This window comes from Ambystoma mexicanum, chromosome 6q (assembly GCF_040938575.1).
Source record: "Ambystoma mexicanum isolate Mex_15411 chromosome 6q, UKY_AmexF1_1, whole genome shotgun sequence".
Classification (NCBI taxonomy): Eukaryota; Metazoa; Chordata; class Amphibia; order Caudata; family Ambystomatidae; genus Ambystoma; species Ambystoma mexicanum.
Window position 1 is genome coordinate 630,374,003 of NC_090937.1, and position 144,179 is coordinate 630,518,181.

The window sequence follows — 144,179 nt, forward strand, 5'->3', positions numbered from 1 at the left end:
AGAACTTGTTTATATAATACATTTAAATAGAATTCAAAGAAATCTGCCTCACATAGGCCATCACTCATTTGAGCATTGAAATAAAAGCTTACTTGCACTTGTATGTGCATATAGAAGAAACAAACACAGATCATAATTTCACTATGTACAATTGTGAATATACAAATAAGACTTTGCCTGAAATATAAAATACAAAAAAGTTAACGATTCACTGAGAAACCTATCTAGTAATTAGCTTTCATGACAATTTGCGTCTTAAAATATTCTCATTAAGGAGGTTGAGACTGCATAAAAACATGGGCCTCTGTAGCACAAACATGTGTAAGGAACAATCCTGAATAGTAAATTCCCCTGTTTGACATAAGCAACCCTTAATGTCTGCAATTTGTTTGTGTGATAGTGAAGAACAATTTTCAGGATTACTAATTTACTGTGTTCTAAAGCTTTGCTCTTACGGTATCCATACATTCTAATATTGTGTACATTTGATATCCTCCTGACGTTTCTTAGACAATTGTAAAAACCCACTTTCTCACACAGGCTGAGGATGTGTCAATTGCCACGTTATATTTATTTTTTAAGTTAGAAATACTTGAAATATATATTCCACATTCAGTCATTAAACAAAGGAAGAATTTAAATATATCATTAAAAATGCTGTCCAGACCAGTGGTCGACTGTAAATTGATCGAAAGACAAATGGTCGACGTAATTTGGTCGAAAACCAAATGGTCGAATTATTTTGGTTTTCGTTTAGGGGAACAAAAGGGTTTTTTAGAAAAAAAAGGGGGTTGGGGGTACCCCCCAAAAAAAAGGGGGGTGAAAATAAAAAAATAAAAAAATCGACCATTTGGCTTTTGACCAAATTGGTTCGACCATTTGTCCAGTCGACAAAATTTTTTCGACCAAATGTCTGGCAACCATTGAAAACATTAACTATTTAAATGTATCACGAATCCCTTCCATGTAGATGGGCAACCCTATTACCACCCAGCACTGTTTATAGTGTTTTCTCTATCCTAAAAGAAAGAAACCATACCAACCAACTCATTCTGAACCGTTCCTCCACATTGTGTGGCCACTGGATGTTTACTCTCCAGCTTTCTGATGGCTAACATGTTCTTATTGACTGTCTCCTTCATTAATTGTTCGGTGCTTTCAACAAGGCAACCCAATTATATAGATTGCCAAAAAGTACCAGACATGTGATTAACATCTTGATGTTATGCATTTTTTTGGGTGTATAATAAAATGTATGTTTAGTGTTTATCCCATGTTTGCTTGCCTAAATACAGAGGGATTTTGGAATCCATTTAGTCATCTTTTGTTTAGTTGATGGTAGCAATCTGGGAAATAATGCACTGTACAGCATGTTGATGGTTGTGATTGCTGGTTTATCTATTCTATTCTAATAATTTTTTGTAAGGCGCCAACTCGCCCGCAGGCCTTAGAGCACTCGACAGACAGTACAAACAAAGAACATATAGTAGAGAATTCCATTGGGCAACAATCTGGTCATGGTCGCTAAGGGTAAAAGTGGCAGGGGCCTACATCCCTCCTCCATCAAACAGATGAGTTTTGAGTGCTTTCCTAAACTGAGCAAATGATGGCAATTGTCTGATGGATAGAAGGAAACTGTTCCAAACTCTTGGTCCCAAGCATCAAAGCTCAGATCTCCATATGGCTTCAGTTTAAATGATAAACCCTATCATTAGAGTGCAAGGTGCATCTATGTGGCAATCTATTGATCTGTGACTGAAGGTACCTTGGGGTAGTACCTGCAAGGCACTTCGAAACTAAGCAAGCTGCTTTAAACTGGACCCTTTCATGGATGGGAAGCCAAAGCAGCTTCCTCCAAGCATGGGAAACATGGTCAATGCGTCCCAAACAACGCACCTCTCTGGTCTCTATTTTGGTTTGTCTGCAGCTCTTTTACATTAGACGCTGTACTGCCGACCAGTAAGTCGTTACAATAGTCAATTTTTTAATTGATGGTGGCTGTAGCTATCAGGGATCTGGTTTCTTCAGTAAGGTATGGTCGGATCTGCCATAACAGATATGCAGTATAAATGCAGCTGACACTTATTTTGCAACCAAACTTTCACAATTTAAGGTGCTATCAAAGACCACACCCAGTGTCTTGACAGAGCTTGAGACCTGAATGGTGGCGCCTCCCAGCAGGAATGTTTCATATTGAGAGTCGAGGGTCTTAAGTTTGGCCATGCTGCCAACAATCACGACCTCTGTCTTCTTGTCATTGAGTGCCAAGAAGTTATCTTGCATCCAGCTCTTTATGGCGTTAAAGACTCTAATGAACAACAGGGAGTCTGCCTCATAGGAGTCTGTTAGTTCCAGGACAATCTGGGTGTCATCCGCATAGTTTTATAAATGTGACACCCAGACCATCCAGAACATCAGAACAGAGTTTGGAATAACTATTGTAGAGCAGACGGGAGACGCTGGAAGCCTGAGGGACGCCACAACTGAGGGCCGCCTATTCTTACGGAAAGAATCTCTGGACAACCTTTGCTCTCCTGGGACCCAGGAAAGATCTAAACCAGTTTGCTGCTGATTTCGATGCATCTGCCCACCTCAGTTAGCCTGTCTGACAGCCTATCATGATTAACAAGATAAAACGCTGCAGACAAATCTTACAGCAGCAGCATTGCCACCTTCCCCTGGTCAACCATTCTGGTTAACATGGAATTGACATCTACCAATGCGGTTTCTGTACCATAATTTTTCCTAAATCCGGATTGTCTACCAGACAATAGGCCCTTCTCCTCAACCAAAGTGTCATATTGAGTGCAGGTGACTTTATCAATGATCTTGAGGAGAAAGGGGGCATTGATAATAGGGTGATAGTTCAGAGGTTCCAGTGGATCAATCCCTTCCAATCTGGTATCATTTCCTTGAGATCATTACCAATTCCTGACATTTGTCAACGTGTGTGCAAATACTTCCTTATTACTGTCCTGAGCAGTGTTCCAGATAATATTTTGAGGGGACAGTATTTTACTTCCGATTTTTTTAAATTCGAGTGTGCAATTTCAAGAGACTAAAAATGAGTTTTCTCCTCAGCAAGAGATTGAAAATGAGTTTTCTCCTCTGCAAGAGAATACAACCTATCCAACATATACCCAATGCGTACATCAAATCAGAACTGTCATGAAACATCAGAAACAAAAGGGAGTTGTAGATCAAAGCTGTCTGGATTTAACCATTTTATAACACTTGTGGAAAATATTTTGCCATAAAATAACTTGTAAGTGCATGCTACACGGCTTCATTTTCAAATTTCTGGAGCACTGAAACTCTGTTAAGAACTAGACAGATTGAGACTAATATATTGCCAGCAGAGGGAGTGTGAGTAAGCAGGTGTTACAGTACAGAATGTTCTTACATAGTTTTAAATAAAGTGTAGGCAGTCAACAAAACAGTGCTAACCTCGAATTTGAGAACTATATAACTTCAAAATCCATTCAAAATCAATTTTTATAACATATGCTCCATGTGTTGTTGTTCTCATCAGGAAGATTACATGTGGTTTCCTTACCTATCATTTAAAACTGACATTGCATGTTCCAAAAATAATGTTTAATGCTTCACAAATGTAAGCGTTACCCTTAAGTAGAACGAAGGTAATCTGTTGTGACCACTAAGTATTCCACACAATACTCACTAGCCAGAATCAATTTTTACTGATTAGTTGGTAGCTCAAAGAAAGGCAAACTGAGCTTCCCATAACACCATCTCACACTGCAACATAAAATAAACAGCCTCAAACACTTGAAAAGCAAGCTAATTATAGGTGTGATTGTCACCTGGAGAATGGGGGTAGGCCATTCAGTCTATATTTCAAAAGACAAGATTATTTATACATGGTTAATTATATGATTGTGTTTGTTAAATGGTTGCAAACATCTGCATCCACTAAAACCCCTGGCTGTACAGCACATGACTGCCATGTTCAGGAGCGAATTTTAGTCTATGGCAAATAAAGTCTCCTCTTTCACTCCAACCATGCTTGAGAGGGTTGAATATGGAAGTCTCCAGGCTTGCCCTTTCTTTGCTTATATATATAATGTTTTTTAAAACATCATGGCTGAAACATGGTACCTATGTGAACAAAGCCAACAGGAATTCTGTTCTTTTTTTGTCACAGTATGTATGGCTGTGAAAGTCTGGCTGGAAGACTTTTCTTCCTTGCACGCCATAGTTTTACTGTAGCAATTGGGTAAAAGTCCTTAAAGGATGGTCCTAACATAAGCATTTTCATCAAAGTGTATTGGTTTCACTTTCAAGGGAGAATCGGAATTGTGTTTTAATCCTGTTGTGTGTGCTAAATTCCCATTTGCGTTCTTCACTGGTCACACGCATACATAACGCAATTCAGCATACTTTTGCAACGTTTGACATGAAATCACTGTGTAGACTAGCAACACGCCTACAGATTATTGCCATACTGCAATACTTATAGCTCCCCATGATCATAAAATGCAACAAAGGTCATTTTTTTATGTGTAAACGTTCATCATCTAATACAAAAGCAAACACGTTTTCCTCAACATGCAGACCTTAACTGTCATACTGATTTTTTTCTTTTTTTGCTTGTTCATAATATTTACATCTGCCATTGAGTGCTTCCCAATTTCTGACTCACTATTGTCCAAAATGGTTGCGGGTTCTAACATGTTACCCAAATGAGTGCAAATTGCATTGCACTTCTTTTGAAATAACTTCTCAATGTTTCCTTTTAGATTTGCGACGTACTGTTCTCTTAACAAGTTAAAGTCCACATCAGAAAGAGAACTGTAAGAGAGTATTACACCTTTAGTGTCAGGCAACCCGAAAGACATTCTCAAGTTGCCCAAATTATCATCGTCCTCTTTGAGTGAGGATTCAAGACTTATAATATTAGGATCTAGCAATGGCTACATTTCAGTAAACAGTGAAGTCTGTTTCTTTCATTCCCAGCAAAGAATTCTTACAACATTATATACATCTAACATAAATGCAGTAATAATTGGTTACTTGTAGTTGCATATGTATTTGTGCAGTGAAGAAGCAGTAGCGTATTCAACAGCAGTAAACTCAGATAGAACAACTACAACCAAAGCGTAGCTTCCATGGAATGCATCAACCACTTCTCTCCTACTAAGCAACCTAACTTAGTTTGTTTCTTTCATTTTTAAAACAGAATCATCCATTACTTCTTGCACCTTCTCAAGTTTTGTTGTTCTTATTTCGGAAGTGGGAAATAGGGCATATAAAGTATTAAACCAGAAAGTGTGTCAAGTACTGGCGTTTTCTTCATAGAGTCTGTGCATGCCAGATTGAGTCTGTGTGCAACAGTGTGTTTGTGGAAGTAATGGTGAGTTTTTGGACTGGAATTCCACACCAACACCTGTCTTTGAACTCAACATAACTTCAGCGCCATCTGTTGCAAGAGATGCAAGCTTTCCCATATCAAGACCAATACTGTCACCCGTGCTACATGTGCTTGCTTTGTCGTCGTCAATGTGTAAATTACACAAATATTTAGTAATTGGTGCTCCTCTACAGTCAAGGTATGAGATGCATATAACCAGTTTCTTTTGGACACTAAGATCCTGACTTTCATCTACCATAACATCAAACACAGCTTTAGTTGCATGAACACTTGTTTTTCCATGACAGATGCAATGCTACTTTGTACATCCTTCATTGAAGGCCAGCTTACATTTGTGTAATCTTGACTGTGTATAGTAGTAACCCGATTCTTATCTTTAAGTACGTATAAACTATTTACTTTTTCAGATGGCAACTCTTCTTTTGCTGCAAAAATACTGTACAGAACAATCTATTGTGATTCTGTCCTATAACTGCCACTACTGCCGCTACTACCTAAACATTCTAAATCAATGCTGGATATCACTTCTTCTTACCAACAATGTCAAACCAGGGTAAAAAATAATCCTTCTAGGAGATCTCAAACTGAGCCTCAATTACCCATATGACATCAATGCCCTTGCGCTTGCCAACACCATCACAGAACTTTTTCAGAACCACATCACTAGCCCCACGCACAACAAAAGGCAAAATTCTTGATTGGATTGTGGACCTTAATTGTGACATTAAGATCATCTCTAACTCACCATGTGCCTGGTCTGACCACCATGTGATTACCTTCACCATCCAGGACCTACCCATGTCCACACCAAGAAACAACACGGCCTCACTTGCACTAACCAAAAACAAAAAGAACATCACAGCTGGAAATATGCTTCCACTAATCAGCCCCATTACTTGTCCACAGAACTACAACAACCTCAACCCAGAAGAGCTGGTACAATTATACAACCAAATAATCTCGCAGGCCATAGGTGAAGTAGCCCCCTTAAAAAGGCGGAAAGCCAAACAATCGGCCCACCTCAACACGTGGTTCACCATAAGTCTAAAAAGACTGCGTAGTCCCAAGAGGGCTTCTGAAGGGGCTAGGAAAAAAAAAACCTTGGCTCTCAACAAAGAGAAATTCACACTTGCATCTACCAACTACAAAAATGCCAACCACCAAACAAAAAGTGACATATGCAATCAGATAATCAGTACTGCAAAGTCTGAGACTGAAGACCTTTTCTCAATCCTCTGAGAATTAAGAACACCTGTCACACAACCGACAAACAATGCATCAGAGACACTTACTGGTGCTCTGACATTCAAAAAGCACTGCTAGACAAAATTACGCTCCTCCAAACTAAAATAGATGCAAATCCTATATTAGTGCCAGATTTTATTAACATTGTTGAAAGTCTCAAAGCCTCCCCTTGTCAGGGAGACACCTGCCCACCTACCCTCATCAAAGAGGTGGTATCTGGTATTGCACCTTTCATCACAACCTTTATACATTCCTCATTTGAATCCTGCTCAGTCCCTTCCAATGTCAAAGATGCATGGGTCTGCCCACTTTTAAAGAAACCTTCACTAGACCCTAACATACCCTCCAATTATCGACCCATAACCACGGTACAGTTCCTACTACAAATCTTGGACAGGGCGGCTTACCTTCAAATTCAAAAACATCTTGAATGCAACAACCTACTTGGCCTTTGCCAATCGGGCTTTAGACCAGGCCACAGCACAAAAATGACTCTCATTGACCTAAAAACTTAAATGGATGACATAAGGGACAAAGGGAACATAGCCCTACTACTCCTGTTAGACCTTTCTGCTGCCTTTGAGCTGGTCATCCATAAGGTTCTATGTAAGCACCTTACATCAGCAGCGCAATTCTTGGCCAAAGCCACTGCCTAGGTTCAATCCTTTCTTTCATACAGAACCATGAGAGTTTTCTCAACCACAGCTACCGGAAACCCAGTCCCAGTCCTATACAGGGTACCCCAAGGCTCTTGTGTATCACCCACTTTGTATAATATCTTTACAAAGCCCCTATTCAATCTTTTAGAAAGCTTGGGTATCATCTAAACCAAATATCCTAATGCTATCCAAATACGCATTCATCTTTCAGGATTCTACCCAGATGACTCTAATCTCCTTAACAAAATCTAACTAATTATTCAGGCATGGATAGCACCACATGGCTTCTGCCTGAATAATGACAAAAACAGAGCTATTATTGATTGGCTCTCAAAACTGCCTCAATAAACTGCCAAGCCTTTTCCAATCATTCATTATTGACAACAATACCATCCAAGTTGCATAAGTAGTCAAAACACTTGGAATTTACTTGGATTCCAAACTTAGCCTCACTAAGCAAGTTAATGCCACAGCCTCCTCAACAGCTTATACATTTAAACCTAAAACCACCTGCAGACCATTCCTGCTCCCGCCAGTTGCATTATCCTAGCATGAGCACTTATTTGATCCAAACTGGACTATTGCAACACATTATACAACAGATCTAGTCTGCGCAACCTCAACAAACTCCAAGTACTCCAAAATAATGCTCTTAGAGCTGCCCTTGATATACCTAGAGCTAACCACATCACTGGCTCCAGACAAAAAGTTAAGTGGCTACCAGTGAAAAACTGGATCTTATATAAAACATTAGCCCTCACCCACAATGTTTTAGTTAACTCAGCCCCTAAATACCTCAACTGCAAGTTCCCAAAAAACCTATCCGACAGACCAACTAGATCCGCTCAATTGAACCAACTCAGCATACCAAGATATAAACTGGAAAAATCGGGGGGCAAGAGCTTCCCTGCCCTAGCTGCAAAGCAACGCAATGCGTTGCCTTCTGACCTCAGAACAGTCACAGTATACTGGACCTTTCAAGAAAAGCTTAAAAATTGGCTAGTCTCCCAAGAAATCTAGTCCCATAGAGTCAGATCACAGTCCTATCCTGTTTAAGTAGCACTAGTTACATCAGATTATCTACTTATCAACTGATATCTATTACAGCCATCATTTATTTACAAATATGTAAATATGGCTACGTCTCTGCTTTAACTCTACAAGTGTAACATGAAACAAATAACTTATTTGTTAACATATCATGATGATCACCAAATATGTTTAGACAAGTATTTATTCCTCCCATCTCTGCTTCTCTGCTTGAGCACTACAAATGTAATTTTCTAACGAACAACCACCTAATTAGTATGCCTCGTACCTGTATCTGCAACCTGTTAACCATGTGTTTTCAAATGTAACATGTAAACTCGCACCCGGATACCTTTGGGTTGGGAAGCGCTATATAAATAAAACAAACAAACAAACAAACAAAATGTGCAATTTCCGTTCAGCAGTTGGATGATTTTTGGAATCCTTGTGATGCAATGTGGTTGATATTTGAACATTAAGGGATCCTTCCTGTCCCCACACTTTACCAATGTTTGTTAATAGAAGTCTCCTATTATTTTGTTAATCCATTTTTGTTTCTAACCATAGATACCTAACTTGCAATTCAGCTAAATTTCTATCTTTAACACTGTGTGTTTTTCTTTCTGCTGCTCAACCTTGTCAACTACATTCCCAAAAATGTAATATACAATTGTTCCTGTTTCATTTCTTGATTCTCCTTCGAATACTGTCACTGCTAGGCACCTTGTTCTTACCTAGGAAACAACATGAACATCTTCAACCACCCTCCCTGACAGAACTTTTTTCATTTTATATTTGTTATGTGGTTGGACATAAAGTTGTTCAAAACTTATCATAGCTGCATTTGTGCTTTTGAATCTGGTTTCAGCATACTATCTATAATATATTAAAGACCCCACCTGTCAATGCTCTCAAAATGCAAACGAGATAGGAAGTTATTAAGTGCTGTGTAGACAATCCCTGCAGATAGCTTGATTCCTTTCCCATGTACTTTAAGTTATAATTACATAGGCTGGGATGGCTCTTCTGTGCCCCCCACCCCACACACACACTTTTGGTTCAGCTCTCTGAGTACTGGTTGGTCTGTTATGATAACTGATACTCTGGTTCTGCTGCTTATTGACCAAATACCAAAGGAGACCAGAAAACATTGGTATAGGGAGGTCTACGAGATGGCAGTAATATACAGTGACCAGGAGACTGTTTTATTAACTTAGGCCTCAACTCCATCTGAATCTACGACTGTTCACAAAAAGGTACCAGGACCCACACCTTAGCATTAATCAATAAGTGTAGGAAGCTACAGAAGCACACAGAATGTAGCTAACTTGGTGAAGGAAGATAACAACTCACGTCTGAACATGGTAATCCAGTGAAGAACAGACTACTTGGCTAAACTGTGTATCCTTTGCTCCAAGCTTGGCAACGTCTGTATGAATATCCCTAGGCATTGCTATTTATTTACATTTAAATGGCACTCTTCCACATCCCCCTAAAATCCACATCCCTCTATGTGCCTGGTGGTCTAGAAGCAGAAGCACAGTGCTCCAACTTGGGCACCTCTCCTGTTATCACAGTCCATGACTTATGGGGTGCCTGCCTACCTGCTGTTTCAACTCCAGGTTCCGTGTGTGAGTGTGCTATCTGTGCTGCCTTCTTCTTGGCTCCTAACCCCTTAACCACCAGTCTATTATGCAAGTCTATGCGAAAAGGACGAGCATACTCGTCCTGCCACAATGTGTGCTATAACAGAAATGTTCTTTGTTAATACAGTAACTTTCTTAAACAGCACCTTATGAAACACACAAAAATGTAGGTGTCAAAACCCTGCTTATTCAGTTCAAGATTTAGTAACCCAGTGCACATTGCACATGCTTCACATTAGTGCTTCGAGGCCAAGGATACACAAATAGAACTAGTTTGTGCTAGTGTCACAGAATAACATTTTCTGAGTGAGGCGAATTTTGGCCTTAACCATAGATACATCAAATTCTCTGTTCTTCTCTAGCTCACTTCCTTCATTGATCAATGTTAATTCATGTATGATTCCTCTTTTGTAATGCAGAAATGGTGCATTGTGTGCTCCATACACATTGTCTCCCTCCTTCCCTCTGCAACAAAAGAACATTTCTGTCCCTCTTTATCTAGTACTCGTGTTCTTTGTCCCATACTTTTTAGGCCCACTTCTATACTCAAAAAGTGCCGTTTCACACCACATCTTCTTTCTTGGCTCACTGATTTGACCATGCAGCTTATCATAAATGTGCACCCTCAACAAAAAACATGGTTTGTCATTTTTCTAATGTGCCCTAAAAAGTCTAAAACACCAGTAAAATGTTCAAGATGTAAAAAAGCCCTTTTTGTGAGGTTATTGGACCATGGATATGATCCACTGTAGGGTCAAATAGTCTGCCTGACAAAGGTGGTCCTATTCCTTGGTGTAGTGCTACCAGTTTAGCAAGATTGGGGATTATTACATTAGTGTGCTTAAATTGTGGGAGATGGTTGAGCCTGCATGCTTACACTTCGGATGTCTTAAGACCCACATTCTAATCTAGTGTCTAGATGTCACACTTAGCCAACCCCTGGGGTAAATCAGCATGTGAAATTGCACATGTCATGTTGTGCCCATGACAACCAAAATGGACACACAGGTTGCCCTTCTGAACTTATGTTAACTCAAAAAGCATCCTCTGCATGTGATGCTGCTCTGATGCCAATTCCATGCCAATCAAGTCATGGCACACTGTTATTGTTATGTTGTGGTGATTTTTACAGTGCACTGCTTCCATTTTCATGGTCTCAAAGAGCTCTGACGGATCTGAAAAGGGAGGAGAGCTCAGGGGGATTTAGCTAGTGGGATGGAGAGTGAGGGTGCAAGAGAGCGTTGTTGTGGTGTTGGTAGCTTCAATTTGGAAAAAACGGTCACTGTGTGTTGGGGATGCCTTTATTGTGGTATGGTTTGGTGCTGTGTGTGTATGGGCTGGTTTACGTGTCTGTGTTTTAGTTTTCTGTAATGTGTTGGGTTGATTTGGGTGTTGCAGAGTGTGTGCAGTTTGTGGTGGTTTTCATGTTTCTGCTGTGGAAGAGGTATGTAGAGGAATGTGTGTGTTTTGTTGGGTGGTTGAGAGTGAGTATGTAGCATACTGAAACGTTTTTAGCATGGGTAGAATTTAAATCAGCAACATGCAAGGTGGCAAAGTTCAAAAGTGTCAAAAAACCATGTGGCAAAATTCAAACGTGGCAAAACCACATGATGGCAAAATTCAAGGTGGCAAAGTTCAAAAGTAGCAAAGTTTAAAAGTAGCAAAACTCAAAAGTGGCAACGATTGAATGTGGCAAAAACGCAAAGTGGCATAGTTCAAAGCGGCAAAATTCAAAGTGGCAAAATCTCACAGTAGTAAATTTGAGCAACATTACCAAAAATCTGTATTTTCACAGGGTGCAGCAACCCACTAGAATGTTCTGATTTTTCTCACAGGGTGTAGCCTACCACTGGCATCCTCTGATTTATCTCACAGGGTGCAAACACCCTTTAAGATTCTCATGTGTTATCACAGGGCACAGCCATGCACTACATTTTGCAAGCTCTTCCACAGACTATTGCCCGTCTTTCCGGTGGGGAAATCCACCTTTGAGACCAGCCATTCCCCCATGACTGCCTTACTCCTTCCCCTCTAAACAATACCCTTTGGGATGGAAAAGTGGTGGAGATACAAATGCTGCACCAGGTTTCACACCTCTACTCATGGCCCAGCTCAGGTGCCTCCTTTCTGCATGATATCCAGGGGAACCTGCTCAAAGATACACGCTGTCAGTGGAGCATCCTTCAACCACTCATCGGGATGACACCAGCGAAAGGATCCTGCCTCTCGCCACACTTGTCACTGCCATTGCCCATTGGGCAGGCTGGATGGGTGTGGAGTTTTGCCATGGATTGCCCCGTGGTGCGTCCATGCAGCACCCCATCCCTCAGACATGTTAGGACCCCCAATCCTTCTCTTCCTCACCACAGCTGCTGGGGGATGGTGGTGGGGCTGGCTGTATGGTTGCTGGACTTTGAGGGCACATGCACCTGAGACACCCTACTTTGCCAACTTGTTCCTCATTGCTGTGTGCCCTAGGGCACCCGCCATGTTCGTTCCCTTCTTCCCCAACTTGGCCAACTTCCCACAGTTCTCCACCATGCAGAACACCTCAACCTCCTCTACCTGACAGTCTTGGTAAGGCAGAATTGGCCTATACCTAGGACATTGTGCAGTGTGTGGGTTGTTCAGAACAATGCTCCCTGCTATTCTTTCTTGGTTTAGACAACTCTTCCATTGCCTGCTCTGCCTCATACTTCTTAAGGTGCACTTCCTGCTGTGGCACACGCACTCCACACACTGGTCCTCCACCTGAGCCCACTCCTGACTGTACTGTCCCTCATCCATATCTGCAGTCCTGCCCTGCTGGGTGGAAGCAACTTCCTCTCTGATCCCACCCATTCACAACACAATTCCAACACTTCCTCCCATTAACTTACTGTGACCAGCCCCACCTACCACATGACAACCCTATCTGTTCCATAACTGCCTCAGTGTGGGCATCCACACGAGGTCCTCCATCCCCTGCCTTTGTGTTTGACTCTGCCAGGGCCTATTCTTCCCCTGAGAGGCCTCTCCCAATGCCTCCAGACTCCGAGGTTTGGCAGATCTCTGTGGTCTGGGCCATGAACAATCATAAAGAGCACAAGGAAATGCCCCCCAAGATCAGCAATCATTGGGGAACTTTCATACTTGAGTGTGGAGACAGCTGATCCTCACTGGCGAAGCTTCTTAGTCATAAACCATCAATCATGGGGGAATCAACTTCCTTCTGCTTAAAGGCAGCTGATACTCCCTCGTCTCCCTGGTAATGCAATTCAAGTCATAATCATGTTTTTGTAGCTGCAGTGTGAGTCTTATACAGATTGTGCAGCACTTTCTCTCCTCCCGTTCCCCAAAGTGTGTCTCTTCTCCTCCCCAATTGGCAGCCAGCACGCCATTGTGACATCCACAAATGCCAAGAACCACACAAATTCAAGAACTCTGTGAACAATGAGAACCACCGGTACCACCCCAAGAGGTCAAACATGTTGACAAACAGGGAAACACACAAAATAATACTACAGCTACAACCTAAATATAAAACCTACAACTACAACCTACAATCTACAAATGCAAACTGCATCTAAAACCTACAACTACAACCTACCACAATACTAAACAATAAAATATAAAAAAAGTGATTTGGTTGTGTTTTCAGCGACACAAAGAGATGTGGGGAAACTTTGTTTTACATTCTATTAAAGAACACAAAGGAAAAAAGCATAAGAGGAAAAGGCACATTTTCTTTTCTTTTTCTATAAAGGAAAACTAACACAAGACAGAAAGACATGCTGGATAAACACTGAGACAAAGGGGGCAGGAGAATGGATTCAAAACACACTAAATTGCTCAATTCTACAGAAAGGACAAACATGAAACAAAAACAAACAGACCTTCAAAATGCTCACAAACATTCAAAAACTCCCCAAACACCCTCATAGTGTGAACCTGCCCTGTGTTACTCCTTATCTCACATGCTAGCAAAACTTGCAAAGGATCAGGAATTGTGACAAGCACTCTATAGGGTGGGTACACATTATGTAGAAAGTTGATGAGCTCTAATATGCTGAATTATGTCAAAAACACACCTGAGGCGACACTTATTGGGTAGATGAACCTGACAAATAAACTCATTATACGTCATGAGTTCCCCTGCTTCGAATAGGATGATGAATCATCATGTGAAACCCGGAATCCTGCTGCAAATTTGTCAAGGACTGCATGCCCAAAAACCCACCCCATTCTTTTGCCAGCAACAAATCTTTTCCACAAGATGTGTCCACTACTGCAGGCAAGAATTGCCGAGGCTTACTGCCGAGGTGCCCCACTGGTCATGGGCCTCCACATTGGTCAAGGCCTGTTCATGTGTCCATTTGTTGGGAATCATAATGGCCTAGAACCACTTTTTTCAGTGGGCCCCCATCACATCATTTTATTTTACCCCACGGATTACTGGATATGGATAGCATAGTCTCTTTGAAGGGTAAACCATTGATACGTTATATTTCAGAGGCTAGGCTCATGCAATTCAGAGGTTGTCAGTTGAGATAGGAATTCTCTTTGTTCGGCGCTCTCTAGAATTTTTTCAACAACATGGAAGAATCCTGCTGATTGTGCCTTTTGAAATGGGAAGGGTAAAACTGAGAAAATGAATACAGTGAAAGAGACATGAAAGCTCTGATTGTGGGCCTCGTTTGTCATGGGCCGTAGATGTTTTTCACTGCAAGCTCACAGTTATATCCGGCTATGCTCAATGGTGGGAGGAAGCGTGTGGTACTGGTAGAAAAGGCGGTATGCTATCATGTCTGAACCCGCTTTAAACATTGGCGTAAAGGTGTACTGTTCAACGCTGTAAATCATCAGACGTTATTCTTGATCACAGCACTTAGACGCACAAGGTGCACGTACAAATCATTATCAAACAGGTTTGCACCAAAATATAAAGCATGCATTAACACAAAGGACATGTTTTGCTCACGATGTATTGGAAAACGATATCCTTGGGGGAGTTTCGACGTCTGCCTGACCTAAAGTCCACCTGTATAGGCAGACTGACTCGGTGGGAGGAAAGGACATGTGCTTTGGCATTACACTGTGTGAACATATCTTTAAAAAAACTGTAAAGGATTAATGAAAGTGTGAAGTGCACAAAAGGGTTTACATGGTGTGCCAACACCGCAGGCTCGGTCCAATTGTTCACGCTGTTCGCGCCCTTATGAAAGACTCCATTCAAACTCCATTTTTATTTACATGTGCAAGAACTATGTGAGCATCTGTCTCTAAAATACAGCCCATTTTATTCCTCGACATTGCAAAGTCTCCGAGGAGCAATGAATCCGGATCTGGGAATCCATTTGTCTGCATTTTGTGTCAGCAGCCGTCACAAGCAGTAACACGCGAGTGATGCATGTGTCTGGGGACTCGTCCTGCAGTCTCTGTGCAGTGGGAGAGCTGAAAACAGAGCTGGGCTCTCAGCGAGCAGCAGTCTCCACATACACCCCCATCTCACCGCCATCGATCTGTTTCCTTCCTCCCTCTACTCCCCCACTTGTTTTCCTCCACATTCCCAATGCCAAGGCTGTCCCAGGGGTGATAACAGTTATTAAAGGGGTTTTACATCGCAGGGTGTCAGAGGATGTCTGTCCAACAACTCAGCTGGCACTGTGGCACATACTATATGATACACGTTTCTGTTCTGCTCCTACTCTCGCCCTGTTGCCCTCCCTTTCCTTCTGTCGTTTAATCTATTAATCCTTAGCTTCACCTTCAGGTAAATAGAAATGGAGGCTATGAAGAAGTTTACACTTAGGACTCTTCTGTTCCATCACACAGCATGAAGATAGAGTTACTGAAACGGGTAGGCCAATATCTTGCATATCCAAAAGGTTTTGTCTTGTTATTATGCTTTAAAAGAATGTCATCCTCTTGTGACATGCTTGAATAAACCTGACTAGTCACCACCCGAGCTCACACTTCATACCAAACATACACCATGCAGGATATAGCTCACCCGCCACCATGCCTCCAAGACCATCTAGAAGATTTCCTGCACACAGAGTCTGTGACCTTCTTGTCTACACACATCAACTTTGCAGCAAAAGTGCCCTGTCTCCCATCCTTTCACTCCTATTAACTTCCCATTCCAACTCGACCGATCTCTTGCAGATACCCAAGTTCCAGGACATTCTGAAAATGGTAGTGGACCTGGGACAAAAAGCCACACAAAATAGCATTATTCATTACAACCTCTAATTTCCTTGATTTTGATAAACATGGAAGCTCAATCCAAAGAGCAGGGACACATTTATTGGGTGTGTCTGTCAATGTGAGAAGTATTACAGTGTTCCTAAAATCATTTAGAACATCATTTTTCATCAGTCACAAAATGTCTTTGGTTTCAACAGAATTCCTTTGGAATCTCCCTGGAAAAACGCCAGTTACACGATCCTTCCTCATGCTTTGGTTAAAACAAAACAAACCAAAACAAACTTTAAGTATTTCATTCTCATCACATTTTCCAAAACACTCATGGTGGACCATCCTTTACCCCGAGGAAACTGGAGCCTGCCTAACGCATACACTCCACATTGCCCTAACAGTTGCTCCAATTTAACAACTGCTCATTTCATCCCTTCTCTCAGGGTATCCTTAGCAACGCCTGTCATGCACATGCAGCTAATCAAATTCCAAATCCAAAGACATCGGCTAGTCAAAGATTCCCCTATACTGGTGGTAAATCCCAATCAAGGAAACGGCAAATACTCTGCACATTCTACAAGGACCTTTGCAGCTGAGAGACCACCAACGGGTGGGTGTTCCAGATCATTCTAGCTGCTTGATCCACAGAACTGGAGCAGAGAGCGGGAGGGAGCTAGATCAATGGCAACCCACAAGGCCCAGCAACAAATGATGTGGTCCCCATAATGTTGCATAGGTGGCCTGAAGTAGGCACTGAAGAGGGTGAATCTGTTTAAAATGTCTAAATATTGCCAATCCATCCATATGCCCCTTGGAGTCACCCAACGGAAGTGTGGGAAAAGCTATTGTATCTAATTGGCCCATTGGAAAGGGAATGGAACATGGAAACCAGCCTAATAGGACCCCAGAAGACCCTGCAACGAAAAACACAGTGTGATTTGCCACCAACATACAACTGATCAGCCACAGCAGGCTATTCAGTGGGTTAAACACTTTGCAATGTCAAAACGTTTCTGAAATTCATGTTTTGTCTGTCTCTCAGACAACCAACATGACGGTTATCCATGCCTTGCCAGCGTCATGGGGAACTGCTGCAGAAGAGGTTCTGCGGTGCAGGTGAGGATAGACCCCTACTCTGTCTAGGACCAGGGAAACATAAATGTAATCCGATATCGGAATAAGAGGAATAAAAAGAAGCCTAATCAAAAAACATCAGCACACGTTCGATCATGAACCTGTAACTCAAACAGGTTTATATAGTCCAACCTCGGTGTACGTTTGTCAGTGTTGGATTTTTGAATTACTCTGATAAGTTTTTGTCCTACTTGGTCAATCAAGTTAGCATCCATTCTTAGTGGGTTGCCATTATTAACCACTTCCAGTGGAGTATTACATTTTACTGTGGCATCCAAATGTGCTTAAACCCAGGTTAGTTTCAGTCAGTTATGGTCACCTTTCTCCGATGGTGTAACTTCCATAGAGAGTATGTTCCAGTGCTTAATTTGTGCCAGTGGTTGCCAGTGGGCAACACTGGCACTCTTTTTTGGCCACCGGCACTGATGCACGACATGGGTCATCTGTTTTGTTTGTTGTTGAAAGTTTTAAACTTTCATGTTTGTTTAACTGTCTTCTTTTGCGCTCTGCTTGCAGGCGCATGGCTGTCTCGGCCAGGCCTGCCGCCTGCCGCAGTACAGGGGCATGACGTGTGTGCACTCCCACTAAGTTTTCTTTGTGGAGCTCAGTTCGTAGCTCTGCCTCGGGGTCCAGGCACTTAGAATATAAATGTATATTCTAGTTTGCGCAAACAGCGCACTGAAAGAGACAACAGCCAATTAAAAGTATACATTTTGTGTTGCTATGGAGTATTTGATGAAATTCTGCATAGTAACACAGAATGTACAGTTTTGGTTGGCTGTTCTACACAGCAGCCAATGAAATTAAATATGGTCATGCCACGTGGGGTGGGTGATGGGCGCACAGCGCCACCTTCTTCTCATTTTACAGTCCGTCATCTCTATCCTGAGCCAGCCCAGCCACGTGCAGCGCGTGCCATGGCCTAGTTGCTGGCTGCAGACTGACCTTGCTATTTGGTGAGGATGAATCGGCCCACCTTCCCCCCACCCCCGGTGTGAATCATCACAGCCTACTGAAGGCCGCCAGACCGACTACGGTAAGGTAAGTGTGCTGCTGAGGGGTCGTCCGTGGTTGGGGGCTGTAGGGCGTGCCCAGTAACCCCTTATTCCATCACATAAAGGGCGGCTACGAGAGCGTTCTTTTCGGATGTCTGCCGTACACAGCCGACAGGCTTTTCACACTTACCCCCCAGCTCTCGAATCAGAGAGCAGGGAGTACAAAAAAAACTATTTTCTTGCTCTGTACACTGTTACCCTCTACCTCGCCACTCAGTGTGGTGTTTTATTAGATGCACGGACAAGAATGTGGAAAAAACATTGCAGATGGCAGTTGGATGGGTAGTGGCAGTTTAAGCCAGGAGTATTACACGCACCTCGTGTATTTAGCAACAGATTTATGGGCTGTGATGTCACTCTCCATGTCGACTGCTTTATTGGTTGATATTACAGTTTGCTGACTGTCAGGGAGAGAGGTCATGAACGGCTGAAGGCCCTGTACTATTTCACTCATATCTTTAATAGTCAGAGGAGGGATGTTTACACCCAAATATTCCCTTGGAGAGTAAGAAGAGCATCTTTCCCTTTTGTGGGATGGAGATGTTTTAGTCCTAGATTATTTGTCTTTTTGATTGACTGTACTTCTTTTCTCAGGTGTAGTGGACATATCAGGGAATGTGGTACAATGATCCACTTCATCTATTGTACCCTCCAATAATTGATGATCTGTTAAATCAACTCTTATAGTGTCCATAGATGTATTTTTGGCCATGTTGGATATGTAGGCCTTGCCATTGAGGCCGGTAATTGGGTCTCGTATATGAGATGTTTGAATCAGTTGGGGTACTTTTGGCTCCAGACGGTAATCAAGCCCCCTTTTAAGCATTTCAGGACCATGCCATTTCCATTTAAGAGGTGGGAGCAATTGTTTGTCGGAAGTAGGATTTGGCAACCTGGGTTCGTCAGTGCTCGTATTATGATGAAGTTTGTTGTTTAGACCAAAGGAAGCTTCTTCTATGGGTCAGCATAATGAATCTTCTGAACTTCCCTGTGTGTAATCATTTTGAATCTCTGGAGGGTATTTGTCTCGGTCAATATCCCAACTTTTAGATGTTTCTTGATGGTTTTCAGCTACCAGGGGGCTACAGTGACTTTAAATCCAGAGTCTCTGCTTTCTTTAACTTATCCAGTTGTGTTGGGCACAGGAGGATTATGTTCTAATAGGGTAGTCCTAAGTTGTACCAAGGGCACATCCCCCTGCCCACATGGGAGGATGTCAAAGGGGCCCCTGGTTGTGTCTCCCCCCTCTCGAGCAGAGCGATTCTGCAAGGAGATGCAAGGGTTAACATGAGCTTACCCTCCCCTTGTGTTAATCAGTTGAGTCTCTGGTGGATCAGTGTCCACCTAGGCATGTTCTTTTGCAGAATTTCACCACTCCAAATCATCTAAGGACACCATTGCGTCCTTGCCGTCCCAAAGAGTAGAAAAGAGGTCAGGCCCCAGAGTGGCAGAAGAGGGTGTCGGGGATAGAAATTGTCATTTCCGTAGGCTTACCTCCTCTCTCTGTTGTCGTTGGGCTGGTAGTGGACTGGGGGTCTGCCATCTCCTTTTTTGATGTGCTGGATACTTCTGATTTTCTAGTGGGGGTAAAATGAAAACTTCTCAGGCTTGCAGCAAGGTCTAGCCGGGGGCGACCTTCCAGCAAATTGTTCTTTCTCAGTTTCTTCGACGTGTTGGAATAGGTTTTCCACTGTCGGTCTTGCCACTCGCCTGCTCCAGTCAATGAACTTTCCTTAAGGTGGAAGTGACCACTTCAACAGTCAGTAGGCAGCAGCAGTCGTGGCTCACAGTGATCTGCAGCAGTTGGTGGTTGTACGGATTCCTCTAGTGCAGACAGGAGTGGGTGTTAAGGTTCTTCACCCTTCACACCTAAACACCCAAACACTCATCTGCACTCTGCCACGGCTCAGCCGATGCAGGGTGTATTTAGAGATCCGCCTCCTGCGGAAGCTGCAATAGTAAACAGACTCCAGTCTGTCATGACAAAAGAACAAAGTGTCTATTGCACCCAAACACTTGTCTGCACACTGCTGCGGCTCTGCCGATACAGCATGTATTTAGAGCTCCACCTCCTGTGCAAGCTGCAATAGTAAACAGACTCCAGTCTGTCACGGCAAAAGGAAAAGGTGTCAAATGCACCCCAAAAAAAGTATTCTTGTTGTTTCTGTGAAACAAAAAGAGAAAGAAAGCTACAAAAGAAAAAAAAAACTGTAAATACATGTAATTCCCAAAAGCAGTTAGGCAGTTAGTACAACATACAAATTGCTATAGTTGTTACAATATGTTTTGCCTCTCTATTGAGCAACTGAGTTTGACTTCTCACGTTGTCACATAGGTATAAGCAAACAGTTCAGAGATCTACCTAGAGCGCTACTGTAAATATATCGGAAACGCAGCCCAAAATGTGCCAGAATTCATCAAAACACATGGGGCTGTACATTTCGGGGGTCTTGTGTAGAATCATCTGCCTTCCTCAGGACCAAAATTGAACTTGATTGGTGACCACTGAGGAGAAAAGGGAAAACACAAAGGGAGGCCAGGCTGTGGTTGAACCTATATCCTGTGTGTAACCCTAATAGAAATGGTAGAAATCTCATGTATTAAAAATGTTATAAAAAAGAGCAAGTAAAAGATAAAGTGATCTTATGTTACCCTTCACTTATTCAGTAGAAACATAAAAACAAATGTAAATTTAGGAAATCTATATTTTTTGTTTCAAAAGGTTAAAATGATTTGCATTTTCTGGGGGTACAAATAGAGGCCTATATAGAAACAGTGCTTACCCGAAGGGAAGCAGCCCTGAAAGGTTGTCTCAGGCTCCAGGGCAGTTGCTACATTGGAGGCATGCTCGGGGGTTCACTAGATTTGCAGGCCGACTGCTCCACTCTGTAAAGTGAAGGGAAATAGGCAGGATTGTGAATGGGAGCTGCACGTGTCTGTGGGAGATGTAATAAGTGAAAAGTCTGGTTATCTCTTACCAACAGGCCTGCGGGCGTTCTTACAGGCGAAGTTGACGTGTGGGAGATTTCCTCTGTGGCAGACGGTGCTTGGCAGCTAGAGATTGCAGCAGGTGGTCCAGTTTCACCCAGAATAACCTGCAATTGGGATTGGTATCTGAAACATCATATGGTGAGTCTCTACAGAACAGTTATCTAGTTGGAGATCCAGGGCAGCCTGACCAGTGACCAGCAAAGAAAAGATTGCAAAAGCTTAAGCCTGGTCACTGGTTCCTTCTCCCATCCTCTCTGGCTTAAAAAATACATTCACTGAAGATGAGGCTCTCTGCCACCAATTTCATTTTAATTTTTTTGTACAAGGCTGTACAACACTTCTTGCACTAGGCATTTGCACTCCACTGTGCCAATGTGTAAAAGCTGCCTACCGTGCTCCCAGTAAATGCTGCCTATTGTAGGCAACTCCCTCAATCAGACCAAGCAAATACAACCCGCTAGGGAAAAAGGCTAGGTGCACCCTGTTTTGAGAAAGACAAGAGCTTTATTTTGTATACAAAAGAATAAGGCAGCAGGGTATTACGAATCCACTGCCAAAAAGCTCTCTGACATCTTTTGTGCAAGTTTCAATTTATAAACACACAAATCGTCACTCATGATGCACTTGATATACAGTGTTAATCTCCCTCCCTTGTTGGCTAGTGCCTATATACATGCTAATGATTTCATACAGCCCATCCTCCAATTGGTTCCGTTGTCTTTTCGCTCATCTTCACCTCACGTGTGGTGAAGATGAGCGAGAAGACAGCGGAAGCAATTGGAGGATGGGCTCTATGAAATCATTAGCATGTATATAGGTGATAGCCAATGAGGGAGGAGGATTAACACTGTCCTCGTCCATCATGGAATACTGCAAAGCTATTGGTTAACATCAACTGGCACCACCATACCTTCGATCCTAAAAACGTGATATGCACCTGGTTATCAACGTGAACTCAATGGGCAACTTCGAAGTCAGCCTGGTCCTTGTGAACAAAGAAACCCTCTTCTAATCACAGACACGTTGGTGCCCCCACTATGCACTCCCCACTTTATGGGTATCGTTCTTAGCTCTATTTGGCACAAAACATAGGTCATGCCATTGTCCACTTTCCCCTTTATCATTTCCCCTCCCCAAGAGTAAAGCTAGCATCCAACTAATCAATCTTGTTCACACAGGATTTAGGGCCCATTTCCTTGCACATCTGGTAGTTCAAATAGTGTGACCGTCATTCTGGGGGGCACTTGTGTCTTAAATCTTGGTTCATGTTTTGGCATCCCAAGATCTCTGTCTTCGCTCCCAGGAATATGCCCTTGATACTAGGCTGCAACCCTTCACTTCTTCTGCTGCACACATTCCTACCTAATTAGTTCAAAGGTCAAACTGATGTGGGGGTGTATGCGTGTTGTTTGTTGCATCAGGGAATCGGGTTACAAGGGAAAAGACCTTGTTCTGTGTTTCTGTGAAAACACAACCTGCGAGGATTCAGGCCGACTTGTAGATGTAGTGTTAGTTTGTGTTATGACCGTCTTGTTTATATATACTACATTCTACATAATTCTATTGCAGCACTACTGTCTAACTTCCCCCTATATGATTTTCCAGTCCAACCAATTGTCCCCACCCATTACACACCCCCTCCCTACACTGCCCCATGCTCATTTCCATATTCTAGTGTATTTTTCACAATCTACATCATCTCAGAGAGGCTATGGTCTGGATGTGCATCCCAACATTCCCCATTTAGTTAATCCTTCATTAAGTAACTTATCTCTTTCTCTTTGTCCATCTGTTTCATCCTTAGGAACCCATGCCCTACAAACATAATGCAAATTACCTCTGTCTCGTGTATATTTTTCTGGAGTATATGTAAGACATATGATATCCCCCTCACCTGCTAAATCTACCCAGTGCTCAGTGTAGTTCTCAGGATCTAGTGGGACTGATGTTAGTGTACCTAGGGGCTAGAGGGGTTGTTCAGTTCTGACCATGCATGGCTTATTCAAATCCTTAGTTTGAGCCTGCCTCTCTTTAGTGCCCAGGAGAGCTATCCCTGCCCCAATAGTAATCATCATTTTTGTGCTGCTCTTTATAGTCTTGACACAGCATGGGAGCATCATCTGGCGTGTGCAAACCCCCATCAACACAAACACCACGATCAGAACCAGTGTCTTCACCAGTGCCCCAAGCCCTGAATAGGGTATATTACAAACCTGTGATTTGGTTGTGCCTCTTCCCAAAAGTCATGGTGTTGATTTCACTTTATTTCACTTTATATTATTCCTGTTAGGATGATTGTATGGGTGTCCCCAAACTAGGTCTTGCTTCCCCTGACTTGCTATTAGCCTGTCCAGAATAAATCTGCATTAGGTTTTACCTACCTAGAATAACTTTGAGTCATTCATTAAGGGTGACATAGAATTTTGCTTTCCCTGGTCAGTTTTAGACAGACACAGTAATAGTATTAGGTTTATACCTGCCCCAAGTTGCTGATAGCTCCTTAACAAAGTATATGGGTTTTACTTATCATAGTTAGCTGTATGCCATTCTTACATAAGTTACAATAGTTACTGCTCATCTCCATCTGTGTTTCACTGATCTCAAAAGCACCTATAATTGAATATTTACTCAGCTAGTATAACTGTGTTATCACAAAATAAGTTATAGGTGTTTACTGCACCTAGGATAAGTGTTACACTATTCACAAAATGCATACTATCCAGTTGAATGATTATGTGATTTGTTTCCGAGCGTCACAGTAAAACTGGTAGGGTCTACTACCCTTAAATTACTAAATGTAATCTGAAAGTAACCATTGGTTTTTACTCCTCAAGAATAGGTGTGACCTATACTGAATGTATGTGAAATGGTTTGACTTCCCTAGAACTAGTGTTAGGTGTTCCAAATAAGGTTTATGCTTTGGTATGTGTACCTTCAAGCATAGGGTTGTGTTTTTATAATTGTGATTATATATAATGTGATAGTACTTATTTCCCCCAAGATTTATCTGGGCCTACTTGTATTTAAATAAACCATTTATTTTTTACAATACATAAATAAAGTTTCAGTGTTTCTTTGGACCATTCGTATTACAATTTCATTTGTACTGATTCTACAGCCCTCCCTCCCTCCTAAGATAAGCCTGGCTGCTCTGTCTACGCTACCAACAAACTGAGTTGGTACAGCCTTCTACTAAGAGTGGAGTCTTGTAATGGCTCAGTTGAATGGTTTTAATGAAGTTGGGTAGAACTTCAGACAAACTTTCCAGACAAGCCACACCTGTGAGGACCATTTATCCTACCTAAAACAAGTGCTTCAGGTGCTGCAGAATGCAGGTCTGACTATCAAGGTTATGAGGTGCCAGATAGCACATGGTACCATGACTTACCTAGGCAACCTTGTTGGTGGAGGTAAGAAACAACCTCTCGAAGCAAAGGTACAGGCTATGAAGGAGTGGGACATTCCCACCACACAGACGCAGGTGAGGGCCTTTCTAGGTCTCACCGGGTACTACTGGTCATTCATCACATGGTATGGGACCATTGCCATGCCCCTGAATGATTTAAATTCCAAGAAGAGGCTTCCAAGAAGAGGCAGAAGAAGGTAACTTGGACCCCTGCCTGTCAAACCTCCTTTCAGGATTTAAAGGATGGATTGTGTAGGGCCCCAGTTATGAAAGTGCCAGATTGTGATCATTATCCCGACAGGGGCCTGTGTTTTGGAGATTGGAGAAGTGTTAGTGCAGCTGAACTCTGTAGGGGTAGAGCAACCTGTCGCCTACATTAGCAGGCGGTTGACAAAAAGGCAAAGGAACTGGGCTGTCATAGATAAAAAGGCATATGCGGTCGTGTTGACCGTAAAGAAGCTGAAACCCTACATTTTAGGGTCGCACTTTACAATCCAGATGGACCACAGGCCTCTGCAATGGTTATTGGCCATTCAAGCCGATAACCTTAAGCTTTTGTGTTGGGCCATATCCCTACAGGGATTAGATATAGACATCCAGCACAAGCCAGGCTCCCAGCATGGGCATGCAGATGGCCTTAGACAGAACTTTTACCTTGATTATGGTCCAGACCCTTAGCTGGGTGGTGGTTCAAATATTGAGGCTGGGGGGCAATGGAGGAATTTCACCATCCGCACGGGGAATGTGTGCTCGTCTGGGCTTTCTTGAATTATTGAATTAAGAAAAAAGAAAATGAATCATGGGAGATCAACCTCCGAAAATATGTGAGGCCATTCCGCACATATTTTCCATGCTCACTGCACGAAACACATAGTCCAGTGTACTCTGGGAGGACACAGCCTAGAGGCACCGTCAGTACATTACAGCATCTCAAAAAGGGGGAAGGCACACCTTTCTCCGGCTATGGACAGCCTAATTAAATATCAAAGGCTCCATGGATCTGCCTCTCTGTTGTCTAGTTTGGCTGATGGCAGTGCATACTAATGAGCAATAATTAAGACAAACCTGTGAGGGGATTTGTTCACAGAACAGACAACAGGAAGGCAGGGATAACACCTCTTTGATAGGCAATGTGTACGCTTGAAGCTTTTCCCCACCACTCTGTATGAAGGAGAGTGAATGGCCTGTGTGTAGGTCCATTATTTACCATAGGCAACCCCTGCAGAGTGCACCCCTTTCAGAGGGGAGTAGTATGTGATTTTCTGCTCTCATTACAAACTTCAAGGGAGACCTGCAGTTTGATCAAGACCAACAGAGGGCTCAGTTAACCAAAGAGACACTTTGATCTACAACAGACAGGAAGATGGAGTGGATTTAGAAGTATATGTTGTCACCCCTCACCTTTCCTTTTGCAATGCATTCTGGTCCTGACCTCACGCATAACTGAAGATTGTTGGTGGGGACCTAGGATTGGTTCATTAAGATAGGCTTATCCTGCACCAATCGGTGGGGCCCATTTGGCTTTAAAAGAGGGCTGAACCCTTCACTTAGCAGATCATCTGACAAATTTGAAAGGAGTAAGAAGAAGGACTCATTTGGACCCTGGCTGAAGGTACAGTCTGCCTTACATCTTCTACCAGTGAAGGAGGCCAGGATTTCCAAGAGGGAATCAAGAACCCTCCCATAAACATCTCCCGGGAAACAGAGGGAGATACCAGACTGAGAGGACCCATCCTCCAGAACCGGTACCCAGGCAGCACACAGCATGCCCTTCTAGGTTCTGTGAGCAAACGTCCTATGACATTTTTGAGGCAGTTGAGCCCTCGACTACACCACTGACAGTTGTCACGCTGTGCGTCACACAATCCATCCAAGCAGCCTTGACCAGCGTTCCAGATCTGCTAACCAGCACAGAGACAACAAGTCTTGACCCCAAGCCGCCATGTAGGCCAGCCTGCAGCCATCCATCCAGCCTTGCTTGCCGAACTGCCTTCCCCCTGATACCCGCAACTCTCTCCCATCTCAAACTATGTCACAGGAGCTGCAAAGCATCTTGGAACCAATTTGATGCTGTTGAGCATCAAGAACATTGTGGTTCTGTCCCCCTGGTCCTTCTCTCGAGGCCCCTAGTGACATTTACAACCCATTGCTCCCTGTGTGCTGAAACCAAATAACCTTGAACAGTTAAGACTGATTGCTTTAACGACTTCCCTCCTTTCAGTATCCAGAGCGCATCCCTTTCCTTTGTGAAACTGTCTGTCCTATGCATTCCTCTACTATTTGAGTTGTATTTTGTAGTGTGCTAGAACTGCCTTTTGTAGTAATAATAAAGTAGATATTTTTATACACCCTTGACTGGACAATCCCTTTTATCATTGGGTAATAATTGTATTTTCACTGTGTTGCAACTAACCAACGATCCATGACCTTGTGGAGATAAGCCTGCCGTTCCATCCACGTTAACAAAATTGGACAAGTAGGTTTATAATTGATGTGTGTTCTAATCTGTTCAGATCCCTTCTGGTGTACTAGAGGTGTGAGGCTGATTGATGGTTTAGAAACTGATATCCATCTCTGGACCACTGGTGGCCAGGAAGTTGATTTGTCACACCCAATATGTCCATCAATGCTGCTTCTCCTTTTGCAAGATCTGGAACAAACAATGTCTTACTGTACTTAGTGTAAATGCCTACTGGAACAGTTCCATGCCCTCGAAAAAAAACTGGTATTCATCTCCTGATTGCACTTTTACCAGTATTTCACGTGCTTCAAATCATGTTAGTTTAGATATGTGAGCAGACCATATCTCTAAACAATTCTTATTAATATTCCATATGGCTTCTTCTCCGAACCCTGCCAAGCCCCCTGCTGCACAGCTCACCACAGCCTTCTTCCAACTGTTTCATTTGAATAATACTCCATCCAATTTCAACATAGGCTGGGGTTTGCATTGAGGGGCAGTTATCCTTTGCAAACTTCTCTTCATTTTTGTCCATTAGTACAACATGTACTTTGTGCCCCTGGAAGAGACTTCAAATCTGACATAGCGCTAATTGAACCAGACACTGGGCCTCTAAGGTGATATCTCCTGAGGTACTAACATTTTGGGTGCTCCTGACGCATGGGGGGTGAGGGAGGTGACATAACAACTCCTGTTGTACCTCTGTTTCCTCACTGAGTTCATATAGCTATAATACATATTGTTAAATTCTGGGTGGTGCACATTGGACATTGTATCAAACACTAGCCTGTTGTACTGATCATAGTCCCTCTCCTTTTCTTAATTCGCTAAAATGTACCACCTTTGTTAGATATTCATTATTTGGTGTTGTAGCTTCAACCCAAAAAATGTACAAATACTCAAACATATGTACATTCATTTGAGGTGCTACTACTACACCCCCGCCCCCTATATATGGCCTACCCATATAACATAACTAAATATATAAATGAACAACCCAAACTCAAACCCACACATAAGAGGATACAACAGAACACTGCAATTATTCACAAAATACACTATTTTAATAGCGTTCCATAACCTAGTCATGTGAATAAACATAATGCAATAAAAACATTCAAAAATATGTTTTTAAAATGTCTCTAGAAATCAAAAAGGTGAAAGAAAAACTAATAATACAACTAATACTGCTGTAAGTTGTTAAAAAATTGAATTGTCAACCAGTGAATGTAATTTAGAAACACACTGTCAAAATGCTTTTGCACGGGTTGTGGTGCTTTTCGAACATCAGCCAATGTACCCAATAACGCATTTCCTTTATTTTAACAGCAAGGAGAGTAGCATATACTACAGTGGAAGGACCATTGTAACAAGGTTCAATCCACCTGTGCTCCACATTTTTATATAAACTTTATCATTAGGAAAGAATTGCATTGGTGGCGAGCTTGCATATTCCGTTGCAGTGCTATTGTCGATGTCTTCCAATTGCCATGGAGCAATCTGTTGAGAAAGGTATTTAATATTAACTATGTTAAATACAAATGGAATTTATCCCTGAGGATCGACACACCACTGTGAGCATCTGAAGCACTGCGCACAGGAGTTAGTTGTGTTCATATTTCTCCCTGTCACAATCTCATGAGGGGAGAGGTGATGGTCCTTACACGGATGTGTCCTTAAACTGAACAAGGCCAAGGGGAGAGAATGCACCCAGTTCATTTTCAGTGTTGCGCGTAACTTGGAAAATGTTGTTTTAAGCAGATTGTTCATCCTTTCTAAAACCCTGTTGGTCTGAGGGTAATCAATGGAACACATTTAGATGGATTGTGACTGGGGTTCAGCAGGAGGTGCTGGTGTCACAGAAATCCATGTAAGCATGGAACATGCAGGGGGTCCCGGCTGGGCGATGTGCACAAGGTGGCTTACCTTTCAGGCCAGGATTGGCCTCTGCAGTCAGGATGTGCGGTCACAGTGATCTTTACGATCCCGTCCAGCATCTTGGTTGAGGCTTAAATAGTAACAGGTGGTTGATTGGAAAGTTGAGAGGCAATCTCTGATTGGTGGCAAAAGATAAGACGAATGATTGGTCAGCTCACGTTGTTCCATCAGAGGATGGAGTGTGACTTGAAATGGTTTGTAAGCTTAAGTATTAAGGCCAGTTAATATTGCTTCCTCTTATAAATGTGCAAGTCGTCAACCAGCAGGATTGTTAGAAAGGAGATGTAGGTGTTCATGAATGGTATGTATCGTGTTTTGCCAGTAAGTGATGCTGGAGCAAGGAGCAGTTTGGTTAGACAGGATAATTGTGTGTCAGCAAATGGTAAATGCTCTGTCTTGCTCCAGATTGGGTAATTGGTCAGTGTGTTGGGTACATAAGAGAATGATAGTGAAAGTGAAGGTTCAAAAAGGGCAGAGTTGAGGGTGGTGGTGTGCATTCCTGTGCCAAGACAGGGTGTGTAGAAAGATAATCCTTGTCCGGGAGGGGTTTGCGCTGCAGAGGGTTACAGGCTCTGTTATGAGGTTGGTGATTGCCTTGGTGTGAATCTGAGTTAAAAACTATTTTATAGACATGGTTGGCTCAGGCTGGTTCTTAAAGTGGTAGTTAGATTGGTGTTGAGGGCTCCCTGAGGGTAGGGAGACAGTGCATACCACAAGAAGGACTGTGTGTGAGTAGTTGAGATCCTTAGCTGTGTCATTTATGTTTTGGCCTTGCCAGTTCAGGCTGAGAGGGTTGACCAGTCAGATTGTGTGACTTGGTCTATTGCAGAAAAACATTAAAGTTAGTTATGAATGCTGGTAGAGATGTTGCAATAATGTCCGGTTCTCGAGCATGGATTGGGACTGAGAGCCACTCAAACTATACTTCTTTTTTTCATTATGATCTGGTTTCATTGTTGTTTTAAATATGAACCCTGTTGGATGGATATTTGGCGGGACATTGATACAATACGTTTTGCAATTGATGTTTTTTTCTCTTCTTTTTCTTTCTCGTTTCTTTTTCTTATTCTTTTGTTTTTATCATGCAATGTGACAATATGGCTGTACAAGAATAGTTGTTATATTTGGTTCAAAAAGTTCCATGTTCGTTTTGTTGTGGTTGTATTATTTCTGTATGCATATGTACTATCTCTTGCTAATGTTAAAATAACAATATTTAACCTTGAAAAACATTCAACTCCGGTTCAGTGTTTTTGTGCGCACAAATATCAAAATTCATGTAAAATGTTGTCGACTGTGGTATGGTTCATAACAACAACAGCCAGGTGTCGGCACCTTAAACACTAATAAAAATCATCAATGCAAACCGACCACAATCATGACTGATATTTCCACTGAAGTTATTACTAATGAACCAACTAGGTCCATTCAGGAATTTTATACATAGAGCACTGGGTCTATATAGATTACCACCCCAACTCCCTCCATGTTACAGGGTGAGCTTGAGGGTACTATGATGCTTTGATATAAAAGGGCCATAATAGTGTTGTAAATCTCCTCCTCTGCTGCCTTCGATAGAGGATACTGTTTTACTCACGGCACCTCAGAGCTGGTTATCAGGGTGATGTGTAGCAGCATGACAATTGTGCTCTAGCGCCTTGAAGCGCCTCTTGTGCTAGATGGGATTACCAATAAAAATCAAAGACCAAATAACCAGACAGACTCAAATAATATGGCAAAGTACAACTTTATTCTCAATTTAATTAAGCAGGGTCAACTTGCAGACATTGGACTGATGCATGCACACTCACGCACAAACTTGATTACACAGAGGTTTTATACCCCAATGTGTGTCATCTATGACATCATCCCATGTGGCAAACTGTAAACCCTATAGACGGGAGGGATTGGTTAGGAGAACATATCTACTTATAGAATACATGTGGGTTAGTACTTATTTTGCTGTCTCTTATCTGTGAGGCACACCTCAAGCTACCTCTAAATATGCATGATACTGATCATAGCAAAATGGACAAAATGGCAGCAGATTGGTCTATGCAACATTGTATAGCAGGCTGCACCATAGACCCCCTGATTGTTTGGCATTCCCGCCCAACCTTGGACGTTCGGCTCAGCTAGCAGCACATATGCCAAATGAAACCAGGGGCTTGAGTCACTCCCGCTCCGTGTTCACCCCTCCACCCACCTCCCATCCAGCCCAGCTCTCTCCCATTGGCCCTGCTATACCATCTGCAAGGGCCTGCAACCCTAATTGCGGCTGCTCCTTGATCCGGTGTGGTTCGTTCATTGCCAGTAAGTGTGGCGCCTTTTGAGTCCCCTTGGCGCCTGCACAGCTCCCAGCACCCAGAGGCTGTGTATTAGCCCATTCCCTCCACCCTCCCGCTTCCGTGATTATGTGCTCCTTGTTTCCCCTTTGTTGACTGTGTTTATTCTCCCTCCAATCCCTGCTCCGTGTTAACCCCTCCACCCACCTCCCATCCCGCCCAGATCCTTCCCATTGGCTTGTAGTGTCCTCTTATAGAACCCTCCTGGGCAGCCCTCTGCCTGGCAGCCCCTGCGGCTAAGGGACCCAAGGCAAACGGCGGCTCCTTATCGTGTCTGCAGGTGTCAGAAGGGGAAGCCAGTGGCCAGCTGTCAATCATCAGTGACTAGTAAGGACGGAGTGGCCCGGCCGAGGAATAGAGCCATCACTCTACCCTGAAACCCTGCCACATAGCACCCCTACCTACACTATAATAATTGTGCCATCTGCAGTTTTTTAAATTGCATTGTGAACCCTAGGCCCTTTTCCACAATTACAGGACTCTTAGACCTTGGTGTGTTTTTATTTAATTGCTTTGTGAAAGCATTTAAATTAAATTTCTTTGTGAAACCTAGGCCTTTTTCCCCACTTACACGACTCTTAGAACTAGGTGTGTTTTATTTAATTGCATTGCGAAAGCTAGGCCTTTTTCCCCCACTTACAGGACTTTTAGACCTAGATGTGCTTTCTCTGTTGGTAAACTCCATTGTGAAAGCAGTGCTATCTTTTGTTTTGCCTTCTTCTCTCGTCTTACCTTGTCTCCTCTGCTTACACCCCTCCCTGTGTCCTTCCCTAGTGTTCTCCCTGCCCCTACCACCACCCCCTTCTTCTTCTCTCGTCTCCCCACCTACTCTATGGTGCTCTCTGTCTCTCCTATCTTTTCTAACTGCTTCTCTATTGACTATCCTGATCCCCTCACTAAATCTGGTAGGAAGAAGTTTAGAAAGGACATCCTGGTCTCCAACCCAGGCCTCCCTATCACTGACACCTATACCAGTGCTTCCTCTAGGCACCCCCTCACCGGCATCCTCTTTGCCGTTCCCTCGCCAGACTTATGGACTCTTCATTTAGTCTCTGTGCTTTCTCCTTTCACTTCTTCTCCTATTAATGGTGGCACACGGTGGGAGGCCTCCTGGCCTCCTCGACTCCTCTAAGGTCATCATTATTATTTATCTGAATGGTACCAACTTGGTAAAAGGCCCTCTTCTCCACTTTGATAGATGCTTCCTGCACCTCATCAATTTCCTTCCTTCTCCTGCTGTCCCATATCTTCCTTCCACAGCTTCCTTGCCTCCCCCTGCTGTCTCCTCTTTGGCTACCTTGCCCTCTCCTCCTTCCTCTTCTGCCCCCCTTCAGGCTTCTTCTACACCTCTGCAGGGTGTACCTCTTATTTGTACCCCTCCCCGGGAAGTCTTTCAAGGATGGAAATCTTCTCCATATTGCCACTCTAAACTCTTGCTCAGCTGTCAAACTCTCCTCTGACATCTGCCACTTCCTTGAAGAACTTGGCCTTGATGTCCTCGGTCTCACAGAGACATGGTTCACAGCCAGCTCTGTCACAAGCTCTGACACTCTCCTCCCTAAAGGCTTCAAGATCCTCTCCCGCCCAGGTCCATCCGTTCCGGAGGTGGTGTAGCCCTGATTTTCCCCTAGTGGATTCCTGCCTCTGTCATTCCTACGCAGGCCTACTCCTTTTGAGCACCTCTTCTGCAGGCTCTCTCTCTTAGCCATTCCATTACTGTGGCTACATCTATTGGCCACCTGGTCAGGTCTCTTCCTTCCTATCTGAGTGGGCAGACATCTCCCCTTCCCTCCTAGTCTCGCCACTCAACTCCTCCTTTTTGGAGACGTTAACATCCACCTGGATGCTGCCTATCCTTTCTGTGGACTCTTTCGTGACCTCCACGACTCTCTCTCAGTCTCTATCCTCCCCTCTAGCCTGACCCACTCTGCAGGGAACACTCTATATGTTCTGATCTCTACAGACATTCCCCTCTTTAGCAACCTCACCACTCCTCTATCCTGAAGTGATCACTTTCTCCTTTCCTCCCAGCTCACACTCTCCACACCCCCAGGCCAAGCCAACTCCAGCACTGCCACCTACCTTCTCGGTTATCTGACCCATGAAGTGTGTGTCAGTTGAAACTTTCGCCACCACTTTCTCAACCCTCCCTCCCCCTTTGGCTGACTCACGCCCTGACAGAGCCTTCTCCATGCTCCACTCTGCTATCTCTGATACTCTTGATATTCACTGTCATGAGGATCTGCTTGTAGCCCAACACCAGGTGCAACTCCTGGTACAAATCAGACCTTGTTACCCTTAAACGCAAGTGCATGGTGGATGAAAGGAAATGGCGTGCTTCTCGTACATCCTCTGACAACTGACCTGCCGCCTGCTCCAAAGGCAATACCGGCTCTCTCTCCGCACCAAGAAGAGAGTTAACATCCAAGTCCACGTCTCTCTGGCATCTAACAATTCGGCCAAACCTTTTAAACAATGCAAGGAGCTTGCCAATCGTGCTGCAGTATCTACCTATTCTGTCCCCTCCCAGGCCCTCTGCACGGCCCTGGCTTTTCATTTCATCTCTAAAACTCAGGACATCCTGTCTTCTCTCTCTCTTCCTCCCCCCCTGTCCCCTCTACTCCCTGCTCTTCCTCTGGCCCTTCGTTGGCCACCTCTACTCCCTCCTTCTCTGCCTTTCCTCTTTTGTCCCCAGACATGGTTTCTAGACAAGTCTGATCTGTAAAAGTCTTGTTGAAACAGGTTGACCCCTGTTACTCTAAAACCATTAAAGACCACATTGACACCTTGGGCCCTACTGTGGCTGACTTCTGCAACCACTTTATTGCCACTGGGGTCTTCCCATCCCCCCTGAAGCACTCCCTTGTAAACCCTATGCTTAATAAACCCTCTGCCGACCCGTACTGCCTGGCTATCGCCCAATCTCCATCACTCCTTTCCTGGGCATACTCCTGGAAAAGCTGGCCATATCCCAGCTTAATCTTCACACTGAATATGTTGGCTGCTCCAGACCATCAGTCTGGCTTCTGAGCTGCCAGAAGCATGGAAACTGCTCTCCTGAAACTCTGTGAAGACCTGCTCGATTCCAACACCCACGTGTCCTCATCTTACTTGATCTCTCTTCTACCTTCGACACGGTCAACCATGCCATCTTGCTCAGCCTTCTTTGTGACAACCTGGGTATCACTTATCAGGCCCTTGTCAGAAGCTTCTCTCTTTCTCACCTGTTTTTCCTTGCTTGTGGTCTTCTTGGATGCGACTTACTTCTTCCTCATTGTCCGAGAGTTGTACAGGTTGGAGCATGAGTCTTCGGGTTCCAGTGTGGGGTAGCCGGCTGCCTAAGCCGGATAGCGTCCAGTATCCAGGAATGTTAGCCACGAATTCAGGAAGGAGGAGGAGCAAGTGTCCTACGCTCAGAGGATGTTCGAGACACCTCGGCACGAGTGCAAGACGGGGTCCGGGATGTGGGATATGGCTAGCGGGTAAAGGTAAGAATCTGGAGGGGGTTCCAGGAAGGAAGAAAAAAGGATAAGAACTGGAGATAGCACGGTTAATGGACTCAAAACATATGTCTAGCAACTCCAAGCAGTTGCGTTGAGACACGCAGAGCCGCAGGGGCGTGCCTGTTTTCTAGGAAGCAGAGTGTTGCACGTAAAGGCTAGAGTGCAGCGTTTCTGGGCCGTCGGCCATCTTGGAGGAGTCACTAAGCTCATGCCGCGGTGCATCATGGACCACGGAGTCCAGAAGGGCTGAATATGGTGGGTCATGACAGTATGCCTCCTCCTGAACCCAGAACCACCGGGTTTGCCCAGGTGGACTCGATGAAACCTTTGTATTAGACGGGGCATTCATGTTTGAGACTGGTTCCCAAGTGCGCTCGCTGGGGGGGTATCCCTTCCATTCTACCAAATATTGGAGCTGACCCCGTCTGTATCTGGAATCACATATCCTGGAGACCTCAAACTCAATCTGGTCATTGATGAGCACATGGTTAGGTCTAGAAGTAGTTCTGGTGGACTCTACATATGGTTTCAATAAGGAAGTGTGGAGGACCGGATGTATTCTCTTCCAGGATTCTGGAAGCTGGAGCCGAAAGGCCACTGGGTTAATGATTTCCTTAATGGAGAAAGGTCCATAATACCTGGGAGCCAGTTTATTAGGCTGCAGATGTCGAGGAAGACATTTTGAGGATAGCCAAACCTTATCCCCGGCTGCATAAGAAGGGCTTGGTCTCTGCTTGGTATCTGCATATCGTTTACTTCTATCCTTGCCTTTTCTAGGTGTTCCTTAGCGTCTCTATGTACATTTACCAGTGCTTCAATCCAGGAGTCAACTGCATGGACCGGGGTAGGATGTGGTAGAACAGATGGTAGAACCGAAGGATGAAATCCTTGACTGCAAAAGAATGGACTTGTCTTGATGGCCGAATGATCAGAATTGTTGTAAGCAAATTCAGCTACGGGAATCAAAAGTGACCAGTCATCCTGGACCTTGGTTGCAAAACTGCGGAGGTACTGTTCTAGGGTCTGATTTATTCGTTCTGTTACCCCATTAGTCTATGGATGATATCCCAAAGATAATGCACGCTGGATGCCTAATATTTGGCATAGTTGTTTCCAGAACTGGGATATATACTGAGGTCCTCTGTCAGAGATGATCTTGGAAGGTAATCCATGGAGCCTAAATATGTGCTTTGTAAATATTCCAGCCAATTCAAGCGAGGGTGGCAGTTTGAACAACGGTGTGAAGTGAGCCATATGGGCAAACAAATCAATAGTAACCATTATGGTTGTATATCCTCTGGATGGGGGTAATTCCATGATAAAGTCTGTGGCAATGATTTCCCAAGGGTGTGTTGGTAATGCGGGTTGATGTAGGAGACCAGCAGGTTTTCTGTTGTCATGTTTGTTCTGATTGCACACTGCACAAGATCGGATGTAGGTTCTTATGTCAGCAATAATTTTTGGTCACCAGAATTGTCTCTGTATGAGATGGAGAGTGGTAGTGATGCCTCGATGTCCCGAATGGAAGGTATCATGGCAGAGATTCATGATTTTGTCTCTCAGCATTTGTGTGTGTTTATGGCCAGCCGTTTGTCCTTGAAGAGATAACCATCTTTTGTTATTAAGTTCCATTAATTGTTCCTGGTGTATTCCTTCCAGAGATCGGAAGAAGGTGTTCTTGAACGGATGTCTTTCAGGAGGGAAATTGCTTGTGCCACAAACACGGTATTAGGGAACATCTTCGGAAAGGCCCGAGCTTCGACAGACTCATAGTCAGGACCTCTAGATAAGGCATCTGCGACAATGTTATTGGTTCCAGGAAAGTGATGAATTTGGAATTGGTAGTGGGCAAAAGAAAAAGCGCTAACAGGCTTGGTGACTGTTTCTGCATTCCAGGGACTGTACCTCTTGCAGGTTTTGATGATCTGTTCGTACTTGCACTGGATGTTTAGCACCCAAGAGTAGATGGCGCCAGTCGATGAAGGCTTGTCAGATGGCCAATAACTCCTTCTCCAGGACGGAATAATGGCTTTCACTGGGAGTCAAGGTGCGGAATAGGTAGGCAATAGGATGTTCCATCTTGTCTTCAAATTCTTGTTTGAAGACCGCTCCAATGGCATGGTCAGAAGCATCTGTTTCCACCAAAAAGGTTTGATCTATGTCAGGTTGAGCCAGGATTGGACCTTCAGTAAATTTTTCTTTCAGTTATTGAAAGGCCTTCTCCTGAGCAGTAGACCATTTAAATGGTGTATCCTTCTTTAGGAGTGCTACTATGGGATGCACTATGTCAGAAAATGTGGGAATGAATTTTCTATAGAAATGTACAAGTCCCAGGAAAGATTGAATCTGTTTCACAGTGGTGGGTGCTGGGCAAGAAAATATGGAGTCGATCTTGGCCGGATCAATTCCAATTCCTTTGGGGCTGAGCACAAATCCACGATAATGAAGTGTTTGGGCATGAAGGAGACATTTTTTGGGTTTGGCCAGGAGTTTGTGTTCAAGTAAACGTTGTAAGACTGCTTTTACATGTTTTACATGAATGAGATGGTAAGCAACCCTAGGGTCGAGTTTAGTGAAGATGACAGCACCACAAACTGCCTCCAGGATGTCAGAAATGAGTGGTAATGGATAGCGGTCTTTGAGGGTACATTGGTTGAGACCACGGTAATCCAAACAGGGCCTAAGTTCTTTAGTGTCTTTCTTTGGAACGAAGAAAGGGAAGCACTGGCTGGAGATTTTGAAGGCCGGATGGTCCCATTTGCCAGGCTGGTATCCAGGTATTCTCGTAGAGCCCTTTTTTCAGGTTCGGATAATATGAACATTCTCCCGAATGGAATCACTGCTGAGGCATCTGTGTCAATGGTGCAATCCTCAGGTCTGTGGGGTGGAAGAGCTTGAACAATGGCTGTTGAAAACACATCTGAGTACATTTGATAGATCTCAGGTACTTGGATAATGTTGGACACACTTAAGGATGATTGCTTGTGGTTCTGGGAGTTCACTGGGAGGTTTTGCAATGTTTCCTGAGACAAGCAGTGGGACATACAAAATTCAGAACCTAGAAATAGGGATCCGGCTGCCCAATTAATGTACGGATTGTGCTTCTGAAGCCAGGCATGCCTAGAAGCATGGGGTAATGAGCGGCCGTTATGATGTCAAATCAAAGCCTTTCTTGATGGTTGTTTATTGAGAGTAGAAATTCTTTGGTTTGGTGAGTAATGGGTCCTGAAAACAATGGTCTGCCGTCAATTCCTTCAACAGGTTGTATTACCTCTTTGGGCTCTCGAGGGATGTTATGAGTGACAGCCCAGTCGTGGTCTATGAAAATACCCATGGCACCGCAGTCCACTAGAGCCAGGCTGGGAAAAGATTATTTCTCAGTAGATGTCAAGAATGTCTGGAGAATCACTAAGGTGTTCTATCCTGGAGTATTCAAGGAAGGAATGGATGCGGAGCAGGCATCTTTCTCCCGAAGCTGTGCTCCGCTTAGGATCGGGAGCTGGCGTTTCCCGAACGCTGGGGTGGCGCTATAGGGCATTCTCTCACAAAACGTTTATCAGAGGCACAGTACATGCAAAGTCTGGTATTGATGCTACGGATCCTTTCTTGCGGAGAAATTGTTCCACGGAAGGCACTCAATTGCATAGGTTCTGGATCTGAGGCACGTGGAGCAGGTGTTTCCTTGGGACAAGGGTATTCTGCGGTTGTCTTTGGTGATGTTGTTTTAGTCTTTGTTTTCTCTGCCTTTCTCTCCTGGATCCTGAAGTCTATCTGTAGGGAAAGGTCCATGAGGGCCTGGAAGGAACTCGGACGGGCTACTCTGGCTAGCTCGTCCTTTACCTCATCACTCAAACCCCTTCGGAATAGAGTGAAACTGGCTTCTTGAGACCAATCGGCTTCTTTAGCTAGCTGATTGAAGCGAGTCACGTAAGTGAGAATATCCTAACTCCCTTGCTGGAATTCAAGAAGTCTTTCTTGTGCACTGTAGACAAGTTCTGGTCGATCAAACATGGCCCTCAGGGCTTCCACACACCCATCGTAATTATCCAAGAGCGGTTCTCCCGAAATGACTAAGGGAGTCGCCCATTTTAAGGAATTGCCCGTGAGGTGAGATATCATGAATCCGACTTTTGCTTGTGGCGTGGAAAAATAGTAGGGTTTGTAAGTGAAGTGCACTAGCCAGGAATCAAGGAAGGAATGCAGGGACTTGGAAGATCCATCATATTTGTCCACTACACCCCCTACCTGGGCGCTTTCTTTGACTGCGGAATCCCAGGACAGGACAAGCTGTTTTAATGCTGCATTTTCGGCCTTGAGGTTTTGAACCTCTGTGGTTAATTCTTGCATACCTCTCATGAGGTCTTGAACTGCAGCTTCCATGTCTGCTTCTGTATCGGGTTTTGGCATCTCAATCTGTCACAAGCTTCTCTCTTTCTCACCTGTTTTTCCTTGTGTGTGGTCTTCTTGGATGTGACTTCCTTCTTCCTCACTGTCCGAGACTTGAACATGTTGGAGCGCTAGTCTTCGGGTTCCAGCGTGGGGTAGCCGACTGCCTAAGCCGGATAGCGTTCAGTGTCCAGGAATGTTAGCCACAAATCCAGGAAGGAGGAGGAAAAATTGTCCTACGCTCAGAGGATGTTCGAGACACCTCGGCACAAGCGCAAGACGGGGTCCGGGATGTGGGATACGGCTAGCGGGTAAAGGTAAGAATCTGGAGGGGGTTCCAGGAAGGAAGAAAAAAGGATAAGAACTGGAGATAGCACAGTTAACGTCTCGAAACATACATCTAGCAACTCCAAGAAGTTGTGTTGAGATGCGCAGAGCTACAGTGGTGTGCCTGTTTTCTAGGAAGCAGAGTATTGCACATAAAGGCTAGAGCGCAGCGTTTCTGGGCCGTCTGCCATCTTGGAGGAGTCACTGAGCTCATGCCATGGTGCATCATGGACCACGAAGTCCAGAAGGGCTGAATTCGGTGGTTCATGACAGCCCTGGCTTGGCAGACCTCTTTCCTCTCTTATGACCCTCCCAGGTCCAACTTGGTTCCTTCCTCTCCTCTATCTCTATCTCTACCTGCAGTTTTCCCTTCGGGGTCTAACCGCTCTCCCTGGCTGTTCAACCAATACCTGGCACTTCTTGCCCACCGCATTGCCGCTCTCAGACCCAATTTTCAGTGCTATGCGGATAACACTCAACTTATTTTCAGGCTCCCTTCCACCACTTCTTCTCATTCTCTCATCTCTGACTGTCTGTTATCTAGGAGTGGTGTGCCGCCAATGATCTCTGCCTTAATGCAAATAAGGCTGAGATTCTCCTCATTGGCACACCTGCTTCCTCCTTTCCTATCACTCTCTGACTGCCCTCTCTTGGCCCTCTTCCTGCTCCGACCTATGTGGCTAAAAATCTCATGGTCATCTTCAACTCCGCACTTTCCTTCTCTCCTCACATCTCTGACATCTCTAAGAAGTCACCCTACCAGCTGCACTTCCTCAGAGTTATTCTTCCTTTCTTCTCTTTCCCCCAGAGGCTCATTGTCTCCAGAGCTCTGGTTCTCTTTAGGCTGGACGACTGCAACTGCCTCTTTCTAAATCTGCATGCTTCTCCTCTCCGCCCTCTGCAACTCATCCAGAACAGGACTGCAAGACTTGTCCTTGGCATGAAGCCCAGGGATCTTATCTCTCGAGGACTGAAATCTCTGCACTGACTCCAATTGGCTGTGAGGACTAAGTTCAAAACCCTCTGTATTGTCCACAAGGCCTTCTTGGGCCTGGGGCCTCAAAACCTTCAACTCTCTCTTCCTAAATATATTCCTTCTCAAGCTCTTCGCTCATCGGCCTCCAACTCTCTCAGGGTCAGTCGCTTCTCCAAGCAAAAAGTTGGTGGTAGATCTCTTTCCTCAGCTGGAGCCTCCATCTGGAACAGCCTCCCTGCCTCCCTTAAATTTGAGGAGAACTATCTCTGGTTATGGAAGCACCTCAAAAGCTTTGTCTTTGCTTCTGCTTTCTCTCCTACTCTCCCCTGCTGAACTCCTGGCTCAAACTGAAACTGTACTGGTCACCTGGGTACCCTCTGATCTTGGGCCCAGGCCCCCTCCCCCACCAGTTACACACCTGCACTGCCTGCATGGCAACCCCACACTTAGGGACTGTTTTCTGTATACCTACAGTCCTTTACCAACACTTGACACCTGATGCCTGCACTTTTTATTTATTGCTTTATTATCCTATTATGTTTACTGTCAATCCCATGTAGTGCACTGCTCCCTCTCCCATGCACTTTTCCACTTTCACTCTTCCCTTGCACTTGTGTGATCTCAATGTCACCATACCTAGTAATTTTGTCATCTGTCTTCCCTCTGTTCCCCCTCCCTTGCCTTGAAACACTTGTGTATAGAGGCGTTATAAATGCATTTCATATCATATCATGTCAGATTATTACTCATTTTCCCAATTAGTCCATCATCTCTCACCAGCCCAGCCATGAACCAAGGTTTCCCTTTTTTTGTTGACGTTGTAGCCTGCTTTCTGTTCTGGGACTTTCAAGGGAATTTAAGCACATCATTATCTTCATCCACAGCTTAATGCTTAGCCCTTGTTTTGAACTTCTGGATCATTTGTGAGGAGACTGCAAATTTGTCAATTTCAACCTCTTTTTTACAGCTATTTGATTTAATTATGCTGGGAGATATTGCTCCTCCCGCCCTAAAAAACTTGCTCATTCCATCTTGTAGGAGCCTTATTCATTGTCTATTGTCCAATACGTTGGCTCTTGCAAATGTTTTCTTCTTCTTTAATCTAATAGAAATATGTCTCATGTCCCTGGCTTGTACATCTGCTTCCCTTTGGGCCTTGCATCTATTTCTTGAAATAGCATCTTTTATCCCAGACCAACATAGACTCCTCTTTGTTTTGCACACAAAGCTAATTTACCAACATCTCCTGATGCTGCAACCCTGGTTTGTGTCTGAGGAGCTGAATTTAATCTTTCCACAAGCCGGTGTCCATTTTCCCGTTCTTGCCACGCTATATTTCCCTCTATAGCAAGCTTCTACATGTCTCATCTACCTGGCATTTCTGCATATTTACACGTATTGTTCAGCAAGTTACTTCATTCTTCTTTACATATATGATTATTTAATTGTTTCATACCTTTTTCTCTTATCACTTCTTTTACATTGTTAATCTTCAGTATTTTCATAATGTTTCAATATGTCCTCGTATATCTTCTTTAGGACATTACTCTCCCCACATCATAGTTCATTCAGCACTAAATTATATCCAGTGGTGCTTGCTGAAATACCTCCACATAAGAACCTTCATCTCATCCATTGCTAGGATACATTTCAAATGGTTATCTGAGTGCATATCATCTCTCCTACACTCGATGCGGTAGCGGCATAACACATGGTGTCCCATATAGGGCCCTTCTCCTGCTGATCCAGTATGACAGGGGTGAGGGTGCATGAGTTGGGGGTAATGCATCCACCCGCTCCTCTAGTTTCCCACCTCTTCAAACTTTCATTTCTTTGAAACCCATATCTTTGTCACCCCCTCAGGAGACCTGCATACTTTATATGTTCATACACACTCCAGGTCACGTGGCAGAAGTCTCCTGATGGTAGACAAAATATCCAATGTGCTACCTATTTTTTGTGATCCATAGGATAGTAGAACTTTGCTCCTGAGGTGCAAGGGCACTTTTCTTTATATTCTCATGGCTACCTTCCTCTTTTTACATCTGCTGACCAGTTCCAGCATCTATGCCAATCATGATCATCATCACAATAGCTTTCTTGGCTGTCTTCTTGCGCTGTCCAAAGAATATTCTTATAAGACAGAATCCCAGCAATACCAACACGATTATTGCTCTGAGTATTTTGAAAGCATTGGCCAGCCATGTTGGAATCCATGACAATAGGACTGAGATCCAGTCATCTCTTGCTGTCTCATCAGCGTCATCTTCCATCGTTGTGTGCAGGGTTATCAGCATAATCATTTCTTCTGTCAGGGTTCCATTCTCTCCATCATGGGATGGTGTGAATGAACAGCAAGAAGGCCCCATCTTGGCACACACGTCTCCTTCCATTGCTGTAATTAATTCCAGGACATACGTGTTCTGGAAAGCTATCAACCTGATGGCTCTCAATTCTTCTCAGATTGCATTGAATCCTTTTATTGTTGCATTAATCATCTGCAGCAGCTCACATCTAATGATTTGCAGCCATTTGATGTTCACTGCAATCTAGAGTCCTGGCATAAATAACAATGTCATTATCATTGCTGTGTTGCTGAACAGTTTGTGTTCATTGGGAATGTCTTCATGGGGCTTTATTGATTTTGATGAAATGTAGTACATTTTTAGCTGGTGAAGAATAAGCAATCTCTTCCTATTCCCATGTTCATTCATCTTTGGAAATTCACTGATATGGATATCCCTTTGAGGAATCACTAATTCTGGAATATCTATTAATACAATGGAACATATCCCTCCCCAAATTTTAGGCAACTGCATGTATGCTCTCGATCATCAGGCCCAATATCGATCCATCAGTACAGCAGTTCCTCCATTTATCCCTGGGACCTCGAGTGTCTGTCCACATCATTTGTTCTCTCCAACTAGAACTGAGCCTCCATTCTTGAAACATGGTGTTGCATTCTTCAATGCTTCTATAGATATTAGTCCTGCTTCATTGTCAACCCATGTTAGTAACTTGCAATACTTGGCCCATGATTCTAGGTATTTGTAATTCACTATTTGCACTATGGAATCTGGTTCTTTGTTCAATAAATGTGCTGGGCAAGATAGTAGTCCATCTACACATCCAGTACTGGTGGCAACACACCCATATACCAGTAGCTGAGGTATTTCCCAGTATCCTGGTTCTCCTGACCTTTTAGTCATGTCTGAGCAATCCATCCTCTTAATTTCGACAATTCTTATTCGTTCTCCAATCTGGGAAGGATACATACATTTTTTCTCGACCACCCCATACCACCCTCCATCCTTTTTGTCTTTACATCAGTATCGTCATATGGAAATGTCCCTCTTGATCGTCATCGTTAAGTTATGAATTTTCCTTCAAATTATCCTCTGGTTGTACATGCTGCTAGATCTCTGAGACATAGTGGATCTCTTTGGCAAAAAATGTCAGTGCTGCATTCATGGCATACAGTATTAAGGAACAGGCAAAGCAGCTTTATCTGCCTTTCTCCCTCCCACCTCCTTCATGTACTGATACCATAGGTTATTCTTTATATGAGCTGAATTATCATGATATGTTTTTATATCTTCATGATCTTCCCCAATATCCCTTTTAAATAGATGCCTTGTAAGGTTATACAGGATACTGTATGTGCTTTCATCAGGTGCAATAGTAACTGTTTCATTGTTCCTCTCCATGTCTGTATTGTTTCCTATAAAATGTCTTAATAGTATAAAGATCAGAAGGAATATACAAATCATAACACACAGTATCAGAATTATTACTCCACGAAAGCTCATCAACTTATCTGATGGCAATGAGCCTCTTATTTTCTGAACGCTCCCCATTTTTACTTTCACTATATACCTCTGCATGTCTCTAAGAATCACACCTTTATATCAGGAACTGCAAGATTATTGCTATGATTATTCTGAAAATAATATAATTGTTTTTAGGATTGCCAAAAAAATCACTATATTTACATACGTTCTTACTAAAGTAGGATAAGGCAGTAATATGTATGTAAAAACAGCATACAAGAATGTGTGTATTGTTATTATAATGGGTAACATAAAGATAAAATGTTCTTCTCTTCTTTCAGCTCCTGTAATTCATCACATTGTTCCCTTAGCCTATCTAAAAAAAGTTCCAATATAACTGCAAGTCTGTTTATTCCTTGTCAAATGTCAAAATAAATTGGCCTTTAGTCTAGTGCTGCTGTGTTCTTCATTTTCATTGTCTTTACACTTGGCCATAGATCAAATCAGCATGCGCAGAACTTCTTCTCTTGCTTCACAGTCAGTAGTAGCAGGAGGGGTCCGGGTTTCTCCTTTATATGCTTTGATGTTGTGCAAATGCAGTAAAGCTCTACTTCTTTTTAACTTGTCAACTGTAGGGGTAACTTCTTCCACCTCATATGGACCTTCAAAGCAAGGCGTGCTCCAAGTGCTTACAAACATTTATACCAGCACCTAGTCCCCTGGGTACAGGCTGGGATGTGTTAACAACTCCTCTGGTTCAATGGGTTGATTTTCTTTGACCCCTCCCTTCGGTTTTTGACCTGTTGAGACATAAAAGAAGCGCTTGCAGTCTTTGTTGTTAGGTAGTCATGGATCTCATCACCTAATGTCTTTGCTACACTATGGATGTCAGATTTTAACCTAGCTGGTGAAGTAAGAGGGGTTCTCATGTGGCGTCCAGTGGACAACTCATCGGGAGGTAGATGGTGATCTGAGTCAGGCTGGTTTCTTAGAGCACATGAAGCAAGGGGGCGGCAATGTAGCCATCACTTCTTTACATTTATCTTTACTGTTGAAATACTCTCCTTCAGTAATCCATTTAAGCATTCACAGACACCATTTGCCTGTGTGTGATACGCATAGAAAAACCTATGCTTAATGCCTAATCGAAATTATATGTTAAAATAGCTCATGTATAAAATGTGGTCCTTTGTCATCCGCAAAACCTCACACATACCCTACATTGGGAACACTTCACACACAAGGAATTTGGCAGCGTGTGTGGCATCAGGGTGTGTACATGGATCTGCTTCAATCCATCTAGAAAAAGGACACACCACGACCATCAAATATCTATAGCCGTTGCATGTCTGCAGCATATCCACATAATGTACATGTAGATGCTGAAATGCACTGTTGGGTCTAGGAATTGTTCACATCACTGTTCGCAAAGTGTGCCCTGCAGTACATTTCTGGAACACGATGCGATTTACTATACACTTTGCCACATGTTCTAACAGATTTGGTGAAAACCACTCTTCTGCTATTGTAGCAGCTAGACTCTTCTCCAACGGTACCCTCAATAATGCTAGAGGCATGCCTGGCTTTCCAGTGCTATCCTGTCTCCAAATTGCCTCAGTGAGGGATAAAGAACACCCCAGCTTTTTCCATAAATCCTTCTTTTCTTGTGGTGCTAAACCTTTTATTTCTATTAACTTATCATATTGAAGCCATACTTTACCAACATAAATCGTCCTGTCATCTGTGTAACACTTTCTATTTCAAAATGAGAAATGGTTTGGAAATAGGCTACCTTTTTGGCTTCTAAGTCTGTGGCTTTGTTTCTGCAGGAAATTACATCTTCTCTATTAGCATGCGCTGCACATTTTACGACTATTGGAGTGAATGGGAATGCTAGTACTTCAATATGTTTATCCAATAGGGCTGCATATTTCACTGGAGTGCCATTTTAGCAGAGGAAGCCCCTCCTATTCCAGCGTGACAAACCTACATGTACCATTGATGTCACATAGGCGCAGTCAGAGCACACCGTCAATTCCTCATCTTCGAATTTCTGAAGCGTGCCAATAAGCACCAATAATTCTGTAGCCTGTGATGAGCAATGCAAAGGCAATCTCACACTTACTACTACTTTTAATCCACCCTCTCGGTTCAACTTTACTATCTCTGATCCAGTATGCCTTTCGCCCATTGTTTGGTCAATTTTTGAAGAACCATCAACAAAAACAACTTCCCCCCTCCCGAGGGCATTTTCTCTAGCTTGAGGAATTTCATTAGTTTTCAGTATACGTTTTGCAATCATGTAGATAATCATCCTCCCTACTCTTCAGCTATGAACGTTGCTAGATTCACTGTATTTGCAACTTACAATTTTAATAGCAGGTTTCAATATAATTACCTCATATCCTGATGCTCTTTGTGTAGGTTTCTGTAAAATCGCAATTAATGCATGCTCTACAAATAATGCTACTGAACACCCCATTGTTATACTTGAAGATTTTTAGATCACAAATGCAGCATCAGCTAAAGACTGCTGACAGGGATAATGCCCTTTCATAACTGGATGTAACATAACACTATAATGAGCCAATAGTGTGTGTCCATGTTCTAATGTCATTTACTGTATAAGGACTACTGACATGACTTCTCCATTTGAATGGGAAAATAAGTAAAATTATTCACGATAATCCAGAATTCCCAACACAGGGGCTGTATTGATAGCATTTTTTAATTCTTCAAATCCTTCAATCATTTTATCTGTCCAGATTTTGCTTTTGCACACCTGTGCTTCTTTACGCCCTTTTAAAAGAGGTCAACTATATGCACTGTAATCAAAAACCCAGGCCCTGTAAAGTTACAAAGGCCTAAACATTGTTGTATTTCCCTCACTGTTTAAGGTCCCAGTATTGTAGCATCTCATTGTCAACTTTATATCCTTTTTCTCATATCATAGTCATGAGCTTAACTGAATCTTTTCTGCATTTTTCTTCTGTCTCACTACACACCAACATGTCATCCATATATTGGACGTTTGCACTTTCGAGCTTAATATTACCTAGGTTCATCTGAAGGACTCTATTAAAGATTAAAGGGAACTCACTTGCCCCCCGGCAAAACAAGTATGTTTCAGGTGAATATTTCTAGACGAAAAGGAAGTCAGATACTGTGATTCTTCATGAAGGAGAATTGAAAAGAATGTGTTCTTTAAATCTATGACTGTGAAATACTCTGTCTTAGTTGGGATGTTGCCCAATATTGTCACAGGATGTGAAACTAAAGCACATTCTGCTTCAACTATATTGTTTAGGGGGTGAAGGTCCTGTATAAATCTCCACAACCTCCCAGCTGATTTTCTCACTGGGTATACAGCCGTGTTACATGTGGAATCGGATGCTACTAATATGGTCTCAAATATACCTTCATCTGCCTCTCTGGACATGGGGTGTTGCTTTGAACGTGGCAAAGGGCTCCTGGTTTATGTTTGAGTTTTACTGTTCCTACTCCTTTTAATAGGCTCACGTCATATGGACTTGTGGTCCATAAAATATCTGCCATTTTCTCTAAATCTCCCTGAAAAAATAATAATTTCTTTTTTATCAACACCATTCTCGCGGTATTTATCTATTCTCTACTTTAATCCAATAAGTGAGATCTATGAAAAATACTAATTCATCACCTGGGTACACATCCTTAAACAACTCCTCATATGTAAAATATGTATGCCTGTATCCTTCACTAAGGGCTTTTACTGTTCTCCTCCTCTTCCCTCATCAATGGTCCCATGAAGAACCACCCTTTCCTCTCTGAACGCTGCTGCTTCTAACTCCAAGCAGATAATCTGCCCTTCTTCAACATCCATGGGGATTATTTCTGGTCTGAACAAAAACTCATCAAGTATTCTTAATAGTTTACCGATCAATCTGGGTAACCACAATAATAAAACAGTAACTCCATACATAAATACATCTTTATCTAAGGGAACTCCTTATAATGCCTTCTGGTCTGAAAAGGCTAGTATAAATTCTCTCACATTCATATAATGTATGCCTGGAGTGGAACACACTAGTCCTTCATCAGTAAAGATAACCAGTGTTTGCCTAGAATATAATAATGGCATTGACATGTGATGTTCTCTCATGGTAATGTGTCTGTAAAAGGAACTAAACTCATCACCAGAGAGAATCCCTGCACATTCATTGCAATCGCTAACTTTGGATATTTCCTCTCGCAGACACAGTATTGAATTGCTCCAATGTCCACAAGAAATGAAAATGTCTTGCCTCCTATCATCACCTTGACCCTTGGTTCCTCTTGAGGGTCTGGTGTCACAGATAGTAATAACATATCAGGTATCTCTGTGGGCTGTCCTATTGTGGATATAAATTCATCCCTGTACATGTGAAAGGATGTCCTCCTACCACAGTCACACTCCCCAATTTGGGTGCAGGTGCTTGCTGAGCTCCTGTAGTCATATTCCTTTGTCGCAACATAGCCTGCTGTGTCTGTGCTTGCTGAGTTTGTACCTGAATGTTTGCATGGGTACTTGCTGGAATTGTCCTTGTGGTGATTGCATTTGTAATGATGCTTGCTGTTTGTAGCACATATGTCTGAGCCTGCTTGTGATCTTGGGCATAATACTTCTGCAGTTCTGCATTATATTGTGGAACATAGCCCATCCCCCCTATTGGTTTTTGCCAATTTTTCTGCATACCTCCTCTGCTTCTACATGTTCTGGCTATGTGTCCTCTTGTTCTGCAATTCCAGCATTGTTACAGCTGTCCGTCATTAAATCCTCCTTGTCCCTGATGGTTTTGAATTCCCCCTTGTCGTTATCTTCCAGGCCATTTCCTCTTCCCCTTGGTCAAACATTTTACCCACTCTGATCTGTGGGATACAGTATGTTCTTTTGCTGCACTTTTGCATCTCTTGTGTCACGCCACCTTCAACATGTGTCAATACCGCTCCCTCTATGGTTATTTCTGACAACATTTTCTGGACTAACTTCCTTCCACCTGTTTTCTACTATCAGCTTTTTTCTTATTCTTCTCCTGCATCAATCAGCAATGGTGCACCATCATCAATTGTATTTCTGGCCATGGCTTCGCTTCCATCCCCACATGTTTCTTCATATGCCGTTGTAATGGTTCAGGCACTCTCTGACACAAAATGTGGTAAAATAATGCCACTGTTTTATTCCATGGTTCACGCGTCTCAAGGCGCAATCTCCTTGAATATCTTCAATATAAGCCACAGGGTCTTCAACCTCCCCCTTTTTCCTAGTCATTATCGCACCCATAGCTGATGTATCAGTTTATTGTACTCTGAGCGCCCACCATATGTCTGCTCTGCAATTATTAAATGGTGCTCCATCATGTGCCGTGTTTTGTTCAATAACACCTGCATATCTTGCTTGTTTCCAAATGTCATCAGTTCTTCTACAATGGCTGCCAGCAAGCCCTTTATGTCACTTATGCTAACATCATTCCTGATCTCATTCTCTCTAGCTCATAAATCCATTTTCCTCCACCAGAAGTTAAACTCAGTAATTTACATCTTAAATTGTCTTTACCCATTTGTGAAATTAAAATTTTAAAGGGTCCCTGGTAATAATCTATGGTCCTCCAGGTATATATACAATGAACAATAAGAAATGGACCAGTAGATTGAGGATGACAAAGTATTCTCCAATTAAATCTTCATGTAGATCATTTTATTTTTCTCAAATACACACAATGTTTTATCACAAAGTTAAAAGACATTGATTTATATATATATATATATATCTTACCCAATATATATATTGACACTCTCACAAACAGTATCCCTGCCGCTCATACACATTCATACATTCAACCATGGCTCTCTCTCTGTCTAAGTCAAAACCTGGTATTGAAACACATATACCTCTTTCACAAAGCCTGTCTAACACAAAGTTCTAACACCTTTTCTTTAGTACAAGTGTGACTATTCTGTGAACGCCACAGATAGTGTACAAAAAAGACGACACATGGTTCGGTTGTTTGTCTCGGGCTTTACAACTCTAGCCCTTTAGTTGATCCAACCTTCGTTGGGACAGAAGCTCACTGCCAATTGTGCCTTGCTTCAACAATGGATGGGGTGAGAGACATCATCTCCAGTGTAGAACTTGTGGAGTAAGTGCAACCAAACTGGGCATAGTCCCATGCAGACTCAACCAATTGCAGGTATTCAAAATGCGAGCAATTACGTCTACCAATAGCTTATTTGAGCTGGAATTGCCTTTGTCAAAATGTTCCAATATCCAATCAATGTGCTGATGTCTCTATTCACAGGGACGGGCATGTCATCCTCCTCATCGACTACCTTTTTAGGTTTTGGTGTATCCATAATGATGTTAGGCGATTCTCCATGGACTTCACTGTCCATAAGAGTCATACCACGTTCAGAATCTGTTGCATGCACGGCACTACCGAGAGTGAAATCTGCAGTAGTGTGCATCCTTGTTTGGTGAAATCTGCGGGCGTCTTCGTGTTCACCTGACCGTCATACACATGAAGTATTTCAAACCCATTTGTGGCCATGGTATATATTGTGGTCTTCCTCTCCCTTTCTCTAATAACGGGAATTGTGTGGTCTGTAATCATACCTTCCTACACTTCTTGATTTCCAGGCGGGGCTAGTATTACCCATTTGTCTCCATCCTTGTAGTGCCCTTAATCTGCTTACATAAGGCAGAATACGTCCCCTGTACTGCGCAATCGAGCTTGTGGTTGCTTGGTGTATGGTGCCGGTTCTGGTGTTTTCACTTTGGGGTACTCTAAATCTGACTATTTTACACCTTTTCCTGCACTCAATTCTTTTGAAAATCTGCATGCAACCTCCCTTTGTGCTCTCTCGTTTTCTTCCCTTTTTTTGTCTGACATCATTATGCCCCAGCTTGTATGATTATTATATTTTTTGTGTCATTAAGATTGAGTGTACTTAAATACATCGTTCTGTGCTCATCTGTCATGACGCCATTTAGCCTTACTCCAGTTTTGCTTGATAGAGATCCTTCTATATTCTCTTGGGTTTTATGCCCTTCTTTATCCCTAATTTTCCAATATAAATCCTCAAGTTTTTTCTCTACGCCATCTGTATCTCGCACATCAGCCCATGTTGGTATTCTTGGTGCCCCTTACAGCTCCCTATGCGGCTGTTGTGACCTCCTTTCATCCTCAAGTCGTTCTTGTGCTTCAATCTGTGCTATGTTTCTATGGCAAAGATACTGTATGTCATCATCTTTTAGTCCCCTACTTCTGTTAATTTCTTCTTCCCTTCTTACCCTCTTAATTCATCTTCCTCTTGCCTTCAACCTAAATTCTTTCATTCTTTGTGCTTCTATCTGCTCTTGTGTCTTCTCTTCTAAACTCTCGTTTTCTTTCCTCACCTCATGCCTTCTTTGTTCTTCCCTTTCACTTGCATTTACTTTCCTTCTCTTCTTTATAGGCCCAGCTACTGATGATGTGGGTTTGGGAATATTCTGACGTGGGTGGTAGGGGTGCCGTAGTGGGCAAGGGGGCATACATGGGATTTCTGTATCCTGACACGGCACGCATAGGGTAGCATCCTAATGGGGGACACCCATCTGTTTCCAAAGGGGCGACAGGGGTGCTTGGGACAGTAAAATCAGTAGTAGTAGTACTGCAAGCGGTGACCACCTCACATACTGCCTTGGAAGAATCGGTGGAGCTGATTTCAAAATCTTCCACCATTTTCCACAAATCCAATACTTCATTTAGTTTTTTTAGTTTTATTCCTTTCTATTGAGCTGTTAAAAATGTATACATGTGACTTAGTATCTTTCATTTATTTGTGCTCTGGTCCGGCCATTGTTAAACATCCCTCGCTTTGTTTCTGCACACCATTCCTTATGGTATTTAATAATATTATGTCAATGTACAACAAAAGGGCTTTTCACAAATAATACAACAGGGTTGTTGGCTTCATGATAGCTACCCCTCCACTTCAATGATTTTACAATATTACCAATACCCTTATCCAACCCCACCAACCCATATCCCTCCCCATAACCTCTTCTTCACCCACACACAAATACACAGCCATCTTACACCCTTCCTGAGTCACACCTCAATCGGCCCTACTTCTGCCACTACTAACCAAACTACAAAAAAAAATCACCAACAATAAAATCACAATAATTTCTACTTTTACGTTTCAACACCCCCAATATACTGTGTGAGGAGATCCCAGACCACTAAGTGCCTCTACCACAACTACTTTTTTGTTCTCTTGAACCCCTTATTTACCGGACAGAGAGTTCCCAGACTCACTGAATATGCAGAGCCACTATACATATCCTTATTTTCTTCCCTTATACAGTGCTGTCTTCTCCCCTATTACCTAGGGAAAGGATCCAATTACTCTAAAAACTATAATATAAAAACCTCAATACAAATGTGTGCAACACCACATGGTTTTCTCATCAATCCAAACTCTCCTCGCCACACATTTATACCCACTCTCCTTTACATCTCCCAACACTCATTCTTCCCCTCATACCCCACTTATTTTTCTCTAAATGGGGCACACTTACATCTTTGTGTTCACCTGATGTCCTCCATCATGGGGTCCCATCAATGACCTGCACAACCTGGGGACAGCGCCCCACTCCAAAGAACAGACAGGAATTCTGATTACAAGGCTTCTTTAAACCTCTGAAAGGTTGGGCACAAAAGGGATTCGTCGATGCAGGTGGGTGCGGCCCCTCTGGATGTGTGGCCAGTAATCCTCCATCTTCAGAGGCGTCACTGGGATTCTGGCGGGTTCACCAAAAATGTGGGGCAACTCCCAGCAATCAGACCAAGAAAATGCAACCCACTAGGGAAAACGACTAGGTGCACGCTCTCTTTGAGAAAGACAAGAGCTTTATTTTGTATGCAAAAGAATAGGGCAACCGGGTATTACAAATCCACTGCCAAAGAGCTTGCTGATGTCTTCACTACAAGATTCAAATATAAACACACAAATCGTCACTCATGACGCACTTGATATACAATTTTTAATACCCCCACCTTCATTGGCTACCGCCTATATGCATATAGCCCATCCTCCAATTGGTTCCACTGTCTTCTCTCTCATCTTCACCACACATGAGTAATGTCCTCGTAGATCAAGGAATGCTGCAAAGCAATAGGTTAACAACAACTGACACCACCATGCCTTCGATCCTAACCATGTGATATGCACCTTGTTATCAACGTGAACTCAGTGTGCAACTTTGAGGTCAGCCTCGCCATTGCAAACAAAGCCGCCTTCTTCTCATCCCATACATGTTATCGGCTCCACCATGCCACCATGCACTCCCTACTATATGGGCATCATCCTTAGATATCATTGGCACAAAACATAGATCATGCCGTTCTCTGGGTTCCCCTTTATCAGATTCCCTCCCCAAGAGTAAACCTACCATGCAACTAATCAATCTAGTTCACAACGGATTTAGGGCTCATTTCCCTGCACATCTGGTAGTTCAAATAGAGTGACCATCATTCTGGGGGGGAGGCGCTAGTGTCTTAAATCTTGTGTTGTGTTTTGGCATCCCAAGACCTCTGCCTTCGCTCCCAGGAAAACAAACCTGGTACTGGGGTGTGCACTAATAAAATTGCGGCAAAAAAGTCATCTGTAAAAAGAATTGTGACAAAAATGTTGTGGTTTGACCCGGTAAAGGTGTAGCCATTATAACATTTAAGGGTAGCAGGGGTGTCCCCCACTTCCCTTAAATGGTATAATGGGTCCAAGGTTTGCGGGGTGTCCCCACATCCATTACATGGATTGCAGCAGTAAAACCACAGCCTTTTTGCAGCAATTATTTGTGTAAACAGCAATGTTTGCTGTGATTTTAACACATGGAACCGGTACTAGGCCACATCCCTTCACTTCTTCAGCTGCATACATTCCTACCTAATTAGTTCAAAGGCCTATCTGTATTGTGGGCATATGCATGTTGTTTGCTGTGCCTGGGAATCAGGATGCAATGTTCAGGCGAAGGATAAGGCTTTGTTGTTCTGTGTTTCTGTGAAAACATGACCTGCAAGGATTCAGATCTACTCGTAGACGCAGTGTTTGTTTGTGTTATGACTGTCGTATATATATATATATAAAACGAGTGTTGCAGAGACATTGGAAAGTGCTCACTATAGACAAGGACATTGGAAAGCCACTAAAGAAACATCCAGATATTAGCTTTAGAAGGAACATTTCAATTAAAGACAGGCTAGTTCACAGTTTTATGGATAAAGAAATACTCGATGATGCAAGCTCCTGGCTGAAGAATCGGAAGAAAGGCTTCCACAAATGCACAAGGTGCAATATGTGCAAGTTTGCAAAAAACTGTGCTACTTTCGAGCACCCAGTAACAGGGGCAACTGTGCACATCAATGAAAAAATCTCGTGCGACACTGAATACGTGGTATATATTTTGTCATGTAAGTGCAACAAGTGGTACGTGGGAAGCACCAAGTGCAAATTGAAAACAAGGGTGCAACAACATGTCAGGGCTATACACAACAAAGATGCGAACTATCCAATGGCCAAACATTTCACTGAATGCCACGAGAACAATATGGACAGTTTCGCATTCTTCGGAATCCATGCCATTGAAAATGGCCCTAGAGGAGGAGACCGAGAAAAAATGCTACGACAACAAGAAAATCGTTGTATTCTAGATTTCGAAACAAAACAGCCAAGGGGCCACAACATGGACGAAGAACTTTATACCTTTCTAGGGCATTGACCTTGAAGACCAATGGCACTTATGTCTGATATATGACTGATTAGAAGTGATTTCATTAACTGGATTCCATTAAATGTGAATCCAGATTTGTTGCATATTTTTAACTATATGTTTATCACATGTGTTTTGGTGATGGGTATTTGTGTGCTTTTTGTTGAGAGCCACGATTGTGGATTGCTGTATGTTTTTAAAACATTTGGACCTGTATGAACTGACACACAATGTAGGCTGGTGACATGGAAGTAACAATAATTGGGGTAATTTCTAAAAATCAATCTGATCCGAGGCTGTTAATAGACCTTTGTTAGCACTAAGCACTTTATGGACAATGAAAGTCTTTATGCACGTAAGCACCTGGCACCTTGACAATGCACTTTATTTGACAAATGTCGAATGCACTATGCACTTTACATCAAGGCATGAGACACTTTAAATAAAGGGAACAAGGTACTTCATGGAAACTACATAGTACCACATTATTCGGATCATGTGGAATATTACTCGGAATAAGCTGCAGGCACTATGCACTTTATTTTATAAATGGCCAATGCACCATGCACTTTACATTAAGGCATAAGACACTTTAAATAAAGGGAATTAGGTATTTTATGGTAACTACATAGTACCACATTACTCGGATCACGTGGAAACCAAATCATAAATCTGACATTTGCAGGACTAGTGTAATGTGTGCCGTAGAAGCCACCATACCACTAAAAAGCCACTAGTAGTTCATGAAGGATATTACTGGGTATTACGAAAGTCTGTAATGATTATTTAATCACTGACTTCACATGAACCAAACTAAGGGGGAAAAAAATACATTACAGGAACCAAGCCTGTCTTAAGATGGCCGCCGGCACACAATCAACTAGTTACAAACATATAAAACCCTTGTTTGTTTCCACTAAATGTCGATCCACATGTTCTGTTCTACAGTCATGCCTCTTTGTATTTAAACACTATGGTGATAGGATACTGGTGTTGTGAGCAAGCGGCGAGTAATGCCACGAAACGCGTCGACTTTTTGTTGGGAAAGCCGAGATGCAAGACGGCTTATATATGTTTATGCCAACTTTTAACCAATAAAGAGGTTATAAAGATATGCTGGTAGCGATTTAATTTGTGAAGCATCATCCGAAGGCGAGTGCTCCTCGAATGACTGATGGCAAGTCAGTTTCATGGATAACATATATATATATATATATATATTACATGGCCACGGTAGTGGCCATGTAGTTATGGTTAAGTTACTGTTTCCATAGGAAGAGCACTTTTTGGGTGGCTTATTACTTCGCTCTCCCTGGACGGATCCTCACCAAACTTTGCAAAAAAAGTATTTGGGTCACTCTGAATTGTTTTGCAAAGTTTGGTGAGGATTCGTCCAGGGGGAGGCAAAGTTATAGGGGGGGTCCCAAAACTTTTTTTTCCCATAGACTGAATGGGAAAAAAATTTTGCTCGCGCCTACAGCCCAAACCGCTGGACGGATTTCCACCAAATTTAGACCAGGAGCAGCGGCTTGGTCCCGAAAGCGTGCCTTTGCAAATTTGATGAAAATCCGTCCAGTAGCTTTTTTAAAATGACCAAAAAGTAGGTAAAAAAAAATGTGTGATATCTGTGTTCGGTTCGGGGACACACTACCCTGTTCGCTCCGCGGACAGTGTCCTGATTGGCCAATCGTCTTGCGTGATGTTCGCGGACATGCAACGTGGTCACTGATTGGACGGCGTGGAGCGTGAAGCGCGTCAGATTTTTCCGTAGCGCCCACCATCTTGGATTCGCAGACGTCCGCGGAAAGAGCGGTGAAACTTTGTTCAAAATGTGCATTTTGTAGAGTGTGTTGGTGTGTAGGAGTGTTTGGGGAGGGTGGGAGTGTATGAGATAGGATGAAAGTTGTGTTTTCTATGTGTTAGATGTTCTTTTTGTGTTCGATTTGTTTGCGGACATCACAGGTGTTCTGAAATGTTCTAAATAAACTGACTAGGGGGTGTTCTAAGGACTCAATATGTGTCTGTTTTGTTCGCAAGCAAAGTGAAACTGTTCTAAGAACACTCGCGGTGTCCGGGGAGTGTTTGTAGGGGGTGTCCTGAGGACGCTGTCCGTATTGTTCTCGGTCAAGTTGAATGTGTTCTAAGAACACCCGCGGTGTCTTAAATGTTCGCAAATAAACAAAATGGGGGTGTTCTGAAGACGTTTTTGAGAACACTCCCGGTGTCCTGAAATGTTCGTAGGGGGTGTCCTGAGGACGCTGTCCGTATTGTTCTCTGTCAAGTTGAATGTGTCCTAAGAACACTCGCGGTGTCCTGAAATGTTCGCAAATAAAGAAAATGGGGGTGTTCTGAAGACGCTTCTAAGAACACTCGCGGTGTCCGGGGAGTGTTCGTAGGGGGTGTCCTGAGGACGCTGTCCGTATTGTTCTCTGTCAAGTTGAATGTGTCCTAAGAACACTTGCGGTGTCCTGAAATGTTCGCAAATAAACAAGATGGTGGTGTTCTGAAGACGCTTCTAAGAACACTCGCGTTGTCCGGGGAGTGTTCGTAGGGGGTGTCCTGAGGACGCTGTCCGTATTGTTCTCTGTCAAGTTGAATGTGTTCTAAGAACACCAGTGGTGTCCTGAAATGTTCGCAAATAAACAAAATGGGGGTGTTCTGAAGACGCTTCTAAGAACACTCGCGGTGTCCGGGGAGTGTTCGTAGGGGGTGTCCTGAGGACGCTGTCCGTATTGTTCTCTGTCAAGTTGAATGTGTTCTAAGAACACCACATGGTGTCCTGAAATGTTCGCAAATAAACAAGATGGTGGTGTTCTGAAGACGCTTCTAAGAACACTCGCGTTGTCCGGGGAGTGTTCGTAGGGGGTGTCCTGAGGACGCTGTCTGTATTGTTCTCTGTCAAGTTGAATGTGTCCTAAGAACACTCGCGGTGTCCTGAAATGTTCGCAAATAAACAAGATGGTGGTGTTCTGAAGAAGCTTCTAAGAACACTCCCGGTGTCCTGGAATGTTCGTAGGGGGTGTCCTGAGGACGCTGTCCGTATTGTTCTCTGTCAAGTTGAATGTGTCCTAAGAACACTCGCGGTGTCCTGAAATGTTCGCAAATAAACAAGATGGTGGTGTTATGAAGACGCTTCTAAGAACACTCGCGGTGTCCGGGGAGTGTTCATAGGGGGTGTCCTGAGGACGCTGTCCGTATTTTCTCTGTCAAGTTGAATGTGTTCTAAGAACACCCGCGGTGTCCTGAAATGTTCGCAAATAAACAAAATGGGGGTGTTCTGAAAACGTTTTTGAGAACACTCCCGGTGTCCTGGAATGTTCGTAGGGGGTGTCCTTAGGACGCTGTCCGTATTGTTCGTTGTTAAGTTGAAAGTGTTCTAAGAACTATCGCGTTGTTCTAAAATGTTCGTAGGGGGTGTCCTGAAAACGGTGTCCGTATTGTTCGCTGGCAAGTTCAAAGTGTTCTAAGAACACTCACATTGTTCACGGACATTAAAAGTTTCCCATAGATCATAGTTGAAATGTTTGACTCTATGGATGTGATATGCTGCGGTGGTTGTTGCCAGGGGATAGAGTCTTGGGTGCATGGCTATTTGGCCATGCACCCAAGACTCTATGCCATGGTAAAAACCACCGCAGCATATCACATTCATATTTGCTTATAACTTTGGGTGAAAAACAAATGTATAAGGAATAAAGGTATTAGATACTATGGATGTGATATGCTGCTATGGTTGTCCTTATTCTTGTATACTTACTGTTTGGTCTAGTAATGGAAGTCCATGTTTTTCTTCTTCATTTCTGTGATAAAAGAAAATAGCATGTTAGTATTAGTATTTTGTAATGACTTATTACATTGTATAAGCAATATACTTTTATTTTTTTTCGACCCTCATATTTAGTAGAGTACAAATCAGAGTACTGTGCAATTTGCTCAGTTTCTGTATTTGTTGCTAAAATCATTGGGTCTGTGGGAGAAAAATAAATCCATGTTGGATTAAAAAAAAAACCCTTTTTCTGTTATGCTACAGTTTATTTGTTTGTTTGTTTTCAGTGTTCACTTGTTGTTTCTGGCTAATGCTTTATACTTTGCTTTGTTGTATTTTTTTTGGAGCAGTAACAGATTCTTCATTTGTTTTGATATTATAAAATTTTGGAGCAGTTAGATACCAATTGGCGTATTCTAACTGTCTATTTTTTAAATATATTTTCGTGGTTTTGATTTATCTATTTGGATATTGTTAAATTTTGGGACAGTTAGATACCAATTGGCGTATTCTAACTGTGTATTTTTTGGCCTAATTTAGTGGTATTCATTTATCTGATTAGTTGTTGTAGAATCTTTGAGCTGTTAGATAGCTTTTGGAGTATTCTAACAGTTTATATTATTTTAACACAAATTTATCATTTTGGGACAGTTAGATACCAATTGGCGTATTGTAACTGTGTATTTTTTGGTCTAATTTAGTGGTATTCATTTATCTGATTAGTTGTTGTAGAATCTTTGAGCAGTTAGATAGCTTTTGGAGTATTCTAACAGTTGATATTTTTTTAACACAAATTTACTTAAAGGTTTAAATACAGTTTATTTATCAAATTTTGGTTTTAAGAACATCAAATAAGCGTTTGTAAGATTTGCTGGTAATCTCTGCTTTAGAGTAATGGTACTATCATTACATTCAAACCATCCACATTTCTTTTTTATATATGCAGTGTAGTGCCCTGAATTGGTTGTGGCTCCTGCGTGGTAGATTATACCTATTGTTGTGAAGGTTTTCTTACCAAGTGATATTTGACCATGTGTGAATCCAGTCAGCTTGCAGTTGTTTTTTGTACCATCTGCATTGTAACGTAGAAGCACTAGTATTACGTATTTACTATGTGTTTGTATTACTAACGTGGAGCGATTATCTGAGTTGCAGGTAGAGCATAATCTACCATGGTGTGCATTTTGTACAAGTTGCTGAAATGGAATGGATTCACAATTTGGTATTGATATATATATGAAGCGTTCATTGGGGATTTCTTCTTGTGTCACATTGTTGCAGAGAGTGCATGTATGTTTCCACATGTATGAAATCTGAAAGACATTTATAGGTATGTTTTTGTTTTCCAGTACTTGTAGTAAGTACATTAGAAATTCTTGTGGATCTTCCTGTGAGTATATAGTGAATTTCACCATTCCAGCACAGTTGTCCAATTGTCGTCTTATTCCAAAAACACTATGGGGCCGATTCATGGAACAAACGTGCACCGAAAATCTTCGCGCAAGCAGGCGCAAGCGGAAAAAAACAGGCGCAAGCGCATGCATGCGATTCATGGAAGTCCCTGCGCGTGTTCACCTCGGGATGTGCGCCAAACCCGTGCATGGCGCACAAGTCACTGCAACATCCCGAAAGGCGTGCGCGACGCGCACAGTGAAAGCGCACAACCACGGCGCATACAGCAGAAAGTGGGCGGGACACAGGGCGTAACACGCGGAATGGGGTACAACGCGCGAAAATAAGGGCGTAACTGGGGACGTACTGCAGGGAAGCAGACGGAACGCCCACATGCACTCGAACCACACTTATTCATGGAATCGAATAGGGCAAAGCCACGCACAGCCAAAAACACGCACAAGCTGAAACACGTCCGCCACACGAAGGCAGGCGGTAGAGTCCCAGTGCATCACAAAAGTGGCAACATACAGCAATTGGGCCTTTGCGAGCGGGGCATGTGTATTGCGGGGGTTCGCGGGAAGCAACACACGCGGTCGAGCGGGGTATGTGTATTTCGGGGGTGCGCGGGAAGCAACACACGTGGTCGAGCGGGGTACGTGTATTTCGGGGGTGTGCGGGAAGTCACACACGCGATTGAGCGGGGTACATGTACATCGGGGGTGCGTGGGAAGTTACACACGCGATTGAGCGGGGTACGTGTATTTCGGGGGCACACGGGAAGTTACTCATGCGATTGAGCGGGGTACGTGTATTTGGGGGGTGCGCGGGAAGTTACACACGCGATTGAGCGTGGTACGTGTATTTCAGGGGTGTGCGGGAAGTTACACACGCGATTGAGCGGGGTACGTGTATTTCGGGGGTGCGCGGGAAGTTACACACGCGATTGAGTGGGGTACATGTATTTTGGGGGTGCGCGGGAAGTTACACACGCGATTGAGCGGGGTACGTGTATTTCGGGGGTGCGCGGGAAGTCACACACGCGATTGAGCAGGGTACCTGTATTTCGGGGGTGCGCGGGTAGTTACACACGCAATCTCATCAGGGTACGTGTATTTCGGGGTTTTGCAGGAACTTACAAACGCGATCTCATCATGGTACGTGTATTTCAGGGAGCGGGGGAAGTATCCCACGCAACATCAGCAGGGTACGTGTATTCCAGGGGTGCGCGGGAAGTTCCACACGCAATTACATCAGGGTACGTGTATTACAGGGGTGCGCGGGAAGTTCCACACGTGATCTCATTAGGGTACGTGTATTACAGGGGTGCGCGGGGAGCAGCACACGTGAATTGCATCTGTGGGTCCTCCCAGGTGTTCCCTCTACACCCTCCATGGCCCCTGCAGGTGGCTCACACCACAGGGGCCTACCCTGCACATGTCCTGCAGGCACCCCATCCACCATGGCCATGTCCCCCAGCCAACCCACATGTCAACTTGCACTACTGCCCACCAACGCATGTCTCCTGCACCCCCAGCCATCAGGGGCACCCTCCACCAGGCCCCCACCCATGTCTCCCACCACCCCCACCCCCCAGCACTGTGGGGCACCTGCCAGCAGGCCCCCACCCATGTCCAACACATGTTCCCCACCACCCCCACCCCCCAGCCACCAGGGGCAGCCTCCACCAGGCCCCCACCAATGTCACCCACCCCCCCCAGCAGTGCAGGGGCAGCCTCCACCAGGCCCCCACCCATGTCTCCCACCACCCCCACCCCCCAGCACTGTGGGGCACCTGCCAGCAGGCCCCCACCCATGTCCACCGCATGTTCCCCACCACCCCCACCCCCCCAGCAGTGCAGGGGCAGCCACCAGGGGCAGCCTCCACCAGGCCCCCACCCATGTCTCCCAGCACCCCCACCCCCCAGCAGTGCAGGGGCACCCACCACCAGGCCCCCACCCATGTCTCCCAGCACCCCCACCCCCCAGCAGTGCAGGGGCAGCCTCCACCAGGCCCCCACCCATGTCTCCCACCACCCCCACCCCCCAGCCACCAGGGGCAGCCTCCACCAGGCCCCCACCCATGTCTCCCACAACCCCTACCCCCCAGCCACCAGGTGCACCCACCACCAGGCCCCCACCCATGTCTCCCAGCACCCCCACCCCCCAGCCACCAGGGGCAGCCTCCACCAGGCCCCCACCCATGTCTCCCAGCACCCCCACCCCCCAACAGTGCAGGGGCACCCACCACCAGGCCCCCACCCATGTCTCCCTGCACCCCCACCCCCCAGCCACCAGGGGCACCCACCACCAGGCCCCCACCCATGTCTCCCAGCACCCCCAACCCCCAGCCACCAGGGGCAGCCTCCACCAGGCCCCCATCCTTGTCTCCCACCACCCCCACCCCCAACCCTCAAGCAGTGCAGGGGCAGCCTCCACCAGGCCCCCACCCATGTCTCCCACCACCCCCACCCCCCAGCCACCAGGGGCAGCCGCCACCAGGCCCCCACCCATGTCTCCCACCACCCCCACCCCCCAGCCACCAGGGGCACCCACCATCAGGCCCCCACCCATGTCTCCCAGCACCCCCACCCCCAGCCACCATGGGCAGCCTCCACCAGGCCCCCACCCATGTCTCCCACCACCCCCACCCCCCAGCCACCAGGGGCAGCCTCCACCAGGCCCCCACCCATGTCTCCCACCACCCCCACCCCCCAGCACTGTGGGGCACCTGCCAGCAGGCCCCCACCCATGTCCAACTCATGTTCCCCACCACCCCCACCCCCCCCCAGGGGCAGCCACCAGGGGCAGCCTCCACCAGGCCCCCACCCATGTCTCCCCCCACCTGCCGGCAGGCCCCCACCCATGTCCAACTCATGTTCCCCACCACCCCCACCCCCAGCACTGTGGGGTACCTGCCAGCAGGCTCCCACCCATGTGCAACTCATGTTCCCCAGCCAACACATCACAATCTAGATCCCTGGTCCCTATGGTCAGCCTCCAAATGCAAAACACCCACCCGAGTTTTGCATCCACCCACTCATAATTTGCAATTACATCACAGAACACCAATTGCAAGTTCCGAAACAAACACATTTCCCTCACATACACCCAATGGGTGTCAGTGAATCTCAAAACACATATCATGAAATGCATGAAACCAATGAGATACCACACATTGAAGTTCACCAAAAAAAATGTATTAAAGGAAACATAAATAGAATCAAAAATGAAGAAACAGAAATGTGAATGTACAAAAATTAAAAGAAGCATGTCCGTGAAAAAAAGCAAAACCAAAAATAAAATTCCATAGTAATGTTGTCCAAAGTCAATGGCCACAAAACAAAATCCAATGGGAAATAAAAAAGAAAGCCATTGCTCCATGGTTAAAATGTGAAAAAATAAATACAATCCAACAGTGAACTATGTACATGGGAACAAGCCTGGGTCCATTATCCCAACAAAAGAAAGGAAACCTATCTAACTACACTAACTAATAAAATAAACTATATACAAAAATGTGGCCAATGTCCGAAAGGTCCAAATAAAATCAAAACAAAAATGAAACCTAACACTACCTACATAACTGTGTACAAGGGCAGCGGGCTAGTTTCATGGCTCACTTGTGGATGTCCCGGGCCAGGGCATCATCGAACTCCTCGTCAACGACCCGGAGGCGGTCCTCCTCCATGGCCCTGAGGGTCCGCAGGGCTGTCGACGTGTCCACCTCCAAACCCCTGCGGATTGCCTCGAGGCACTCGGCCCGCCTCAGGGCCCTCCGCATGGAGTTCTCCGCCCTGATCATTGTGAGCCGTGCCTCTTCCGCCCGCTGCCGCTCCGCATTTATGGCGTGGCCCAACCGCTGCCACACGGAAGACACTCTCTGTCCTGGGTCCTCCTGCCCTCCGATGCCTGCCCCTCCGATGTTGAAGGCCCCGAGCCTTCATGGCTCCCACCACGTTGCTGCTGCTGCTGTGCCTCTGCCCGTGCACTGCCTCCTGCTGCCTGCACATCCTCTGCCGGCTGGGGTGCAGTCGTAGATGTGGCCACCCCTGCTGGACGTCCGACTCCCGACTGTGGCAGGGATGCCTCCTCCACCAGCCTGGCCGCACCGTCAGAGGCAGCTCCACAGGGAACCCAGGTTACTGATGGGTGGGAAGATGGCACGGAGGACGACTGGCGCGTAGGGGGTCCAGTTGAGGAGGGGGTTGTAGCAAGCCCCATCAGACGGAGGAATCCGGCCTGGGTGACCTGTCCCAGCAGGCTGACGTGGTCAACAAGCCATTCGAGATGACGTGCAGTCTCCTCATGAAAAGACTGCAGGTCACCTCGCATGGCCCGTTGACGCAACGCGACACCAGCCAGGACAGGCTCAATCCGGACCCGGATAGCCACGTCCGCAGGCAGAGGAAGGCCAGTTGACGTGAGCTCATCCCCTGGCTGAAAACGGGTCTGGACGTAGGCATCCCTGCTGGTGCAAGATGATGCAGGGACAGGATCAGGGACAGGATTGCACACAGGCACCTCCGCGGCGGCCTGTGCTGCCTCCTGTCCCTGGTCCTGCACTGCACCACTAACACCAGTGGGATCCCCACCTCCAGACCCCGTCTCTGGTGCTTGCACGGCCTCCTCCTCCACCAAACCCCCCACCAACCTGGATGACTCCGTGCCATCTTCCCCTGTTGGGCCCTGTGGGGTCCCAGCTTCCCCTTCTGCTGCCGAGGAGTCCAACTCCAACCTCCGCCTCTTGGACCTCCCCCCGGCAGCTGCGGCCTGGGACGCGGCACCGGACTCCTCACTGCCCGACGAGATCACAACATGGGAGGGGAGCCGGGCCTTGCTTCTCCGGCTGGCGGTGGGGGGTTTGGTGGTGGCGTGTGGTGATTATTCAGTAGTGTGCAGGTTGCACATCTGTTTGTATGGAGTCGAGTATGGGTGGGATCCCCGCCGCTGTGCTCCACAGCACCTTCTCCTCCCTCTTCATCAGTTGACGCTGCTGACAGGGAGAAACAAAACACAGGCATCAGGGCACTGTACAATGGACACATACACACATGACAGTTGTACATGAGTGGCATTGGCAAACCTCAGACATGTCATCACAATCCCCAACACACATGTCATTTCAACTCGCACACATGAGCCATACCACAGCCATATCGCAACTGCCAGCACCATCCATACACATACAACAGCATGAGCAGCCAAAGGTGAGCCAGACATCACATGCAACAGAGGAAGTGCACCACACATGTACACACACCACCACACTTGCATGCATGTGTACACCTCTGCCAAGTGTCGCAGTGTTCAGACGGGCATCCATGTCACATCTGCCAATCAGGCTTCCACATCCCGCTGTCACATGCATCCATGTTGCATCACTGTTGCACCCTTGTCAAATACACACACATGCACATGTACACAGTGCTGATACATGCAGCCGAAAACAACATACATGCGTGACATCACGGACATGTCTACTTACATACACATTCATCCAAACATTTGTGCCCACACAACTGCATTTGGCATGCAAGCCTACACACACAAGCACCATCCATGTCTCACACATACCAGCCCTCGCATGTGTTAGCCCCACAGCCCTGTACACCCCCACCCATACTCGACTCCATACAAACAGATGTGCAACCTGCACACTACTGAATAATCACCACACGCACTGCTCACAATCAGGATGCATGTACACTCACCGCTCGACTCCAGACGGGTCTGCTTCTCAAGGACCTGGAAGTGGAGCGCTGGGGATATGCGTTCCAGGACCCTCATCTGTTCTTCCGACAAGTGGCCCCGGCGCCCCTTGGCATCCGCTGCCTTCAAGAGGCGCCGGGCCTTGTTCAGGGTCCTGGACCTGAAGTCCACCCAGCGCTTCTTGACATGTTGTAAGTCGTGAACTGCCACCCTCTCCGCTTTGATGGCAGTCACGATGTCAGTCCAGATCCGAGTGCGTCCTTCCTTGTCGGCGCGGGAACTTCCGAAGAGGGCATCGTACTTCCCCAGGACTTGCTCCACCAGGACACCAACTTCGCTGGCACTGAAGCTGGTGCCCCTCTGCCTCTCTGGCCGGGGGTTGTCAGTGGTCTCAGATGGTGTTTGCCCCGACATGACAACCCCAGAGGCAGGAGTGGGTGGGCAACTGGGTCCTTGGGCTGGGCTGTGGAGAGATGGAATCCCAGTCGGGAGTCTTCGGTTCCAGCAGGGGTGGTCACATCAACAGCACCCCTGGCTGATATGCAGGCAGCAAATGGCAGGGCACGTGGGCAGCAGGCAGTCAGGCAGCAGCAGATGGCAGGTGGGAGCGTGCTCGGGGCTCTGGGGGCAGTAGTTCTGCCTTCTGGACAGGAGCGTGGTCTTCCGTGTGCTTACGCGTGGCCAGCTTGATACGGAGTGATTTGGCACGTGAAAAATCTGCACGTCAGCTTGTAATTCGAGGAAAGGCCCTTAGCGCGTAAGCGCGTCTGCACGCATATGCATTTTCATTGGACAGAAGGCCCCTCAAGCGCAAGCGCCCCTGTGACGTGACGCGTACAGACGTGCATGGGCATTTCAGCGCACGTGGAAAACTGCACGTCCGCGTGTAATACAAGAAAAGGCCCTTAGCGCGTATGCACGGCAGCACGCATATGCGATTTCATTGGACCAAAGGCCCTTAGCGCGTGAGCGCGTCTGTGACATGACGCACGCGGGTGTTTCCCTCATTGCACGTGATGACAGAACACACGTGGATTTCCACCAATCGCGTGTGAAAGACCCCGGCACCCCGGAACACACGTACCCAGGCTAATCGCGTGTGGAACTTCCTGCGCACCCCGAAACACACGTACCCAGGAGAATCACATGTACGCTCACTCCCCTCCGATCACACGCGATGACACTCGGACCTACAGTCTTACCACATATCCGAATACAGGAAACCCGCGCACGGCAAAAGACGTGCACAGGCGTCAACGCGTCCGCCCACATGAAGGCAGGTGGAGGCGTCCCCACGCACAGCATAAAAGTGCGCGCAAACAACAAACGCGTATATACAGCTATGATGAATGCCCCATTTGTCGCTGCACTGATCGTGGGACACCGCAGGAGGAGAATAGCCAGGGCACGCATTTTCGCACCACGGACAAGCCTTTTTGGGATGCCTGACGACCAGGTCTATGGCAGGTATAGGTTTCCACCCCATATCATCCTAGACCTGGTCAGGGAGTGGAAAGATGACCTCACATCCCGCACCCTTTGCTCCCAAGCATTGAGCCCCTTGGAGAAGCTGCTCAATGTCCTGCATTTTTTGGCCACTGGGTCATTTCAGCGGACCACTGCCATAGTGGGGGGGGGTCTCACAGGCCACGCAGTCACGCTGCCTACACCAGGTACTGGCAATCATGACAGCGCGCCCTTCAGTCCGCAGGCACATATACATGCCCAGAACACCCGCAGAAAGGCAGGCCGTTGTCCTGGATTTTTTCAGGGTGGCACACATCCCCAAAGTGCTCGGTGCCATAGATTGCACCCATGTGGCCCTATGTCCACCTAGGGCCATTGAGCACATCTACCGAAACCGCAAGCACTGGCATTCCATCAATGTACAGGTGGTATGTGATGCAAAGGGAATCATCACCTCTGTCTATGCAAATTACCCTGGCTCCACCCATGACCGTTTCATATACAGAATGTCCGCCCTGAGCCGGGCCCTGGAAGCTGGGCAGCATGGCGACACATGGCTCCTAGGTCAGTACAAATGCCCTTGCAGATGCATGCAAGTCACACACAGACAAATATCCAAACCCTAATGATCTCAACTATTATCACCTCCCCAGGGGACAGTGCCTACCCTCTGAGCAACCACATGATGACGCCAATCCGGAACCCCACCACACCACCCCAGGTAATATACAACGCCGCCCATATTGCAACCAGGGGCATAGTGGAGCGCACATTCGGAGTGCTCAAGTCACGTTTCCGCTCCCTTGACCGCTCTGGTGGGCAACTACTCTATGCACCACCAGTAGTGTGCAGGATCATTGTGGCAGCATGTGTCCTGCACAATGTTGCAACACGGCAGGGCGTCCCGGTGGACATGGTGGTGCCCCCACATCCCCAACCACAGGCACAAGCGCTGCCCATGGGAGGGGACAGGGCACGTGGCGAGGAAGCCCGGACCCAGCTTGTGGCCACATTTTTCACCTAAACTCCCACCCCTGCGGAGTGCACACAGGCCTGGCACATACCAGGTGACAATCGATGATGACAAAGAGACAGTCAACTGTCACAACCCTACCACCCTGAGATAGTTGCCATGGAAGTACCACATCGTCTACATCCCTAGCTACTTAAACACAAGCTATCCTGTGTGACCAAAAGGCACACATATGACATATGATATGGGCCATACACAAGTATTTCAAGGCGCAATGAGGCAGGGAGGGGGGAACAAGGGAAGACAGACAACGGTACTACTAGGCCAGGTGTCATTGAGATTGTGCAAGTGCAGGGGTAGGGGGAAGGCAAAAGTGCAAGAGGAAGGGTGGGGGGGAGTCCAGTACAGGGGAAGTAGCCCAAGAAAATAATACATAGGTCGGCTGGGGGCAACTGCAAAGGTAAGTGCAGACAATTGCTGGGAAGGGAGGGCTGTAGGGATAGAGAGACAGTACTGCAGTTCAGGGGTTGCCAGGGAGGCAGTGCAAGTGGAGAGTGGCTGGGCCAGGGACCGAGGTCGGTGAGAGTGGCCCAGTTGCAGCTCCTGTGCAGTTCCAGTGAAGAATTCTGCAAGGGAGAGGCAGAGAGTAAGCAGAAGCAAAGAGGAAGGTCTTAAGGTGCTTCCAGAACTGGAGATGGTTCCCCTCAAGTTCAAGTCAGGCAGGAAGTCTGTTCCGGGGGGGGGCCCTGCTGCAGAGAGAAATCTACCCCCAGCTAGTTGCTCTGAGAAGCGGATGACCCGGACATGCAAGGTGTGCATCACACACACCTGCAAAACAGGCCATGGCCATCACTGTCATGTCACGCAAACCCTCCCAAACATCAACATGACATGGCAAGCAATACCCATACACCAACACAGTAACGATAAGCTACACATTGCCATGTCCTAAATGTACAGTGGCATCGGACAATGATGCCTGACCGGGAATCAGATGAAATGATAGACCAACAAAATCTCCCACCCAAAATAAGTCATTTCCAAATGCATTACAAAAGTCGTAGACGTAACATAACAATGAATGCCTGTCTACATGCACATTATGCATTGCAAAATCAACACTGCAGCTCATGTGTGCAGTGTCCTACTCCTGCATCACACTGCTCAGCGCACAGCACAGTGAACAGCCATTGTGTGTGATGCACACCCTGAGCATCACATCTAAGTGACAGACCACATCAAACATCAAATTAGGCATGTACTGGATCCATAATCGGTCACAGAACATGTGCTGCTGGGACACAGTGGGCACCAGAAGGCAAACAGTGTACACGTGGATATGCAAGGGTGGGAGTACATGTAGTGCATTAGAGTGCAAGTGTGTGGTTCTGCAAGGACATGCACTCCACATATGCATGTGCACTCAAGTGACCATCAGTGTTCCCTACACATCACATGTGAACATCCACCATGTGCACACCCCAGCATGTCAAACCACAACTATCCCCTCGCACCTGAAAGGAAAACACAACACATGAACAGGCATTGATCAGCAGAACACAACATGTACATAGGATACCACCATTACTATGTCAGAGTTCTCATCACACTGCAGGGCAAGGCAACTATCAACAACAACCCCCCCCTCCCTCACAAATGACCATGACCCACTGAACAACTGCACCTGGGTCATGGAGCCCCCAACCCTCAATTCCACCTGGTCACAGGATCACCTTTACCCTTCGTCACCATCTCCCACCTTGTGTGTAAAAAGATGCCTGAACCCTCAGAATCCACACTCATTTCCGAAATCACAAAATCCAGGGCATAAAAACGAACCCGAACACCCTCCAGTAGATGACTTGACGTAGCAGTACCTCACAAAGGCCAAGTACTACCACAATGAGGCAACAACCAAGGTAGCACAGCAAAACAATGTCACGACAGGATGTGAGACATGTGTGGTACATGACATAGGATGATGCACCATGAATGGATGTGTATTGTCACAGGTCCCCTGTACAGGTGCGGGAGTGTCACGAAACAACCACCCCCATGTCCAGGGTGCCTGCAAGGTCAAACTCACACAGGCCCCTGAGACCCTGGTGGGGAAGGAGGTTCAGGGATATGCAGTCGGGACAGGTGGTGACACACTGGATGACTGGAATGAGTGGCAGGAGAGGGGAGGAGGAATGACACATGAAACTAGGGAATGCATGAAAATGTACAACCTGCATGAACACATACACAATCCAAACAAACTTGGACATCATTGTCATGGCCTTCTGTAGTCCAGGCTCAGGAGTGGTACGAACCAACCACCCCCTCTAGGGTTTTGGCGCCTGCAAGTTCGGGGCTTACACAGGCATCCACAACCCCAGTGGGGAAAGAGGGTCAGGGAACGTTGCTTGGATAGGTACGGGAAGCAGGAACACCGGGTAGAGGATACAGGTTTCAAAATTGCATAGGATCACGGGTGATTAGGGAGAGAAAACGTACCAAATTGAACCACACATACATCCATGCATCAGTACACTCCCCAGCAAGCCTATGCAGAGCAGTTCGAAAGAAAAACAACAAGACACTTACTCTGGTTTTGAGTGCTGGCCTCCTGCCTGCGCACTCTCAGGTCCGGTTACAGGTGCACTGCAATGCTGCAAAGAGAGCCACAGTCAACAACCTGTACGTGCCAATTACACAAAAACACAACACCAAACATGCCCCATAGCAACAAACTACTCTACAAACAGACAATCTGTGGTCGATGCTTCGTACCCATATATAACATCACCCCTGTGACGGGTCATACACAGTCAATCCAGTAAGTCAGCCGCTGGTGGGTGCGTGGCAAATGGAACACCAATGTGTCACAATTCACACAACATGCAATGTTCCCTGGGTAAGCAGACAGACCCATATAGCAAGCCATGACTACAGAGCAAGTTGCGTACTACCATGACCGAAACAAAGTTGGCAGTGCATTTATCATGAAGTACGTGGAAAAGATATGCACTGCACCTGAGTATGTCCCTTGCTGTATGTCCCTGTGAGCTGCCCCTTTCCATTTTTCGGAAGGCAACATGGTTGATACAAGTGCCTAAATGGACCTTAGTGTACCGGAGGGTATGTGCCACTGCCCCTGCATGTGTCCCAGACAACCCTACTATCAACAGCCATCAGTCCACAAACACATCTGAGCTGCATTGTGTGCTTCAACACCAATATTCGTCTAAGCTCACCCTCAGTGCTGTGACTAAGCCTGCATGTGCAACTCGCCTGGTGCAAGCTTTGCTGTGTCGTGGCCCCCCTGTGATGCTCACCTTGCCTGGAGTTCCTTGGAACGTGTCAGCAGTTCTAGGATGTGGGTCTGCAATCACTGTGCCTCTGCTTGTGCCCACATGTGCATGTGGGCACCAACAAACGGGTCCAGAATTCCGTCGTCCAATGGGACATGTCTGCTGGCAAAGGTGCTCTGGAGGCTCATCCCCCTGCAGAAAGGGCATGAAACACATGATTAATGCTTCAAAGTCATCTGTGTGTGTCTCATCAGGCATCTCATTACTTGACCATGTCACAGAGTCACATCACAAATCACACCATCAGTCCGTCTTTCACCTCCAAAGTGTGGAATACTATCTACAGCATGAATTGCAACAAGCACGTGTACAGGAAAGATATGAAACATACTACACAATGCATAGCAATCAATGTATACATTAATCATGACACACCCCATCTAGCAAAAGCTGAACAGTGGACAATGACACCTTAATCATCCCCACTAGGGGTGTCAACACAAGTCACACAGCACCAGACATGCCACAGATTTGACAGTCCAAAGCCCTTGTGTAATATTCTGTAACACCGCACCATCCTTGCGAGCCCATTGATAAAGGAGGCAGGAGTGGCATATGTGAGTCAAGGACCCCAAGCAGCAAACACATACACAAGACAACCATGAAGGGCCCAGCTGGAACAGACAGTGGATGCCTTCAAAAGCCACAAAGCACTGCACCGTCACATGAAAGCACAATAGACTAGCAATTTTAAACTAACTCAACTATTAACTGATTACACTAACAATGGAAAACCTACATTACCTATTTAAACTAACTATCAAACAGAAACTTAACTAACTAAACTAAAAGAAAAATCAAAAATGGCCACATACGACCCGAGGGGAGGGGAGGCACCCAGGAGGGGGGAGGTACAGGGTGCTGCTCAACATCCACATGCGATGATGCTGAGCCAAAAAAAAAATCCTCCATGGGCACAACGCCTGCACAGCCCGACCTATGTGGGAGATAGATGGTCGTCCGAGTCTGGTTCATCCTGTAAAGGAGGACGTGGCACAGTAGCCTGGCCACGCCTAGCCGCAGCTTGCCCCTCGTAGGCAGCAAGTCTGCCGGACGGGTAAGCCTGGTTCTGTGTGGCGATGTGACATAGGTCTGCATGCAGAACCTCACGTGATACACGTGCTTCCTCTTGCAAGGTAGTACGTGTAACACAGAGTTCCTCCTGCAAGGCCTGGCTGGACAACCGCTGCACCTCCCGGCAAGCCTGAAGCTCAGCCGAGATGGTACGCTCAAGCTGTGCAAACCTCTCCTCTGCCTGCTGCCTCTGGGACATCATAAGGACACCCAGAGTGGATCTGAGGGAAGCATACTCCTCCCTCAGGGCATCCATGTGCGCCTCTGCGTGAGCAGCAATTGCTTGATGCAGAGACGACATTTCAGCCTGGCGTGCCCTGTCTGAGGCCGCCATGCCCAGCCTGAGCGAGCGGGCCGTGGACCGTGCCGCCTGCTGCTGGAGAAGCACCTGCCTAGCAGGGGGGAGCACAGATCGGGCCACACGCTCCATGCTCTCAGCGATGTTCTCCATTGCTGCCCCCTGCCATTCGGAATTGGCAGTCATGTCTTGCTCCCACTCAGTATACAGCGGTTGCACGCGGTGACCGCGTTGCCGGGCTTGACCCCTGCGGGACCCAAGGACCAGGGGTCCTCGCTGTGTTGGCACCGCCTGCGGCTGCACGACTACATGCCCCCGTTGACGTGATGTCCCAGGCACATCAACGACTGGTGTGGAGGTTGACCCTGCGTCCCGATCCACCACGGGTGGAGGAACCAAGACTGTCTGATCCCTCAGTGCAGGTGTCGCAGACAGAGGAGTGTCCACATCAGAATCACTCACCCCTGACACATGGACTTGATGCTCATCCAACTCAACATGGACGTCAGAGTCGTCATCAAGGCTGGACTCATAGGCAGCCAGAGACAAGATGGACTGCAGCACTTGGGGGTTTTCGTGGCCTACCACCCCACAACCCCCACTAGTTCCGGGTTGATGTGGTGTTACCAACCCTGTGTCTGGCATGACAACACCATCCTCCGCCTCCATTGCGTCATCACCTGAAAAATAGAGAGAAAAAGGTCACTACACATGTCAGAAGCACACGACACACACACACACCGACAGCAAAGGCATCCGGCAGACATGTGACACACAACATATGACCTGGCATGCATGCTGGGTCTACTTTGAATAGCTTCTGTGATCAGACCTGTTGAAAGGTGGCAGTTTCCATGGAAGTGGGTCTATGCAGTGCAGAAAATGTGTACGCCACTCACTGCCTACATGTACAAGCACTCCATGGTGTGTGCCAGGAAATGTGAAGGCAGTGCAATGTCAAATTCAGACATCACGTGCATTGTGCATTCAATGTGTACCATGTCTAGAAGCCAAGCACCCCTCCACCCCAGTACCAAAGCAGGGATGCCTAGCATGGTATCAAAAGGCTGACCATACACCTGTGTATTGACAGGCAGTGTTGACTGGCATCAACAACTTAATGTGATTTAAATTACAACACTGCAAATGATGCTGGGACAGTGGTCAGGACACATGATGAAAACTCCAGAGGCCGCCCACGTGTGAAGAAGACACAACAAGAGTTGGACAGAGTCATTGGCCATTGAACAGGCTGAGGCCTGTGAGCCACACAGATTGTCAGAGCCTAAACATGTGTGCAACGCAGGACTGAGCCACAGTTGACATGGGGAGGCCGATGAGATGGCAGGCAATGTATGTAACCAAGGACTCATATTACAGTGATCATCCAGTCAAGGACACATAGGGGCATGCGTGCAATGCACATGGAGCATGAATGGGCACTCATGTCCCTGCGGGACATCTGACCCATGCACAGTACAAGTGGGATACCCTGCATCGAGTACTAAGGCTGTACCACACGGCATATGTCTGGCAGTTTCTACGCTGGAAGTTAGCATCTACACAGGACACATGAACAAGAAACTACACATTGGCAAGATTGAAGCAGACCAGTGCAAAGGTGGAACTGGGGTGCAGAGTGGCGGAGGTGGGGCAAGGGAGCATTCCCACATGGAGTCCCGCATGCAGGCAGAGGAGACATGCATGACGGTAGCATTGCATTACTTACACATCAGAACCATGTACACGTCACATGTAGCAGCAATCATGCACAACACATCCCACAAGTGAAACACACACGTCCTCAACAAACACGCATCAACACTCACTGGACTGGGCATCAAAGTCCAGCATCTCTCCCACTCCTTCGACCAATTCAGGTGGTATGAACTCCGCAACGAGAGCCTCATGCGGAGTGAGTTCTTCCTCCTCTGGTGCAGGCCCACCGCCAGTCACCAGAGTCAAGTTGTAATTTGAGGCACGCTTAGCCTTAGTGCTGCGCTTGATGTCATTCCAACGCTTTTTGCACTCCTGCGCCGTGCGCACCTCATGGCCGAATGAACTGACATGTTCCGCAACATGCTTCCAGTGGGTGTCACGTTGGGCAGCCGTAGTCTGACTATTGGCACCCACTAGCATGTCACGGCTGTGGCCCCGCACGTAGTCCACGAGGAAGTCCAGTTCCTGCTTACAGAAAGGCTTCTTCCTCGACGTGCAGGAGGTCGTGGCTGTGTGTGGAGTCCCAGCCTGTGCTGTAGGTGCAATCTTCCTCCTCTTGGACTGTGGCGCAGACCCTGGCTGGCTAATGCCGCCCTGACCAATATGGCCAGTGGGTTCGGTGGATTGAGCCAAGGGAGTGGCAGGTGGAGGGATGACCAAAGGCCTGACTTGTGTCAGTGGCAGCTGGGTGCCCACTAATGGACCCTGCGCAGCAACATGAGCTGTGGCAGGGTCATTGACCGCAATGGTCCTGGTTGGCAGACTCACAACCGGGGTGCTGTTGGGTGCATCTGCCCCTGCACTTGCCAACACCCGGCTGTTCGGGGCAGCAGATGACATGACTGCCCCAGGGACACGTGTCTTGGTCTGAGCAGCCCGGCGTGCCCCTATGGTTTCCCCCCTGGCCTGTTGGAGATCTACCAAGGGCTCTTCAAGTGCCAACGCAGCATGCGCTGGCAGACCCTGAGCATGGGTGGTGGTGTCCACAGCTGCACCTGCAGCTACCACTACCCTTGGGCCCGTGGCAGTCGATGGAACGGACTGCCGGGTCATACGGGTGCCAGAGCCAGATGCAGGAGCTGCATCCCCCGGAACCACAGGGGGTGGTGGCATGGCTGCACCGACACATAGCACAACATTGTGCTCAAGTGGCGCACCCCTGCCTCTTCCCCCTCTGTGGCTGCCCTGGACACCCTAGAGTCCCCCTACTCCCTGGTCACCACGGCCACGTCCCCGACCATGCGCGCCACGAGGAGGATGCCCAGCTGAGGCGCCCCTCACCTTTGGTGGCCTCCCAACCATGGCACAGATGTGGTAGTGCTGGCACAGATGAAGTGGTGCCAATGGGAGGTGTACACCACAATTGACCTGGGCAATTGGGGTGAAGGGGGTGGGAAGCAAGATGTTAACAGCCCCCCTGCACCTGCAAGGCTGTATGTGACCCCGCTGATGTGGTGATGGGTCACGCAATGCTCAGGCACCCCAAAACTGCAGTAAAACCGTGTACGCAACCCTGCAGCCTACGTGCGTGGATTCAACCTCCCGCAGTACGCGGTGGCACCCAGTAACACAAATAACGCGTACGCGTGGGACACGCAGGCTACTATGACATCGAAAATGGGTGCGATACACAGGGGCACCCGCAGTGGGAAAAAGAGCGTTTGCGACTCACCGTCTGACTAGCACGATGCAGAAAAACATGCGTCGCCAATACCCCCGCCAAAAGAAGAGATACGTCCTTGATAGCTGTGAAGTTGTGATGGCGCGCGAAACAACAGGAAGCAGCAACACACGTCGGTCTCCACGAAAGGCACGTACAGCGAACTGCTGGGCCCTCTCCCCTTTAACCCGTGCTGAGGGAAACGCACACGCGGGTCACCTCACTTACGCGCATGGGCCCTTTCCTCGTATTACACGCGGACGTGCAGTTTTCCATGCGCGCTTACGTGCATGGGCCCTTTCCTCGTATTGCACGCGGACGTGCGGTTTTTCACGCGCGCTTACGCGCTAAGGGCCTTTCCTCGAATTACACGCTGACGTGCAGATTTTTCACGTGCCAAATCACTCCGTATCAAGCTGGCCACGCGTAAGCACACGGAAGACCACGCTCCTGCCCAGAAGGCCGAACTACTGCCCCCCCAGAGCCCTGAGCACGCTCCCATCTGCCATCTGCTGCTGCCTGACTGCCTGCTGCCCACGTGCCCTACCATCTGCTGCCTGCACATTTATTTTTGATTCAATTCATGTTTTCTTTAATACATATTTTTTGATCAAACTTCAATGTGTAGTATCATCTCATTGGTTTCATGCATATCATGATATGTGTTTTGAGATTCACTGACACCCATTGGGTGTATGTGAGGGAGATGTGTTTGTTTCGGAACTTGCAATTGGTGTTCTGTGATGTAATTGCAAATTATGAGTGGGTGGATGCAATACTCGGGTGGGTGTTTTGCATTTGGAAGCTGACCATAGGGACCAGGGATCTGGATTGTGATGACATGTTGGCTGGGGAACATGAGTTTCACATGGATGGGGGCCTGCTGGCAGGTGCCCCACAGTGCTGGGGGGTGGGGGTGGTGGGGAACATGAGTTGGACATGGGTGGGGGCCTGCTGGCAGGCGCCCCACTGTGCTGGGGGGTGGGGGTGGTGGGAGACATGGGTGGGGGCCTGCTGGAGGCTGCCCCTGCACTGCTGGGGGTGGGGGGAGTGGGGAACATGAGTTGGACATGGGTGGGGGCCTGCTGGCAGGTGCCCCACAGTGCTGGGGGTGGGGGTGGTGGGAGACATGGGTGGGGCCTGGTGGAGACTGCCCCTGGTGGCTGGGGGGTGGGGTGCTGGGAGACATGGATGGGGGCCTGGTGGTGGGTGCCCCTGGTGGCTGGGGGGTGGGGGTGGTTGGAGACATGGGTGAGGGCCTGGTGGAGGCTGCCCCTGGTGGCTGGGGGGTGGGGGTGGTGGGAGACATGGGTGGGGGCCTGCTGGAGGCTGCCCCTGCACTGCGGGGGGTGGGGTGGTGGGGAACATGAGTTGGACATGGGTGGGGGCCTGCTGGCAGGTGCGCCACAGTGCTGGGGGGTGGGGGTGGTGGGAGACATGGGTGGGGGCCTGGTGGAGGCTGCCCCTGCACTGCTGGGGGGTGGGGGTGCTGGGAGACATGGGTGGGGGCATGGTGGTGGGTGCCCCTGCACTGCTGGGGGGTGGGGGTGCTGGGAGACATGGGTGGGGGCCTGGTGGAGGCTGCCCCTTCACTGCTGGGGGGTGGGGGTGGTGGGGAACATGAGTTGGACATGGGTGGGGGCCTGCTGGCAGGTGCCCCACAGTGCTGGGGGGTGGGGGTGCTGGTAGACATGGGTGGGGGCCTGGTGGAGGCTGCCCCTGCACTGCTGGGGGGTGGGGGTTTTGGGAGACATGGGTGGGGACCTGGTGGTGGGTGCCCCTGCACTGCTGGGGGGTGGGGGTGCTGGGAGACATGGGTGGGGGCCTGGTGGAGGCTGCCCCTGCACTGCTGGGGGGTGGGGGTGCTAGGAGACATGGGTGGGGGCCTGGTGGAGGCTGCCCCTGGTGGCTGGGGGGTGGGGTGGTGGGAGACATGGGTGGAGGCCTGGTGGAGGCTGCCCCTGCACTGCTGGGGCGTGGGGGTGGTGTGAGACATGGGTGGGGCCTGGTGGAGGCTGTCCCTGCACTGCTGGGGGGTGAGGGTTCTGAGAGACTTGGGTGGGGGCCTGGTGGTGGGTGCCCCTGCACTGCTGTGGGGTGGGGGTACTGGGAGACATGGGTGGGGGCCTGTTGGAGGCTGCCCCTGCACTGCTGGGGGGTGGGGGTGGTGGGAGACATGGGTGGGGTCCTGGTGGAGGCTGCCCCTGGTGGCTGGGGGGTGGGGGTGCTGGTAGACATGGGTGGGGGCCTGGTGGAGACTGCCCCTGCACTGCTGGGGGGGTGGGGGTGGTGGGCGACATGGGTGGGGGCCTGGTGGAGGCAGCCCCTGGTGGCTGGGGGGTGGGGGTGGTGGGAGACATGGGTGGGGTCCTGGTGGAGGCTGCCCCTGGTGGCTGGGGGTTGGGAGTGGTGGTAGACATGGGTGGGGGCCTGGTGGAGGCTGCCCCTGCACTGCTGGGGGGTGGGGGTGGTGGGAGACATGGGTGGGGGCCTGGTGGAGGCTGCCCCTGGTGGCTGGGGGGTGGAGGTGCTGGGGAACATGAATTGGACATGGGTGGGGGCCTGCTGGCAGGCGCCCCACAGTGCTGGGGGGTGGGGGTGGTGGGAGACATGGGTGGGGGCCTGCTGGAGGCTGCCCCTGCACTGCTGGGGGTGGGGGGAGTGGGGAACATGAGTTGGACATGGGTGGGGGCCTGCTGGCAGGTGCCCCACAGTGCTGGGGGTGGGGGTGGTGGGAGACATGGGTGGGGCCTGGTGGTGACTGCCCCTGGTGGCTGGGGGGTGGGGTGCTGGGAGACATGGATGGGGGCCTGGTGGTGGGTGCCCCTGGTGGCTGGGGGGTGGGGGTGGTTGGAGACATGGGTGAGGGCCTGGTGGAGGCTGCCCCTGGTGGCTGGGGGGTGGGGGTGGTGGGAGACATGGGTGGGGGCCTGCTGGAGGCTGCCCCTGCACTGCTGGGGGGTGGGGTGGTGGGGAACATGAGTTGGACATGGGTGGGGGCCTGCTGGCAGGTGCCCCACAGTGCTGGGGGGTGGGGGTGGTGGGAGACATGGGTGGGGGCCTGGTGGAGGCTGCCCCTGCACTGCTGGGGGGTGGGGGTGCTGGGAGACATGGGTGGGGGCATGGTGGTGGGTGCCCCTGCACTGCTGGGTGGTGGGGGTGCTGGGAGACATGGGTGGGGGCCTGGCGGAGGCTGCCCCTGCACTGCTGGGGGGTGGGGGTGGTGGGGAACATGAGTTGGACATGGGTGGGGGCCTGCTGGCAGGTGCCCCACAGTGCTGGGGGGTGGGGGTGCTGGTAGACATGGGTGGGGGCCTGGTGGAGGCTGCCCCTGCACTGCTGGGGGGTGGGGGTGGTGGGAGACATGGGTGGGGGCCTGGTGGTGGGTGCCCCTGCACTGCTGGGGGGTGGGGGTGCTGGGAGACATGGGTGGGGGCCTGGTGGAGGCTGCCCCTGCACTGCTGGGGGGTGGGGGTGCTAGGAGACATGGGTGGGGGCCTGGTGGAGGCTGCCCCTGGTGGCTGGGGGGTGGGGTGGTGGGAGACATGGGTGGAGGCCTGGTGGAGGCTGCCCCTGCACTGCTGGGGCGTGGGGGTGGTGTGAGACATGGGTGGGGCCTGGTGGAGGCTGCCCCTGCACTGCTGGGGGGTGAGGGTTCTGAGAGACATGGGTGGGGGCCTGGTGGTGGGTGCCCCTGCACTGCTGTGGGGTGGGGGTGCTGGGAGACATGGGTGGGGGCCTGGTGGAGGCTGCCCCTGCACTGCTGGGGGGTGGGGGTGGTGGGAGACATGGGTGGGGTCCTGGTGGAGGCTGCCCCTGGTGGCTGGGGGGTGGGGGTGCTGGTAGACATGGGTGGGGGCCTGGTGGAGACTGCCCCTGCACTGCTGGGGGGGCGTGGGGGTGGTGGGAGAAATGGGTGGGGGCCTGGTGGAGGCAGCCCCTGGTGGCTGGGGGGTGGGGGTGGTGGGAGACATGGGTGGGGGCCTGGTGGAGGCTGCCCCTGCACTGCTGGGGGGTGGGGGTGGTGGGAGACATGGGTGGGGGCCTGGTGGAGGCTGCCCCTGGTGGCTGGGGGGTGGGGGTGCTGGGAGACATGGGTGGGGGCCTGGTGGAGGCTGCCCCTGGTAGCTGGGGGGTGGTGGGAGACATGGGTGGGGGCCTGGTGGAGGCTGCCCCTGCACTGCTGGGGGGTGGGGGGGTGGGAGACATGGGTGGGGGCCTGGTGGAGGCTGCCCCTGGTGGCTGGGGGGTGGGGGTGGTTGGAGACATGGGTGGGGGCCTGGTGGAGGCTGCCCCTGGTGGCTGGGGGGTGGGGGTGTTGGGAGACATGGGTGGGGGCCTGGTGGAGGCTGCCCCTGCACTGCTGGGGGGGTGGGGGTGTTGGGAGACATGGGTGGGGGCCTGGTGGAGGCTGCCCCTGGTGGCTGGGGGATGGGGGTGGTTGGAGACATGGGTGGGGGCCTGGTGGAGGGTGCCCCTGGTGGCTGGGGGTGCAGGGGGACATGCGTTGGTGGGCAGTAGTGCAAGTTGACATGTGGGTTGGCTGGGGGTCATGGCCATGGTGGATGGTGTGCCTGCAGGACATGTGCAGGGTAGGCCCCTGTGGTGTGAGCCACCTGCAGGGGCTGTGGAGGGTGTAGAGGGAACACCTGGGAGGACCCACACGTGCAATTCACGTGTGGTGCTCCCCGCGCACCCCTGTAATACACGTACCCTGATGGAATCGCGTGTGGAACTTCCCGTGCACCCCTGAAATGCCCGTACCCTGCTCGCACGGGCCCAATCGCGTGTGGAATTTCCCGCGCACCCCTGAAATACACGTACCCTGCTGAAATCGCGTGTGGCACTTCTCGCGCACCCCTGAGATACGTGTACCGTGCTCGCACGGGCCCAATCACGTGTGGAATTTCCCGCGCACCCCTGAAATACACGTACCCTGCTGAAATCGCGTGTGGCACTTCCCGCGCACCCCTGAGATACGCGTACCCTGCTCGCACGGGCCCAATCGCGTGTGGAATTTCCCGCGCACCCCTGAAATACACGTACCCTGCTGAAATTGCATGTGGCACTTCCCGTGCACCCCTGAGATACGCGTACCCTGCGGAAATCGCGTGTGGAACTTCCCGCGCACCCCTGAAATACGCGTACCCTGCTCGCACGGGGCCAATCGCTTGAGGTACTTCCCGAGCACCCCAGTGATAGAGGTAGCCCGCTTGCCGTACTGGTACAGGGTTAGCGCAGCCCTTTGCGCTGGATTGGGTATATTGATGGCTTTTTCCTGCTCGAGAGGCGTTCTTGGGGGCGTAACTGGTGCTGCTGCAGGGTCGCTGCGCCACTGTGAGCCACGGCTGGTTTTGGTGGCTGGAATCCATGAATACGCTGTGCGCGGAAATGGATTTTAGCGCACGCGGCTGGCGCAGGGATTCGCACGCGCCCACTGTGCGCCAGCCGCGTGCGCCACTCGTGCGCTGAATTCTATGAATTACCCCCTATATGTGTTGTCAGGATTGGTTGCTGCATTTCTGTGAAGTACTAACATTTGCAAACATAATGGGTCTGTACTGTTTAAGTAAATGTTGTCAACAATTGGTGGTAATTGAAATAGAATATTAATTGCTACATTTGCATAGCAACTTACACCAACTATATTTGAGAATTTAAATGGCCCAGGTAGATCTGTATCTAACTGCTTTTTTTGGAGTTTGTCTTCCTTCTTTAAAGAAGTACCTGGTTTACTTTCTCTAATTGATTCTTTTTTTGTTTGTGTTACTTGATGAAGTATTAGTTTCTTTTACTCTCTTTAGAGGATTTGCAGTGACGTCCTGTTGCATTTCTGTTTGATTTAGTTTTCTTTTACAACATTTTAGTTTTTGTGGAACAGAATATGTGTTTAGATGGGGAGTGTATAGTGAGCGAAGTCTATTATATTCTAAAATGCAAGGAATATCAGCGTTTACTTTACTTGCAACAAAGTTGATTAGAAATAGACCGTCAAGTGTACGTAAGCGTGATAGTGCTACGTAGCTCATGCCTTCTTTAAAGACTGTGTTACCAATTTCTATCATTGCTTTGTCTACGGTAAGACCTTGTGATTTATGAATCGTGACTGCGTATGCAAGAGTTAGAGAAAATTCTGCGTACATACATATCTTTGAAGAGAAGGAATCTAGCTGTTGAGCGTCCAATCCGTTTTACTTCTGAAAGTTTGTCAGAGAGTATATTGACAAACTGAATTTTGTTGTCACGTGGGTATGTTTGAAAGCCAACAACTGTACCCAGTGCTCCATTAACTAGTCCTTGGTCCATGTCAAGGTTACGTTTAAGCATTACTCTGCAATTTAAGGATAATTTTAACATCTTTTCTAAGCCTGCTGTGTTTGAGATTGATTTCTCTAAATTATTTAGTCTTGTTGTGGCTTGGTCACACATGGGTAGTGTCATACCATGTACATCTAGTTTGTCTGTGGCGCTAATTTCCATAATTGGTTGCATTTCTTTACTTAACATTATTTCATTGAATTTGAGACAGCTTGCAAGAGTTGGCATTAAGGCCATACAATTGACATTTTTGTGGGCTAATTGTTCCATAACATCTGTAGCACATGCATTATCGCCATAAAGTGCATTAATGTGCCGGGTTTTCAATGTTGCTTCTGCTTCTTTAGAAAGTATACCAACTCTCAAACTTTTTAAAATGTTGGCATAAGTTAGATTTGCAGATTGGCGCATGTTTTCTGTTAATTCTCTGTATTGGAAATGTTGCCAAAGGTTGACATTTCCAATGCTGCCAACAGTTTTACGGCAGAGTTTGTGCCCTAATGTTTTAAAAATAGGTTCACCTTTTACTGGTGTTAATTGAAGCAGATCTCCAAAAACAATAATGTGTTTTCCTGCAAAGAGCTCTTCATAGTCTGTTTTGAGTACTTCTTGTAATTTGAGGTGAATCAAAGCTAACATCAGGTTGGAGACCATGCTCACTTCATCTATTAGTAGCATTTTCATTTGTTTCAATACTCTGCATAATTCCATTGCAGCTTCTGCAGAAAGTTTGTAATAGTCTAATTTGTTCTGGTGTTCTACTGGTAATAGTAGTAATCGATGTAATGTAACACCACCTATGTTGTAGGCAGCTAAACCTGTGGGAGCAGTGACAACAGCTGACAGTTTGTTGTTTGTCAATTGTTGAAGGAACTTACTAATGATTTTGATTAGGAATGTTTTGCCAGAACCAGCTTCACCACTGACGTACAGTAGTATAGGTTTATAATTATGGCAGGAACATTCTTTATTTTCATGTTTTACACCATGTGCAATTTGTTTTGTTACTTCTTGAAAAATGCTACTTTGCTCATTGTTTAGTTTTGATTGTAGTATAGTTAAGTCTTCCTTATCTTCATACTGACAAATGGTGTTTTCTACTTCTATCATAGCTAATTCTGCCTCATTTGTTATTAGTGGTTCTCCCAGTGGTTCTTGGCTTCCTGTTACAGAAGGTTGACTACTGTCAGGAGTATCCTTATCTAGTTGGGCTTGGAGTTCTTCTTCATGTTGCTGTTCATTGTGCAACATTGTTTTGTACTGTGTAAAGTTTACATCAGTTATAGTGCTTTCATTTGCTTTGAAAGCATCCTCATATGAGTCATAGTTATCTAGTAATTGTTCTTCATTTCTCCATGGTTTGAAGAGTTGTAGCAGGGACATGTAATATACTTCTTTATGTTGAGGAGTCTTCAACGACAATTTGATATGATTAATTAAATTTGGTTTAGTGAGTTTAACTAAGCTGCCTTCACAGTCTGTCACTCTATATTTACCTTTTTTTCATCGGGTTTCATATTATTTTTGTATGTGTAGTTTTGGGCTATTTGGTATAGACACATGTTTTCCAAAGTATTACTTCTGTTTGGGTAGTATGTGTCCAATAAATTCTTTTTTAAAATGTCTTGGCTGTTGGGATCATGTTTGGCTATTGTTTCTATAGATTCATATGATTTTAGAACTCTTTTTCTAGATTTAGCTGAACCAAGACTTAGCCATACTATATTTTCAGATTTACCATACAATGAAGTACCAGTTAAACGATCAGCTGCTTCATAAGATCCACATTCTCTATGGGTGAGCATTTTTATGCCCAAGCTGTATAATTTCTGAGATATTGTTTTATCTGATGACAGGTCATTCCAGAGATCTTGGAGCTCTGTCTTTTCTGCTTTAGTTAAGTATGCTGTGACATATCGTGCAACTGCAGTAGAATTGTCTGCAATGTACTGCACATCTATGTTTGCATTCCATAAGTGGGCAATGATTGCATTATAATCATTGATATATTTTTCTTCTTCTTTTCTTTTTATGTAATATGTATTTTTAGGTGACTTACCTTTAACACTATGTCTGACTGAAGACATGAGGTTGTTTACTTGACCTGTATTTGTAACTGGTCTAGGGAAACCAAATCGGCATTTGGTGTAGCATTTGCCTTTGTTTTTGTATTTGCGACGACAATATTTTCCACATTTGTGTCTTTGAAATTGTAAAATTTGTGCACGAAGATCACTATTTGTGGCTTCTGATGGAATTTCACAAGTGACATATTTTTCAATATATTTCTTGACCAAATTTAGGAGCATCTTTAATCCATAAAAGCATGTGGATATGTGGTGCTCCTCTGGCTTGGTATTCTTTTCTCCAAAAGAAGTGTTGCACTTCTCCAAGGGGAGGAACAGTTTTATTACAAATAAAATGTAGCATAGCAATGAAGCGATGGTGAAAATATCTTGAAACATTAACAGGATCCAAAGAACAAAGTTCTCCAGGTGTTAGAATATCTATGTTTGTTTTGTTTTTATTTGATATGCGTAGGAAATCATGTAAATCTTCCATTGCATATTCTGCACAACTTAATGTAACAAACCAAGTGGGTGGACCAAGGTTTCTGATCATACAACCTACATCTCCATGGCGTTGAAACCAGTACTCTTTAGTACCACGCATATTTGCTAATAGATTTGTAATATTTGATTGTAAAACCTCATCCTTTTGTTGCACTTTCTCTAATAATTGTGTAGCTGTCATATTTTGAAAGTGTGATCCTGATTTTAATATGTGTGCAACTCCGTAACATAAAGTTGCTAGTTCACTTTCAAAGAGTAGGTGGAATATGTATTCCACATTTTGTCTAAATCTGGGATCTTCAGAATACATCCGTAATGAGCGGTATTCTGAAGCTGATATTTGAATAGGTCTATCATCATACCTTCCTCCTTTGCCAGTAGGAAAGAGTAGAGGAAAAGCACATGCTTCTATACTTTTTTCCCATATACTGATTGGCGATCCTTTTGTTTGACGCATTTGGTAAGTTTCCAGTACATCTTGTACGGTGTCATTACAGTGCAAAGGATGAATTGTATAATGGTCTAAATTATTTGATATTGTAGCAAGATCTAGTAGCTCAAATTGACCAGCTTCTTGTGTTTCTTGAATTATTTCAGTTGTATCTTTCAAGTTTTCTTCAATATTAATTTCTTTGTAATATTCATTATTCTCTTTAAGATATTGGAAGGCTTGTCTTACTTTATATAAATCTACCTGCTGTTGCCATATTTTTTTGTCTTTTGTAGGTACTCCATTTACTAATATAATTAAAGATTGCTGCATTGGACGTTGCACTCCTAGAGTATGCACATTTTCTTTTAGATTTAATGGTAAATAAACTACTTTTCCACGAATGCCTTTTACCAATTCAGAGGGAGGTAATTTTGCTGTTTTTGGTTGAAGGCGTATTATTGCTTGAAATGGGTGTAGTGTTTGAATTATGATGCTCTCATATAAATTAAGTTGTTGTAGAGGTTTTGGTACTGGGTATAATTCCAAATTATTTATGATAGAACGTGAAGGAGTTTGGTTGTTGTCAAGTTTTGTAGTGCAATAACTGCAAAGTATTAAGGGCTCAGTTATTTCATATTTGTTTTCTGCTACAAGGTAGAGAGCTAATTCAAACCATTTAGAATCTTCATTGTCTTCTATTTTGTATGATAGGTCCACAGTTTTTGTGTTACTTTTATAAAAAATTCTACGGCAACATACACATACATGGTTTGGTACTTCAGCTGATGTACTTTTAAATTTTAGTATTTCTTTTTTGTATGTGTTTAGCAAAAGGTTGCCATGTGTAGAATTGTTGCTTAATTGGTTTAAAGCTATTTCATTCTGTAAATGGCTTTCACTTCCAAAATATTTTTTCTGGATATAGTGAATTTCTTCAAGTAGGTCTTTTGCTGTACCATGTAGAAGGATGTTATTTAACTTTGCTAGTGCTAAAGCAGGACTTTTAGCATGGTACAGTTTATAGACTAGATTTCTTATAGTTGAATGATGTGTTGATATCCTTTTGATATCATGGAAAGTGGTTTTACAAGTAGGTCCTGTAATGCAGGCCAATGAATGTCCTTGTAGTCCTGTGTACTTACGCACTGGACAGGTATCTATATTTTGCAGTAATTTAATTTTGATTTTGTCTTTGCTTTTTACATATTTATTGAGGAATTGGCGTAAAGATTTGAAACATTGTTTGGGAATGTTACACATTGACGTGCATGGCCATTTGTACACTAGACGTTCTGATTCAGTTGAATGGAGGGGAAATTCTAAGTTTTCAGGGCATATTTTTGTTAGAAGTACTTCTTGTTCCATTATGGTATCATTCACTTTTTCATAACCTCGACCACTGCTATGTATGGCAATTGTATTAGTTTGCTTTTGTTTGTACGCTTCTTCATTAAAATATGGTTCTGTGCTTGTAGTGTGATTCCATTCACCTCCGCTGATACTTAAGAAGTTCTTTCTGTTGATATTTCGCTTATTGAGAAGTCTTTTTTGTAATTTAGTTATTAGTTTTGTTAGTGGTTTCATTTTGTTTAACAGTAAAATAAATACATTTCTTTTGAGAAGAATTGCACTGTCCATCAATGCTTCTAAGATTAATTTCCTTAAGCTTTGAACCTGATTTCTCTCCTGTTTTTATAAGATTTTGAAGGACTTTGTGACGGTATATTTTGGCTAAAATACTTTTCTTTTTATGCTTACTTTGCACTATATTAAAATTTGAAGAAGTAGTTTTATCTGTACTGATAGCTGATTTTCTGTTAATTGTTTTTTGGTTTGTTTTACATTTTGATAGAGGAAGCAAAGTTGTACTTGAAACTTCTTGTGTTTCATTAAATGATTGTATTAGCTGTTTTGTTTCAACTTTTTTTACAAATTCTGCTAGAGATGGATGCCTATGTTGGACACCTTTATTTTCATTTGCTCTACTTTTGCGTTGCTTTCTACGGACTTGACTTTTGGTAGGCATTCTTTAGGGTCTGTTGAAAAAAATAAAGACGATGTGGGTTGGGGTGTTCTGGAATGTATGTGTGCTGTGTGCATGAGTGTTTGAGTAAGATGATAAAGATGTATGTAATGGTGTGTGATTGTGCATTGGGAACTAAAATTAGTAGGGATAGGTATTCTTGAATTTATGTGTTACTAAACTGGGGTTCAGATGACAAAAAAAAGTAAGCTAGTGGTGTGGAAAAGTACAAATAGTAAATCTAATATATACAATTAAAACAGTTGTTTGTTCTATAATATGAAAATTGTAGTGGTTCAGTTGGGTAATTTGTGTGTCCAAAAATAGAAATTTGTGGGCCATTCTGGCTGTAAATCGCTGTTTAAGACATGGAACTTTTTGGACAAAATGGTACAAAATCTCTATTTTTAGACACCGAAATAGCTCGTATTAATGTTATAGTATATTTGATTAATAATACAAATATTATGGTGATATTTTACTTACTTTTTTTTTAAATTAACAGGTAACTTCTTAGTTTTTCTTTCTTCTTCGAATTCGGCTGCTTCTTTTCAGGAACCTGGTCTTCACTGCAATTGTAAAAGCTTCAAATTAGTAACTTTGTTTGTGTATAGCACTGTTTTTAATTTAGATATTTATTTTTTTAATTGAAATCCTCAGTGCCTTCTGTAAAACCATTAAACTAATTTATTTACATAAGATACATTGCATCAGTTCAGTACATATGATATGTTCTTAATGAACAAATTGTATTGAATGACTAACTGTAGCAAAAAAAATATCTTTACTATGTCTTGTGAAATTTATAATATATTAGTGAATACCACTATTTCTGTTAGTAAACTGTTCTAGGTAACTGTGCCTCAATGTCATGTCTAATTTAAATTAATTAAGTAAATAAATAAATAAAAACAAAAAATATGAAATTGTATAAGTATTTTTATAAAGGTTTAAACATAGATTGTGTTTGCATGCAATTTTGTTTGAATATATGTAGTCTATATATTTCATTTAAAAAATGTTAGTTTAACATGATTTGAATGTGTGTGTATAAAGAAAGTAAAAAGTATAAAGGTTTATAAGTGATAGTTGATTTTAGGAAATTGAAAAAAGTACAGTAAATTAATTTTACAGATTTTACAAGGTAAAAGTCTGTTTGAAAATGTGTTCATCTACTATACAGAAAATATGCATACCTGAAATTTATGTTCATGCATATGGATATGCATATGGATATGCATGGAGCTGCAAGTAGAAATCTTGAAGACTTGTACAGTATTTCTGGTAGATGCTGCTTGCCAATGATATGACACTTGTACTCAGAGAGATTCAGAGTACATTTGCAGTGCTGATCTATGATGATGCAGTTAGATGTAGAGGTCTTGAATGTGATTGGTGCATGGTCATGTGATTTTTGAGGTACATCCAATGAGGGAATGGCAGAGAGAGTGTAGTGGAAATGGTAGAAGGGCTGTTCATGTTACGATATGTCCGCGGACATGGCGGTAGTTCGCGGACATCAGGAGTTACATCCGGGGATTTTTGGGTTCAGAAGTCATGCAAATGAGAATAAGCACTGAAAGGGATTGGTCAGGAATGTTTGGTGGATGTGTTGTGCCAGGAGAGATTTTCTCAGATACTCTTTTTGCTGAGAGAACAAAAGATAGCTATGGCTGTGTGTTTCAGAAAACAGATTGTTTGGATTTTAGGAGATTCGTGGATACATTGGTTGAAGGTGCATGCAGAAAGCTGTGGAGTAGCTGTAGATCTTGGATTCCCACATGTGGAAGTACACTGGCATGGAGTACGTGGAATTAAGTGGTTGGACATGCTACTTCTCTGTGCTACTTTGGAGACAGAGCAACATCCAGACATAATTGTAATTCATTGTGGAGGGAACAGTTTAGGACATGTGACTGGAATATTTTTGCAATTTGCTATGAAAGAAGGATTTAGGAAGGTTATGGACATGTTTCCTAACTCTCAAGTGATATTTTCAAGGATTGCGCAGAGACAAATGTGGCTTTGTTCTTCTTCATTTGGTCCACAAATGGAAAAAGCAAGGCGCAATGTTAATAAGGCTGTTTGTGGCTTTCTAAGAGATTTTGGCATGTCTTCTTTTCACAATGAAAATATTATGTTTTGCAGTACATACATTTTTCGCAGAGATGGAGTCCATCTCACTTATGCTGGCAATCAGATTTTTCTGAGAAATGTACAAAATGCATTGCAACCTTTTTTGGAATTACAACAACGATTTTGAAGTAGATTTTAAGCATTTACAATTTTTGACTTACAAACACCACCCAAAGGCTCTTTTCAGAGCCACCACTTCTTTCCAGAGAAAATTACAATGTTTGTGATGGAGTAGAAACCCAATTTTTTTAATGTTCGCGAACTGTCCGCAGACTTCTAAAAAATACAAAGAGCCCTGCTTCATTTATTTTCACTTCTATTTTTTAACTGGGAAAGGCGGCTCTGAAAAGAGCCTTATTTTTTTTTGATTTTTGTAATTTTGTATTTTTTTTAGTTTTTCAGACACGACACACTAGGAGAGGAGGGTAAAGGAGGGTAAAGGGAGGGACACCAACCACAGGGATAAGAAAGGGCAAGCTGAGAGAGGAAGATGTAGAGTGGGTTTTATTTGGGTAGTGAGCAGGTCTTCTCGTGCTCTGAGACGATAGTCTCAAAAGCACTCCGAAGTCGCTCCCCCCTGCAGAGTACTGTGTCACAGTACATACATACGACTGTGACCCTCGAAAAGTAAGGGTCATCAGCATTCTGTATGGCCTGTGAGGCAGCTTGAGAAAGACGCTGTCCCACAGAGGTGGTCCTTGTGGTGACAGGATCAGAAACAGAGGATGAAGTAGAGGAAATCAACCTGCTACGTTCTTCGCAAGTTACAACCCTGCGAATAGCCACAGAGTGAAATGACCTCAGGTGTCGCTTCATAGTAGTGGTCCCAAAGCTGTAGTTACCGTGCTTCCCGCGACTGAGTATCATTTTGCACTCATTGCAGGTAACACTGTTCGCACGAGCTTTAGGACCATTCCCCTGAATGGTAAATAACCGCCACACCCAAGACTCACGCCTAGTGCGGGTAGTAGGGATTTCCTCTACCTCATTCTCATCATCCTCTTCTTCCTCCTCCGCATCCTCACTCCTGTTCCCCTCTTCAGGCCCTTGGGGAGGTGGTGGTGGTGGAGGGGGTGTGGGTGGTGCTGAAGCAGGTTCAGCACCAAGTGGCAGTTCAGCAGCCAAGGATGCCATCTCGATGATGGTGTAGTCTGCAGGTGGCAGCAAAAATCACTGTGTTCTGAAGAATAGCCAGAAACACAATGGGAATAAGCTCTTGGGCGTGGTCTTTTATAGGGTTGCTTGTGCACGGTCCGCGGACATGCGCACTGTCTGCAGACAGATCGAACACCAAAAAAGGATCGGAAAGTTTCAAAAGGTATATAGAAACTCAAGATTGCTATGTGGGACTTGTGCCATGGTGAGATTTTATTGGAAAATATTATGGATTAACTGAAAATGTACTTTTAAATTGTTCGGGGACACGAACAGTGTCCACATTTCAGGACACACGATGAGCGTGGGCGCGGTCATATGATCCGTTTGCGAACTAGTCCGCGAAGGAAGCGCCTGTCCGCAGGACACCAAGTGCACGGAGATTGGTTAGCGCATGCGCATTGATGTCCTACGGACACTGTTCGGGTTCTGAAGTAATTAAAAGTGCGTCACACGTGAAACAAACATTTCAGGACACCGCGTGTGCTCTTAAAAAAGTTTAAACTTGGTAGCGAACAGTAAGGACAGATATAGTGTTCTTCAGGACACGTGTAATTTAGTTTATGTACGAACATTTCAGGACACCAATTGTGTTCTTAGAACAGTTTCAATTGGGTAGCGAACACTACGAACAGGTATAGTGTTCTTCAGGACACCTCCATTTTCGTTTATGTACGAACATTTCAAGACACCAATAGCGTTCTTAGAACAGTTTGAACTTGCTAGCGAACAGTACCGGACAGGTATAGTGTTCTTTAGGACACTTTAATTTTTGTTTGTTTATGAACAATTCAGGACACCGCGTGTGTTCTTAGTACAGTTTCATGTTGCTAGCGAACACTACGAACAGTTGTACTGTTGTTCAGGACACATCATTTTCGTTTATTTACGAACATTTCAGGACACCAATTGTGTTCTTAGGACAGTTTTAAATTGATAGCGAACATTACGGACAGATATAGTGTTCTTTAGAACACTTTAATTTTTGTTTCTTTACGAACATTTCAGGACACCACGTGTGTTCTTAGAACAGTTTCAACTTGCTAGCGAACAGTACGAACAGGTGTGGTGTTCTTTAGGACACCTCCATTTTCGTTTATGTACGAACATTTCAGAACACTCGCACAGTCCGCGGACACTTTTATTGTTTTTAAAAAAAAAAACGGAAACTATTCACAATACAATATAAAAATTAAACTTTATTTAACATATATTAATAATTTATGACAGAGAAGGTGAGGCAGAAACAGAAACAAAAACAGGAGAATTTGGGGTTTCAACATGATTGGTATTAGGCGAAGAAGGGATGGAAATCTCATCAAAACGTTTTGGATTATGGAGAGGGTTTGGGGATAATTGACTGGGATATGGTGAGGAGGGACAAGTACATGTGGGGCAATGGTGCGAGGCTTTTGGTTTGAAATGATTTTCTACAAAAGTTTTTAAATTATTAAAATTAGCCAACAATACATCAATTTTTTCTTCTATATTGTGAAGACTGTTATCCATAACAGGGTTTTCTGAAGTTTTTTCTATTCTGGTATGCTCTGTACAAAAAAATAATATATATGTTAAATGTATATAAAAAAATAATAAATAAATGGTTTATTTTATAAAGTGTTTACCATTAGTTTCACTATCTTGTGACATTTCGTCATGTGGGAAATTGTCCTCTAGCCATTCCAGAGTACTAGACATTTCTGTGACAAAAAAAAAAGATAATATATTTTTTAATCTAATACAGAAGGTTTATAAATATATGAGTAAAATGAAGTACACTTACTATTTCTGCTTAGATAAGTCCTATGTATTCAGTGGGTCTGGTCTTGTTCTCAGTTCTGTTGTGTCTGTGAGGTAATTATGTTGGAAGCCAATTTATCCTCTTGTGGTATATTCCATTTCAGAACATATTGTATTTAAATGAATGGTTAGTGTGTTACATATATGGGTTACATTTCTTATGTATTACTATATATAATGTGTTTGTGTGCTGCTTTTTGAATTTGTTAAATGTTCCTATATTATGATATAACAATCAAACATACCCCCCCACTCCCCCCCACAGTTTTTAGGTAGTGGTACTGTTCTCCGAACATGTCCGCGAACATTAAATAAGTTCGCGGACATCAAGTTCATAAGAAGAGATTTAGTCAGTTCCATATGACATGTATATAAAGTCAAAGTCATTATTGTTAAGTTGTGCTACTAAAAACTATGAAATTCAGTGAAAAAACTTTGTTAAAGGGACGTTATGGTTAAGTTGTGCTACTAAAAACCTGTGAAATTCCGTGAAAAAAACTTTGTTAAAGGGACGTTATGGTTAAGTTGCGCTACTAAAAACCTATGAAATTCAGTGAAAAAACTTTGTTAAAGGGACGTTATGGTTCCAAGTAAAACGGAAAAACCCTTGAAATTCGCCAGTTATGGTAAGCTAAGCAACCATAACTCGCGCCACCACTGTGCACTGCTAAGACTAACACCCAGGACATCAAAGATGACATCACAAATGTCATTGATAACATCACTGATGACATCACATGTGTATGTACTTCTCATGAAATATGTGTAGAAGGGATTCTTATTATGTTGCGAAAAAAGTGTCAAGAATCATTGCAAGAAATATACCCTAATAAGTGCATTGAACGATGCATTGATATAAATAGCATCCTATTATGGGGTTCTATCTAGTATACTAAGCTACTCATACAGAAACATAACATTGTGTGCAGCGTACAAGATGAAGGTATGATATTCGTAATGTTAATATGTTGAATAATGAAATGATAATTGTTTTCTTAATAGATTTTTGTGTACTGTGAAATATGTAATAAGTAGCGAATAAAACCCATGTATTACATAATTGCATTACTATAGACAAAACACAAAGACACAAGAACACATACCAATATGGGCATATACAGGGAAAGTGAAGTTAGCAAAAAAGTACAAGTAGTAGCAGAAACAATTTATAACTTAACTGATTAGTTTCATGCAAATAAATGATTGCTCTGTTTCAAAGCTGCTATTTACCCTATGTATATGTATCACTTGATGTGATTGGACCCTAAGGAAAGTAGTGTGAGTACAATGTATACAAATATGACCATATACAGGGAAAGTACAGCCATAAAAAAAAACAACATAACTATCAGAAAGTGCTCATAAGTCTATTTATTATCGTTATGCACAAAAAGGATTGCTGTCTTTCAAGCTTGTGTTTTCCCATATGTATATGTTTCATATGATGTGACTGTACTCTAAGGGAATTACTGTAAGAACCTACTAGAATGATATTTCTACAAATAAAATAAAATTCTTAGTTTCTGACTGTTACTGAAGAAAACCATGTGGCCTAGATATGTCAGCAAAAGAAAAAATAGTGAGCCAGACATGTGATGTCATCAGTGATGTCATCAATGACATTTGTGATGTCATCTTTGATGTCCTGGGTGTTAGTCTTAGCAGTGCACAGTGGTGGCGCGAGTTATGGTTGCTTAGCTTAGCATAACTGGCGAATTTCAATGGTTTTTCGGTTTTACTTGGAACCATAACGTCCCTTTAACAAAGTTTTTTCACTGAATATATATATATATATATATGTATATATATATATATATATATATATATATATATATATATATATATATATATATATATATATATATATATATATTACATGGCCACAGTAGTGGCCATGTAGTTATGGCTAAGTTGGTGTTTCCATAGGAAGAGCACTTTTTGGGTGGCTTATAACTTTGGTCTCCCTGGACGAATCCTCACCAAACTTTGTAAAAAAAAGTATGTGGGTCACTCTGAATTTTTCTGCAAAGTTTGGTGAGGATTCGTCCAGGGGGGCAAAGTTATAGGGGGGGTCCAAAACCTTTTTTTTCCCATAGACATAATGGGAAAAACTTTGCTCACGCCTACAGCCCAAACCACAGGACGGATTTACACCAAATTTGTGGCAGGGGTGGCGGCTTGGTCCCGAAAGCGTGCTTTGATTTATTTGGTGTAAATCCGTCCAGTAGTTTTTTAAAAAATGACAAAAATGTAAGTGAAAAAAATTAGTGATATCTGTTCGCTCAGGACGGTGATTGGGCAAGCAGCTTGCGTGATGTCCGCGGACATCTGACGTGCTCTCTCATTGGATGCGGTGAAAGCATGCAGTGCGTCTGGCTTCAGAGACGCCCGCCATCTTTGTTCCTCGCCGCCTGCACAGTAAGTCTTGTGTCTGTCTCCTGTTCCTCCCACCCCCCATGTGTCCTTCTTGTCCCCCCCAACCCCCACTCATGCTCCGTGTCTCCCCTGTTCCTCCAGCCCCCCGCTCACGCCATCGGCACATGGTGGCCAGCGGAGGGCCGAGGAGCGGGATCTGCCGCCTGCACACAAACGCTGTATGTCTCTCTCCCTCCCCCCACCCCCGCTCATGCCCCGTGTGTCTCTCTCCCTGCCCCCTACCCCCCGCCCCCCGCTCATGCCCCTTGTGTCTCTCTCCCTCCCCCCCACTCCCGCTCATGACCCGTGTGACTCTCCCCCTCCCGCCCACCCCCTGCTCATGCCCCATGTGTCTCTCTCTCCCGCCCCCCCATCCCCGCTCATGCCCCGTGTGTCTCTCTCCCCCCTCCACCCCCGCTCATGCCCCGTCTCTCTCTCCCCTTCCCCCCACCCCCCGCTCATGCCTCGTGTGGCTCTCTCCCTCCCCCCACCCCCGCTCATGCCCCGTGTGTTTCTCTCCCTTCCCCCCACCCCCGCTCATGCCCTGTGTGTCTCTCCCCCTCCCGCCCACCCCCGCTCATGCCCCATGTGTCTCTCTCTCCCGCCCCCCATCCCCGCTCATGCCCTGTGTGTCTCTCCCCCTCCCGCCCACCCCCGCTCTTGCCCCGTGTGTCTCTCCCCCTCTCGCCCACCCCCGCTTTTGCCCCATGTGTCTTTCCCCCTCCCGCCCACCCCCGCTTATGCCCCGTGTGTCTTTCCCCCTCCCACCCACCCCCGCTCATTCCCCGTGTGTCTTTCCCCCTCCCGCCTACCCCCCTCATGCCCCGTGTGTCTTTCCCCCTCCCGCCCACCCCCGCTCATGCCCCGTGTGTCTTTCCCCCTCCCGCCCACCCACACTTATGCCCTGTGTGTCTCTCAGACTCCCGCCCACCCCCGCTCATGCTCTGTGTGTCTCTCCCCCTCCCGCCCACCCCCCGCTCATGCCCAGTGTGTCTCTCTGCCAGACGCCCACCCCCCGCTCATGCTCCGTGTGTCTCTCCCCCTCCCGCCCACCCCCCGCTCATTCCCCGTGTGTCTCTCTCCTTCCCCCACCCCCGCTCATGCCCCGTGTGCCTCTCTCCTTCCCCCCACGCCCGCTCATGCCCCGTGTGTCTCTCTCCCTCCCCCCACCCCCACTCATGCCCCGTGTGTCACTCGCACCTCCCACCACCCCGCTCATGCCCCATGTCTCTCCCCTTCCCCCACCACCTGCTCATGCCTCGTGTGTCTCTCTCCCTCCCCCCACCCCCACCCATGCCCCGTGTGTCTCTTCCCCCTCCCGCCCACCCCCCGCTCATGCCCCGTGTGTCTCTCCCCCTCCTGCCCACCCCCCACTCATGCCCCGTGTGTCTCTTCCCCCTCCCTCCCACCCCCCGCTCATGCCCCGTGTGTCTCTCTCCCCTTCCCCCCACCCCCCGCTCATGCCCCGTGTGTCTCTCCCCTTCCCCCCACCCCCGCTCATGCCCTGTGTGTCTCTCTCTCTACCTCCCGCCCACCCCCCGCTCATGCCCCATGAGTCTCTCTCCCTCCCGCTCACCCCCCGCTCACCCCCCGCTCATGCCCCGTGTGTCTCTCTCCCTCCCGCCCACCCCCCGCTCATGCCCCGTGTGTCTCTCTCCCTCCCTCCCACCCCCTGCTCATGCCCCGTGTGTCTCTCTCCCTCCCGCCCACCCCCCCGCTCATGCCCCGTGTGTCTCTCTCCCTCCTGTCCACCCCCCGCTCATGCCCCGTGTGTCTCTCTCCCTCCTGTCCACCCCCCGCTCATGCCCCGTGTGTCTCTCTCCCTCCCGACCACCCCCGCTCATGCCCTGTGTGTCTCTCTCCCTCCCCCCACCCCCGCTCATGCCCCGTGTGTCTCTCTCCCTCCCCCCACACCCGCTCATGCCCCATGTGTCTCTCTCCCCTTCCCCCCGCTCATGCCCCGTGTCTGTCTTCTGTTCCCCCGCTCATGCCCCGTGTCTGTCTCCTGTTCTCCCCACCCCCCACTCATGCCCCGTATCTGTCTCCTGTTCCCCTCACGTGCTGTGTCTGTCTCCTGTTGCCCCCCACGCCCCCGCTCATGCCCCGTGTCTGTCTCCTGTTCTCCCCACCCCCGCTCATGCCCCGTGTCTGTCTCCTGTTGCCCTCCACCCCCCACTCATCCCCCCTGTCTGTCTCCTGTTGCCCCCACCCCCCGCTCATGCCCTGTGTCTGTCTCCTGTTGCCCCCCACCCCCCGTTCATGCCCCGTGTCTGTCTCTGTTGTTCCCCCCACCCCCTGCTCATGCCCCGTGTCTGTCTCTGTTGTTCCCCCCACCCCCCTCTCATGCCCCGTGTCTGTCTCCTGTTCCCCCCACCCCCCGCTCATGCCCCGTGTCTCCCTCCTGTTGGCCCCCACCCCTCGCTCATGCCCCATGTCTGTCTCCTGTACCCCCACCTCCTGCTCATGCCCCGTGTCTGTCTCCTGTTCCCCCCACCCGCTCATGCCCCGTGTCTCTCTCCTGTTGCCCCCCCGCTCATGCCCTGTGTCTGTCTCCTGTACCCCCCACCCACCCTGTCATTCCCCCCTGTCTCTCTCCTGTTGTCCCCCACCCCCTGCTCATGCCCCGTGTCTGTCTCCTGTACCCCCCACCCCCGCTCAATCTTTGGAGGATTTGCAGTTACATCCTGTTGCATTTCTGTTTGATGTAGTTTTCTTTTAGAACATTTTACTTTTTGTGGAACAGGATATGTTTTTAGATGGGGGGTTATAGTGAACGAAGTCTATTGTATTCCAAAATGCAAGGAATATCAGTGTTTACTTTACTTGCATCAAAGTTGATTAGAAATAGACCATCAAGTGTACGTAAGTGTGATAGTGCTACGTAGCTCATGCCTTCTTTAAAGACTGTGTTACCAATGTCTATCAATGCTTTCTCTAGGGTAAGTCCTTGTGATTTATGAATGGTGACTGCGTATGCAAGAGTTAGAGAAAATTGTTCTCTGCGTACATACATGTCTTTGAAGAGAAGGAATCGAGCTGTTGATTGTCCTATCCTTTTCACTTCTGAAAGTTTGTCAAAGAGAATATTGACAAACTGAATGTTGTTGTCACGTGGGTATGTTTGAAAGCCAACAACTGTACCCAGTGCTCCATTAACTAGTCCTTGATCCACGTCAAGGTTATGTTTAAGCATTACTCTGCAATTTAAGGATAGTTTTAATATTTTTTCCAATGCAGCTGTGTTGGAGATTGAATTTTCTAAACTATTTAGTCTCGTTGTGGCTTGTTCATACATGGGTAGTGTCATACCATGTATGTCTAGTTTGTCTGTGGCGCTAATTTCAATTATTGGTTGCATTTCTTTTTTTAACATTGTTTCATTGAATTTGAAACAGCTTGCAAGAGTTGTCATTAAGGCCATACAATTGACATTTTTGTGGGCTAATTGTTACATAACATCCATAGCACATGCATTATCCCCATAAAATGAGATAACATACCAACTCTAATACTTTCTAAGATGTTGCCATAAGTGAGATCTGCAGATTGCCACATGTTTTCTGTTAATTCTCTGTATTGGAAGTGTTCCCAAAGGTTGACATTTCCAACGCTGCCAACAGTTTTACGGCAGAGTTTGTGCCCTAAGGTTTTAAAAAGAGGCTCACCTTTCACTGGTGTCAATTGAAGAATATCTCCGAAAACAATAATGTGTTTTCCCCCAAAGAGCTCTTCGTAGTTTGTTTTGACTACTTCTTGTAATCTGAGGTAAATCAAAGCCAACATTAGGTTGGAGACCATGCTCACTTCGTCTATTAGTAACAGTTTCATTTGTTTTAATACTCTGCGTAGTTCCATTGCAGCTTCTGTAGAATGTTTGTAATAGTCTAATTTGTTTTTGTGTTCTACTGGCAGGAGTAGTAATCGGTGTAAAGTGACACCACATATGTTGTATGGCAGCTAAACTTGTGGGGGCAGTGACAACAGCTGAAAGTTTGTTGTTTGTCAATTGTTGAAGGAATTCACTGATGATTTTGATTAGGAATGTTTTGCCAGAACCAGCTTCACCACTGACATACAGTAGTATAGGTTTGTAATTTTGGCAGGTGCATTCTTTGTTTTCATATTGTACACCATGTACAATTTCTTTTGTTACTTCTTCAGAAATGCTATTTTGCTCATTGTTTAGTTTTGATTGTAGTATAGTTAAGTCTTCTTTATCTTCATACTGACACATGGTGTTTTCTACTTCCGTCACAGCTAAATCTGCCTCATTTGTTATTAGTGGCTCTCCCAGTGGTTCTTGGCTTCCTGTTACAGAAGGTTGACTACTGTCATGAGTGTCCTAATCAAGTTGGGCCTGGAGTTCTTCTTTGTGTTGCTGTTCATTGTGCAACATTGTTTTGTACTGTGTAAAGTTTACATCGGTTATAGTGCTTTCATTTGCTTTGAAAGCGTCTTCATAGGAGTCATAGTTATCTAGTATTTCTTCTTCTTTTCTCCATGGTTTAAAGAGATGTAGCAGGGAAATGCAATATAGTTCTTGAGGAGTCTTTAATGACAATTTGATATGATTAATTAAATTTGATTTGGTGAGTTTTACTAAGCTGCCTTCACAATTTGACACTCTGCATGTACCTTTTTTTTCATCGGGTTTTATATTATTTTTGTATGTGAAGTTTTGGGCTATGTTGTATAGACACATGGTTTCCAAAGTGGTACTTCTGTTTGGGTTGTATGTGTCCAGTAAATTGTTTTTTAAAATGTCTTGGCTGTTGGGATCATGTTTGGCTATTGTTTCTATATCGTCGTATGATTTTAGAACTCTTTTTCTAGATTTATCAGGACCAAGACTTAGCCATACTATATTTTCAGATTTTCCATACAAAGCAGTACCAGTTAAACGATTTGCTGCTTCATAGGAGCCACATTCTCTATGGGAGAGCATTTTTATGCCTAAGCTGTACAATTTCTGAGACAGTGTTTTGTCTGATGATAGGTCATTCCAGAGGTCTTGGAGCTCTGGTTTTTCTGCTTTGGTTACGTATGCTGTAACATATTGTGCAACTGCAGTGGAAATGTCTGAAATGTACTGCACATCTATGTTTGCATTCCATAGGAGGGCAATGATTGCATTGTAATCATTGATATATTTTTCTTCTTCTGTTATTTTTATGTAATATCTATTTTTAGGTGATTTACCTTTAACACTATGTCTAACTGAAGACATGAAGTTGTTCACTTGACCTGTTTTTGTAACCGGTCTAGGGAAACCAAAGCGGCATTTGGTGTAGTATTTCCCTTTGTTTTTGTATTTGTGACGACAATATTTGCCACATTTGTGTCTTTGAAATTGTAAAATGTGTGCATGAAGATCACTATTTGTTGCTTCTGATGGAATTTCACAAGTGACATATTTTTCAATAAAGTGTAACACAGTGGCATCATTGTCTTGACCACATTTAGGAGCATCTTTAATCCATAAAAGCATGCGGTTATGTGGTGCTCCTCTGGCTTGGTTTTCTTTTCTCCAAAAGAAGTGTTTTATTACAAATAAAATGTAGCATAGCAATGAAGCGATGGTGAAAATATTTTGAAACATTAACAGGATCTAGAGAACAAAGTTCTCCAGGTGTTAGTATATGCTGTCCAGTCATTTGGTCGACTACAAACTGGTCGACTGCAATTTGGTCGACGTCATTTGGTCGAAAACCAAATGGTCGAATTTTTTTTTATTATTTATATATGTGTTTTGTGGGTTTTCGTGTAGGAAAAAAAAGAAAGAAAAAAAGGGAGTTGGGGGGGGAACCCCCCAAAAAAAACAACAAAAAAGGGGTAAAAATAAAAATAAAAAAAAATTCGACCATTTGGTTTTCGACCAAATTGATTCGACCAGTTGTCCAGTCGACCAATTGTTTTCGACCAAATGACTGGCAACCTTAGTATATCTATGTTTGTTTTGTTTTTATTTGATATGCCTAGGAAATCATGTAAATCTTCCCATGCATATTCTGCACAACTTAATGTAACAAACCAAGTGGGTGGGCCAAGGTTTCTTATCATACAACGTACATCTCCATGGCGTTGAAACCAGTACTCTTTAGTACCACGCATGTTTGCTAATAGATTTGTAATATTTGATTGTAAAACCTCATCTTTTTGTTGCACTTTTTGTAATAATTGTGTAGCTGACATATTTTGAAAGTGGGATCCTGATTTTAATGTGTGTGCAACTCCGTAGCATAAAGTTGCTATTTCACTTTTAAAGAGTAGGTGGAATATGTATTCCACATTTTGTCTAAATCTGGGATCTTCAGAATACATCCGTAACAAGCAGTATTCTGATGCTGTTATTTGTATCATCGTACCTTCCTCCTTTGCCAGTAGGAAAGAGTAGAGGAAAAACACGTGCTTCTATACTTTTTTCCCATATGCTGATTGGTGATCCTTTTGTTTGTCGCATTTGGTACATTTCTAGTGCATCTTCTACGGTGTCATTAGAGTGCAATGGATGAATTGTATAATGGTCTAAAGTATTGGATACTGTGGCAGGATCTAGGAGCTCAAATTGACCAGCTTCTTGTGACTCTTAAATTATTTCAGTGGTATCCTTCAAGTTTTCTTCAATATTAATGTCTTTGTAGCATTCATTATTGTCTTTTAGATATTGCAAGGCTTGTCTAACTTTATGTAAATCTCCCAGTTGTTGCCACATTTTTTTGTCTTTTGTAGGTACACCATTTACTAAGATAATTAAAGATTGCTCCATTGGACGTTGCACTCCTAGAGTGTGCACATTTTGTATTAGATCTAATGGTAAATACACTACTTTTCCTCGAATACCTTTCACTAATTCAGAGGGAGGTAATTTTGCTGTTTTTGGTTGAAGGCGTATTATTGCTTGAAAGGGGTGCACTGTTTGAATTATGATGCTCTCATATAAATTGAGCTGTTGTAGGGGTTTTGGTAATGGAAATAATTCCAAATTATTTGTGATAGCACGTGAAGGAGTTTGGTTGTTGTCAAATTTTGTAGTGCAGTAACTGCAAAGTGTTAAGGGGTCAGTTATTTCGTATTTGTTTTCTGCTATAAGGTAGAGAGCTAATTCAAACCATTTAGAATCTTCATTGTCTTCTATTTTGTATGTTAGGTCTACAGTTTTTGTGTTACTTTTATAAAAAGTTCTGCAGCAACATACACACACATGGTTTGGTACTTTAGCAGATGTACTTTTAAATTTCTGTATTTCTTTTTTGTATGTGTGTAGTAGAAGGTTGCCATGCACAGAATTGTTGCTAATTTGTTTTAAAGCTATATTATTCTGTAAGTGTACCCGGCCGGCTGCTGCGGCCTGGGACGCGGCACCAGACTCCTCACTCCCCGACGAGATGATAATCTGGGAGGGGAGACGGGCCTTGTATCTCCGGCTGGTGGGACGATCCCTGCCACTGTGCTCCACAACACCCTCTCAGCCCACTTCTTCAGTTGACGCTGCAGACAGGGAGCGATAAAACACAGGCATCAGGGCACTGTACAATGGAATGATACACACATGACAGTTGCACATGAGTGGCAATGTTTAACTTCAGAGAAGGCATCACACTCCATGAGACACATGTCATTTTAACTCACACACATGAACATTTCAAAAGCAATATTGCACCAGGCAGCACCATCCATACACATACAACAGCATGAACAGCCAAAGGTGAGCCTGACATCACATGAAAAACAAGGCGTGCACTAGACATGCACACATGCCACCACACTTACATGCATGTCTACATCTCCTCCAACTGTTGCAGTGATGAGATCGCCATACATGTCACATCTGCCATTCATCCTTCTACATATCAGTGTCACATGCATCCATGTTGCATCACAGTTGCACACTTGTCAGATACACATACATGCACATGTACACAGTGCAGATACATGCATTATGTACCACCATCCATGCCACAACCATGCCAATGTACATACACAGTAATTCAAACATGTGTACTCCCACAACTATATTTGCCCAGCATGCTTACCAACACATACACCATCAATGTGTCTCACAACTGAGAGGACTCACATGTGGCAGCCTCACGCCCATGTTCATACACATCCCTACATGGCCCTACATAAACACATGTGCAACCTGCACACTACTGGCACACCACGACATGCACAGCGTACTATCAACATGCATGTACACTTACCGCTCTACTCCAGACGGGTCTGCCTCTCAAGGATCTGGACGTAGAGCGCTGGGCATATGCGTTCCTGGACCCTTATTTGATGGTTCAACAGCTGGCCCCGGCAACCCTTGGCATCCACTGCCTTAGCGAGGCGCCGGGCCTTGTTGAGGGTCCTGGACCTGAAGTCCTCGCAGCGCTTCTTGACATGATGTAAGTCGCGGACTGCCACCCTCTCCGCGTTGATGGCAGTCACGATGTCCATCCAGATCCTGGTCCGTCCTTCCTTGTCGGCACGCAAACTTCCAAAGAGGGCATCATACTGCCCCAGGACTTGCTCCACCAGGACACCAACTTCAGTGGCAGTGAAGCTGGTGGCCCTCTGCCTCTCTGGCTGGGGGTTGCCAGTGGTGCCAGATGGTGTTGTGCTGGACATGGCAACCCCAGAGGCAGCAGTCGGTGGGCAACTGGGTCCTGGGGCTGGGCTGTGGAGGATTGGAATCCCAGTTGGGAGTCTTCGGTTCCAGCAAGGGTGGTCACAGCAACTACACCCCTGGCTGACATGCAGGCAGCAAATGGCAGGGCACGTGGGCAGCAGGCAGTCAGGCAGCAGCAGATGGCAGGTGGGAGCGTGCTCGGGGCTCTGGGGGGCAGTAATTCAGCCTTCTGGGCAGGAGCGTGGTCTTCTGTATGTTTTCACGTGGCCAGCTTGATACAGAGTGATGTGGCACGTGAAAAAATTGCACGTCAGCGTTTAATTCGAGGAAAGGGCCTTAGCGCGTAAGCGCGTCAGCACACGCACTTGATTTCATTGGACCAAAGGCCCTTAGCATGTAAGCGCGTAAGTTACATTACGGGCGCAGGCGTTTCTCTCATAGCACGTGATGACAGAGCATATGTGGAAAAACTGCACGTCCGAGTGTCATCGCGTGTAATTGGAGGAAATCGCCCGTGTACACGCGTATCTGACGTGTACGTGTGGGCTGGTTTAAAAGCTACGTGTAGGACGCCATTTCCTTGTACGTGCTTTTCATGGAGAGCGAGTGGGTGAAATCTGTACTTCTTGTCAGTTCACACGCGATTACTTCACAGCGTTTCTAGTTCGTACTCCCTGTTACCTCTGACAGCTCTTTTCTGAATTTTTGTTGGGCCTGTTTCCTCAAACAGAGTTCACTTCTCATTTTGTCCTGTCTCCTCAGACAGCGTACAATTCATCTTTTGGCGGGGGTGTTGCCAACGCACACACGTGCATATTTTTCACATTCTTTTTCCAAGCAGACGGTGAGTTCCGCACGTACTTAGCAACTGTGCTTGCCCCGTGTGTCGCGTTCCCCTTCAGAGGTAATTGTAGGCTGTGTGTATTACGCGTACGCTTAGTTTTGTGTTTCTGGGTGCCACAGCGTAGTGCGGGTTCATTTTTTCACGCACGTGGTCTACAAGGGGTTGCGTGCACGTTAATTTTTGATTTTGGGCTGCCTGTGCGTTGCGTGACCCGTCATCTTCCCCCAGGGGTCACAGACAGCCTTGTTAGAGCACTAGGGTACGAATTCCATCTAGTATCCTACCCCTTTGACCCCCAATTGCCCAGGACAATAGTTTACTGCAACTCCCATACGCACAATAACATCAGTGCCATGGTTGGGAGGCGACCAAGTGGTAAGGGAGGCAAAGGTGGCCGACCTTCAAAAGGTGGGCGTGGTGTGCACGGTAGGGGTTTTGGCCGGGATTTGCAGGGTGCCCCAATACCCCCATGTGTGGAGGAACAATCAGGGACACCCATGTCCCCCCCCATGGTTGAGGGAAACGTGGTTGACACCATCCCAGCTCAGCCCCTGCTGGACCAGCCCATTGTGGCACCTGACCTGGCACAGGATGACTACCTGGCTGACTTCCAGGTCAGCAAGTCTAGGCCATGTGTGGCGGTGCAAGTTGTTGTCACCAAGCCGCGTGGATCTGGGGCAGCTATGTCATCTGCTGCCCCAAGTATACAGGGTGGGGAGGCTGCAGGGGCAGCTGCAGCTCCCTCCAGCCCAGCTCTGACTCTCCCAGCAAGGACAGTGTCAGTCCAGGTCCATCAAACTGACGTTCCCCCTGCCAACATTACCCTGCAATCAATGCCTGCATCAAGACCTATGGTCATTGTGCATTCCCACACTCCTACTACCCAGTCCACCGGTGATTCTGCCCCTACTGACCAGAGCGGCGTAAGCCACTCTGGCTCTGTTCCACCTTTAAAGAAGAGGAAGAAGGGTGCTCTGGCATGACAGGCTGAGACCCCAGACACAGCTACACACTCCGGTACCTCAAGGAAGCCTAGTTTTAATGATCCGGAACTTGATGCACTTGTGGCCTATGTGTCAGCACATAGCCGCGAAATGGTGGTGACTGCAGGGTGCCAGACCACACCTGGTCAACATAGGGCACACTGGCAGACCATCGCGGACCGCATAAGTGCCCTTGGATTTGTGAGGCGCACAGCTGATGATTGCTACAAGCCGTGGAATGACCTGAAATGCAGAGCAAAGAAAAAGCTGGCCTCAAATCATGCCGCTACTCTGGTGACTGGCGGTGGGTCTCCACAAGAGGACAACAAACTCACTGAACATGAGTCTGTTGCTGGGGCCTTCGTCACAGAGGAACAGATCCAAGGTGTGGGAGAACTACCTGATTATGATGCATTGTCCGGTGAGTGCCCATGCATGTGTGTGTAATGCATATGTATGTTGTTTGGGTGACGGGTTCTGATTGAGTGCCAGATGAGGGTGTGCGTACCCGAGTGGTATGGGTCACCCATGTGCTTCATCCAAAACATTCAGCAGCCTTGGATTTGGGTGTGACAGTATCCCTTCTGCCCACAGTAGTAATTTAGCGCAACATTACGGCAGTTGCCCTTGTAGTGGCATCTTGCAACAACATTGTTTGTATTTTTCAGTGTTCGTTCAGGCTGATTGTTTCAATTCTCCCACTTTTGCTACGCATTCCTCAGCCCTATTGTCACATTTGTGACATGCTTCTGTCATTGATGAACCCCACATTGGCCCACATGTGTTACCTTGTTAGGTGAATGATTTGACCATTCAGGCTGATTGAGTATTGGCCTGATCACATACATTTTTGGGGCCTGTTTGAATGTGTATTTTTGTACACTGGATGTGTTGCAGTGTGTAGCACATGCCTATTTTGTCACACTATGTAGCAACTGGGTCCTGGGGCTGGTCTGTGGAGGATTGGAATCCCAGTTGGGAGTCTTCGGTTCCAGCAAGGGTGGTCACAGCAACTACACCCCTGGCTGAAGTGCAGGCAGCAAATGGCAGGGCACGTGGGCAGCAGGCAGTCAGGCAGCAGCAGATGGCAGGTGGGAGCGTGCTCGGGGCTCTGGGGGGGTAGTAATTCAGCCTTCTGGGCAGGAGCGTGGTCTTCTGTATGTTTTCACGTGGCCAGCTTGATACAGAGTGATGTGGCACGTGAAAAAATTGCACGTCAGCGTTTAATTCGAGGAAAGGGCCTTAGCGCGTAAGCGCGTCAGCACACGCACGTGATTTCATTGGACCAAAGGCCCTTAGCGCGTAAGCGCGTAAGTTACATTACGGGCGCAGGCGTTTCCCTCATAGCACGTGATGACAGAGCATATGTGGAAAAACTGCACGTCCGAGTGTCATCGCGTGTAATTGGAAGAAATCGCCCGTGTACACGCGTATCTGACGTATACGTGTGGGCTGGTTTAAAAGCTACGTGTAGGACGCCATTTCCTTCTACGTGCTTTTCATGGAGAGCGAGTGGGTGAAATCTGTACTTCTTGTCAGTTCACACGCGATTACTTCACAGCGTTTCTAGTTCGTACTCCCTGTTACCTCTGACAGCTCTTTTCTGAATTTTTGTTGGGCCTGTTTCCTCAAACAGAGTTCACTTCTCATTTTGTCCTGTCTCCTCAGACAGCGAACAATTCATCTTTTGGCGGGGGTGTTGCCAACGCGCACACGTGCATATTTTTCACATTCTTTTTCCAAGCAGACGGTGAGTTCCGCACGTACTTAGCAACTGTGCTTGCCCCGTGTGTCGCGCTCCCCTTCAGAGGTAATTGTAGGCTGTGTGTATTACGCGTACGCTTAGTTTTGTGTTTCTGGGTGCCACAGCGTAGTGCGGGTTGGTCATTGTGCATTCCCACACTCCTACTACCCAGTCCACCGGTGATTCTGCCCCTACTGACCAGAGCGGCGTAAGCCACTCTGGCTCTGTTCCACCTTTAAAGAAGAGGAAGAAGGGTGCTCTGGCACGACAGGCTGAGACCCCAGACACAGCTACACACTCCGGTACCTCAAGGAAGCCTAGTTTTAATGATCCGGAACTTGATGCACTTGTGGCCTATGTGTCAGCACATAGCCGCGAAATGGTGGTGACTGCAGGGTGCCAGACCACACCTGGTCAACATAGGGCACACTGGCAGACCATCGCGGGCCGCATAAGTGCCCTTGGATTTGTGAGGCGCACAGCTGATGATTGCTACAAGCCGTGGAATGACCTGAAATGCAGAGCAAAGAAAAAGCTGGCCTCAAATTATGCCGCTACTCTGGTGACTGGCGGTGGGTCTCCACAAGAGGACAACAAACTCACTGAACATGAGTCTGTTGCTGGGGCCTTCGTCACAGAGGAACAGATCCAAGGTGTGGGAGAACTACCTGATTATGATGCATTGTCCGGTGAGTGCCCATGCATGTGTGTGTAATGCATATGTATGTTGTTTGGGTGACGGGTTCTGATTGAGTGCCAGATGAGGGTGTGTGTGCCCGAGTGGTATGGGTCACCCATGTGCTTCATCCAAAACATTCAGCAGCCTTGGATTTGGGTGTGACAGTATCCCTTCTGCCCACAGTAGTAATTTAGCGCAACATTACGGCAGTTGCCCTTGTAGTGGCATCTTGCAACAACATTGTTTGTATTTTTCAGTGTTCGTTCAGGCTGATTGTTTCAATTCTCCCACTTTTGCTACGCATTCCTCAGCCCTATTGTCACATTTGTGACATGCTTCTGTCATTGATGAACCCCACATTGGCCCACATGTGTTACCTTGTTAGGTGAATGATTTGACCATTCAGGCTGATTGAGTATTGGCCTGATCACATACATTTTGGGGCCTGTTTGAATGTGTATTTTTGTACACTGGATGTGTTGCAGTGTGTAGCACATGCCTATTTTGTCACACTATGTAGCATTTTCCATCTCATCATGTCCATCTCACATGGATGGCTGACAGTATTCATTCACTGACATATGGATGTACTTCTGGAATGTACCATGGCTATGGTACATGCCATTTGTGTGATGGCATGTGTCATGTGTGTGTATTGGACATGCCACTCACAGGCCAATGTGTGATGGCAGTGCTACCCAGCATGCAGCAAATGTGTTGCTCTTCCATCTTGGTGTCATCAGTGTCTGCCTTTTGCCTCCCCTTCCAACTCAGTGACAGTGCATGCTTGGGAGGGTTATAGTCATGTGGGACATGTGTAAATCATGTACTGGTTCTGTAGCTTGTCAGGCCTATTTTTGTGCTATGGTGCTAATGCCTGTTTCTATTTTTTGTCTTTCATGTTTTTGCAGGGGATGGCGCACTTGATGCTGTTGACGTTGAGGAGATGGTGCAGACCCAGGAGGGATCTCAGGCACGACCGGGCACCAGTGGGGGACGTGGTGTGGTGGTGGGTGAGAACCCAATCTTGCTGCAGGCCATTCTGTCCAGGGGTGTCTCTGGGTGCACCTCCCCAGACCTCTATTCAGGTGCTGATTCGGATGATGAGACCTATGTGCCGTCGCAGGTAAGTGTTTCTGGCAGGGATTCTGTTCTGTCCAACCCACCTGCACCAGGGCAGGGGTAGAACCCTTTATGGGGATGTCAGTGTTGGTAAGTCCACCTTTGGTGGTTACGGATGCAGGGTCACACTCCACAACATCTGATCCTGTTCCTGGGCCAGCAGATCAGAGGGGGAATGCAGTCCTGCAGCCTCAGGCAGTGCCGGCACAGCAAGGCGCAGATCGCCTTGCCCCAAGCAGGTGTGGTGCCCGCCGACGCAGTGGCCGTACGCCACCAGGCAATACTGCATGGGAACAATCCATGTACGGTATGGCAACCCAACAGGCAGCATCAGTTGAGATGATGGCTTAAGCAATGGAGAGGGTGTCCACTTCCATTGTCCCCCCTGAAAGGCAGATGGAGCAACTACAGCAGGCAACAGACTCCATTTGCCAATCACACAGGGAGGACATGTTGGTGTCCAACAGGGACAGACGGGCGGCACTGGAGACTCTGCGCCAATCGATATCAATAGAGTCCCAGGGCCACAGGGAATCCCTGAGGGTAGAACTCCATCACCTCAGGGAGACTCTTGTTGACCTTGAGGCTTCCACTAACATGAGGACATAACAGCAGCTGGAGCGGCTCACACGTTCGCTCTCAGCTGAGATGCAGGCAACCCGGGAGGAGATCCGGGCATCATGTCAGGTGGTGCATGGGGATCTCCGCACTATAATCCTCCAGAATGAGACCTTCCACACCTGCATGCTTGCTGCCATGGAGGACCATACCAGGGCTTTGCGTGGGCTGCCTCCCATAGCACCACCACCTCCTGTGGCAGCAGCAGAGGGTGATGAGAGTGACAGCAGCAGTTCTCCCACATTGGCAGAGCCGTGCAGGCCATGAGCCCATGGAGATGTATTTTTTTCCCAACATCCACACAGGTGGCTGTTGGTGCACACCCTGGCTTCGGACCTCCTGGGTGGCCTCCCCCCTCTGGCCCCCACATGGCCATTTTTTTTTTTAATTTATTTTTTTTTTTTTTTACAGTGTGTTGCCTTGTGTGGCTCCCGTGGGCATCCACTGTATTCCTTCTGGGCACATGCAGGCTTGTCCTGAGTTTGGGTTAGATGCTTGGGTTTGTGAGACACACAGCCCTCCTGCTTCCCGTTTCCATGGGCTTACAAAGGGTGTGCCCAAGTGACAGTGACTTACACAGTGACGTTGGACTCCCATGAGCTGCGTGGGCAGTCTGTAGTCAATACTGTGTATACATTCCTAGTGGATATTGCTGTTGATTGTACACTGCATGGTGTATTTGTATGTGCTTGTGCATCCATGTCTTCCTCCTAATTTGCAGGTTCATTCGTCATGTCTTCACAAGGCCGTCTGCTTTGGAGATGGAGTTCATGTTGTAAGCAGTGAACTTACACATTTGCGTGGCAGCAGCACTGTACAGTTGGAAGTGATCAATGTGCTGCCATAATCAGGTTGTAAAACTACCACTACTTTAACTTAGTACTGTCATGTTTATGCTATGTTTGAGGTTGTGTAGCTGCATTGTATTGTTGGTAAGTATTTGGTCATGTGTGTTGTTAGTTCTACATTACTGGGAGCATATTGTGTGTGGCCAGTTTCCATTAGGGACACTGTACTTTGTGACACTTGTGTCATGTTTTGGGGATTGCTTTGTTTGCTCTCACATAGCATGACATGCTATGGTGTGTTGGGTGGCGGTGCTGGGGAGGGGTTGGGTGACAAGGCACTGTTGTTATGTTGTATTTTGCAAGGGGGTAATGAATTTAGCAGCATAGAAGTGTGTCTTTTGATGACACAGCATTGGTGGTGTTTGTGTAGGTAGGGATGCACACAATGTAACACTTCCAGGTGACCAATCTCAGGCTGGTATGGTTGTGACAGTTGACTGTCCCTTATGTCATCATCATTGATTGTCAGATGGTATGTGCCAGGGCTGTGTGCACTCCACAGGGGTGTGATTTTAGGTGAAGTAATTAGCCACCAGCTGCGTACGGGCTGCTTCACCCCGTGCCCTTTCCCCTCCCATGTGCAGCAGCCGTGCATGTGGTTGGGGATGTGGGGACAGGCCCCGGCGTGTTGCAACGTTGTGCAGGACACATGCTGCCACTATGATCCTGCACACTACTGGGGGAGCGTATAACAGCTGCCCACCAGAACGGTCAAGGGAGCGAAAGCATGACTTGAGCACTCTGAATGTGCACTCCACTATTCCCCGGGTTGCAATGTGGGCTGTGTTGTATCTTACCTTGGGTGGCGTGGTGGGGTTCTGAATTGGCGTCATCATGTGGGTGCTCAGAGGGTAGGCACTTTCCCCTGGGGAGGTGGTGATGGGTATCATTAGTGGGGTTGTGACATTACTCAGTATCTGACATGCATGCATGCATGTGCTGTGGCATTTATGCTCACCGAGCAGCCATGTATAGCCATGCCGCCCAGCTTCTAGGTCCAAGTTTAGGGTTGACATTCTGTAAATAAAATTGTCGTGGGAGGACCCTGGATAGTTGGCATATACTGAGGTGATGATTCCCTTGGCATCACATACTTCCTGGACGTTGATGGAATGCCAGTGCTTGCGGTTTCTATAGATGTGCTCTGATGCCCTGGGGGGACGTAGAGCCACATGGGTGCAATCAATGGCACCTAGGACTTTGAGGAATTGTGCCACCCCGTAGAGATCCTGGACGGCAGCCTGCCTTTCTGCAGGTGTTCTGGGCAGGTATATGTGCCTGCGGACTGATGGGCGTGCAGTCATGATGGCCAAGACCTGGTGTAGGCAGCGTGACTGCGTGGCCTGTGACACCCCCCCACTATAGCACTTGTCTGCTGAAATGATCCAGTGGCCAAGAAGTGCAGTACATTGAGGACCTTCTCCAGGGGGCTCAATGTTTGGGAGCACAGGGTGGGTGATGTGAGGTCATCCTCCCACTCAATCACCAGGTCGAGTATTATGTGAGGTGGAAACCTGTACCTCCCATACACCTGGTCATCAGGCATCCCAAAAAGGCTGGTTCTGGGTGTGAAAATTCTGGGCCTGACTATCCTCCTCCTCCTCCTGCGGTATCCCATGACCACTGCTGCTAGGAATGGTATATTCATCCTGGCGTCTGAGCTTGTTTGTTGTTTGTGCGCACTTTTATGCTGCTCGGGTCCACGTACGCCTGCTTCCTGCTGGTGTACGTGTTTCTGGATTAGCGCGTCTTTTTTGGCGCACGCGTTAGCCCCATTTGAATCCATGAATACGTGTTTTGAACGTGCGTGGGGCGTTCCGCGCATTTGCCTCCTGTACTCTCTGTTCCTCCTACTTTTGTTGTGTGCACCGCGCTATGTGCAATTTCGCTGTGCACGCAGCGCACGCTGTTTGGAGACGTGTGCGCCAGCATGCGCCACGCTGAATTTTGGTGCACATCCTGGGATTTACACGCACACGGACTTCCATGAATTGCTGTGCGCGGGTTTCGCTGCGATTTTCGCACTAGCACTGCGATTTGCACGTTTTCGCACGCTTTTGCATGCTTTCGCACGCTTGCGCTGAAAATTTCTGCGCACATTAATTCCATGAATCGGCCTGATAGTGTACTTAGGACGCACCCATTTTCATTTCTTTCCAGACATTTCGGACACCCGCGCTGTCCGCGGACACCTGAACTGCTTTATAATAAAAGACAAGAAATGAATTAGGACACAATATAATAATTTTATTTTATTTTATATGGATGTTAAATTTAGGACAGAGAAGGTGAGGCAGAAACTGAAACAAAAACAGGAGAATTGGGGGTTTCAATAGGATTTATACGAGGTGAAGAAGGGATGGAAGTCTCATCAAAACGTTTTGGTTCATGGAGAGGGTTTGGGGATAATTGACTGTGATATGGTGAGGGGGGACAGGTGCATGTGGGACATTGGTATCTAGTTTTTTGTTTCAAGTGATCCTCCACAAAGTTTTTTAAATTGTTGAAATGTGCCATGAGTAGGTCAATTTTTTCTTCCATGTGCTGGAGAGTCTTATCCAAGACTTCTTTTTCTTTACTATTTTCAAATTTTGTATGGTCTGTACAAAAAATAAATGTATATGTTAAATGTATATTAAATAGTATTTATTAATTGGTTTATATAGTAAAGTGTCTACAATTAGGTTCACTATCTTCAGACATTTCCTCACGTGGGAAATGCTGCTCTAGCCACTGCAGGGTACTAGACATTTCTATGAGAAAAAAAAATACAGAAAGTTTCCAAATATATGAATATATGAGTAAAATGCAGTACACTTACTAGCTTATGGTAAGGTGTGTTCTTACTGGTCTGTAGATCTGCTGTTGCTCTTAGTTGTGGAGTTTCTGTGAGACAATCATGTTGGAAGACTATCTTTCTTCTTTTGGTATATTCCATTTTAGAACATATTGCATTTAAATGAATGGTTAATGTGTTATATAGATATGGGTTACACTTCTTATTTATTACTACATATAATGTGTATGTGTGCTGGTTTGTGAATTTGTACAATGTTCATATGTTATGATATAACAATTAAACATACCCCACAGACTTTTGGGTAGTGGTGCTGTTGTCCGCATATGTCTGCGGACATTAGAAGAGTTTGCGGACATCAAATTCAGTAGAGGGGGTTCAGTATGTTCCATGTTACATGTACATAAAGTCAGAGATATTATTGTTAAGTTGCGCTACTAAAAACATATGAAATTCAGTAAAAAAACGTTGTTAAAGGGACGTTATGGTTCCAAGTAAAACCGAAAAACCCCTGAAATTCACCAGTTTGGTAAGTTAAACAACCATAACTCACGCCACCACTGTGCACTGCTAAGACTAACACCCAGGACATCAAAGATGACATCACAAATGTCATTGATGACATCACATGTGCATTCAATTTTCATAAAAACCGTGTGCAATGCATTCCTGTTTTGATGGTCACAAAAAAGTGTCAAGGATTATTTGCATAAATATCATGAGCTACTTAGTGCATTAATCAATACGTTGATAGAAATACAATCAATTATAAATTCTATCAAGTATACTAACATACTCATGTAGAAACATACGCATTGGGCCTCATTATGACCCTGGCGTTAAGGGGTTTTCAGCGCCGTAAAAGGTGTCGGCGCCGTTAAACCCTTAACGCCTGATTACGAGGTCCCTTTGCGGGACCCGACCTTAATGGCTGGTTTTACCAGTCGTTAAAGTAGGGTGCCGCAAAGGGACCTTGGTGCTAAGTACAGTGCCGCAATTTGCGGCACCGTACTTAGCGCCATCCCCATTCCCATTGAGCCCTATGGGGCAAAAATGGGGAAGGGCCCATGGTGAATGGGGAATTACCGCCCCGCCAACCTTGGAATGGGGTGGTAATTCTGCCATTCGCTATGGCGGACCCCGGCATGGACCATGGTGCTAATAGCACCATGGTTTAGTGCCGGGGTCGTAATGAGGCCCATTGTGTGCAACAAACATGATGGAAGTGTAATATACATAATTTTGCAATATTCAATACTGAATTGATAACTACTTTCTTATTACAGTTTTGCATACTGTTACACATGTAATAAGTGGCCATAAGAAGCAAGAAACCGGTGGTTTTTATCCCCAAAAGTCCACTAACACTCCATATGTCCTGGGACAGTCCTGTGGTGTTCGTATTTCTGCATTACAGGGTTGGTGAAAAGCAGTTTTTGGATGGCTTATAACTTTGGCACCACTCAATGAAACTGCATGTCATTTTGGAATTTGATTCTAGACCTAATTCCAAATGGTTTTGCAAAGATTTGTGGTATTCTGTCAAGAGGGGCAAAATTAGAGGGGGGGTCCCAAAATAGTGTGAGTAAAATGTGTACAAATATAAATATATACAGGAAAAGTGTAGTAATAAAAAAAATATCAAAAGTGCTGATAACCCTAATGATTATCTTAATGCAAAGAAACAATTGCTGTCTTTCAAGCCTATGTCTTCCCTTATGTATATGTTTTCATAGGATATGACTGGACCCTAAGAGAATTACTGTGAAAAAAAAAACTTGAGGGATAAATCTACTGATATAGTACCTTTTCAATTGTTATTTCCTGCCTCCTACTGAAGAAAACCATGTGCCCGAGATATGTCAGTAAAAGAATAAAGAGGGAGCCATTTGTGATGTCATCTTTGATGTCCTTAGTGTTCGAATTTCAGGTGTTTTTGGTTTTACTTGGAACCATAACGTCCCTTTAACATAGTTGTTTTACTGAATTTCATAGGTTTTTAGTACCACAACTTAACCATAATGTCCCTTTAACAAAGTTTTTTTACTGAATTTCATAGGTTTTTAGTAGCGCAACTTAACCATAGCGTCCCTTTAACAAAGTTTTTTTACTGAATTTTATATATATATATATATATATATTACATGGATGCGGTAGCGTCCATGTAGTTATGGTTAAGTTGGTGTTTCCATAGGAAGAGCATTTTTTGGGTGGCTTATAACTTCGCTCCCTCTGGACGAATCCTCACCAAACTTTGCAAAAAGTATATGGCCCACTCTGAATTTTTTTGCAAAGTTTGGAGAGGTTTGGTCCAGGGGCGGCAAAGTTATAGGGGGGTCCCAAAACTTTTGTTTTTTCCCACAGACATAATGGTAAAAAACTTTGCGCACACCTTCAGCCCAAACCGCTAGACGGATTTACACCAAATTTGCGACAGGAGTGGGGGCTTGGTCCCGAAAGCGTGCTTTTGCAAATTTGGTGGTGTAAATCCATCCAGTAGTTTTTTTTAAAAATTACCAAAATGTAAGGCAAAAAAATTTGTGATATCTCCGTTCGCTTCGCGGACGGACTTCCCGGTTCGCCCGCCGACAGTGCCCTGATTGGCCGAGCGGCTTGCGCGATGTCCGCAGACATTTGACGTGTTTGCTGATTGGACGGCGTGGTGCGTGAAGCGGGTCAGATTTTCTGTGGCACCCGCCATCTTGCATTCGCGGATGACCGCGGACAGCGCAGTGAAACTTGGATTAAAAATTGAATTTAGTGGAGTGTGTTGGTGTGTAAGAGTGTTTGGGGAGGGTGGGGGAGTATGAGATAGGTGCAATGTTGTATTTTTTGTATGTGCTAGACGCTTTTGTTGTGTTCGATTTGCCTGCGGACAACACGGCTGTTCTGAAATGTTCGTAAATAAGCAGAATGGATTTGGTGTCAAGTTGAAAGTGTTCTAAGAAGACTCGTGGGGTCCTGGAATGTTCGCAGGGGGTGTCCTGAAGACGTTGTCTGTATTGTTCGTTGTCAAGCTGAAAGTGTTCTAAGAACACTCGTGGTGTTCTGAAATGTACTTACATAAAGAAAATGGGGGTGTTCTGAGGACATTGTCCGTATTGTTAGCTGGCAAGTTGAATGTGTTCTAAGAACACTTGCAGTGTCCTGAAATGTTGAAAATAAACAAAATTGGGGTGTTCTGAGGACGTTCTCCGTATTGTGTGCCTGCTTAGCTGTATCCAATGAGGGAATGGCACAGAGAATGAAGTGGAAATGGTAGAAGGGCTGTCTAAGAGTTACGCGGTCCGCGGACAGGGCGTGCTACATCCGGGGTTTTCCAGAAAATCCAGCATGGAAAGAAGACTGTAGGGATCAGCCAATCAGATGTTGAGGTTGTGGATTTGTGTTCAAAGAGACTGTGTGTCGTGAAGATGACAGAAGTGGAGAAAGTCAGGGTGTTGGTGCCCGGAGATATGTTTGTGCATGGTTTACAACAGTATGCTCAATGCAGGCATGTTGCAAAGAATTTCGATGTTAAAGGAGTGGAGGTGGTGTGGAGCACTGTGCCTGATTGCAATGTACAGGGAATTGTACAAGTTTGTGAAGATATGGGCAGGATCAACAGTCCCCATGTGGTAGTTTTGCACTATGGTGCTTTCCATTTGGGCTATGTCAGTGCCCCTACTTTGTTGGCAGATTTGGAACACTTGGTTCAAGCAGTAATGAACATCCTTCCAAATGCCAAAGTCATTTTTTCTGGATTAGTACCTAGGGCAATATGGGACAATAGTTCAGTTTTTTGTCCTCAGCAAAACAATGATAGGTGTGTAATCAACCGAGGCATGTGTGCCTTCATGCTTAGAGCTGGAATGTTCTTCTGTAATAATGAGAATATTGATTCCAGTGATGCTGTTTATTTTAAAGAAGATGGCATTTCCTTACCTTTTATGGGAAATGCCGTTCTGTTTTGGAATGTAAGGGTTGCTTTGGAGAAGGTTCTGTGAAGATTTTAGGAGTAAAGTAAGAAAAATAAAAAAAATACAAAATAACAGGGGTCTGTCAAGCATCTGCAAAAAAAAAAAAAAAAAGTCTCTTTTCAGAGCCAACCTCAAAGGGGAAATGGGGAACACTATTTAAATTTACATTCACCACCCTCAGATTTTCGATACGTCCGCGGACATGGTGGTAGTCCGCGGACATCGAAATCACTAGCTAGGGGTTCAGAATGTTCTATGTTACATGTATATAAAGTCAGGGGTATTATGGTTAAGTTGTGCTACTAAAAACCTATGAAATTCAGTGAAAAAACTTTGTTAAAAGGGACGTTATGGTTAAGTTGCGCTACTAAAAACCTATGAAATTCAGTGAAAAAACTTTGTTAAAAGGGACGTTATGGTTAAGTTGCACTACTAAAAACCTATGAAATTCAGTAAAAAAACTTTGTTAAAGGGACGTTATGGTTCAAAGTAAAACCGAAAAACCCCTGAAATTCGCCAGTTATGGTAAAATAAGCAACCATAACTCGCGCCACCGTGCACTGCTAACACTAACACCCAGGACATCAAAGATGACATCACAAATCAACAGACCTACTGAGGAGAAAGCTAACTCATCCCATGTACGGAAATATGCAATAGATGTTCAGCAGTAGGCACCGGCTGGAAGGCCATTATAATGCATTCCTACCATACTTGCGAAGAATACCTCTTCCTCTTGTATGGTAGGAATGCATTATAATGGCCTTGCAGCCTGTGCCTACTGCTGAACATCCTAGAATCCAGAAGTAATATCATCTCATGCCAGTTAATGGACCATTAGCGAGGCAGAGCCTCCATATGCAATCTCATAAATCATGACTGGCATGCACCATATCGTAACATACAACTGTGTAAGATGACGCTTCAGAGGTCCAATAAAGTCCCAATCAGAAAAGTATACTGAAGTAGAAAAAAACCTTAAAGGTATGATTCAAGAAGTTTGAAATTCACTTAAAAGTTTTGTAATATATACTATCATATCACACTATAAAAAAACATAACATAAACTGTGGACAAATCTCACTAAATTGATAATGTAGAGATCCAAAATCTAGTCACATGCTATCAGCAAAGTATACTGATGAGAAATGATGCATTTTAAGTTGTATCAGTGAAGATTAAAATGTGCATAAAAGCTAAGAAATATAACATAACATAGCATGGCATAAATAGTGCACACAACTATATTAGATGCCATATTAGAAGTCCAAAGAAGTAGTCAACATCGAAGTATACTGAAGATGAATGACCACTGACAAAGTGTGATTTCGAGAAGTTTGAAATTCCCATAAAAGCTGAGTAATAAACAAACATAACGTAACAAAGCATAACATAACATAATGTAACATAATCAGTCACCTACAATCGACCAAGTATACTGATGAGGAAAGATACCTAAAAATGTGTGTGGTACCACCATGGAACAACAATGCCAATTTGCACAGTGTTTAAGTTTGTGTTATGGATGTCTTGCCTGCCAAGCCCTAGGGTAAGTTCAGTTTGTGTTGGGTAGTTTTTCATTTCATGTCAATGGTGGTCTAGGGTGGCCACACCAGATTCCTTGCTGTGCGCGTTGAGGCTGGTATGCAGTGTGGGCAATTGGCAATGGTTGCACAGGAGCGTCTTCTCCTCAAACCGTTGCCTTCATTAACCTGCAGTGTCTGTACGCCCATGACATAGGGCTCTTGACAAGTGAGCAGGAGTTTCAGCTCTCTTGCTGTCTCTCTCTGACATGGTTTCCATATGGGCTTGTGTGAGGCACTGATGGTTTCTCTGCAAAAGAAAGAAAACATGTCCAACACTTGGGTTCAGAGGCATGGTGTGATGCAGATTGGTACTGCACATATATAGATTGGCACTTGGGGAGGGACTAGGAAATGTAGCCCTCTCAACGGCAAATATCCCCTTATGCAGTAGTATTAACATAAAACAGCATAAAATCCGAAAATGGGTAAACGTAAATTAGAGAAACCCACTCTACTCAGACGAAACATGACACCTTTATGTTACACACACCTCAGCCATAAAACTGTCCTACAAACCACATATTTATTTTCCAAATGGCTCAACACAAATGCAACAATACACAGAGCTGAAAGGTTTGAAGCCACCCAAATTCTGCCTTTTCCAAAATCACAATTTACATTCAAAACAATGGAACGCTTATGTTGCAATCATTTTTTTAAAAACACTTCAAATCCTTTCCCGCAGATAATGAACGTGGTGTCTAAATGTCCTTATTGCGAAAAATGAGGAGAGTGTTTAACACAATTTAACCTGTAGTCTCATCAAAGGACTTTTTTACCTTCCGTGAGGAAAGCCTTCTCCACGATCCAGGACCATGCCTTACAATGTGGGCATAAGGAAAATCATGAAAAGCTTCAACGCAATCAAAGGACAAAGACCAGTAGTCAGCAAACATTGTTCACTGAAATGACTACTCATTTTCCAATCTTCAAACTTGCTATGGAAACAAACCAGCACATCTAGGAATAACCACTGACAGCTGCTGACATCCCACGTACACTACAGCACTTTTCAGCCTAGCAGTCTCTGAATTCATTTGATTATACTTTATCTGAGGTTTTGCAGTGTGCATCTTAGAGGGGTACTGCATCAAAGCACAGTTTAACGAGGGTTAGGATTAATACAAGCAAATCCACATAGGGAACATTGAAAACACATTATCAGTATGAATGAAATGGAAATGAGGGAGGGTAATGTGAAGAATCCAATGGAGTCCTCCCTGATCTCCCACTGGTGACCTCATCCCATGTGGCATGGGGATGGCAGCCGCTACCTGATCCTGAAACTTATGGGTTGCTATATGGGGAGGATCACATGGTTGGAGACAACCTCCGGGGATATGTCATGGCTTCATTCGATGAGACACAGTATCCCCCATTTGCCCTTAAAGACAGTGGGCCTCATTACGAGGTGGGCGGTAAGGGGTTAACAGCGCCGGTAAAAGTGCTGGAGCCGTTAACCACTTACCGCCCTATTACGAGGTCCGCTCGCGGGACCCGCTTTTGACGCCTGGTTTTACCAGAGGTCCATAGCGGGTCCTGCGAGCAGCCCAGCATGCTAACAACGGGCCCGTCATTAAAAGGCATGTTGTTAGCATGCTCCTCATTCCCATTGATCCCTATGTGGCCCAAATGGGAATGGGGATGGTCTTGGTCTGGGTTCCCTGAATGGGGAAATACCGGGCCCTCCAAGGTCGGAATGGCCCGGTATTTCCCTATTTAGGGCACCCGGACCCGAGTTTGGAGGCAACCATGCCCTTATTAAGGGCAAGCCATGGCCTTATTAAGGGCATGGCTGCCTCCAAACTCGTAATGAGGCCCAATAAATCCTCACATACCAAATACACCCAGTCTATAGCCATACAGCTGCACCCCCTGCAAAAAATCAGGAAAACCTTTCCCAAAATAATATAGATTACATTTCCAACTCTGGTCTACTTGATGAAAATGTCATGACTGCCTTCTTCAGTTCTAATTTTACATCATCTAGAACTGATCAATCATTCTAAACAGATTATCCAAGCCCTTTTTACCAACCATCAACAATGGACTTCTTTTCCCAGAATCACCCGAATGCTGGGACAAGGAAAGAAGACGGAAAGAGCATTGCAGAGCAGAAGAAGCCACAGACTCAATGAGCACTCTAGCATTTTTCTGAAAACACGTATGCCCAGGAAATTAAAAGGACAGAGGCAAACTGATGCTGTGCAGCTCACCAGTCAGGAAGAAGGGAGACATTGCAAGGTCAGGACATGCTGCCGAAAGGCCAGGAGCCGTGGGACCCCTCCTAGACTCTCGCGGATCACAGAAAACAGTACCTTACCAACCAGAGCTTGAACCGAAGTTGGCATGCTGAGGCGAAGTCGCAACAGACACCAGAACTAAGGGAAAGCAGTCACGAGAGAAAAGCAGGTGGTGCACCATTGCAGGTTGACCATGAACAAGATCGAAAATGCCAGCAAGAGCTGGTGAGTCAACCCGAGGACAACAGGGACCCCGCGGCATATAGGTGAACATGCCAAACAAGAAAAATAGAGAACAGAACAGAAGAAACAGAGAAAGTAATTGTAAGGCGAGATTGTGAATTGCAAACAAGACCCCTATCATTATTTGAATCTATGGACTGCAAATTCATGGGGAACCCAAATCAGATAATATACCAAGTGAATATATTATGTAACGTAGGGACAGTGCAACTGTGGACGTAGAGAGAAACATTGTGAATATTAGAAGCCTTGGCAGGAAAGTATGCCAGGCAATTACACGTGTGTGAATACAAGCAGTCCTGGCAGGAGAGTATACCAGGAAATTGCAAGTGTATAGATACAAGAAGTTATAATAAGTAATATTAGAACTGTGCTGATCAGACAAGAAGGAACAAAGTCCAGACAGAATGGAAAACCAGGATTTCTGAAAGAAACAGAATTACAAGACTAACCAGCTTTATTTATGGCAGTGCTATTGTAGGCCAAGATAGACACAAGGAACTGTTGTGTGAAACAAAGTTTGTATTAAAGAGGAATCCAGGGGAAGGGAACTACCCTCTCGAACAAATACTTTTTATTCTTGGAGATTTTTTTATTCGGAACCATTTATTCTTCATTTAAAACTATTTGCCAAGCACCTAAGAAAATACATTTCCTTCTTCACCTTATAGTTTAATTTACAATGTTAGGGTCAGAATAGAACTATGGACATAAGGACAGTTTTGATTTTGACATCCTGACACAGACATATCCTTAGTTTTGGTTTTAGGTAGGGAATGTCCTCTTAGAGAAGAGACTGATAGGCCTTTTACCAACCCTTTTATTTTCAATAATTTAACCAAAAACACAGCTAACATTTGTCTGACTTTCATTTCGGACTCCTCACGGTAAGGAGCACTGCAACACATTGCAGGCATTGCAGTTCAAAGGTATTATGAAAGGAATAAGGGTGATCACATCACATTTTGTGGTGAGAAAGGAGGTTCGGGACACTTCTGGTAACCATTCAAAGAAACAATGGTGGTTAATTCTTGGTTAGCATTTCTAAAGATGGTCCATCAAGTAAGATGAACGTGCTTGGGCGAGGAGGGGAGTGTTTATATATCTGGGGACGTGCCAAGCAGTATTTATTTTCCTTTTGGGTTTCTAGATTCGAGGGTAATGGGCTGTCTTGAAAGACTGCTAAAAAAGAAAGATTGTTTCAGATTCTATTTGAATTTCTAGTAGTTCAGCTATAGTTTCAGATTGAGAAGTTGTTTATTGGAGAGCGTACATCCCACTGGAGCAAGTGTCCAACCCCTGTGTCTCAGACTTTTGAACCATAATGTGGTTTGGTTGTTGTTCAGAGATGATTCTAGTGTGCTACCTTGAGCATATTTGTTGGTGGTATTGCTTGTTTAGATATGCTGGGTCCCTTTAACGAAGATTTGCATTGCTTTAAATCGGGTCAGTTTATCTCTTGCTAGCCTATGGAAGCTTTGAGTGAAAATGTGATGGGTTCCCTTTTTTAAGGCTACAACAAGTCTGGCTGCTTTGTTTTGGCTCGGCTTCAGTTGGTGCATGAGGATTTACTTGCGCCCAAGTACAGGAGGTTACATCAATAACATTTGGGAGTACTGACTCTCTTGTTACTTCCAGATTTATTCAAAAATGAACTGCAATTGTTCCTCAAATGTGAAGCTGAAAGGCAGATTTTTGGAAAAGAGAGAGTTCACCTAGGCTTGAAGGGAAAGGTGATTACCAACAATAATTAGTAGAATGTGTCCCGTTGGTGTCGGGGTGTGCTCATTATTATAGGTAATTCAAATGGCATGGTTTTCAGGGTTCACAGTCTCTTGATCTCAATCATTGTTACATTTACACAGAGGTTATTTATTTTCAATGGTCCGGTCCTGGACATTAGAGAAATGGAGACATATGTGTTATTTAACACCACCAATAGCAAAACAAATCAGAACTATTTGTGAAACATCTTTGTACATTTGGAATGCAGGGGCTTTTGTCTCTTATCCCACATCTTCTCATCCGGATCTATACTTCCTCTGTTAGTTGTGGGTGAAAGATAACTTTTTAAAAGCTGTTTAGACCTAAGTATGAATGTTTTTGTGATGTGTTGTAATGATTTAAGTGTTTCTTCCTTTATGAAGAGAAATCAGATTCTGGTTAGTTGGGTAAGGGCTACATTTTACAGGTATTTTTGCAATGAATAGAATACTGAAAATTAAATTATATTTTTCTCAGATGGAGATGTTGGTGTATGATTTTAATCAAGAGGAGCGTTGCCAGGGGAGATCTGGGCAGGATGTCTCAGCTGCAAATTTGGGGGGAGGGGGGATTACAGATTTCCGTAGCGTGTTGTACAAGGATAGTCATGTAGTCTTTAGTAATAGCTGCGATAATGTGATCACGTGTTCTTCTGGTTCTTGATGTTTTTAATCACTTTAGTCTTATGTTGTTATTTCCTAGAACCTGATGAATTTAACATGCATGTGATCTGAAATTAAACATATTCTGTAATTAAATATCAACTTAAACTGCTGAGTCAGTCAAATAATTATATATTTCGGAAACCTTTGTGGTCTTGCATTGGCTGGTGTTATGTGTTCCCGAATTTGTGTTTTCTTCCATTCTTTTGACTGGTAAGGTATCCCAGAATCAGTAAACGTATTCATATTCTAGACAATTCCCCAATAGGCAACACCACACCACAGGAAACATGCAACCTACAATGAAATGATTCTAAAAGAACGAAATAAGCCTCATAACCATACTAATAAAAAACCTAATCTTAAAATAAATATCAGATCATCCAATAAAAAATGCATGCAACAAAATCAAGTTGATTACAACTATGATCAAAATGTCATAGAGGGCGCTAAAGAACCGACCAGGATGGCGGCTCCTCTGAGGCTCCTAATGAATCCTGAGTAAACTCTGCTTCTCTGATGAGAAAACAGCCAACTGCACTGTCAGGACTGGGCTCCCTGAGAAGACACAGGCGTTATATCCAAATTCACTGCTGGTGTGCCATCCTATGCCCGTGGACACCTGGGTACTCATGAGCAGAGTGCACCAGGGCCTTGGACTCATTCACGCGGCCGGTGTACCCATCCAGACACAGCGAAGAAGGAAAGAGAAAGTAACCAATCGCAGCACCTACAGGAGAAGGCCCGACGGAGCCGCTGCAGAGCCGCCACCCTCCCCATAAATCATAATCAGGTGGCCGGAAGCAGGCGACGCCGAAGACCACCGCGGCGACCTTGGCCCTGCGACTGGACACCCTACAGCAGCGCCGGTCCGGCCTCCCGAGGAGGAGCCCGGCGGTGGCAGACCGTGGGTAAACCCAACAGTAGCGACACCGCCGGATGCAGCACAGCTCCACCCAACCCCAGTGCTGCAGCCCCAGTGAGCCCAGGCCCACCAGGTAGACAACGGAGTGACCATCAAAGCCGCGGGCGGGTGTTCAGAGAAACAACGAATTGAACAGCCGGTAAGGATGACCGCACGCACGTGGCACTCAGCGAGGGACCCCCCACTCCTCCCCTCCAAGTCCGGCTGGTAGAGGGGCATCGACATTGGTGGTCCAATGCTCCCCCGCCTCCCAACCACATCCTCCAAGCGGCAGCGGGCAATCCACAAGTTATGGGAGAAGCGCCCTCCACTTCAACATGCACAACTCGCAACAAGCCAAAACACCACGCGGGCGGGGGTGAAGAAGCATAAGAGAAGAGAGGTGTACACGGATCCCAATCATGCCCGCTACAGACCAGGCCAGCATTTTGGTCATCCCTACACCCTAAGCCCCGGACACCCACCCATAACCGATAGGAAATAACTACTATACCGGGCAGCGGGGACTTCCCGCTCTACACACCGCATATCACGATAATGGCATATACAAGAATGCTTGACCGCAATAACACGCTCCCCAGTCTGAGACAAACTGAGTTTGTTGTAATCCTGCAGTAAATCCAGACGTGAGGCGCCACAAGCAGACAATAACAGCTGCGAATGAGGGAAATCCCACAAACCCATCAAAAAGCATCGCCTCAGGCGGGGGGGTGGGCGACATAGCGACGCTACCCACCATGGACACTGCGCCCACGCTCCAGAAACCTCAGAAACCAAAGCGACGCCTAGCACCATTCTGCGGCGTGGACTCCTATGAGACCCTGTAAAGAACAAACCTACTCACCCTCAGACTAAGTAGTAGGGGACACAGAACCTTGCTCCGATCCTGTGATGACGCCCTGCCACACGGGCTCTACCTCCGGGGTGTGACGCTGGAACAGATCCCATAACACTGTCCAAGCACGGTTACGCTATTGGTGCTTCCCCACAACCTTAAAACAACAAGAGGGGAGAACGGGTTGAGGGCAATGCCTCAAATCGCTGTCTCAATCATACTGACTCTAACACCGGGCTGACGCCCTAAGCCCCTGAGGTTCGAGCACCTGCTCAAACTCCCATAAATCTTCTGTGGTGGCGATCAACTCATCTACATGACCAGACACCCCACTGACGACCCAGTATCAACCGCTTCTCACCAACTAGCCATCCACCTCCGCTAACGGGGAACAGTGAATCCTGCCCGGCCCCAAGCAAATCATACCCTACCATATCCCTAGCGCCTTTTAAGGCACAGATCCATGGGTCACACCATGGGAAAGGCCCACAAATCCCAACGCAAACTGACCTCTGAACCTGGAACCGTGTCAAGAACACCTAGGTCCACCAGCAGACCGGGGTCACCAACACAGGAATACATACATGATGACAAACCCTCTCAAGCGCTGGATATCAAAGAGATCCTTCTCGACTTGAAAGCTGGGATTGGACGCCTAGACTGCAAGATTGATGCATTATCCTCTAAGGTAGATCAATTACAGCATCACCTCTATAAGCATGCAGACAGGCTTGATACAGTAGAACAAAGGGTCTCAAACTTGGACGATACTACAGAAACATTGGTGGCCAAGGTGTCGACCCTGGAGGGCCAAATGAAAACAACAATCACAAAGAATGAAGACCTGGAAGGTCGCTCTTGGAGAAACAACATAAGGTTGGTCTGGATAAGAGAAAAACAACTACAGACGAGGATGGAGGACATGTTGAAAAACTATGCATAGAACTTTTCGGAACTGAGGCGTTGTCCCGACTGTTTGTTGTAGAGAGAGCTCACAGGATTCCGACTACTCGACCGAACCCGGGGGCGACGCCGTGTCTCATCATAGCAAAACTTCTCAACTATAAAGACTGGACACCATCCTGAGGCTTGCCAGAGACAAGAGAGAACTCCAGTTCGATGGAGATTCCATTCAATTCTACCCAGATTTCTCACCAGTCGCCCAATTGCAGAGGAGGTCCTTTGCAGGTGTCAAATGCTGCTTACAAGAGAACCAGTTGACCTAATCCATGCTATTTCTTGCCAAACTATGAGTCCAACACTAGGGGAAGATCCACTTATTTGAGTCGCCCGAGGAGGCAAACTCCTTCCTCGACAGAGTCGGCTGCAAGCCCCCCAAGAACAACAACCCAAGACCATCACTGAGAGACCGGGCGAGGAGGAACCCACCATGAGACAATATACAGACACACAACTAATTGGAGCAAAGGCGAATAGCACCATCAGAGGAACTCTCTGCTATATTAGAATGGAGCCTCTCACTTTGGAAGGTCACTAGTGCCCCAGGCCCAGCACTGTTAATGGTCCACAAACTGGAAGGGATACTAACCTTGGGCCAGTTGAGGGTTGCCCATGCAAGGGTGGGGGTTCAGAGACTGTTTGAGAATTGTGCCTTCTGAGACCTCGCTCCCCGTCACCCTACCCCCCAATCCTCTTAAATCACATCTTCTCGTCTCACTGCGGAAAGAGCACCAAGAGCAATCGTCACTATGCCTCTGAACCATCTTCGCTCTTCCCCACTGAGGGCATCAATTGCCTCCCACACCTCACAACTCACAGGTCAAATTCAAGGTTATCACCTGGAACATGAGAGGGGGCAACATCCCAGTAAAAACTTGGAAAATCCTACATTATCTCAGAAGACGCAAAGTAGATGTGGCCATGCTTCAAGAGACACACCTCCTCCCGGAATCCAAACACTGTTAGGCTCGCAAATGGGGCTGTCACAGATACTTTTCGTCCTACTCGTCATATGCCAGAGGGGTGGCCATTCTTATAGACAAGAAAGTCAATTTCAGCTTGGTGAAATCAGAAAAAGATGCTGAAGGCAGATCACTTTTGGTGACTTTTGTGAATTCCTATGCCCCCAATGTATATGGAGCGGGTAATTTCAACTGGGTTTTGTCTCAACTCGAGAGCTCCGGCTCTGCAACAATCATTTGGGGTGGGGACATGAACACACCAATTGACCCCCTGAAAGACAAATGACACAATACACACAATACATCCACTCGTCCATCTAGGGCGTGCCTTCGGATTCAAGAAATTTGCTGTGCATTTGATCTGATGGATGCGTGGAGACACGCTAACTGGGAGGCCAGTGAATTCCCCTTCCACTCTGCAGTCCCCAATACCAGCTCACGGATAAACTACCTCGTAGTGTCGGCTCAGAGCCTGTTTCAGCGGGGAACCTTCCAAATTCTGCCTAAGACCCTCTCTGACCATGCAGTGGTAGCTCTTGAGTACGGGCTCCCCAACACAAACCCAGAAACACCCCACTGGAGGTTTAAACCAGGCTCATGTCAGACCACCTATTTGCCACAGAACTACGCGAGGAAATTAAAACCTTGTTATGTTACATCGGCAGGTACACTCTGGGAGACCTTAAAATGCTACATCAGAGGAGTGTGCATAACAAAGGAATGCGGAATACTGAAACTGATTAGACGTGAACTGGTCATGGGTGAGAGCCGACTAAAAAGTCTGGAACTAACATGATCGAATTCCGATAATCCAAACAGAACTTAAAGAAGAACTTCTCAAGTTCATTAACATAGGGGAGCGAGAAGTGAAATTCATAAGCAGGAGGCACCAATTCCGTCAATACGGCAAAGGCCAGAAACCCGGAGCTCTATTGGCGCGACTGATAGCTGCTGACCAGAAACCCACGTAAGTTGAAAGAGTGTGCAACGCTGAAGACACACTGGTGCACACAGAGGAAGAGATTGTCGCGCATTCCGCTCCTTTTACCAGGAACTATACAGCTCCAAGCACACCACTGACCCCGAAACCCTTCAAGCCTACCTGAACGACACTGAACTCTACTGAGTGGAGAATGAATTTCTCGAAACACTGAAGCAACGAATCTCCTTGGAAGAAATTCTGCTAGCCATCAAAAGCCTACCCAACACCAAAGCCCCAGGCCCCCAATGGCCTAACTGGCGAATTTTATAAGGCCTTTGCAACCACAGTGGCCCCACTCCTCGTGCACGTATATGAAGAGACACTAGAACACAGGAGCCTACCACCGTCCCTTTGAGAGGCCAATGTTATTCTGTTACACAAGACAGGTAAACCCCCCGAGATGCCTCACTTTTGGACCACATAAACTAGTAATCTCTCTCTATGCGGAAGATGTGATCCTTTTCATCCATGATCCAAGTGTAAACCTGAATCCCATTATGCGTGAAGTCATTAAATTTGGCAGCATGTACGGCTTAAAGATTAACCACACAAAATCAGTAATATTCCCCCTGACACCGGGTACCCCAAAATTCATAGACGACCACAGGTTCACATGGGAGGATGCCCACATCCGTTATCTGGGGTTTTGGATGTCTCTGAACCATCATGATGTGTTTAAAGATAATTATGAGAAAGAACTGGGGTCCCTCCAGACACAAATACAAAGGTGGAAAACGCTCCCACTGACACTATGGGGTAGAGCCTCGCTGGTTAAAATGGTGGTACTGCCCAAATTCCTCTACCTGTTTGCCAATATACTCCTTTTGTTACCCCAATCCTTTTTGCGGAAAATCAGCAGTCTAATCCTTCAGTTGCTATGGGCGGGGAAGCCAGCAAGGGTGGTCTATACAACGCTCATACTAACAACGTCCCATGGAGACCTAGGGCTCCCAGACCTCGAGAGATACTACTGGGCAGCCCAGGCACAGTACCTCAGCTATTGGTACGCTACTAGTTTTATCAGACCGCACATACAAATAGAACGGGCCCTGGTATCACCCAATTTGCTTAGAGCGGCTATCCTTGGTCATCTTGCAGTGCCCCAATACACAATGAACGTGGTTCTATCTACATACGCGATCTGGAGAAAGTTGGCGCAGAAATATGGAGTCCTCGCCAGATTATTCCCCCTGCTACCAATCAAATTCATACCCGGAGTCCCCCTGACAACAGAGACTGTCTTTCATCAGTGGGCGGATAAACTACAGTTACGGACCATGGGCGACCTGTTCGTTGAAGGGTCATTCATAACCTCCCAGGCAGCTAAAGAGAAGGGCAGCAGCACATCCCTTGATACATTTATATATTTTAGGCTCTGAATCCACCCTGAAAACACCGTTCCTGACCTTCCCGCAACAGCCGCCTACCTGGCAGCTTCTACACAATGAAATTCAAGCTCAGGGAGAGGCAGACTTGTTTCAATATTATACAGATCCCTCTTGGAAGAGACAGTACTCAAAAACACACACGCGAAGGCAAGGTGGAAAAATCTCTACAGGCCCCCAAACTGGATGAGGACTGGACATATGTCCTCCGACAAACTCAAAAGGTAGCATTGAACATAAACAGATCCACTTTAACTAACTCCATCAAACATACTACACCCCAGCAAAAACATGTATCCAACGCCGTGAATCAGATGCCTCTTGGGAGAGATGCGGCAAACTTCCTTCACCTAGCATGGGAATGCCCCACCGTGTCCCACTTGTGGACACAGGTGATACAGACAATAGCTGCAATTATTGGGGAAGACCCAATACCTATCCCTGCCGTAGCCCTCCTTGGGCTAACGAGACACATCTCTCCCACAACAAAGAAACTCACGGGTGTCCTGCTGATACTCGCACGCAGGAGGGTGGCCCTGGCATGGGGAAGAGGACCAGCCCCCACTGTGGAGAGGTGGCTAAAGGATGTTCTATAATGTCAAGACGTAGTATCGGAGTTCATCAGAACATTACCCTTACATGCACACCCCCCCCGACATTTGGGGACTATACATCCTCTATCTATTATCCCTGTCTAATGATGACTCCTCACCGACCCTATCTCAACAGGCTCCCTGAATGAACTTGTCAAGTGCTTCACCCGCAGAAGAACCCGACTTTGAGCGATTGCCTGAAGATACAATGGGGGTCATTATTAGTCGGGCGGTAAGGGATACCGGGCACTGGTAAGGAGACTGGTGCTGGTAATCCCTTACCGCCCGATTCCAAGGTCCCTTGGAGGGAACCGTAAGGAACGTGTGGTCTGAACACTCGTCCCTTACGGGTCTCGCTAAGGGACCAGAGCGCTAATAACGGACTTGCCATTCGCGAGCCCGTTATTAGCGCCCTCCCCATTCCCATTGTGCCCTATGGGGGCTCATATGAGAATGGGGAATGGTTTGTTCAATGGTCCAGGGTCGGACTGCACCGGAAAGTCCCCATTGAACAAGACCGGTGCCGGACCCGGTATTGGAGGCAGCCATGGCACAAATAGTGCCATGGCTACCTCCAATCTGTGAATGAGGGCCAAGATCCTTCATATGCAACTATTTTGGGGGTGGGGGATGGGAGTTCTCTGGGGCGCAAATGTTGCTGCACCCAATTGGGTGTTGTTCTACTGTTACTTGTTGTAAAATCCAAAAATAAAGTTTAAAAAAGAAAATGATCAAAGTGTCATAAAAACCTGACCCACAAACTGGCGGGAAGCAGTAAGCAGAAGAACTTCAAAAGCATGTGGCTGCCTGGAAGTCATGGGTCATGGCTTTAGAAAATCTAGACAAGAATCGGAAGAACAGATGAACCCCCCCACTGGCCTGAGACTGGTAGGAGTGAAAGCATCCTCCTTGAAAAAGAAATCAGTTGGTTTGCCCCTTTCCTTTTTGTCAGGACTTGGAGTAACATTCTGATACACTTTGCCTTGTGCCTTTCACTTATTCTGGATTGTTGAGAGAGTTTCAAGAACTTGTTTAAACTGAGCATTTCTTTGATGGATCCACTTTGGGGCAAGAGGGTATGATTCTGTTCTGATGACTCATTGTTAGAGAGAGTCTGGCGCTGTACCTGACATTACACCCTGACACTTGGAGGTAGTATCATCCTTAGTATATGGGTTAAGGTTAGCTACCATCCTGACACATTATGTTTTAGTCTGTATACCAAGGAAAGTACAATTCTTAATCTCCATTTGGTGTCTGAGTCTTAATTCTTGGAACACAGTGACAAGCTGACATTCCACCAATCTGTCATAGTGATGGTGCAGCTTTGAAAGGGGCTGGCCTGAGGTTACATAAAAGCTTGATGCAATCTTTGAATCCAATCAGACCATTTGCTTATATGGTGTCTCTCTCACTATCGTTGGAAGTCCTGTTTTTATTGCCCATGTGAGTCTGGCTCCTTCTGTTCTCCTGGCCTGTGAATTGCGACTTTGAAATCCTTCTGGTAAGCATGACAATGTGTTTGCTTTATTTGCATTTCCTTCAACACAGGTGATTGGTAAGCCTGGGATCCATGCAATGCTGGGAGACTCAGGAGTATTTGGTTCTTCATTTGAGCATTCCACACAAATCCTTGTTTTAATATTTTTTTTAGAGCATGACTTTATAACTGCAGGCTCCTGTGGGTTAGACATGAATAGATCACAATCGTTGAGGTTTCCTCTGGCACCAGAGCAAACGGGAAATGCATTTTCTGGCTTTGAAATAATGCAAAGTCCCCTTAAATGGTTCAGTTTTCTTTCCTATACTAGATAGTTGGGCCTGAATAGGAAGCTTGAATGGCTCTCTAGGTGTGTTCATCTGATGGGAAGGAGTCTCTTTTACGGTTAGGTTCACCCCTCTCTCCAATTCGTGATCCCTGGTAGAGGAAGGCATGGTTTGTTGGTCTCTGTAAACTCTCCCTTTTTTTAAAGTGACTATTAGCATAAGCAATGGGGTCTAAGTGCCCCTGTGACTACCCCCGTGTTTGCCCTGCATGTAGATTGGAGGGTTGAGGTTAGGCATTATCCTGTGACTGTCCCCTTGGCGATACTGCATAGTAGCAGGACAGGGGGCAAATGTTCCAGTGTATATCCCTATGGGGTCTCTGTATATCAGCTGGAGTTATGGTAGCTTGAATGCCCTTGTAACTATACCGCAGGTGACCATATGGATGGTGAGGTTACAAAAGCTCCCGCTACTGCCGCCTAGGTGGTTGCAGGAGTCAATATATTTGGAAAGAGTGCATGTGTGCCAGTGACTGCCCCCTCCGTTAGTATGGGCACCCAGTTTGGGTGTTCTCTGGATCACCTGTATACCTCCTCTGGGCGCATCCTGCTCCAACTCAGAACAGCCCCCTGTCACCTTGAACACTCACTGATAGTCCCCAAGTTAGGCAGCGACTTTGAGACAATTGATTAAACAGTACAACAATCTCACAATCCCCAGATATCGTTGATACAATGACAAAACATGGAACACAAACTGAAAAATAGGAATCTACAGGCAACATAGAGAAAGAGATAGTTGCAATCCCATGAGTATCCTTTATTGTGATTGCAGGGAAATTCAGTCTTGTGAGTGAAAAAAACACTTCTTGTGAACATGCAATGATCTAACAAGTCAATTGGAAGAGCACCCACGTTTGCCAATGAACGCTGATATTCTGGAGGACCTTAATGGAGAACATTTATTTCAAAATATGATTTCACAGTCAGCTGCCAACAGATTACACTTGACCGCAACACTCAACACTGTTATTTCTTCATCAATTTTGGCTTACTCAGATGTAAATAATTTCCAGAATTCATGCAGACTACCACTAGACTGTCTGCATGCCGGGTCAACGTCATTGATAACAAGATGATTTGTTGCTGCTACTGCTGAAGACCATCAGACATGACTTTTGGCCGTTTTCTGTTTGAAGCTGCCCTGATAATCAGTAAGAAGAAATTCAGTTTCAGTATATTCATATCAAATTTATTGTCTACCTGTTCTTTGTTGGCAGTATTTCACCAGAACCAACAAAAACTACCTGATCTCCACAACACAAGTGTTCCACTGACAGCGACTGAAATACAAATTTTCCCGGAACTAATCTCTGCAGTGATTGCTGTAATGGCAGAAAATACACATTTGCTACGGAAATAACCAAAGAAAGACAAATCTGGGCCTGGAATGAGACACGACCACAAGTCCTCACTAAACATATAACCCTTGCATACTTTGAAGCAAATAAATACAACAAAACATATTGCTGATGCCAGCCCAGTGGAGCTGGGAGCCATTAGTGGACGTAGCTGGTAGATGAATAAATAAGATGTGCCAGTCGCGTCTTGTAAACACATGAAAAAGGAAATACTGTGCGTCAGTCATCATTTCTGATTCTATGTAAGACTATACTGATTCAAATTTGTCAAGGCCTTATGTTATTTTGGAAAAGGATTCTCAGAGTGCTGTATTAATTTTTGTTGCAGCCCTAGGATGAAGTTATTTCATTAGACTTCTATCATGGTACATTATATCATTAAGGGCTCTGGCACCAGGGGAGGGAAGACAGACTAGACTAAACCACTCAAGCCACTCAGGCTTTCCTTGGAGCAGGTGCCTGCTTTTGTATTTGTTAAAACATTAAACTCATTTGAACTGACACTTTCCCTGCGTCTATGTGCTGGTGGTTGTAAGTGATTTCAATCCGGCACACACCTAAGTCAACGCCTAGCATGTAATGCACAACTGAAATCCTTATTTATTTGTGTCTAAAAATTATTTTATTCTGATCGATGTACCACTCATATCACGCCCCTCTCCTGGAACCCCCCGGTCACATTGAACCAGGAATCAGGCTGGTTTGCAAAGTTATAATATTTATTTATATAGTTACATTTCAATCACACTATGTTTTAATGGGTACACAATGATCACCAATGGGGTGATGTAACACTAAATAATCTCTTTAATAAACAAGGAGTAATAGTGAGCAAAGCAATTCAGCACAGAAGTTATACTTTTGTGTGTGTGTGTTCAGATCAAATAGCAGTGTGGCTACTAGTTCCCCCTGCACACCCCTCGCCCCCCAATAGACAATGTAAGGAGATAGGAGGTTAGAGCAGGTATTCAGGAATGGCAGAAATCAAACTAAATATCAATCCCAATTTCCCCCCAGCAACACAAGAGAAAAACAGAATTGATTGGCAAGCGGTCATAATGGTTTTAAAGTTATCTTGAGAATGGATTGGGTAAAAACACTAAATATGGTTTAAATTGCTGAAATTGTTTAAATTCTTATGGGAGCCACTTTGGATAGTTGCACGCAAACACTAGCAATGATTTGATACTAAGAAACAATGTGAAATCTTAAAATTAAGGTTGGAAGCAATCAAAAGCTGTTTTACACGTGTCAGAATTTCCCTAAAATGAAATTTGCGGCAAACTTTTCAGTGCGAGGTAATCGTGATTACGGGAGAACCATATGGATTTGGAATGCAAATTAAAGTGGTGGATGTTAGCTACAAGCAGACGTTGACATTTTGTTTCTAGCACGAAAAGTGAGGGAGCTATTGACGTTTTAGTGGAGGTCATTTTTCGAGACAGATGCAAGAATGGGAAACAGGAATGCACTTTTAAAAGACAAATGAGATTTCTTACACTAGATTATGACTATAGAGAAAAAGAGAATGCCACACATGAATCTCCACAGTTCCTGGGCAGGGAATCGTTCACGTGGTTTGTGGGATTCACTTTAGTTACACACAACACTAATGACTTATGATTTTAGAATACAAATAAGAAAAGTTCTGACAATTTAAAAATACTCCCAACAATATCAGGTTCTGAAGACAAGATAGGGTGGGTTTAAAATAGGGATTAACTATGGACAGTACATATGCTAGTGACACAGTTGTATCGATAGATACTCACTAGATATGTTTTAAAACGGCACGTCACAATACATATTTACACATATGCAACCTCTATAACAACCACATACAGAGATTACATATTTTGTGTAGCAGATACTCCTCCAATCCCTGTCGCTGTGGGATCTTGTGTCTGCTTTCCACAGAATTTTGCCCTTTTCATCCAGAACACAATGTCCACTTTAAGGGCACATTTCTACAAATGTGCGTGTTGAACATGGGAATACGTGCATAAAGTTTCATACTTCTATCAGAAACACATTTTGTGTAATATCACATTTTGTGCTGTTTCTTCCCAGAACATGCCCCACAGAGTTCTGGTGCCTTTTCACCTGTGCATCCAGAAATTACATTAACAATGCTGTTATTTCTATATGTTGCACAATTTTACATAGTAAGTTGTCAGTCTTTTTAAAATATGTTTTTTGTCCTTGTTAAGCAACAAATGGTTGTTTGGCTCCTCCCCTTTGGTCTCTCCCTGGGTCCCAGGAGCATCTCCTCCCTGTTTCTCCTGTGCAGAGGCCATTTACGACCCTTCACACTTCGCATTTCCTTTAGCTGGGGGATGTCCATTGTCTCCTTCCGCCTGCAAACCAAATTCTTCCCCCACCCTATAATCATCACTTAGGTGTGATTTCCTGCTGGAGAGGACTGGAGGGAGAGGCCGTGCCTGTTTGACGAAAGCTGTTATTCCAGTTTGGGTGGCTTTTAGCCAGGGTTACATTTAAATGTTAATTATGTTGCATTTTATCATAGCTTAAAACAAACTTGTGATTTCAAACGATCAGCTAGAACATGTATTCCAGATTTTAAACCATGGGCTCAAACAATTATCACATGTATTACTCTCAGTAACAGGCCACTTACATTTCAAACATTTGATTTTAGCTTTTACAAGTTTTAAAGTTTATCATGCAGGCTTCTGACAGCTGTAATTCAGGCGGCCGAGGCTACTGCGCCCAGATTTGGACAGATTCCACAGGCAGCCAACTTTTGCAGTGGATGTTCCTTTGATACTTTCAGCTTTTCCGGATATTTTATGTTCACAATGATTTATTATACTAAGTGAATTGTAGCACTCAGCAAGAATTTTGGATGTTTAAGAGTGTTTTGTACAGGCATTCTGCAGTTTCAGTAACAAAGAAAAAGATTTAAAGCAAGATTTTTGGATTTCCTTTAGCAGAGCACTGCTTTTCCCTCTGTACTCCATTTTCACTTGTTGTGGAGCCCAGTGACAGATTTCAGGAGTGAGATCTCTGTTCTACCACTGACAACATCATGGCAGATTGGGCAGCCATCTTTTTGTGCTTTGCAGAGCGCGATTTTCAGAGGTTTTTGTGTGCACGAGGGTTTTGCGGCCATTTTGAAGTTCCTGGCACCATCAGAACACAGGGATGACGCATGGCAGAGCAAAAGTGGGTCAAGACATCCCACATGGTGATAACTTACATTAAATATTGTGTTGCCTATGTGAGTAAGGTGCAAGGTATATGTTGCTCTCAGAGTCGACAAAGATGTCTAAAAGGAAATCCAATTTGGCTCTTCTTCCTTACCCTCAAAAAAGTAAAGCCTAGTTGCCATGGCATGCATTGCTGGGACTAACTTTTAGTTAGCCAAATAGAGATATTATTAAATGATCTAAGGGACAATGGCCCTCATTACAAGTCAGGCGGTGGACCATGGTCCATGCCGGATTCCGCCATGGTGGATGGCGGAATTACCGCCCCATTCCAAGGTGAGTGGGGCAGTAATTCCCCATTCACCATTTGCCCTTCCCCATTCCCATTTTTGCCCATAGGGCATAATGGGGATGGGGAAGGCGCTAATTACGTCACCGTAAATTACGGTGCCGTAATTAGCACCAAGGTCGCTTAGCGCCTTGGACTTTAACGCCTGCAAAAAGCAGGCGTTAAAGTGTGAATCAGGCGTTAAGGGTTAACGGCGCCGACGGCACCGTTAAACCCTTAACGCCTGACTTGTAATGAGGGCCAATGAGTCAAATCCAATGAGCCATCCAATGGTGAATACAATAGCACATTAACAAGGGGGGTCCTCGCAGTCCCTCTGCTAGACATTGGTCCTGGTTACGAGATACTTACCCAGAATCTTTAGCTCACTATCTTTCAAAGAGAAGAAATATCTGAAACATATCAGTCTTTGTCCTGCCCTGGGGCAGTCCAGCATCGAAATGCTAGGCAATTCTCCTCTGAACAAGAGTACCAACAGCAACCCCAGACACGTGTTTTGGTTTGGTTGGACCTCATCAGTAGGGTGGAGCTGTGCCTCTCTAAGAATAGTGAGGAAGGGGTCCAGGTATGGATTCCCCTAGTAACTCAGGGTGAGACCCAAAGTTATTCAAATATGCAAATTAACAAGGGGGTCAATTATTCAGGTTATTTATCTTACAAAAATGCTTCTTTTTTAAAGAAACAACCCATTACGTGTTGATTTACTAAATACTTTTGATTCGTGGAAGTACTTGCGAAAATACCGCTTTGCCGTGAGGATCGCTGTCTGGAGACTGTTGATTTTTTCTACAACGAGAAAAAGAAACAAACTAAGACTGATTGGCCTGTCCCTATGACCCGCCTTGAGACTGCTTGGATTGGTCTACTTGCTATATAACCAGTATGCATGCGCACAGCGCGCGCACACTTGTCGAAGTACTCGTGAAAGTACCGCTTTGCAGTGAGGATCACTGTCTGGAGACTCTGTGGATTTTTTCTACACCGAGAAAAAGAAACAAACTAAGGTGACTGTACTAGGAAGCACAGCTTGGCTGTTGCCATCTGACGTTATCCTGCACGTTCTCAGCCTCGAACCACGTTGTGAACTACGTTGTGAAACAACCGTTGGCCATGGTTGTTTGATTTTGTTTCAGCCTGATTGGCCTGTCCCTGTGACCCACCTAGAGACTGCTTGGATTGGTCTACTTGCTATATAACGAGTATGCACGCATACAGCACACACGCACTCGTGGAAGTACCGCTTTGCCACGTAACAGCGTCAGCGCAGCCAATTAATTTTCCTTGGATTCTTACGAATTGTGTTTAGCTTGGTAATTTGGAAGTTAGTGCATATTCCATATTTCTCACTATATTACGGTGAGTTTGTTTTGCCTGTATGTCTAATTGCTTTTGACCATATTTGCTCATAACTAATACGCAAAATTCCATATGTAATGAAGCATCAGGTAACTGCACGCCTACAAATGCGTCTCTACGCACTAGCCATAAATCTATTGTACTTGCGCCTTCACCTGCCTTGAACATGTCACATGGCGTTGCAGTCCCAATCAACCAAAGCAGGCCCCTGTTTTTTGCTGCATTTAAACCAATTTCACAATCTCATGCCTTGTCCACCATTTTACCTGCATGCACTCAAAATTCTGTCGTGACTGTTTTTGAAGCAGCCAACACACTCTAAGATGCTACGTTATTACAAATCCCAGAAAATCGATTAGCGTTTGTGCCTAGAGTTAGCCCTATACGATCAGTATCACACTCTTCTTCTAAGCACAATGCGACAGACATTTCTATCTATGCTAGCCAATGCGATTCAACAATATTTATGTATAGCACCAACACCACACGCCGAGGCGGGTGCTCTGACTCCATCACACATCGCTCATCAACTCTCTCATATGTACATCCTACACTGATGCATTCTACACAACAACCTCCAATGGTTTACGTGCCTGCACACAATCCAAGGACTGAGATATCTCTGTCTACCATGAACACCACCATGCTAACTCTTTTCAAATTGTTCAAATCATTGGATGCAAAAATTTCAAAGCAGACGACACTATTGAATCAAATGACGCTATGGCTAAACTCTTTGCCCATTGACCTATGTCCCTTGAAACAGCCTGTTCCTCCGACTCCTGTTGTTAATAATGAATATGTGGTCATATGCAAAGATTCTGACATAGCGACACCTATGATACACCCGCAGTCAGTGCTCCCCCTTTTTTCAGAGGTTATCCGTCCAATTGTTGAATCTGGGAATGCGATCTTCAAACCTTCAAACAATGATTCTTGGACAAGTATACCGCTCTCCCCTCCGCAAAGGCCGCAAACATCAGACCTAGCAGTAGCCACGGATGATAAGGACATAATGCCCAAGAGAGATTTGTATGTCCTTAAACTAAAAAGAAATAAGGGCCTAGTTGTGGCTATGAAACAAATCAAATAATCTACTGCCAGTTAGGCACACGAAAAACACATTGAGCTCTTTTTTTCAAGCGCTTGGGACAGCAACTTCAAACAAATTTGATTTTGCTCAAAAATTGCCCATTGCACAGACAAATCTAAATACAAACGCCAAGAGTATCCCTCAAAAATCATTGACCCCCAGAAAGAGTTAGTAACAGCGCCGTTGTCATATCCTCCTCTGAACGATCTGGTCAATGAAATACATAAAGCAAGATTTCTAACAGCAACACAGAAACCAGACCCGGCTTTACCTCTGAGTGCTAATCCTGTAGCAAGCCCACAACAATCAACTGTTGAAGAACATCCTTCACCTCTCTTAATTGAAGAATTGAAGAGAGCAGTAGACAGTTACTTAATACAACGCCTACTGCTGTCCCTACCATTTTCGCAGCCACAAACAACCTCCAAAACCCCAATTCAAGCACAGTGTCAGATGCTACCTCTTAATGATGCCTCATCAAATCATACACTCACTAATACATCAGTACCCACTTATACAAACAATACAAGACCTTCCCTGTTTGTGGTCACTCAATCCTCTCATTTCATGATGTCAGATAATTCTAATCGACTCTCACGACATACTGAAGCACTCAATTCAGACTGCCTTCTTTGATCATGAAATGCTGTGAGAGTTCCTTCCCGTCATATACCCTCAACAGGCAGAGCGTGCTCAACATTTTTGGTGATGTGTCTGAATTGGAAGATACCAGCTCTCGTGATATTGCTCAAATTGAGTTCATCTCAGACAAAGTTGCCTCAATCATTAGATTATGGTTACCCTCTGGGATTGTTCTCAAAACCACCTGGCAGGCCAAGATGAAATTGTTTGACATGGGATTCTTGATCACCCAAGATCCAGAAAGACACACATTTAGATCAAATCATCATGCGCCTTCAGCACACATCTATACTGGTGCACTGACTGATATTGATCCGTTTTTGGATACAAGTCAGATACAGTAACAATCAGTTCTTCCGTGCTAAATCTCTTTTACTCTAGCCAGCTGGAACACTCTGGGATATTCTCATCTGCAGGCCTCTTTTCACAACCTTCTACTTAGCTATGAAATCTTGGCGCTTCAGGAAACATGGCTGTATGAGTCCCCAATTTGGTATAACTATAACACAGTTCTTCTACCAGCAATACGACAGGAGAAAGGCTGTCCCTCAGCGGGCTTGTTGCTGTCAATAAGAATCACGGTCTTGTTATATCAGCATGGATTTCAGTAAATTCATTAATACTTCTGGTCCGAATTGTCTATTCTTCACATGTTATTGCTTTTATAAATATATACCGCAATCCAGCTGTCCTCACCGATGATGCTTTCTAATCAGGCTTAAGTAGACTGTTTGAGCTAATAATTCAGACTCCAGATATCACTGACACTAATGTTGTTGGTGACTTCAACTTGGACTGTTTGTCATCGCACCGTAGTGCTCAGTCCAAATATGTCACTAAATGTCTCTCCTTTATGACAGACAGGAACTTTCTTATGCTCAATGGTGCCATCGAGAGTGACATTCCTGCTAAGCCAACCTGGCAGCGGGCAGCCTCATCCAGCATCATAGACTATGTGTTTGTTGACCACAATCTATTAAAAAAGTCACATCCTTTAACATAATATCCCATAATATCCCAATCCCACAGTGACTATAATCTTTTAGTCACTGCTATCAACTGGACTAATACATCACATAAACAAACATGGATGTTACAACAGGTGACAATCAATAATGCCAAAGCACACATTCATTGGTCAGATCACAGTCTAGAAAAGTTCAATCGAGTGACTGTCCAAAACGCAGAATGTTGTCACCCTGGACCATACACAACTCTTCTTTATGCTTTCATCTTTCCATTTTTATAGCAAAGCATGGCAAGAATAAACGCACACATACTTTTGATCCAGAAGTCCAGACTAAGAAAGCCGAATATCATTACCAATGTCGAATAGCCATCAAATTGGCTCATAATATTCCAAAGCAGACCTTAAATTCTCTATGTTATAAATATAGACAGTGGACCAGAGCTCGCAAAGCTCATCAGTTTCAACGGGATAGTGAAAAGATGCTGCACGTGATATCCTCAAAGAACTCAGCAGCCACCTGGCCCCTCCTCAATCAGAGTGTTAAACAGCGACAACTAGCAGCCCAAGTAAATTCTGTTACAGAACAACAATGTCTATCACATTTTACTTCCTTATATAACGATGTAGACTTTGATCATTTTATACTGCTTTCCAGCTCAGATCCAAAGTGGTTTGTAAAATGCTCACCTGAAATCCTGGAACGATTTATTAGAAGCCGGTCCTGATGGCCTTCATAACCAGGTATTCAAATCTAATTAAAGTATTTGGTCCTTAATCTTGGATAAAATCTTTAGGCAAGTACTGCGAACCAAAGACATACTTCAGTCATGGAAAACGTTGATCATCATTCCAATTTACAAAAAAGGCGATCGCACTTTGCTGCAGAACTATCGGCCGATCGCAGTGTTGCCTAATTGACACTTTGTGCCTTTAATTGATGGACCAAGGCCGCCCAATTCAGAGACCCCCAACAATTGGGTTTTGTGGCTGGGATTGATACCCACATCAATCTATTATGCCTTAATGCAATAAAAGCCCAATGTTAAACCACCAAGCAATCTGTCTATTTTGCCCTTATAGACTTACATGCAGCCTTCGACTCCATTTCACATGTTATCCTTATGTCAAAATTGGCAAGAGATTGTTGTCCAGCAACCCTTCACAAAATCATTCATGCATTCCACTTCCAGACTTCAGTACGTATTAGATTGAATTTAGATGGCCTCTTATCCACACCGACCCTAAAACTTTGTTAAAGGGACGTTATGGTTAAGTTGTGCTACTAAAAACCTATGAAATTCAGTAAAAAAAACGTTGTTAAAGGGACGTTATGGTTAAGTTGCACAACTAAAAACCTATGAAATTCAGTGAAAAAACTTTGTTAAAGGGACGTTATGGTTTAAAGTAAAACCGAAAAACCCCTGAAATTCGGCAGTTATGGTAAGATAAGCAACCATAACTCACGCCGCCACCGTGCACTGCTAACACTAACACCAGGACATCAAAGATGACATCACAAATGTCATTGATGACATCACTGATGACATCACATGTGCATTTACCTTTCATGAAAAGTCTGTGCAAGGGATTCTTAGTGTAATGTTAATAAAAAAAGTGTCAAAGATTATTGGAATAAATATCAAGTGCTAATCAGTGCATTAAGCTATGCATTGATATAAATAGCATTCTATCATTAACTTCAATCCAGTATACTAAGGTACCCATGTAGAAACATAGGCATTGTGTGCAGCATACATGATGGAGGTGCAATATTCATAAGCTTGCCATGTTGAATATTGAAATGATAACTGTTTTCATATTAGAGTTTTGCGTACAGTGAAACTTGTGATAAGTAGGTAATAAAACCCACTTACTACATAATTGCATTATTATACACAAATCACAAAGAGACAACACCACATACAAATATGAATATGTACAAGGGAATTGAAGTAGGAAAAAGAAACAGCAATAGTAGCAGAAAGTGTTCATAACCTAACTGGTTACCTTTATGGAGAGAAATGATTGCTCTGTTTCAAAGCTGTTACTTACCCTATCTATATATATCACATGATGTGTCTGGACCCTAAGGAAAATAGTGTGAGTACAACATATAAAAATATGAGCATATACAGGGAAAGTACAGTAATAAAAAAACATCAAAAGTATCAGAAAGTGCTGATAAATCTACTGATAATTTTAATGCACAAAAAGGATTGCTGTTTTTCAAGGTTGTGACTTCTCCTATGTATATGTTTCATATGATATGACTGGACCATAACGGAATTATTCCAAGAACATACTTGAAGGATAAGTCTACGAATATAGTAATTTACAATTTTTTGTTCCTGACTGTTACTGAAGAAATGTGGCCTAGATATGTTAGGAAAGTAAAAAAAAAGAGAGCCAGCCACGTGATGTCATCAGTGATGTCATCAATGACATTTGTGATGTCATCTTTGATGTCCTGGGTGTTAGTGTTAGCAGTGCACGGTGGCGGCGCGAGATATGGTTGCTTATTTTACCATAACTGCCGAATTTCAGGGGTTTTTCGGTTTTACTTTGAACCATAACGTCCCTTTA